Genomic DNA, 134,021 nt, shown 5'->3' with positions numbered 1-134,021 from the left:
GAGAACTAAGAAAGGGAAAAAAGGGAAAAAAAAGAGCCATAGAGGACAAGTATCACAATTTCAGTCTCTGCAGAGATCGTATTTCATAGCAGCTCAGTGGGATTGTGTTCTGAATCACCCACAAATAGTGGAGAGCTTCCACTATTCCACTTGTGCAGTGCTGCACAAGCTGCTGCACAAGCCCTGTAGCAAAACACCTGGACTGTTTTTATCCCCTTAGAACTGCAGAACTGAACTGTGCTGCCTTTCCCACAGTGACCTCATGAGCCAACACAGGCAACCACACCTCATGCTCAGAAAAGGTGCTCCACAAACTGGCATTAATTCCTGCAGGCAGCTGAAGGAAACGTCTCTTAGATGAGAATGTTTCACTCTGTTTCGTGCTGGCTCGAAACCAGGGTGCATTTCCTGAGCCCTGAGTGTGTCAGGACTGCCACACCTGCAAACTTAATTATTGCAGCGCAGGTGAGGCAAGTCATGCATTTGAAGTTCCATGTTAGAAATCTCATTAATGCTGTAGTTATACATGCCTCATTTTATCATAGCTTGTTCTCTAAGAAAGGTGATTGTACAATGTACAATTGTACTTGAGTTTTAGTTTACTTTAGTGATCTTTTTTTTCTTTTTACATTTTGTACTGTCATGTGTTAAGTATATGCCTCAGTGGTGCTTTCTGTGACAGCTGGTGCCTGTAACTGGCCATGTAACAGAATCTCACATGTGAAAATAACCAAAGCACATCCAGGATTGTTCCAGTTGGATGTAGGTGCTGACCAAAGACTATACCAAGTTAAACTCAGTGATTTTTCTTATCTTTTGTTGAGCTTGGGGATTTTGAAAAGAGATGTTTTAAGAAAAAAAAGCTTTCTCTTGAACATTTGTATCAGTAAGATAACACTTTTCTTGCAATAAAGGTTATTTTGGGTTATTTTTTGTCCTTTTTTTCCCATTCAGATTTAAATTGGTGATTGGTTTAAAGCAATAGCTAATACTGGGGTCTGGAACTACATTTATTTGACATTACTTTTCAGATATGGTTGTGCAAGTTCCATTAGGATTCAAAGTTGCTCCTCAGTAAAATGACTGACATCTACAGAAATAAAGAGATCTCTAGGGGTCTGATAAATATATAAAGGGCAGCACTGACTTTAAGGCTCAACAACTGTAATAGGTGGTTTAGAAGAAGGCTACTCTCACTCCAAAGCAGGAGCTTCCTAGGAAACAGTGCAGGAAAAGCCATCAGACTGCACACAGCAGAGCATTTTGTCCAAATGAACAAACTCTCAGGAGAGAAAGTAGTAGAAACATTCATCCATGACTTCTCTGAGGCTACCAGTCTGGAGGATTTTATTGGCAGGGCTTACTTACATGTGCTGTGCACACTTGTTAGATTTTTGTAGCTTTTTTTAAAAAATAAACCATCATCAGATAACACCTGCATTAACTATTTACACAGTAAGTCAAGCTACAACAAAAGTCTTATCTCTTTTCTAGAAAGGCAGCATTATCATCCATTGTAAATTGTACAAGACAGATATGCACAATCCCAGAAAGAAGTCACTCCCAGATTCAAATCCAGATGAAAAAGTAACTAGAATTAAACGAAAAAAAAAAAAAAAATCCCATGGAAGGAATCCAAAACATCTTTGCAATCCAGGCTATCACAGTATATATTTCTATACCAATTTCTCTAAACTCTACCTTTTTACAGCTCCTGGTCTTTTAATGAGAAAGCTGACCACAACATGCACAGACAGACTGGTTGTTGTGGTTTGAAAGCAAAATGAATGAGAGGCTCCAAGTCAGAGATATAATTTAATAAGAAGAAAGGTAAAAAGGTAAAAATAAAATAAATGCAATAACACAGAGGATCACTGCCAGAGTCAGAATACAACCTGAGCAGGATGGTGGAAGCAGTCCAGGTGAGGTGCTCTTCCTGAAGCAGTGATCCTGTAGAAAGGTCTGGTAGCTCTGCTCCTCTGGGAATCCAGTGGGTAAGTGCCCTTGCACTGTCCCACATACCAGCTTATATCCAGGTGAGAATGCTTGGCTCCTCCCCCTGGGCAGAGCATCTCACAATGGGATGAGGAGTGTGAAGTGGGTCCTTGATGGCCCATTAAACAGAGATAACTCCTGGAGGGAGTTACCTGTGACTTATGGGCCAGGCGTTGATGGGCCATTAGCAGAAGAGCCCAAAGGCAGGGGCTTGGGAAAACACTGCCCCACCTGGTTTCAAAAGTTCATGAAGATGGTGATAGAATAAATACTTTGTGTACATCCCACACTACAACCCAGGACAGTGTGCCATCCCTTTGATGCCTCAAAAAGCACTTGTTACACACAAGCAGGGTTTTTTTCTACATTTTAAAATCGTGTGACTAAAAATGTTTTTACATAAAGTAAATTTGCACCACTTTTCTGCAGTTTTGTCCAATTCTGGTATTTCTATATTGCTCATATACTTATAGAAATATTTGGTGTTTCTGTGCTTCAACCTCTACCATTTCCTGAACAATGTAGACTCAAAACCCCCTATCAGTTGCCACTAGGATTTGCCCCTGGGCAAGATTACTAAGAAGCTGCCAAAAAAAATCCATAAAAAACCAAAACAACGCAAATATGCACATGGCTAGACAGACACTCCCTCTTCTCTGCAGTGATTAGAACTGATGAAGTACTGCCACCACTACACCTGGATTCTGGAAATACTTGGAATTTTGGCCCAGATCGCCAAACTCACAGCTGAAAATGAGCTGTGTTTCAAAGGCGTGGCTTGGGGTTTTGAATCTAAAGAATAAATATGCATTCGAAAAAACAGGATCTGCCCCCAGTTTACTTATTTAGCAAAAAGAATTCATTATGTACCTAAGTGAGGGAAATACAGGGGCCTCTCTGAGTTCTGTAAAATAATTGTCTTATCTCCAGGCCTTGCTGTTCTTCAGGGGATGGGGAGGGGGAATATCAAATAACCATCTGACCATAACATTCAGATGAACATTGATTATTTATTTATTTTTTTTTAAACATTAGCTTTAAGGTAAAGGTCAACGCACAGAGCAACCGTAAACCCAAAGGCACAAATTTCACTGTTGTTCTGTCTGCTGCAGAAAAATCAACTGAAAGAAGAAGGCTGAAAGGAAATGACTAAAAACTTAACAATTCAACAAACCCTGGCAAGTAGTTCACCCCCAAGATTAAAAGGCAATTGAACTGTTCTCTGTAAATCATCTTACACTTCTGAAAGCCATGAATTCCTAAAGATCAGAAATAAAAGCAGTTTTGAGCATGTGAGGTAGATATTTGAGAAGAACTGCTCCCACACAGCACTGAGAGTCACAAATGGTCTGAATCAGCTGTAAACATTTAACATCAACAAGAAAAGGTTATGTGGTACAAATACAGCACATCTGGTGGGCTATAATTGGGTAGGAAGCTTAGATCATAATTTTGTGCCCATATTTTTACCTGGGCATATGCACAGCCATAGAGAAGCAATGTCAAGAAGCAGTGAGACTTAGTAATTCTGAGACAAGCTGGCAAAATCCAACAATTCCTCCCCTTTCCAAACAGGCTTTTAAACTTGTATAGCCTTCATATTTTATGCTTAATTTCTCAAAACTAAGATTAGAATGCCAGCCCCAGTATCCTGCTGTTGAGTCCTTCACATCAAGCTACTCTCATTTCCAGGCCCTTGTTTTAGGGATAACTACAATCTTCTGGTCTAGATTGAAGTCTGCAATCCCACACCATTAGATAATCACAGAGTTCCTTTTCCCCCTCATCTAAATTACTCATAAATCATCTAAACACTAGCTTAACAATTTCTGTGCCACAATTTTACTTTTGGGGGTTTTTTTAGTACTGTAAAATGACAGCCAGTTTTGGCTGGATACCTTTTTTTCATGGCATTGTTTCCACCACACAGCTGGGGGACTGAAAACCCACAGTGAAGAATCAAGATTCAGCTTGAAATGCCAGTTGCTAAATCTATCAAGTGTCTCACAGAGCTTAGACAAGATAAATTAAAACCAAAAAACACCCCAACTACATTATTTTAAGGCCAAACTCACAGCTAAGATACCTCGGCTCTCTGCCCCTCAATCTTGATCACTAAAATTGATCACCAGTTCTGTCAGCAGCAGCCACACCTTTGCAAAGCGCAGTGTGTTTCTCCACAGGCCTCTGAACTTTGGTAGAAAAACAGTTTTCTGAATCATTCACTGAATCCTTGAACACTCACAGCATTTTATTTTTATTTCAGCATACCTAAAACTCAGTGAAATCCTTACATTGTGTATTATTTATACATGGACCAAGCACAGGGTGATGGTCTCAAATAGCTGTTCTTGAATTGGAGCTGAGATTCACTGGGATGCTCCTGGTATAGTTCATCTATTAATATCACTCAATGGAAAATACCAAATATACCAGACATGCCATTAATTAAACAGATTGAAATTCCTCTTCTTTCTTATCACATGATGTAAAGAAATGTTATTTCTAAGTGTTCCACAGAATAATGAGATCCATCCAGTCCCATAACAGCTGTTTTTTGACTAAACAGCAGCTGTCAGGAAGCCCAGTTGCAAAGCTGAGATGGAAGCAGAAGATGACTGTTTGACAATAAATTTTATTATTATAAGGGACTTCTCAACTGCTAAAAACACAGATGTAAATTTTATAAACACATACACTTCAAAATATGGGAGTTTGTGGAATATGGAGCTGATGACAGATGAATCTTTATTCCTGCTGGATGAACTGAACACCCAGCACTACCACAAATAGCATAAATCTCCTTTCCCATGAAAAGGAGCCACACTTGGCTTCAGCCAGCACTGAGCAGAACGTGATTAAAGGACCTGAGCTGGCCCCTGTGTTTGTGTGTGATGTCCTGGCTGCTCCCCAGCCTCCTCCAGTGAGAGGAAAACTGAGCTGCCTCAGGACATGTTCCTCAGGAAAGTCCAGTGCAGAGGGAAGGGCCCAAGGAAAACGAAACACAGCAACCAAACTTGAATGGAGCACCAGCAGTGAAAAAGCTTGAAAGGCTCGTTTCCTTGAAGTTACATTCAACACTCATGAAAACATTGCTGCTGACCAGAGCGGGGGAAAAAAAAAACAACAAACAAAAACAAACAAACAAACAAACAAAAAGAAAAAAAAAAAAACAAACCCAGCAAGAAACAACATGAAAAGGGCATAAAATATGGATGTAACTTGGCATGGTCAATAAAACCAAACACAAACAACAAACCTGTCCTTTGTGGAAAGCAGTGGTTTTTAATGTTTCTGAAGTTCCAAGATGAACACAGACAGAAAATGGGGTCATATCTATTTATCCACAGAACACACAAATATGTTACAATCACAGTGTCAGACCTGCCTTCTCCATTGTCCAGTCAGTACTTTCCAAAATGAATAAAATAGAAATTTCTTCTCTACATGAGAAAAAACCACTCTTAATTGTCAAGTTATTTGTCTCTAGACTAAATACTTAAAGTATTTATGTATCATATAAGCACCTTTTTTGTGAAGTAACCACCGCCTTCCTAAGAAAGGACCTTATATTTGCTTTTGTTTTGTATTGCTACTTAATTAAAGAAAAAAACACTTCTTTTCTTAATTCTTCACTTTCAGCCATGCATTAGCATAAAAAGAATTGTGCATTCAAGTGTAGAATGCAGTTTGCACCAAAAAAACTGGTCATGAGGGCAACCAAGAACAAATATTCTAAAGTGACCCAGAGAAAAACCAAGATTTGTTAAAAATCAAGAGGAAGCAGAATCTAGAATATGGTCCACACAAGCTGCCAAAACCCCAAATTTTCTGTGATCAAATATCAAGCATTCCATAACTAAATGGTTTATATTGGAAAAAAAAAAAAAGAAAAAGACAAAATAAAGTGAGAAAAAAGGGCAAACCACTTTAAGCCCTCCGCAGTACAAAGTGCTTTTAATAAAAAAAAAGTTAGCATGCACAGAAGGCATTCATCCACCCTCCTTGTCCTGTTGTCTATTTCCTTAAAACACTTTTGATGTCCTCTCCAAAGCAGAACTCAGAACCACAGGGTCTCATTCACAGGGATTCATCTTCTGCCAGTTCACTCCAGCAGATCATTTCACAGCTACTCTCGTGGCAGACACATAAATTTTCATGACTCACCTCCTCAGCCAAGACGTGAGATGCCTTTGGCATTTTTGCAGGTGACCTTCTCTTCCTTTCTGTTCTGACAAGAGCATTTAAGTGCCTCAGAACACACCTGAAATGTGTGTGATCCCAAAGGTCAGAAGACGAGGCAGGAGAGTGAACAATTTTCTCCTACATCTCTTAAGAAACAGGAATATTTCTGTTTCTTAAAACAAACAAGCAACCTCCCAGAAAACTGCAGCCTGTCTCCCAATAACTGCTCAGAAGTGGCTCACCTGGAGGACAAACAGCACCAGTTTCCAAAACCTGTCAGACAATGTGACCTGAGCAGCCTCACTTTTACTAAGACCACCATGAAAATCTGAAATCTTACGAGGAACATTGTCACTCCTTCAAGCTCCACATACCACAGGCCAGTTTTAAGGTCTGTACATATATTGTGGTGAAGCCAGTGAAACGACACACCTTCTCCTGCTTTTGTTTAGATTTGGGAAGCATCTGCCCTTCTGCTCAGAGACTGAAGGAGCAAGCTGGTTTATGGATTTGATTTTCCTTTATCAGAAACTATTAATTATTCTACAGGAAGATTTTAAAGTAGATTACAATGAGTGATTTAAAGTGTTATTTAAAGAAATTACAAAAAATTAATTTTAGGTGTTTTCTATTAAAAGGAAGAGAAAATATTACTATTATTCACAGCAAAACACACAAAACACACAAAAAAAGGGATTTGATCTGAATTCCAAATCAACCATTAAATTGTTTCCTGGCATAAAAACTGCCATAGAATATGGTTAATTACTATCAGAACAAGGACAAAACTACCAGCTCAGAGCTTACTGCCCTCTATTTAGAGACTGACTACATATAGCCAAAGCTAAAGAAGAAGATGGGGTTTATTATTAACCTGGTTTAATCCTGGGAAAGTAAAAATTTCTCAACTGTGATGCATTTGGAGTGATGGCACATGGATACATTTGCAAAGACAGACTCCAAACCACAAATTAATGCTGGAATATTTTGTATCCGGGGCAGAATGGGTTTTCTAGAATGACTGATGGGTTTGAGGGCTGGCCAACAGGATGGAAAAAGTGAGATCTGTGTTCTGGCTACAGAGGAAATCATACCCTTACACTTCCAAGTCTCAGCTGAGAATAAAGCCTCATTTTTCTAGATCCTTACAAACATGGCGAGAACATGAAAGCTTCCCCCAAGCCCTGCAATACAATAAAAATAAAAATACCATGAATAGAGTGCTCAGTAAGGTTCGTCATGTATTTGCCAAAGGCTGAACTTACCTCATAAATCCTGCCATGCCTGAGTTACTACTAGTACTGCTTAAAGGGTACACAAAGATTTTAATGAGAACAAAGACTCTTAACAACACTCCATAAAATGAAATCTGTGTGAGGTTAGCCAAAATCCCACGTGAAAGCCCACACTAGTGTGTGATTAGCCTTGATTTCACCTGCTAATTCTGCAAATAGCTGTCCTTGGTTGACTCTGCAGAGTGCTGTTTGCCCCTCTTGGCAGGTGCTGTGCTTTGACCTGCCACGATTTTCAGGTGCTTAAACTACAAGATTGACTTTTGTGCTGATATTTTTGCACCTTATCAAACAGTTTTGATTCAATTTTGTCTTCAGCCCTGCTACCCATTAGAGAGGATTTGCATTAACTTGCCCCCAGGGTTTACAAAACACACAGGCTAGCACTGGATTATCTGGCACATTCCTCTGGACAGGTGTCCCACCACTTACTTGATGTGTAATTTTATTTAACACTACTCTAAATGTTGTTGTATGCAACTGGTAACAGCAGTACAACGGAATTGTTCAAGAGTCCCTCTAATTTGCAATGCCATGGGTTAAACCATCCAGCCAGACAGCTTGGTCTGAAAAAATGAGTAACCTCACAGGGCTGGAAGTGAAGATATTTCAAGGCTAATCCCAGCTCTTTTAATTTTCAGCCTGAGCCTGTGGAAATACTTGGCTCGTGACTGACCCCATGTTACCATCTGTTTTGCATAGACAAATTTAATTGCAGAGATGTTCCAGGATTAAGTAGCTGTAAAACTGTTCAACAGAGTTATAAAGATATTTTCAAGCTAAATTAATTTGAAAATGTGTCTAGTGTTACAAGATTCAGTTTCCTTCATACGTTAAGCAGCCAGTACATGCCTATTTCAGGATGACACAAAGCATTTTCTTTTGTCCAGCTCCCACCTTTGTAGTTGGAAGTGGCAGACAGTTGTTTGTTATTTATGAAGTGAAATGCCTTATTGGAATGTCACAGATCACTCTAAAACTAGATGGGGTGTGCCAGTGTGTTCTAACATCTCTTCTCTCTCTGCCTGAAACATTTCTTCCTCTGCTCCCTAAGGTTAACAGAGCTGGAAAGAGCCACTGAGAAAAGCAAGCAGCACCCAGTGTGTTGTGAAATGGTTACTCGGTGGTAAAAAGGCTGTTTGAACTCAGCAGGCAGCTTCTGCTTGAAGGTTTCTGCATCTCTTTGGAGCAAAACCACATTGTTAGTTCGACTAAACGATAAAAAAATTACAGAAAACAATATTATTATGCTGGTATTTGTTGTTTATTCAAAGTACTAAGTAATTTAATGAATGAAACCAATGGAACAGTGCAGGAAGAGTGGATTTGACAGTGCAGCTTCAGGCGTTACATGAAAGGCAGTGGTGCCACCTGGTGATTGTAGTTGGCACTTCTAGAAGCTGTACAGAAATAGGATTTCCCTTATAAAGATGATGTTCCGTTAGCAGGAGTTTTATTATCACTGTGGATAGATCTGAGGGGCTACCAGGGGATGCACCTGGACATGGAACCTCACACTGGAGTTTGTTTTGGCTGCAGCTCAGCAGGGTCAGTTTTCCCCACATCCTAGGGAGCAGGGTTGTGAGGCAAATCTCAGAGCCAGGGGCCATTAGATTGCTGTCAACAGGGCTGAGAGGGCTGTGAGGGCCACAGGACAGGCTGCCTTACTTGTATTTTTACATCACCATTAGCAGGGCAGAGCAGGTGGACATTTCCCCTGCAGGCCTTTGCTGTTGCTCTCTGTAGATTGGCTCACTACTGAGAAATCTTTAGAGGAAGATGTGTTAAAAAGTTTAATTTAACATGGCCCGACAGTTTAAATCCTGAGGGATTGCCTTTCCCTGCTCCCTGATGTGTTGTGAGGTAAAACTAAAGCTGGCTGTGCAGGCAGGGTGCAGGAGGGTGGCAGAGGGCAGGTGCAGAAAGGGTTCCTGGAGACAGAAAGCCAAGGTTTTCTGGAAGAGAGAGCAGGCAGACACAGGAGAGATAAAAAAAAAACCTGCTCTGAGGTCCCTTTTGCTGCTCTCAGTTCAGAAAAGACAGGGGTGTAGGAAGTCAGCACAGGCCCACCTTGGTAACTTCTGTTCATGCAGCTGTCAGCAAGTCCAGAGGAGCCTGAAGGATGGAGCACAGTCTGTCAGCACCAGATGAACCTCTGGGCGTAGGAAGCCTCCTGTACTTCAAGAAAAATATCTTAAATATCTTCCCTACTGCTGTTTGGAGTGAGCCTGCTACTGCTTCACCATTTTCTCCTTCCACTTAAAGCTTTAGACCAACTTGCATCTCTCTCTGTCCTAAATACAGGCAGTGGCCTCCACCAGCCTAATCCAGAGTTAACTCTGTGTCTTGGTTTGAAGACAGGTGTCTGCTAAGGAAAGCAGGAGCCTCCCTTGAAATGGAAAATGTAAACTCTCTCCCTCTGAATTATTGTAATTTTGAAATTAAGGGGCTCTCAGGCAAAGATACAGGAATAGGAATAATAGTTTTTTACTAGGAAAATTAAATGCAGTAGTTAAAAAACAAACAAACAAACAACCCTAAAAAATAAAAAAAACACTGATAGAGTCAGAATACAGCCTGACACCCTGTTGTCAGGGTGTGGGTAGCAGTCCAGTTAAATCGTGGCTGCAGTCCTCCTGGAGTGACAGATGTGGCTCTGTTGAAGGAATGATCCTGTAGAAGGGTGTAGTTTTCCTCTGAACGTCTAATGGTGATGTAGATGGGTCTGGTTTTCCTCTGGGAATCCAGTGGAAAAGAGGCTGCTCTGGTGTTCTGAAGCTCAGATTTTTATCCAGGTTGGAATGCTTGGCTCCTCCCCCTGGGTGAGGCATCTCCTAATGAGATGATGTAATTTTATCAGCCTCAATGGCCCAATAACAGAAGATACCCTCCTGGAGAAGAGATAACATCAGATAACACCTGATTTCAACAGATGGTGATAGAATTCACATACTTTTGGTTACATCTTGCATTGCAACCTAAGACACTCTGGAAACCTGTTTTGCATCACACAAAGGCAGAACAGCAGGAGGGATTTAATGATGCTCCATTTGCTGCCTGAGTGGTCTCACTGACCCAAAGCCTGGCTCCCACCCCAGCTGAACACAAACCAGGCTTTGAGATTTACAGGACCCCACAGGGGTTATGTGAGAAGTGTAGACAGACTGGTGAAGAACCAGCACCACTAAGGTGAAGAGCATCCTGCTTCCCCATTATAAAACAAAATCACAGCATTCATTCTCTGCAGAGCCTTCACTCTCTTGTAAAGTGATAGGATTGACCTTGATCAAATCCTCATTTCTTTAACCTTCAAACACATGCTTGAGGTCACTAATGTATTAATTCAGTGCAAGGTAATGTCATTATTCAGATCCACTTATTCACACTTGCACCAAGCAAACAGGAGGATCTAGAAAAAGCAGCTACAAACCTTCTCTGCCTCTTTACAGAATAAACCAGGGTAGAACCAATGCCATGGGAGCTCACAGGGTATTTTGAACAAGCTTTCCCTTCCCAGTGGCCTCCAAACCTCGCTGCTAAGGCCTCCATTTAAACACTAACAATGGATAGGCAGAAGAGCTCCAAATGTAGCAGAGATTAAATACTAAACTGATGAGGTTATGAAGTTCTTTCAGTGTTCTGTAGGATTTTAATAAAAGAACTCACCCTTTATACTTTTAAACTTCAACTTTTCAGTACTTTTTAGTGGAGTGTACTGAAGTTGGGGCCAAATATGTCTTGCTTACAAAGCAACTTTGCAACAGCCTGAGGAGCTATTTTCCCAACACATTTCACATCCCAGTGGACTTTTATTTTAATGGGAGAAAGAGGAGTTAAGAGAGTCTTTCTCTGTATGGAGGAGCAAAATGAATTGGAAGAGATTTTCAGATACCACCATAGCAGCTGACACTCCAGGGGCTGAGAATGGCTCTGTGCTGTCTGGCAAGTGAATGAAGCTTACAAGCTTCATTTCTTATGCAATGATTTCTGTTTCTAGACCTTCTAGAGCCAAACATTGCTCCCCAAAAAGCAACATGGTTTTGGTCTAATACCAGCCGCATAAATTAAGGTCCACTGGTCTTGTGCAAATTCCACTACAAAGGTAATTATCAGATGGATGCAATAAGCATATTTGTCCTGGGGTGACTTTGTGATGCTTGTACCCCCAGTTGTCTGTTCTGTTTATGCAGGATACTAAGTTCTACACCTCTAAGACTGGTTCTGAGAGGGAAGCAGGAGAAAGAAGAAACACAGACTTTGTTTGCAGAAACTGCTCTCACTCCTTTGCATTCTGCTCCTGGACTGTGTTGTCTGCAGTGCACAGCAGCAGAGAGAGCTCCCCTTTGCTTTTTAGTTCATTTATAGCTAGCTGAGGCAGAGAAGTTCCCAGGACTGTGGTTTATTTTCCTTTTTCTTGGAACTGCTTAAACCTGTTCTGGACTCAAAAACTGAGAAATCACACAGATCTCGTGCCTATGGCCCACAGGGGCCCAGGATGGCATTTTCCAGTGTTGGAGAGACTGGTAAGAGACTGGGAGAGCTGAGCTACAACCCACAGCAAGGACTTTCTCAGTTTTGCCATCTTTCTTCAGAACGACAAGAGGTTTTATTGTTTAATATTAATTATTTTTTATGCTTGTGAACACTCTGCTGGTTGAATAAACAGGTTTTTTTCCACTTTTACTCTAAGGAAAGTTTTCCTGAACCAACTGGGGGAGGAGCTGCTTGAATTAGCTTTCCAGATGGACGCCAGTCGGAGGTTTCCTCCCAAAATTTGCCCTAAAGCAGGACAATATTCATGTCAGGAACCAAATTCACCATTAACCTTTGAATTCTGAACACTATTCCTTTATGACGAACAACAACAACAAAAAAGGCTTTGTTAGACAAGAGTTGTATTGAATTAATTTCTTTTATTGCAGTGACATCCCCCTGGTACAAAGTATTAACTGCAATAATTACGTTAAAACATTAGAAAAGCATTTGTGTGGGACAGTTACAGTACAGTGTCAAATCTTACATCCTCAAACAACGTGGGCCATGACCCACTAATGCTCAAATATTTTAAATTATTTTTTGTTATTTTTTAAATATGTAATGTCAGAAAAAAGGCATATAAAAAGAATGTATGTAAAAGGAAACCTAGATACAAGTGAACAAATAAATAATTGATTTTCACCAGCTATTATTGTCTTTCTAAACCCATACAAAGGAACCTAATCTATAAGAAGGTATGAATTGCCATGTGTAAGTGATTTAATTTTCCATGTAATTAATGATTGGAACATAAGAAAATTTGGTGTCAAAATCAAAGTAGGAGTTGGAGTGACTGCCACTAACTGACATCTGCTGCAGACAATTACTATTAATTGTTCAAATTTAGGTGAGCAAATAACTTTGGAATTTGCCCTCATGCCTAGCATTAGTGAACTCCTGACAGTGCATGTGAAAAGCATCCTACAGTATTTCACAGACATGACCTTAACTATCCCCATTATGTATATTTAGATATACTTTTATATAATTTTATACACATATATGCATGTATACACACACTTCATTTGGTTTCTGTGTTGTGTTACAGATCACAAGCAACGGTTTCCTGAATGGGCAAATAAACCTTTTTAAATAAGTGTACCTGTGCACGTTTTTTGTATTTTTTTTTTTAAGATAGCAGCACTAAGTCCATGCTGTATGTCCATCTGCTCAAAAGAATGTTACCCACGAAACAAGGAGAAATGTGGCAATGATTCCATATGCACAATGTGACAACCTTATCCCCTACAAAACACTGTAAAACCTGTGATATTTATGTTGGTAAGTCTGATCCACATCCCCTCACCTGGAAGGAAACATTGCTTTGACCCCACACTGTCTGTCTGTCTTACAATGTTTTATCATAACAAGCTGGGTTCATGCTGGCATCAGTTATCTCACACTTAGCAGCAAGACATGCATGTCTGTTTTTCTTAGAAGTTTTTCAAAAGTGAATGATTCTATAGTTTCAAATCCAATTGACAGAAATAGCAAAAAAAAAAAAAGAAAAAAATTTTTGCAGTTTACCAAGAACCTAAAAACAGTGTACACTGCACAGTGTATTTTTATCTTTAATCACAAGAAGTTGAAGCTCTACCTTGCCACACAATGATTATACTTTGTCCTTCAAAAGGAACAGTTACATTTCAATGTGATCCTGTATTTAGCCAAAAAAAAAAAAAAAAAAAAAAAAAAAAAAAAACAGAACAAAACAAAAACAAAACAAAACAAAAAAACCCCAAAAAACCCAAAAACAAAAACCAAAAACCCCTCAAACAAACAAAAACAAAACAGAACACCTAACCAAACAAAAACAAAACAAAAAAACCCCCAACCTTTTCTGTGCATCCTTAAATGAAAGTCACTCACCCACTGGTAAACTGATCCAGTAGCATGTCCAATGCTAATATCAAAAGCTTGTGAAATGTTTTTAGGCAATCCTTTCCATCAAAAAAACACCAGGAATTTAAAAACCAATTTGCATTACTAACCTTTATACAAAGGCTCAAGTGAAATTTCTTTTGCAGGTGTTTGTAGTAGACTAAATTATGAAGTTTCCAAAATATACAATGAAAGGGCACACAAGACTGGCAGTTTCTTTATTGAACATAGAAAATGTATAAAGTAGGATGTATGGAATAGATCAAAATTTCTAGACTATCAAACCTGAGTATTATTTAATAAGACTAAATTCCTTTTCTGACAACTGAATGAATTGACCTAAAAACATCTCCCCTAAGAACTTAGTGGTCCATTTAACCATTTGTTGAAAAATGCGAGAGAACTGCAGCTTTTACATTTCATACTGGATAGCACAATTCCACATAGTGTTTACTGTTTTCTGTTAGATAGCATCACATCGCTTATATTATCCCCATTCAAGCCTTAAGTCGGGTTTTGTTTCAAAAGTTAAGTTAAAAGTGACACTAAATCGTAAGAGGCCAAGAACTAGGACAGGTCTTTTCTTTTAATTTCTTCCAATTCATATTAAGATAAAAAGCCTCAGCCAGCAAGATGAACTTGATTTCACAGCAGAGCTAAGACTCTGCCAAGGTAGGTAAAATTAGCTGTCTCTACTGCTGAAGTAGTACACATTGTCAGATTTGAGAAAAAGAACCCTCTCTAAAAGAAGAATTAGTTTTATTGTAACTGTTACAAAACTTAGTGACAGTAATGTCAGAAATTTGCTTTAGTTCAACTGACCTGCCCCAATTCTCACCTTTAAATCTAACAGATGTAATAGGAAAAAACCAAACAAACCAAACAAAAAAAAAAAAAAAAGACCCAAAAAACTTTCTGATGACAAAAAACATACAGTACTAAGAACTAATAGCTCAATGGAAGACTGAAAAGCAGCATTCATTTTTATTATAATATGGAATAAAAACTAAAGGAAGTCTGATCGAAACTCTTAGTTGAAGGCAGATTTTGACATTCTATATAAATTTACAAAATAGGATGTATGGGTGAGATTTGGTTAATTTCAGAAGGCACCTCAAGGCTAAAAGGCTTTTATAAATCTATAATCCTTTCATTGATCAAAAATACAACATTTTATTGCTGCTATTCAAATAGCAAACAAAAAGCTCATCTTGTTCTTCAGTCTAACAAGGAATCCTCCCCCATTAAGCAAGATTAAATTACAGAAAATATAGAATAAAACTGAAGATGTCACAACTTTAGAAATACAGTGACTTTCCTTGTGTGCTTTCAAGTCAGTGAAATAGTGAAAGAAGAGTCACTTTTTGCCTTTGTGATGTTAATGAACTATAGACCACGGCAGTCACTCTCCCCTGGGCACTGCAGTACCATTTCATCACAGCTGTGCCATGTGCAACACTCTTAGGAATAGAAGGTGAGGACACTCTGATGATTCCCACGGACAAGAAGGATTGGTGGCAGATCTTTAGAGAGAACTTCCAGCCAGGCCATGTACAGTGCACTGGAAACTGCCCCTTTCCGTGCCACAGGCAAGCTCCTGCAAGCCACAAGGAAACAACTTTTCACTGAGCAGAAAAACCTGGCCAGGTACAAGTCAGATCGCAATAAACATGACAAATGATTCTAGAAAGATCTAAATATTGAGTGACATTTCCTCATCTTTTTGATTTTACCCACCCTCAGAATTCATGAGTTGAGAGTTTGTATCTTAAACATCACAGGCATTTATATCTATTCCCCCTTACTTCTGGCCTGTTAACACCATTTAATACTCAGGCAGCTTCATGCAGAATCCTCCTCAGCTGAGGACGTTTTCCCCATCTTCAACATTTTAAAATACAGCAATAAGAAACCTACAATCTGCCTCTTGCTTGTTCACACCAAAAACAATTCCCTCAAAATCTGTCAGCAAGATAATGACTATTTTATCTAGAGAGATCCTCTAGAAAAGGAAATCAAAGGAAGGACTTGAGAAGAAGAGGAGTAACTGCAGGCAGGAGTAGAAAGAATGTGAGAATCCTGAGCTGTACCACAATGTGGTGAAACGTGGAGGTGATCAACTAGAGCAGCATAATCAAAACCACAACACTAAAATGGACATTTTTTTCTTCAGCAGAATAGTGGCTCCATACTTCTAATAAATAAATTCAGTGAGCACTGACATTCTGAATATTTCTATACTTCAATGCCAAGGCGAAGTCTTGTTCCTGATCTATATTTACATTTAGATTTCGGATTACAGCTCCGTATCAATTCAGGTAACACCACAATTTCGAATAATTTACTTACATGACAATTATGTTAGCTGTACTTGAATGTTCTTTCAGCAACTCGTTTAACCTAATCTGCCGGTAAGTCTGTAAATAAAATGAAAACTGTTAGGAACAGCTTTTATTTAAAATTGACAAAAATTTCTTAAAAAAAAAAAAAAGGAAAAGAAAACCAGTACTACCAACTGGAATGAGTAATTAACAAAAGCAGGTGTGAAACCTTGTTCTCATTATCAAAAAACCTGCAGTTGTAAGGTTAGGAAAAAAGAAAGCAGCAAGCTTAGAATATGCAAGTAAGCCAAGTGCTACCCTGTCACAGGATGCCATTAATTTTCTCATGCAAAGAGACACCTGAGAAGAAATACTTTTGTGTCTCTTTGGTATATAATAGCTTGGGAAAGATGTCAAAACTTTAACTGCTCCTCTGCATCACAAAGTGTTGTTTGATTTTAATGGTGGGGTTTTTTTAATAAAGAAGGAAAAAACATTAGCTTGGTTAAAAAAAAAGTCACAAACACCAGGCTATAGACTAAATGACTCTGAACTAACTGCTGGAATACTGTAGGAAAGCAGTCTGGCCCCTACTCATTCATATGTGGAACCTTTTTGTTTTTGTGAGCCATCTAAATGGCTTTAGATGCTACTTTTTATCTGCTATTCACAAAAACTGCTATGGAAGAGAATAACAGGAATTAACTCATTGTTATCACAACCACAAATGCAGTAGGACAATGAAATTTTAACTGACATAACATTCTAAAAAAACCAGAACCTTTGTTTTGTAAAGCTCAAGCTCATTATCTGTTATCCTCCATGGTTCATCCTCCTTCATTTTATCTGCAACTTCTTGTTCTTTATCATCCTCATGAAGTCGGAAGGGCTCTATCATTTTCTCAAAAGCTGCAATACTGGAAGGGTTAAACAAACGAACATCAGAGCAGATACGAGTTTTTATGTCAAAAATTATTTTCATGGCACCAGAAATTAAGTTTTATTGCTATGTAAAAATGAACTGAAGTTTTTTTTACCCCTGCCTGTTGCAGTTAGAACATCAAATCAGCTTTTTGCACATGCAGACACTGTGATTCAGCAAACAATTAAAAGTTTTACTCAGTTCAGAAATTCACCTCTAATTTTAAAAGCTGAACTAGCCTTAAAAAAGAGTCAATAACCAGGAGCAGGTTTTTCAGAAGTAATTTTGAAGGAGGAGGAGTTTACACGTTGCAGTAAAAACAAGCTATCAAGTCACATGCCCCTGCTGTTAGGATTCTGGCTTTCATCTTTTTACTTTGTTTCTTTTATCTTTCCCCGTACAGTCCAGGAGCCACATTCAAATGAAAAAAAACCCACAGATACCTAACTTAGTCTTCCTGTTGCACTTGTAAGAATATGAATACTTTGAATTTACCAGGACTTTAGAGCAAGAATTTCAGAATAAAACCTTCTGAAGATCAAGGAAGAATTGATTTCTGCCAGAAAGAACAACTCACGTTACCTTATTTTTTTACCTACATTCCCTCCAGGAAATACAAAGATGTTTTGTTTGTAATGTGGGTATCTACCCTTGGTTGTCTTTACTGTACAATGACTTCATCTTAATCAAAATAAAGAAAACAAATGTGATCTGCTATTCTTTAGCAGAGCAAAAAGGAGATCTAATATTAACATTATTATATAGCACAGCAGCTGTTAAAAATTATTTTTCCTCCACTTTGTCTCCAGCTGTTGTTAATACCTACATGGTATTTGGAAATACTTTGGATATACTGTGGGGATGTATTCAAAGACAGAAAGAAAAATGCTCTCAGAAGAAATAATTCATGGATCACTTTTTTAAACAAAAATACTTCCACGTGATCCTAGGATCTCAACTGTAATGCATACACGGGTGCTACTCCACCAGAGTTTTACACCTTTCACAGCAGCAGGCTGCTGGAAGCTGGATATCAAAGAGCACCAGAGTGCCAGAAATATTTTTTTTTACTTTGTTTTAGTTCCTCAGTGTATTCTATAAATTAAAAAAAAAAACAAACAACAACAAACTAAAAAAGGTATAAAAACTCATTAATGTCAGCATTTAGCAAAGTTCTAAAATAATTCTTCTTAATTTCAATGGCATATCAAGACTTTCAGATAAATGCATGCCCATATAAAAGATATTTTTGCAACTTCAGCACACTCAAGAAGGCCTGAAGGGAAAGCAGGACAATGGCAAAGGGGGATATTTTTAGATCACACACATTCTGTTCAAAATTTGTGCTGAAAGCCATCTACGATTAATGCTTTTTTGAACTCAAAAGTAAGAAATATCACATGTATGATCATTCCTGTGTATGTTAGAAGTCCAAACAAGTTAGAATAGGAGAAAAAAACCAAAACAAAACAAAAACCCCAAATCAGGCTATTTCAAGACCAAGCTTTGTTAGAGTAAACTAAGACTTAACTAAGATCATTTAAGTTTTGGTGAACAACTCTCCTATTAAAGAAGATTGCTCCATACAATCCATTTTTTTTTTAAACTTAATTTTTCTGAATTTAGTATTACAATTTAGGGCCATAGATTCAAAAAGATACAGACTTCTATATTCTTGGACATGAGAGTAATTGTTAATTATTTTCCCACATTTTTGTGAAACACTGAATAACACAGGAACTTCTGTACCATACGATATATAGGAAAGAATGAAGTGCTAAACTAAAGACATCAGAAATTCAATCAACAAACAAGATGTATTTTGAGACTTACTTTTCTTTCTTTGGCTTAGTATTAATATCCCCAAGGACCATAATATCTGAGAAGTCTATCCGGAATTTGCTAAGCAAAGTAGCCATCCTGCATCAGAAAAACAAGCCTTTATACATGATTGTAGTTCTAATTATTTCACAGGTTAAATAGACAGAGGTTTGGTAATAAAAAACACTGGTTTAAGAAAAAGAACAAAGGCATCTTAAATGTAAGAAGGACAACAATCAAACTAACTTGGCATATGACTATAAATCAACAACACACTTTGGAAAAAAAAAAACCACAGTTTTATGGCTGTTAAAATAAAAGAAGAGCTCACTCTTGAAGATAATATCAGAAAATACTTGAAAATAGTGTCACATAATATTGCAGAAAAATTATAGTTTGAGGTAGCTCATCCAGAAACAATCTGAGGGAAACAAAACCTTTTTTTGAGAAAGGCAAGAGAGTATGCTTATGCCTCCAGGAAAGAACAACTGAAATAAGGTAAGCAGGAAGAGAAAGTAATCCAATGTGTAACATAAGGTATTAGCATTTGAAATGGAATTTTTAAGGCAAACTTACGCTCTTCTGTCATGATCAATCCTGTTTATTTTTCCACCAATGAACACCCTGATCTTGCAGTCCTTCCACTTCTTTTTGGTTGTGATAAGGTAAGGAATCAACAGTGTCAAACCTGTGTATTGAATTTAGGACAGATAAAGGAAACTGCACTTCGTTAAATAGTACAGATTTTATATTAATTGACTGGTATATATCCATTAACAACTAATCCAGAATTACTCCAATAAATTTAATCAACATTTAAACCTTTTCAAATTATAAAGCACATTACCTCCATCATCAAAGAGCCACCAGACATCAATATTGCTCTTGCCTTGTTTCTTCTGGAACTGAGAACTTGCATCAAGAAGTCTTTGGTCAGCCAAGTTTAAAGGAGAGGATGAGCTCTTTGAGTCTGGAAAAAATATATGGTGAAATTTGTGTTTTGCTTAATCTTTGAAAGTCATCAAATGCAACTCTTTAATATTTTGTGATATACAGACTTTTAAATTAAAAATTTTCCTTTACACCCCTCCTCCCCCCCGCGCCCCAACCCAAATCCAAATTTTATTTACTGGATATAAACTGAACTGTCTGTATTTAGGGTATCTAGAGACTACTAATTTTAGCAGCTGAAGTAATTTAGCAGGCATCTGAGGAATAAAGGATGTGTTAGGTCTTTACACAGACATTTGCCTGGACAATTTAATTAACTTTGTTCCAGAGCTTTAGGCATGCAATCTACCTCTTGCAAACGACAGAATTTCCCTAAAAATATGTAAGTAACTGATTTTACAAGTAAATGTCATGTCCTAAACAATTTTTTCCTTAAATCCATTCTTCTTTAAGCAAGTGGTGAAATTAAATGCTATTTATGCATATTGGGCCCTTTTCCAAAAAGTACTGTTTTGCATAACAAAGTTATTTGATTTACTGAGAAAAAGACAATAATAGCATTTCCAGTTAGAATAATAAAGATAATTTTTTTTGAACTGCAGGAAAAAAACTCTGACCTCTTTTCCCTTAATTAAAACCTCAGTCTGAGCAAGAGCCAGGAGAGTCTGACATTCATCTCTGTCCTTATTTTATTAGGAATTTTTTAAATTTAGAGCACATCTGTGACTGATTTACATTAATATACTACTTTACTGCATACTGGGACTTCTTCCAAACTGCCATTTTGTGCTTCAAGATATAATCTCACTTTCCATTATTAAAACACAAAAGCTTCTAGCTGCTGAAATTATGAAGAAAATGTCTAAATAGTTCAGATTAATTTTAATTAAGGCTAAAATATCTGATTAATTCAAGTCTGAAATAAACAAGGAAGTGAAAACTGCTCAGGTAATTTCTCAAAATGATGATTTGAAGGACTACTTTGCATTATTTTAACATGTTCACCTCACTGAGTAGCTGTATTAAGTCTTAATTTTCAGGATACTGGACTATTTCCAAATAAGAGAGCAACAACCATGACTTTGGAAGATACACTGAATACACTTCACTACACCATCAGATGGTATTTTCTGAACCAACCAAGAACCCAGACAGACACCTGACACACAGAATTGAGAAAGCAGAAAGGTCCTGAACACATTTCAAATGCTACTTTAAGAGAAGAGCTTTTTAATTCCAACACTAATGCAAATCCTTTCTCAGTAGAAACGTCTTCTGAGTTTCCACAATGTTGCCTTTTTTTCACAGCTTAGTCCCTAAGGATGAAGCACATTCCAAAGCAGGTATGAAGAAACAAATAAACATTGCATGGTTGGTATTTTCTCTCTGGTACTTAGGTGTAGAAAGAATCAGAAAAGGAAAACTGAAATCAACAATGTGAAAGAATGATTTAACACAAAAAGATGAAAAATGCCTGCCTTTATTCAACAGTGGTTGTGTTGGAGTCTTTCCATCCTCATCTTCTTCTGGAAGTTTTTTAAAGACACAAAATAAAAAGGTTAATTTCCTTTGTGATATTACTGAACACAATGCAAATGTAAATTAAAAAAAAAAAAAAAAAAACCAAAAAAAACCAAAAAAAAAACCACAAACAAAAAAAAAAAAAAACAACCACACACACAAACCAGAAAATAAAAATGTGAAATGAAGCACAGAGAAAAGCACAAAAATGCAGTCTCCAAATCCTAAGAGTCATTTGTACTTCAAAAAAATTATCTATACCTCCACTACCCATCTAACTACTAAGGCTTCTGCTTTGTAAGAAAATAAGTTGTTTACTGTCACGTCAAAGTATCTTGAATGATTTGTATCTATTAATATGCACATAATATTCTAGTCTGAGATGAACAAACCTCCATAAATTTACCAGCCTTCCAATCCCTTGTAACATACAAGTGTGGGGCACAACCCTTGAGCATTGTTTACTGTCTCTCAAACTCAGTAACAAAAAAATTCCATTCTAAGACATTGCCTATCACCTGGTTTACTTAGAGGACTAGAAACAAGTACTTATTTTATATACTGGTAAGATCTGAATTGAAGTACTGAAGAGATTAGACATCAACTCTATAAAAGCATAACACTTCTATTCCACAGACAAAAAAAAAAGTCCCCTAAATAATCCCTGGGCACACAGAAAGAGGAACTGAGGAGGAATGAGAGAGATAGAGTGAGAATTCAAGGTTCATTTGGAACTAGCAGTTACCTTTGCGTGGAGTGGGAGCTCTTTCACTGGATGACGGAGCAAAAGCTATGGAAGTGTCTGTCTCAGACTTCTTGCTATAATCCACTTTTACTATGACATCCTTGGGGCAGGGAGACTTCTCTTGGGATGACAGCAAATCTTTGTGAAAGCAAAAAACCTATTAGAAACCACTGAATTGTTAAAAACAGTACCAACACAGGAATGTGACAACACTGAGTCAATTTAATATTGATTACACGCTGCTGCAACTGTTACAGCACCATGAAGAAAGCAGGAGGGGAGAAAACCAACACAAAAGTATTCTGTGAACTTCTTCAGAGGACAAAGAGGCTCCTCCTCTGAGCAAAGCTGTCATTTTCTGTCACTTTCTCAGGTTGTGGTTGTTGATGGCATGCCCAGAGTCTAAAAACAGAGCTAGGGTAACACTGTGGAACTACAACTAGAAGAGGGAAAAAAAAAAATCACTTGGTGAAATGTTTTCTGTTTCTGCTTTTAACTGCAAGAGGAAGATGAGCCTTAGGCACAGCACAGACCAAGTGTGTCTGTCTCACTGCCAAGCCTTTTTTCCAGGTTTGGCTTCTGTGGAGCAGCTGTCAGAGCTGAAGCAAACTCACACAGTCCGCAGTGGGTACCAAGATCCCTCTGACACATTGATGTTAAATTCCCAGTTTTCTCAGCAGCACTGTTTCCACACTGCAGGTTCACTCCTTGCCATTTCTCACACTCCTCTGCCCTGCCTGCATATGGTGACAAGCTCCCTGACTCTCTCCAAATACTAGAATGTTCATCCTTTCCAGTGAAGGAAACTTTCCAGTGAAGGTTGTCCCTCTTTGTGTTATTTCTCCTCACGGTAGCAGCATTGTATGGAGCAAGCTACAAACAATTTACACATTATCAAATAAGGACAGCTGCACCAAAGCTCACAGACTTGGAATTTAACTAAAATCATACCATTCCACTTGAGAACACTATTCAGAAAGCATAACCAAGCCTTCTACACAGGAAATCTTTCCAAATGTGAAGCAGACTACTCAGAATCCCTAAATTAAGTCTGTGTAGGGGTTGGCAACTCACACCAAACTTGATGGCTTTCTGGGTAGTGCAGTATTTGTTGTGATTTTCACAATTTCTGCCCTTGAGCCCCAAGTATTTGATGCCAACTTCCCAGCATCACTAATCAGAAGATCTTCTGGAAGCAGCTGTATACAATTTGCAAATACAAAATGGTGAAACACAGAAAACCCAAGTTCTGCTGCTGACCATGGGTTACTGACCATAGTGCTGACCACTATCTTATAGTTCAGACTTACTAAATTTCACTGAATTTTATTGCACCACAATAGTGGCGTTTTGTTGACTTTTTTTTTTTCCCTGAGCTTTAGTATTTTCAGAATGCAGTTTTAAAAGGTAATTAGAACAGCAAATTCACCACATGGAACAAAGTAAGTCATACCTTGGCCCTGAAGGTGAGAAATGTCTAGTCCCTCCTTGAGGCGAATCACAACTACGCCATACTGAACATCAAAGGCATCACTAAACAAAAAGGACAAAAATAAAATATTTCACAGCTTTTTATTTTACAAATAAAAAATGCACCCTCCCTGAACAGTGATTAAGCACTGCCATTTGAAGTCCCAATTTATAAATTTGCTTCAGAATGTCAGTTTCAATTCCAAAACATTAACTGAACATCATTTTAGGAAAAATATTTAGAAAGGACACCTGTTCCTTCTCCTCCCTCTTCCCACTATGTAAACAGTGATTAAATAAAATCAACATGAACAGGTCACTAAGTTCTGCATAAATAGTAAGATACACCAAAAAACACAGATTTTTATCTCCATCCATCAAAAAGGGGATTTGAGTAGATCTTTTTGATCTGAGAACTAAAGACTTCTGCCATCTTTCCAAAACGTTTGGGTATTAAAACCACCTAAGATGATGTAATTCAATATAAAATTAGCTGTAAGTTAGTTTTAATGTGCCTAGTCCCGTTATATCTGATAAACTCATTGGAACTCACTCCTGTCAAAAAAAGAGGCAGAACTTCATTACTGTAGAAAAGAGCAAAAACCCTGAATAAACTGCTGAGTAAAAGTGGAGTAAAATTAGTAACAATCCCACCCCCAAAATATAAGACAAGAAAAAGTTGAACTTAACCATATCATACAGTTTGCATTAGTCATGAATCACCATCCTCTATATATAAATACCTTGTTCATTACAAACAACCATAAATCAGAGAACTCCCTCCCATATAATTTCCAGACAGAAATTTCTCAGGATTTCACTAATTAAACACTTCCTTTTAGAAGTAGTAAGACTTGATTAGAAATGTTTGAAGTGTCAATATATTCTATAATAAGTGCAAGAAAAATTGAGGTTGATTTGAGATTTGTTTTGTCTATTAGTGAACATTTTAATTTCATTATTTAATGTGTTAGATTTGTGCAGATTAGATGTGTTTCTACTGTGTGCTTCAGAAACTTTTAGTCTTCCAGAAATACATCTGACCTGCAGATATTACCTCCTGAGGTTTCTTTAGGATGTGGAGAACCACATGACTTGCTGACCTTGACAGATCTTCCTGCAAAAGCCATCCCAAAATAAAATACGAAAAAAAGAAAAGCTAACCAATGTGTTTCCTTATTTTTCCAGTGTATTTGGTGCCCTGGCTATAATCTTTAAAACCTGGGTGAGATGACCTCTGTCCTTTTCTAATATCCACCTCTAAAGCCTAAAGCCCCATGCTCTCTCTATTCTAAAGGCATAGAAAATGAGAAATATAAAGCACAAAAGGAAGTGGGTTAACTAGCACTTCAGCTGAACACAAAAACTTCTGTGTAAGTAAAATAAGCATTTTTTTCCCTTAAGGGTTTGAGTAGCAGCACAAGTTACTGTATTAAATTTTTCAGCCACAACTGGTCTGCCTTTCAGTACTATCAAGTTACTCTAGGATTTCCTTTCTCTTCTCCTTTTTGTATTATCCTGGCTGCCAGTGCTGTGTTATCTTGAGAGTAAAATATTTCTCCTCCTTTTAGCTAGTGGAGTACTCTCAAACCCCAGACCTCTGCCACAACTCTTTTTAGAAACAGAAAATTATTATGGAGATTTCTAATCTGCTTAAACTATGAAGATTTGCTTATTAATTTCCATATCAGAAAAATCCCAAGGTATTGAAGACTGTTGAATGGAAAACCTAGGTCCACTTGAAAGAGACTTCATGTAACTAAGATCTTTCTTACTACCGAACATACTGAAATGGAACACAGTAACTAAAACTTTTCATTTTCTACTTACTGGAATAAATTGATATAGGTTTCGACATCTCTCATATCACTTTGTCTCCAGTTTTTCTTAAATCCAACAACAAGGGTGTTAGGTCTCATTCTACCCAAACCAGCAGCCTAAGAAGAACAAGAAGTATTTTATAAAAAACATGTTACTGGCATGACTAAAGTTTCTATTTTCTGCTTAAGAGAATAATAAAGTATTTTTCATCAAAGCTTTAAGTTAATTTTGCAAAAGGAATGTATTTCAAATTATAAAGCCCTTTTTGATTTTGATGTGCATCTTGAGCACTTTAATTTTTTTTTAAAAAAATACCTGCATTAAGTATTGTCCTCCATCCCTCAAATCCTCTGCATGCACTGGTGCATAGAAAGCTTTCATCTTGTTTTTAATTAGCCATCGCTGATATTTAGCCAAATCAGTTGATAGTTCCTTCATGGCTTGCCTCCGAGGACCCTTTCAAATAAAAAAAAAAAGAAATAATGGGAGAGGAGGGAACAAGAATCAGGAATACAAGCAATGGGAGTAAGAAAACCCCTCTCAATTTTTTAATGTCACTGCTAGAAACAAAACTCAAGACAATCTCAAAACATGCCTGCACACTATTAAAAACAGCACAAACCACAAAATATCAGGCATTATCAGCAGCAAAAACAGAAAAATTTTTACCATTTTTAGGAAGAGGGTTGCTCAAACTTTAGCAATTTTGCTCCTGCAGAGCACAACCCTCTTCCCCAGGGGGCGGCAAAAGTCTGTCCTCCAAAGCATTAACACAGTTTTATAAGAAACGGACTTTGTAAAGAAATATACACAGATGCAGGATGACTTAATATTACACTTTATGAGAGTATTTGTATCCTGCAGTCAAAGTCACCTCCTCTTAAAACACTTCCTTTATGTTATTTCTCTTGAGGTGAATTTTTTGTGCTCCTCCTAGGCATCAAAATGCAGAATACAGGACGAGGTACAATCAAGAACACAGCAGCCCAGTTTTTCAAGGACACAGATTTGACCAAATGGTCAAAGCTACTGAAGAATAAGGTAGTGCCACTCTCCCTGTAACAAAGTCATTTTAAACAGGGAAAGGATATGCTCCCAAAAAATCATCATAGTTGCTTTCCTACAAGAAGCATGACGCCACCTTATTCTTTTCTGTATAGCCTGACTTTTAAAAGGCAGTGATTACACCTGTGGTATCTCCCTAGCATTACTCAGTTTGTCCTTTCATATTCACTGAAATATTAAGTTTATATTGACAGAAATTAAAAGCTTCTTAAGATGGAATATATGTATGTGGAGTGCATTAACCTCATTTGCTCTAATCTGTTCATTAGATCAGAAGCAAGTCACACTTGGTATGTGTAATAAATTTAAACACATTTAAGAATAAACCATGTTTCATCATTCAAAGTCTTTCAGGTGGTTCACCAGCACCCTCAGCTTGGTGTGAGCTGCAAACCTGCTCTCCCTGTCCGTGTCACCACTGAAGGTACTGAAGAGCCCCAGTCCCAAGACACTGCCCTGTGGGAGACCTCTCATCACCAGCCTCCAGCTGGACACGGAACCACTGACCATAACTCTCTGGCTGCATCCATCCACTGAATCCTACAGCCTTCAAACCCAGGCCACTTCAATTTGGAACTGTTGATGTCATGTGGGATTGTGCTGAAGGCCTTGCTGAAGTCTGGGTAGGTGACATGTGTCAGTCCTGGACTACATGTCTTAGTCACACACTTGCTTTAATGTTTTTAGTGATATGACAGAAGCTTGGCGTTATGATATGAAGGAAAACTACATAATTCCAACGTGGTAAAATACATTTACCAAAGTTTATCAGAGATACCACAGCTCCTCTGTAGCTAAATGCAAGGTTTGTTACAGATCACTGTATGACAGCCATCCTGCATCTCAAACAACAAAACTCATGACAAGCTGATTCTGAAAAAAAGTTATACGAAAACTGCTTCCTTCCCACCACCACAAAACCACTCTGCAGGTTTACCACAGAAGATACTAACTAGTAAGAACTGTTAAAATTATGTCCTTGCAGAACCGCCCCCACAAACCCCCTCTGCAAAAACATCCTCACTTGATATTCTGACAAGAACACGCAGAGATACTTAGTGAAGTATCAGCTGGTCAGAAAAGAAAGAGGAAACACCTGACAATTAGATGAATCTGATAACTGAAGGAATAAAAAGCTACTTGGAAGGTTAAAAGCAATTTTTAGCTATTGGCTAAACTGATATTGACTTCCCTGCTCAAGAAGGTTTCTTTTCTCCCAGGCTTTTTAAGAACTTCTAAAGGGAATCAATCTGAATGTCTACTTCAATTACAAGTAAGAGGTCCTTCAGCATTTAAGCATCAAATATCAAAGGCACAGATCTTTTACAAATTATCCCCTGTAGTACACAAAACTGGAATAGTGATGACCCATACGTTAGCAAAACTTACCAGTAAATTTCTTTGTTTCTGGCTCATATTTAAGTTTTGGTTCATTTATTTGTTTGGGTTTGTTTTTTTTTTTTTTAATGAGAACATCATTAGACATTAAATGAGCACGAAGTCAAACAGGTTAAAAAAACCAAACCCCAAAGCAGAGAGAAGAAAAACACCACCAAGGTAACTTTATAAAGTAAAGACAGAATAAATTTACCATATGTACATGGCCGCAGATCATCAAGCCCACATTCTTGGTGAAAGCATGGACAAGGTGAAGCAAAGCTGGACGTGCATTTGGAGCACCTGTCATAATTAAGCACTGAGGCCTAGAATTATGAGGGAAAAAAAATTGCAATTGGAATTAATTTGGAGTTCTGGGGCTTTTTTATTAACAGAAACATTTCTTCCAAATATTAGCCATAGCAACATACTCCTCATTGCAAATTTACAACATTATTTACACTACAAATGTAATAACCTCATCCACTTTTATAACACTATGTTAAATTAAGAAAAGATCGGTTGTTACCCAGCTGTCAGCAGATCTATGACTAACTGCATAAAAATTCAGTAATCCAAGTAAATCTGAAAATCTACACATTTAAAAAGTTCAAGAACAGATTTCACACAAGACTAGGTCAGATGGATTAAGCTTTCCTTCCCCACTGGTAAGTCACATCTCTTGCATTGTGTAGCTTAGATTCTTCTTTGTCCAGCAGAAATACTGGAATCATATGCTCAGTCTAGTATTACTTTCCTTCAGAAGGCAGAGCCAACCTAGTGCAAGTAAGTGAAAAGCAACTTTTACATCACTTTTAGACAAGGAACTGTCCAAACTTCAGAACTCATTACAGGTGATTATTTTTCATAGTCATGATAATTAATATATAATATCATACAAATCCCCTACAGTACTATCTTTCAATCTCTTTAGCTGCTCCATTTTGCTTTCATGGATGCTTTGTTGAAAACTGTTGCTGCCAAGTTTTTCATGACCTTGGAGGATAGCACCTACACTAAGAATCCCAGTCAATCTGTAATTCCATTTACTTGGATGAATCACAGGAGATGAACATGGACTTAATGGAAACCTTGTGACAGCAAACCTCGTGACAGCAACCTAGTGAACACAGAATTTCCTGTCTTTAAGCGTTACCTGAAGTTTTTCACGTGATCTTCCACTCCTGCCAGCCGAATGGAATGCTGCAGTGCATTCAGGTAAGTCAAGGCTTGAGTTGAGGATCCCCAGTTCACATCTGTTGTAAGATTTGAGGTTCCAATGTGTTATTTAGAGTTGTCCATAGTAAAACTACATGATCACAAAATGAATGCTGTACACTGACTACACCCACAGATTTAAGCCACACCTTGCTACATTTTATACAATACTAGCCAACAAAACCTACAGCTTAATAGGTGATTATATTTAAAGATAACATTTCTGTAGAAGTTTTAGCAAAAACGTTACAGAAGGGAGTAACTGACTTCTTTTATCTCCACATTTCAAAGACCACAACTACTTCAGAGTCAAAGGAATACCACTTGAAGAAAAAATCCTGGGCTGAATTATTTTATACCACAGCAAAGAAAAAACTGCATCTCAAAACACTGCCTAAACAAAGTCAGATACTTTCAATGAAAAACTGCTAGATTAAGCAGACTGTTATTTTTATGAAGAAAACTAAGACCATCATCTTGTTGCTCCCATACACATCTCTTGATAGCCACAATTAATTTATCACTTTTCATATGCACCTTTTTCCTCCAATTCTCATTCAGACATTTATGCCTAACTGGCATCTTCATAATATGGGAGGAGGGGGTACAGCAGTGACTATGCAGGCAAAATTCCATTTAACTACAAATAAAAAGCCTGAAACAGAAATTTAATCTAGTGGCCCAAACAGGAAGAAGTTGCTGGGATTTTTCCCTGCCAAGGCCATCTTCCCTTCTTCCACTTCCTCCTTTCTTTCCCCCCTCCACAACCAAAAGAAGCCCCCATACCTACCTGGCTTTTTGTAGGTGACATAGATGTAAAGCCCAAGGACTATGACATAGGTTAGAAGTGCTGCCCACCAATTAATGACAAACATTACAATGCAGCACAGAATAGCTCCAACAAGAGAAATCCACATATTGTAGTATTTGAAAGCAGGGCGCCAGCCTAATCAAAATAAAATTTTGGAGGGTAGAAAAAAAGAAGAAAACTGATTTAGATGACACTACAAAAGAAGGAAGGCACTGCAGTTCTATCCCTTTTCTGGTATTCTGCATCCATTACGTGTGAATGTCTGAGTTTCAGTGTTGTGTAAAATCCAGACTAGAATGTTTATGCTTTCCATTTTCCAACACCTTTCAAATGAATTAGCATCTTTCTCACACAGATATGCAAATGCTCCTAGTTTTGCCCATCAAAAGCACAGCTTAGAAAGGAAGTTTGAGAACGCTTGTGTCAGTATGTCTATTGAATCAGGCTCCAGGAACCTTTGGCAATAGCTTTGTGTGACATTTGATTTTTCCTTTCAAAGGTAGTAAAGCATAAGTCATTATCTCATACCTCAGTTTCTTACATACTACTATCTTTAATTGTGCATTTTTACTGTTTTCACACAGAAATTCTCACTACATGAAAAGGACAGGTATATCCAAACAGAACTTGGGTACATCAAAGTACTGGACTGACTGCCAGTGTCTTACATTATTTGCCACAAGTTTATCCAAAATCAGGTATACACAGACACACCTCCATGAACAGATCCAAGATTAACAAGTGTATTAAATATAGTTACTAAAGTCAGAACTGTTGTGCAAACTATTATACTCACACTCTGAGAAGAAAAAAAATCTACCAGTTTAGTAACTTAAGAAAGTTTTAAGGGAGTTATTCCAGTACAACTGCATGTGGACTGGGTATAATGTACACCTGTTCTGCAGGTACCAGATTTTGGCTTATTCCTATAGTTTAACCAACCCTCCAAACTAACATCTATAAAAATAACACCAATAGTAATAACAGTAGCAATAACACCAGCAATTCCTGTTTCTTCTCGACTGGAAAATAAAACATATTAAGAGAAACTGAGGACAGCAAAAGGGTGGATTCCCAACCCCGGCTACTGAATTAGCAAGAAAGTTTTCTTTCCAAATTTCTCAATAAACTCTGAATTTTGTGCTCCCTCAGCAAAATGACAAAATTAGTAGCCCTCAAGCCCTACTGGCTCATCGAGTTCTCAAAATTTCAGAAGACCCACGAATACAACATATTAAGCTTTTAATGCCATGAGAATAAAGTATGAATTTAATAATTAAACTAAACCTTAATTTATCTTAAAACCTTTAAAAGTGTATTTATGCATAAAGGAATTGCAAGGCTAAACTCCCACCCCTAAAATGTAGTTCCTACCTGGAGATTTTGCAAGAGAAGCATGGAATACAGAGAAGTTGATCAAGGCATATGAGGCCAAGAAGAAATTAGAAATAATTGGAGCAATGACATTCAGTTCAGCTGTAAAATGAAAAAGAGTTGTTATCAAAGCTCTTATCCAATGGCTTTGCAGATTACAGAGTAAAAATTCTGCTACAAAGAATCTTATTTTCTGATAAGAAAGTAAGTTTACCCTGTTTGGGAAATGCAGTTTACCCTTTTTGCTGACAGAGCTTTATGTCAATTATCTCCTATTTACTAAGTTATCTTTTAACAGTTAGGAAGTATAGATTTCAGTTTCAAAAATATAAGCCCTATCAAATGTTCTAGAAGCACTCTGGAAGCACTGCATACTTTATCAAGATCAGTACTTGAGAAAATTTCATCCCAGCAAGGCTTGGATAAAACAGTGCACTAATACACAGGGTTCTGAAGGATGCTAGAAGATTCTAGTATTACAGACCAACACCATCACAAAAGTGATGCTTACATCCCCTTCAGTGAGAGGGAAAAACCTTATCCTCTCTCCTTTCCTTGAGGCAGCATGGTACAAAACATTTGTATGTGCAGTCTCACCATCATTAAAAAAAAAAAAAAATCAAAATACAGAATGTGCCATTCTAGTCTGCAAGTTTCTAGTTGCAATCAAGCTTTCCAGTCAGCATGGGTCAGTAGAGACCCCCACAGGTGTATCTCTGCCTCGAGCAGATGTGGAGGAAGGAGGACAGACCAAATTAGAAAAGAAGTTTAAAGCACTGGCACAGGATTCATAGATGGACACAGCACAATTAGTTTGCCACCTACAGAGAACACACGTAATTAATAACTCCTAGGCAACTTTTAGCAACAGCAGTGTCAGCACTCAGCTCTACCATTTGTAACTTTACAGAAAAGCACATTTTAAATAATATTGCTCATGCAAGTTTGAATTTTACTGAAGCTCTCATTATTAAAAACCTGAAATAAACTTTCATATTTAGAAGATGTTAACACTGTCTCAAGCAAAGGATGTATTTCTATTGACTGACAGTACCTAAAGACACATATCTGTGGTTAAAAAGAGAAGCACAGTTAAAATTTACCGCAGTTCTTGACAGATTTGTATCTAGAAGATAGGAGAAAGTAAGCCTCAAAAAACCCAGATTTAGAATACTGGTTTAGAATTAAGCTGTGTGTTACATCTCTAGGACCCTGTCATCAACTTCACAACATGTATTAGAAATGCTTTCCAGAGGACAAAAGGGAATTGAGATTTACTAAAATTTCAAACTAACCAATTAGTATGAATCCAAGAGCAATTAAAAATGTTAGAATATATCCTCTCAGTGGTTCATTGTTCTTCCCATAGCCTTTAGCAAACATCTGAAATCCTGGATAAATGCTGTCCTTGCACAAGGCCTAAGGGGAAAAATAATAAAAAAAAAAGAATCAAGAGTCAACATGCATTTTGCTCATGCCAACATGCATTTTGCTCATGCCATCTTCCATTGCATACTATCTTTCTGAACACTTTATGATAGTTTATAACCACCATGGACTAATTGTATTCTCAACTGTCTTTGCATCTGGACATTTCGCATTTCCACTATTCTATCCTTCTGTAATGTCCACTTGCAAGAAGCAGCTTTGCTCCTCTGTAAGGAACTGTGTCCATTTTCCTTGTCTACTGCCTTACAATCACAAAAAGGCTTTTTTTACAGACTATATTTTCTCAGGAAGTGGAAAATTTCTCCAATAAACACACTAGTTCTCTACATCAATAGTACTGACTCCCCACTGAACTTTTTTTAACTCAATTAAAGACAGAGAACGAGATACAATAGTTAAAAAGAAGGTAGAGCAAAATACCCTCAGGAACCCCAAGAAACAGTAGCAAACTGTTCTCCCATTCTAAACAATAGATAAATATTAGAACAATCTACTGATGTCATTTGATATGGATCATGATGGCAGTATGTCAGTCCCCTTCCAAAAACCATGACTCAAAATTAATGTCTCTTCAAAATATTACTGTTTTCTTCCCTTACTTACCTGGAAGATCTTTGGGGCACTCACAAGAGATGCTAATGCAGATGACAGGGTGGCTGAGAAAATACCTGCAGAAATCAGTGGTGCAAATCCTGATACCATGCTCATGACCTGAAAAAAACAAAATTATTTAAAATATGTGAAAAAGATGGCATCACACAAACAGAAGAAAGCCACTATGCTCTCTTCACTTAAAAGCTGTTTGAGTATCATGCATTCACATAAATGACTGAACTATAGACAGAAGAGGGAATATAAATGCATCCTGTTTTCAGGACAAGGGATGGTGGCTTTTCACACAATATACCTATAATTTGAAGCTCAAATTATCCAGGGCAAAAGTCTTCATGGGCTCATAAGCAGATTAGAAGGAAGTAATGGATGAAAAATACTTTGCAATGTGTTATATATTCCAACTAACCTACTGCTGACTAACATGGTCTCAGAAAACCCAAGTGATCAAACACGTGAAACTGGGAAACATCTTGGGAAAGTTTAATGTCTTTTTTCAGAAATCGCCATCATTTTATATCAGGCTTTTTTTCCCCCCAGTCAAAACCACAACGTCAAGACAAACTTGCTTCCTATCTCCCCAAGATCAAATCCCAGCACATCTCTCTAATCTCAGTGACAGAAGTCAAATATGCAATCCTTGGTAAACCGGATGAGTAATGAGCTGTAACTTCCAGTACTTCAAAGGGTCTTAAAAAAAGAGGGAGCTTGTACAAAGTGAGTGCCATCCCTGTCCATGGTAGGTAGATTGGAAGATGATCATCTTAGGTCTCTTTCAACCTAAACCACTCTATGACTCCACTATTCCACTGATTATTTCTGTATCATAGTTGCATCCAGCTTTGCATCTGTCATGTGAATTAGGATACACAACTGTTTAATTAAAAAATATTAATGGTTTAATAGAATATTTTCTTTACAAAGAAAAAAAGCTAAACTTACTTGAAGACAGCCAGTGCTGAAGAGTTTTAGTGAAGAGACCTAACCCAGCAGGGTGCTTTTCAAGCACAAAGTGGTTCTACATCATTAACACTGCTCACTTGCCTTTTTCACTCTAGCAATCTCACTTTAATTATCAGCAGAGCAACTGAAGGGAGGCAAGAAAAACATGCAGAAGTCTCCCTCTTAAAGCTTCTGCCACCTGAAATTGTAAAATCTTGCTATTTAAATAAATCTTACTAGGTCAGATGTTTTCAGATACAATGTATAGATGACTGATGAAGTTTTGTTCACTAGGGCTAAATTAATAGTAAAGTTTAGTGGATTTCTCCAGACCAGACTGACAAAGACTGCTAGGCCTCTCAGCCAGCTGAATTTGTGCACTACATCAGGTTTCACTGGTCAGTTCAAGGCATGTCTTGCTTGGAAAAAAATTCAGTAAGTGGAGGGTGCAAAAAATGAGAGTCAGGTATCTGTCAGAAGAACGTGACAAATGAAGAAGAGAATTTCCTGAAGCCTACTTGCAAGTTTATTAAAAAAAAAAAAAAAAAAAAAAAAAAAAAAAAAAAAAAAAAAGGCATGCCAGGCCTATAATCATAAAGGAATAAAACTAACAACCTATCTATTACACTATCTCTCTTATGCCTCGGTTTAGTTTTATTTCATAAGCAAACAGACAAAGTTACAGTTTTAAATGGGGGCTTCTAATAACCCTACATTATGTAACAGAATAAAACTTAAAGGTGTAAATGCTTTACCACTATTGTAGAAAGAAACTTTTGCTATAGCAACATAATAAACAAGAGCAGAACAATTTTTATAGAAGCACTGTGTAAATTTTTTTCCCTGCAAGGATGGCTTCATCAATCTTCCCTCATTATAGACAGAATCTGCGTAAAAGTGTCCATCACTTTTCTTCCCATATGTAAAACATTTTTACTTTGATGCCTTCACTTTACTACCCTTGCCCCAACTTGCTATTTGCTTCTGGCAATCAACTCATATTTTACATTCTCCTTCTAGGTACTGTCCAATGTCTCCAATTATTGACAGTGTATTTTTCACTATTACACTGTTTCATAAATTTGAAAGATATCCCAGCAACTAACTGCCTATGCAATTAATACTTGGCATTTTAAAAGCTAGCAAGTTATACCTTAGGTTAAGAGACTTTAGGAAGCTTCTCTAAGCTAGGAGAACACAGGAGGAACCACATCCAGCAGAATCAGTGTGCCGTGGTGTTAAACTCCCCCCCTCCATCCCCAATACATTTCAGACCTCCTGACCACAAACCAAGGAGCCCACAAAGGCAGCTACCCGTAGCACTGAAATTTTCATCCCTGCAAAATCAGGCAAAAAAGGGCAGAGTGGCCCTTGTAACCACTGATATGTTGACACAGACATACAGTTCCTGCTGATAAGGGCCTCATTATGTTTGCCTGGCATTCACAGTTAAGATGGTTTCCTACATTTCAAACATTTGGGATCATAAAATACTATATTTTGATTGTTTAGGTCCAGCACTCTGGAGCAAACAACTGAGTTTCAGGGTACTTTCATCCAAAACTGAAAAAAATAAAAAAAAAAATAAAAAAATAAATAATAAAAAAAAAAAATCTACATTTTAATGACCCAAAGTTGTAACTTTTTGCTGGGAAGCTGAGGCTATAGAGCCCAGAAAAAATTTTTGAAAATACTCTTCTACCAGGTGACAGCCTAGGCACAGTATAACCACTGAATACTAAATACACTGAACAAAAATATCAGAAGTCTGTGAGAACCTGTAATTCACTGACTGTAAGAGAAACTACAGACGGTCTTCCTAGGCAGGTCTGATTAAGCCTGTCTCACCTACTGTCCTCATTTAGAGTTTCCCATCTAAGGTTTCCATAGGTAAATCATAAAAGTCATCCATCTACTGCCGGAACACACCGAAAACCCTGAGCTGCCCCAGCAGAACTTCAGATCAATTCTTTGCCAAAAGAACTGAGTGCAGCACAAGGCATCCTGAAGCAATGAAGTCATTACAATGTGAACACAAACTTTCTGCCCCAGAATCTGCCTGTTTACAAACTGGAAGGTAAATACAACAATCTTCCCTCATCTTAGGGATTAATTTTAGTTTGTGCAATATTTGTTTTCAGTTATTTACCATACAAAAAAGGGATATAAGTCTGAGCTTGAGAAGTGCACAAGCTTGGGACACCCCCTTCCCACATACTCTGCATATGAAAAAATATCTCTTCCTTACACCTAACAATACAATGTCAAAAGCAGTTCAGTTACAAAATGGACAAGGTTCTCCTTAGATAAACAGCCCCTCTCACACAGACATCCTCCTTCTGACACCTGAGAAGACAGAATTAGACTCTTCTCAGAGATGCACAGCAAAAGCTGGGAGGGTGAGAGAAAAACCAGCAATAAAGAGTGCCACTGGGAATTAGAAAAGTGAAATTTCACAGAGAAGGTTTTCAAAACTACAACAAAGCAGGGGGGTGTGTGGGGCACCACATTCTCTTGTGGTGCCTCTGGCCTTAAAAGCGACTCTTCCTAATTGACACCAACTCTTTTTCCACAGAGAAAAGCAAGAATAATTTGGGAGGCAGAAATACTCTGTAAGTACAAGTAACATTTATGTTAAGAACCTTACAAAAGTCATGACTTAAAGACATAATCAGAGGAAACCAGTTACAGGCTATTCACAGCTGTACGTCTGACAATATGTTGGGTTTTTTTGAGCTTAACACAAGCAATAAAAGCCATCAGATTTCGCAGATTTGTCAATCCTGCCAGAGCAATTCTGACTTTTTCTGAACAAGAACAAAGTTAACACCACACAAGATATTCACATTATTCTACTACAACAATTTCATCAGCAGACTTCAGTTCAATCTCTTGCCAACTTTTTGTACACCTGTTAGAAAAACTTTGGGCAAAGATGGGACTACCACCAACTAAGCTGGAATCAGTGGGCAGTAAGTTCATTTTCTCTGGATTCTTTCAAACCCTTACCAGTAGTTCATGAACAACCCAGATGGCTGTGGTGAAAGACTATGAATTACCCCTTTAACTTGTAGAGGATTTTTAAATATTGTAACTTCATGTTTAATGGAAACTCATGACTTTATTACCATTAAAGAGGATGCTGTGATCAATATGTAAAATAGTCTTTAAAAAATTATCGTATTTTCTACAAAACTTAAAAATTTAGCAAGCAGGTTACTGACAGAGGCTACCTCTGATTACTCAGCATCACTACTGAAAAATGAGTACATCTACCCCGACCAGTGAATGACAACATTCAGGTACCTAAAGAAAGCTGCAGCACCACCACCTAAATCTAAGTAATTTACTCAGAAAATGAGTAAATATTTATACCACCTGAGAATAAACACCTTAGAGTTTCCAACATATACACATTCTTTTGCATACCTGCTAGAGTGTACCACTCACCTATCCCAGATAAAACTTGTGTTTATGGAGATGAGCATATTTGGCCTATGACTTCTCCTAATAAGCTACTAAAAAAAACCCCAAGCCATCAAATCCAAGGAAAAAACAAACAAAACCTACCAAAAATAACAAAAAAAACCCCCCAAACATACAACAAAAAAAACCCCAAAGGAACCCAACCAAACAAAAAACAACCAAAAGAAGCCCAAAAACAACAAACCAAAACCAAATACAAAACCCACCAAAACAAAAAAGACCCAACAAAACCTGCACAGCCCCTGAACAGTAAAAAAAACAAAACCCCAACAACAGCCCACAAAAAATCACCAAAAAAATGCCCACCAAGAAACAAACAAAACACCAAACTAACAAAAAAAAAAACCCACAAAAAAACCAACCACAAAAAAAAAAAAAAAAAAAAAAAAAAAAAAAAAAAAAAAAAAAAAAAAACACCAATATACAGATTAGGAAGGAAGTTTTATACCTGGAAATTGTTCATCAGCCCATAGTGACACTCTGCCCCTGCCTGAGTATGACAGGATGAGAAGTTATAGTTTAGTCTGCAGGCTGCAGTAGTGCAATTTGTCAGCTCGCTGACAAAGGTGTCATTAACATTTCCTGTGGCATCTCGAACTACACAGGAACCTACAATGGACACAACAATAAAAAGAGTCTTAAAAACTGAACCTGAATTTAAGGATATGTGTTAATTCCTTTTTATGTAAGCATAATCTCACAGAGCAACATTAAAATACAGCATTTAGTTTTTTAACACAATACAGCACTAAGTCTATCTTCACTGCGAAGGACAAATACAAAACAACTGCTGCCTTGGCTGAAACCATCATTAGCTTTTTTAATGTATCTGATTGTAGGAAGAAACAGTTTTAGCACAGAGGAAAACCATGTCAGTAGACTTGCCAAAGTTTAAGAGCACAATTTTAGCTTAAAATACTATTTCTCTGAAGTGTGAGCTTCCAAATAGCTCCCGAATTGAAGTTTGATTTGATAGGACTGGCACAGGGTGCCCAGAGAAGCTGTGGCTGCCCTTGGACCTCTGGAAGTGTCCAAGGCCAGGTTGGACACTGGGGCTTGGAGCAGCCTGGGATAGTGGAAGGTGTCCCTGCCCATGGCAGGGGTGGGAACTGGATGGTCTTCAAGGCCCCTTCCAACCCAAGTCGTTTCATAGTTTTATGACTTTATACTCTCTGTGTTGATCATTCTTCCTAGAGAAGTGCAGATTTGTTTTGTACATAATAATAACCACAACATTCTGTTGCAGTTGTTTTTTTTCTAGTCACTATGACTCAGCCACTAAAAGAAAGGTAAGTTTCACAAAAGCCTGTTGCAAGCCATTTCCCAATGTTAAAATAGGCCATCTCCTTTGTGACCATGGTATTTTTCAGTTGGTTTCTTGGTGAAAAACAAACACAGAGTACCATTTCTCCCAGACTTTTTTATAATCATCGCCTTAACTACTGTCTATTCAGCTCATCTATGATTACTTTTAATTTTGCTGGTCAAGAAAATACTGGAGAAACAGCATTTCAGCCTGGAAGGTTTAAGAAAAACTAAAGAGTACTAAAATCCATAAAGTTTTCTATTTTAAGGGGGCTTTGTCTCATATATACTAAGAGTACATCAGACTAAGTATTATTTAACATTCTGTGTCTAATAGTAGAGGTAATCAAACTGTTTGAACACCAGGAAATACTTCCATAAACTGGAATTAACCAAGGAGTGGGGAAAAGTCTGCAGAGTCAATAAAACTCGCTTACTTTAATCTTTCAGGAACCTGAATAACAAGAATTGCCTTGCAACAGAACCTCATGACAGCTAAGGACCTAAATTAATTACCTGTAAAGTAAAGAAGGCGGCAGAGATCTGCTGCAAATTTAAGTCTGTACTTTAAGTAATATTCCTTAGGCATCTATGTATGCTGTCTCCCTTCCATGGAGAAAATGAATTCCTAATTAGCTATACCATATTTTAATTGTTGTGAGTCATCACAACTTGACTGACAGCCCACTGCAACACCTGGTCCCAGTAGGTGGACATTAATTAATCCTTCCACTCCTCATTTCTTTTTTAGCTACTTATTATGCCTAACTGGTTAAATTACAGTAAAAGTTTCCTACACTAAACACCTGTCTTATGCTTTTCTTGTGACTATGTGGAGGAGCTGAGGTGGTTTTTTTACTATTTTCTTATTTAAATGGGATTAAAAGCTCTGTAAGAGGAAAATGTTTCTCCTTCTTCACAACACAAGTATTTGCCCCAGACACTCAAACAGTAGATAATGGATTTCACAGCACACTTCTCAGCTGAACTATTTGTAAATAACATAATGTTGGTGACAGATTGCAGTGGCAGGCCCATAATACTGAAAAAACTTATTAAATATCTACAGTGCACTACCACAGCCCTCCTCTTCCTCATTTTGTCAAAGTTCAAACTCAGCTGGTTTGGCAGGACTTTCAGACATGGAATCAAAATACAGCAAAAAGAGACATGGCAGTAGGAACAAACTTGATGTGGGCTTTACTGTGAGACAATGTAGAACAGAAGCCAGCCAGGCAGACTCTGTTCTCAGCAGAAGACACTTAGATAAAAGTAACAATAATAAATACTACTTTATCTAATGCTCATTCAGAAAAGTTTCATTTATTTATGTGGTTCTGGCAGCATTTCCCTTAAGTCTCTAGATCTTCCCTCCAGTGAAAAAGAGACTTCACCTTTTCACAGGCATTTATAAGCATGTTCCTGCCACTGTTTAAAAGAGCTTTGCCACGCTTTAAGCATGAAAAAGTTTACAGCCATCTCTGTCAAGTTATCTCCTTAATATATGAATTCCAGAGGTACTACAGCCCTTCAGACTGCAGTTCAGAGTGTTTTACTAGTGTTGTAAACACCTACTGTTTGGCTCTTGTTCGCTAGTTTTACTTTCGTAACTACAGGAAGCAGGCCTTAATACTACTCAGAATTTTGGCACTTTTTTCAGTTAGAGCTTCTCTTGTTTTTAAAGTGGTAAGCGTAGTTCTTTGAAACGTATCTTCCAAGATTTTTGACGCAAAACTGCCTGCGAAGGTGCCTCACGCCACTTGCATGTCTGCATTTGTCCTTTGCTAAATTATCGAAACTGCATACCTACATCTCAGAGTTACCTTTTCAAAATAGCTGCCCAGCTTTAGCAGCAGGATCAGTAATTTTCCCTTTTTCAGCTTTTTCTACTCAGTTTAGCCCTCTTACTAACTACAGAGCATACAAATACTGAGTAAAGTTCAGAACATCTTCTTCTTCAGCTGTGACTGCTCGGCAACATTTACTAGCCCCTTCAAATCTTCAGTGACTTTGCTTACCACTCCTCTGGGAAAGGAATAAAAGAAATTTGTATTTGTCCAATATTCCTAATCTAATGCTTCAAAAGGAGCTAAATTTCATTCATAATCTCTGACTCCTGCTGCCTTTTTCTAACTAGCAGAATTCAAAGTGTAAGTCAGCACATGGCAGAACATTTCTGATGAATCAAACAATTTCACGTCCAGTTGGTTTTGCAAAATGCTTCTTTTGTCAATTTTATATTGCATTTTTCATGTCTGGAAGCTGATCAAAGTATTCCATTAATAAGTGAGTATTAACAATAATTTCAGTCTTGTGTGGGCTGAGGTTCCAAAGGATTCAAATTTGGTAGCAAGAGGTCTATGCAGTCAATCTAATTAGGAAATGAGTGTAGCTCATTATGCTGCATAAAGCACAATCACTACATAGCAACAATTTGGCAGAGCTACACTCCCACATTAGCCAACAGAAGCAGACTAGCAAGATTGGTATCTTTGAAAAGGAAGTATCATTAGTGGTAAGATCAATGGAACTCTTATAAATGAGATTTTCATTCAAAAGGCACCACAGCTATTATAAAACAAGGTCTTTCATATAAGAAAAGTTATTATTGCTGTCAGGAACTTGTTTATGTGACATGAGTAAAAAACATTTCCAATCACGGGCATGAAACGTGCATGATTCAGTTACAATCCTGTAATCTTAAGGTTACTAGAACTACTTTATGCGTGGGGAAAAATGTAATTAACCACTGGTAATCTACAGCAAAGCTGGTATCAACCCCAGGGCAACTTCTACAGAGGATTTCAAACAACTCTGGGGTGAGAAAGACTGAGAAGACTCAGATCAGTCTGTGATTATTTCTCCTCTTTACACAAGAACACAATACTTCCAAAAGTGGGCTGACAGGAACTGAGGGCCTTTCTTGGTCTCCTCCCTCGACTGGGGAATTACTGCTCAAGCATCCTCACCACAGTGCTGTCTGATCATCCCCCAGTTCACTGCAGGTAAGTGGCTGATTACCACAATCCTCAAAACAATACAGGTGTTTTTTTTAGTGGGTATTTCCTGAAAACATGCTTTTCTAATCCAGGGATTAGCCCACTGCTAAATTGTAAATCCTTTAACATAAATAACTGCAACAAATGGAGAAACACCAACAGAAGTCTTTTGTCATTTTTAGTCTGAAGCACTTTTCTTAGAAAAGCATCAGGTCATTTCACAAAATTATAAAACCAGCTGAAAACTGAATCTCCCAACAGTAAAAACCAGAAATCTTTGGCTATTACCTTCCCATGCAGGAAAGCCAATTACATGACTTTACATAACAAATTACATAAAACCATATCAAAATACAGACAGCCTCAGAAGGAACTTGAAAGGATAAAGTTCTCTATTTACCTACAGATACTGCAATTCCTACGTAAACCAATGTAGTGATTAAGATGGCCAACAGCGTTCCTTTAGGTATGGCTGACTGAGGATCCTGAAAGAAAAATGTCAGTGGACAGTGATGACAGAGGTCAATGCACACTCGAGTGGTTGTGAAAAACGTTTTTAATTCACTACTTACCGCAAGGTCCCCTGAGATATTTGCACCAGCAAGTATGCCAGTTGCAGCAGGGAAGAAAATAGCAAAGACAGAAAAGAAAGTTTCCTCCTGTCGGAAATCCGGTCCAAAATTCTCCATGAATATATCAGCTGCAGGAGGAGATTTAAGTCTGTCAGCACTCACACGGAAGCTGAAGTATTAACCCATTCCAGCCACCATCAGATCAATAAAAAAAAGCTGACAGTCACAGGACTTTCTTAAAACTATGTATAGAACATTTAAGCCCTAATTCATCACTTCAATTCGAAGTAAAAGTCAACACACTAAACTTAAGCAGATTTAAAGATAAAAAAAAATACTTACAGTAAAACCCAGCTTATAAAATATATATATTTTCAATATTAAGGAACATTTGACTTCTGACCCAACTGCAGAAGTTTGAAGAAATCCGAAAAAAAATTTCTCCATAGTTAAGTAGGACTATAAGATATTAGATGTTTAATTTAATTATAACAGCTTATTCTGCAAAAAAAGGTATTGTTTACCATACTGTAAACTGTTCCAACATACCGTTATAACCAAAGAAACCTTTGGGCTTCTTGCTGTCCAGAGGAATAAATGTTCCTATGACAAAGTTTCCAATGGCAAGTATGAGGATCACCAGCAGGACTATCTGTGCCTGAAACACAATGACTGCTGTCAGAAAGGAGAACTTGTTATTTTCACAGTATCAAGTGCTCTGCTGTAAAATGTAAATGTTTATTTGATTCCAAATTCAGTTTCACCTTCTCAGCATGTTCTCTGCAAAAAACTGAGGAAAGCTGGAGAGAACTTGCACAAAGACTTTTAATTTAGAAACAGGAGTAATTTCCAAGTTTTATTCCTAATCAAAAAGGTATATTTCCAAATGCTTCTAAATTATACTTCTAAAGACAAAACGTTTAAAAGGCCTAATTTCTCTACATATAAGCTTTCCAGAAGGAGTGCATTTGAGGACATTCAAGAAATTCACATAAAAATAACCAAATGAAATACAAATGCTGCTACTGCATTATTAGCCAGGTCCAACTTTGTCTTATACTTTAGTATGCAATATTTTCTAAAAATTTTATTACATCCAGAACCAAATAGCTTTTGTTTCCCGTTTTATGCAAGGAACTAGGTTATTTTGCTACATTCTCACATTCTCAACCCTTACTTAGGAAATTAAACTACAAACTAAAACAATTACTTGTTAATTCCCAGTTTTGAGACTTCATTCATTACAACCTAGATTTTTAGTCACTTTTCTGCAGAACTATTATAAGCTCTATAAGTTGAACAAGAAGTACTTTAAACTATCCAACACTTCAAAAGTGTGAACAAAGATATATCTAAGCATTTTTTAGGAATGGTTCAGGGCTTCCATTTAAATAAGCACTCACACTGCTGTATCCTTTTGGTTATTTGATTCCTTAGAAAGGAATGCCAGCAGCTTGGGGGAAGCTATTCACAGACCTTTTCTAGGTCTAGGATCAGGAGTTGATGTGCAGTATCACTGTGGCATTGCTGATGCCTACAAAACGAAGTTTTCAGTTCACACAGCCTCTTAAGAAAACAGGGTGGAACAGAGATAAACAGAGCAAAATGGCCTGGAGCAGATAAAAAGTCCACCTCAAGAAAACGGTTTGTGCCCTGTATTTAACACTTTGTAAAACCTCAAGAAGAGTTTAAAGGTGCAAGGATACAGCTGGGTGCTTACAGGAGCCTTCAGTAAGACAGAAACATAAACATGGAATTATCACGGAGCAATTGCCGCAAGTGGATTTTTGCAGTAACTAACCTAGGTTTCTCCCTGAAGCTAGGGATGTTTGCTGAATATCTTATTTAAATTCCAAAGTCTAAAATAATAGGTTTCTAAGACTTCAACACAAGGAGTTGAGCAGTAAACACCCCAAACTCAGAAGAGCTGTTTTTTAAAGCAAACTTCCTCAGTAACAATCCCAGTCTCTCCTCAATTTTATATCTATTTCTAAGGCATTATGATAGATTCCCCTGCTCCATTTTCTAAGGCATTCTCTAAGATATGGCTATAGCATAGAAGAATACCACAGATCAAGATGGAGACATTAGTGTTTTGCTATGCTAAGTTGTATGTTAGCCCACATGAAATGCTTGTCTGACAGGTTCTGTTGCCTATCATTGCTCTGACTTGCCTCCTTCTATGACAGAGAAACCAAGTCTTGACTTTTACATTGAGGACAGGACTTTTAAAAGTTACCCCTAAAATAAGGATGACACTGCAGTAATGTCACAATTCAGGTTTGATGTAAAAACATTAAACAGGGGTATTTTCATGCGAGCTACAGTTATATAACTGCTCATGCTACACAGCAAAACCAAGATACTTCTTATGACTTCAAGTGGTGGTGGCCAGAGGATTAACAACAAATAATTCTTTCAAAACAGTTCAGAATAAGGAGGTCAGCCATGTTTGCAGGTGGGTGTATAAAGGCAGCATCACAAATTATAGACAGTGAAGGGCTACTTGCGAAAGGTGAATGTTTTTTACAGAAGCTCAATTTAGAAGTCCATGCCAAAGTCAATTTCTTTTCTCCCCAGTAGATCAAAGCAAGGCACTCAATCTTCACTCACTTCTTCTAGGATCCCTACTTCTTGGAAGCAACAGTGATAAAAACTCCCTCTTTCATTTTGACTTTCATAAATACCATCATCTTCTTGATGCAGGAGCATAAGAAACTTACAACAGTTCATGAAAGGTTCCTTCAGCTGCCTCGCAGTGCAGAAAATAGGAGCTATTGTGATATAAATGTAAGCTGGGAAGGAAGCCCCAAGTGAAAGCCTCTTCTCAATTTTTTTTTTTTTTTTTTTGGGCACATTATGGACAGATATTCAGAAAAAGCCCACAAGGTGCAGAAAACAGAGCAAGCTGCACTGCTTCATAATGCCAAGCAGAAAACTGGTAAGGCAGCTTCCCTGTTAAGGTACTTTAAGATCTCTTGAGTCAGAGTTGACCTAAGACTGTGCAGCCAACCAAGACAAGGGAAGGAGGTTTTCCCTCCTACACATTCATCACCACCAGCGTTCAAAACCCTCCTCCACGCTGTATCTAGTGAATGCATCCCATTGTTTGGCTGTTTCTAGGTGAAAACCAAACCAGAAGAGAATGGAAGAGAAGGCAAGGGTACTGCATTTGAGCTAGCAGAAACTACACAGTTCTAGATTGGCTTTGGAACCACCTCTGTGTTTTTCATCCTCAGAATTTGCCTGAAGTAAGGGAAAATTCCCCACACTGAAATTCTTCCTTCTCTTGTGCTGTAATTTCTCAGAAGAGGGAAATACCATTAATCTACTTGAAAATGTCATTAAGAGTGGATTATGCTGGAGTTTAGGTTGGCATAGATGTTTAAGCTTCCAGTGAAGTGGTTTAAGATCCGAAACGTTGTTCAGAGCTGCACATGCTAGTGTCAGACCAAGAGCTACTGCATGAAAGTCAACTGACTTCTAACGTAACATCTTGCAATACTGAATACACTGAATACAATAAAAATAAATTAGACAGCTAAGGTAAAAAAAAAACCAATCAAAATTAAGCTGCAGAGAATTAAAAAAAAAAAATGGGAGTTCCTTACTTTTGCTTCCCACTCCATTCCTGCAATGGAAATGCCCAGCAGAATGACCACAGTGATGGCCCCTATGATTCTGATATCATTCATTTCATCAATCATCAATGTTCCATTTTCCTAACAAAACAAACAAAAAATACACAGTCATATATCTCATGAAGTCAATACCTTCCCGACTAAAGAACACCATTTTCTTCACTATAATTTATTAGTAGTTAACCACACCATAAATTTATTGACTGTAAATTCCCTTTAGAGATACAAGAAATTTGGGGTTTGCCTTGTTTCTAGAACAATGAATCTTCCAAATGGAAACTCTAAGGGCTGTTCAGCCTGGAGAAAAGAGAGCTCTAGGGAGACCTTACTGCGCTCACTTAATATTTAAAGGAGGCTTTTAAGAAAGATGGGAACAGACTTTTAGATAGGGCTTGTGGAGACAAAACAAGGAATAATGGTTTTAAACTAAAAGATGGCAGATTTAAACTAGATGTAAGAAATAAACATTTTGCAGTGAGGGTGGGCAGGCCCTGGACAGGGTGCCCAGAGAAGCTGTGGCTGCCCCTTGATCCTTGGCAGTGCCCAAGGCCAGGCTGGACATGGAGCAACCTGGGACAGTGCAGGGTGTCTCTGCCCATGGCAGGGGTGGCACTGGATTGTCTTTAGGGTCCCTTTCAACTCAAACCATTCTGTCATTCTACCTGAATAGGGGATGGACTAGGTAACCCTGAAATGTCTCTTCCAAACCAGTTTTACGATTACATGAATCAAAAACCAAGTGTAATCTTTTAACTTTACATATAAACCATATACTTTATAACCTCAAACGTTCTACATAAAGTATAGAACTTTATATATGAAGCATAATCAATATAAGCACTGTCATCCATGTACCTTGAGTAGCTCAACAACAGTCTCTGCAAAACCAACAACATACATTGCCACTGCCACAGCATTGGCAAATGCAAATATCAGACCTATGGCACCACCAAACTCTGGCCCCAGACTTCTGGAAATTAAGTAATATGCTCCTCCTGAAAGAAAAAAAAATAGAAATGACAAAAAAGTCCTCTACATGATAAAGCTTAAAACCAACAGCCATTAACAATGTACCATTTACACAAGGCAGAATCTACTCACTCTTTATTTCCTGATGTATTAGAAAATAACCCTTAACTCAGTATTTTAGGGACAGATGCGCTGAAGCTTCAGGAATATATTTCAAGTTCTTAGGAAAAGAGATCGGCTGGAAATAACCATGACTCAGGCACGACATCATATTATTCAGGTATGCAACCGGTTCTGTGGTTAACTGTAAAACACACTCTGCAGTGTAACTGAGCTTTTTACTTCGAACTGCTCAAAGCACTTGTGCATCCAAGATCAAGAAATTGGCAAAGATTGCAATAAACCTACTGAGGTTCCAAACTTTCAAGACCTGTTTCTAAAAGCTCTGTTGTTAAATAAATTTCCTGCCCTCCAGTGGGACTCTCAAGAGCCTGTTCTTTGTATTTTTGAGCTGGACAAAAACAACATTTCAAATCCCACATGACAAATGAAAATCTGAGTATCTGGTGTATTACAGGAAAGTAAAGTTTAGAAAATGCAACAAAGGCATATTCCTCAAACTGAAGGTTAAGCTTCAAAGCTTTCTAGAAGCAACAAAATCCTCCAGCTCCAGTCTGAAGTAACTGAGTGCATGACATAAATCTGCAACAGAAAATGTTTAATTTCACTGCATTAGACTTCCTGTGCAAATCCTATACATGCATGCAGCTTTGCCATACTCTGTATTGTATACGTAACATTAAAAAAATCTTACTGTAATGTAACATTTTCATAGGAACAGTTGTTCCTACACAATTCTACAGTTCTTCCAATTCAGCACCTCAAATTTTCAAATGAAGTACTATTTTTCATGAGTGACTTTTAAAAAAAACCAAAAAAACTCCTATACAAATGGGAAAAACTGATATACATAATGGAATTAAAAACAGAAAGGGCATTTAGAAACTAACCTTGACATAATGCTATCACCCACAGCTGATCTTTCCCATAAGGTCTCTTTACTTTGTGATAGTGAGGCTTTTCTCTTCATTCTTAATCTTAAGGAAGATAGTTTTTAAGTTCCTACTTCAATTCCACCATGGTTTTTTCCTAGAAGCAACCTTGTAATGTCATGAAGCAGTTTGATCATGTCAGAGGCACCAACCATTTCCAAAAATAGCTGACAACACCACATAAACCATGGAAGAGAATGAAAACAAATCACCCTTGGGAAAGCTGGAGCTAACTGAGAGAGAGTTACTCACGTGAAGGTTTATTTCAGGACATGAACACATAAAAGCATACTCTTAACCAACCAGTGCAGCTCAGGAAAATATTAACACCCTACTCATTCCTGGATACCTATCACTAAAAATGTTTGTATTGCAAAAATTTACACCACTACAGTTTCTTTTACAGCAGAAAAGCAAAGTATTAGCTCAAATCTAACTAGTAGGCTACCTACTGAATTTTTGTTAATTATGTGACTGTTTAATCATGCAGAATACAAGTAAGGCTTTGCTCTTCAGCAACGTTAAAAGTGTGCACTCCAAGTGAGGAAAGCTTTAAAAACTTCATGAAAATAGCATTACCTCCTCTTACAAATCCATTTGTGGCTATTGCTGAAGTAGACAGTCCTGTAATAGTTGTCACAACAGTGGCCATTCCAATAACCAAGACAGACAGACCTTTTGGGAAAAGAGGTGAAAAACACTGTAAGCACAGCAGTATTCAAGAGTACAAACCCTCAACTGGATTTCATTTAAATACTCGGTCTTACAAATACAACACAAATTTACTTTCAAGCAAAAGGCTTCCTCTTTCCCCTCTCAGGATACAAATAAAATAAGACACATTCTCTTAAATCAGCAAAGTAAGAGCTGTATTTTAAATATTCAAGGAGACACAGATCAGTCCAACACTCAGTTAAGCCTTTGCAGATCAGTCCGACACTAAGTTAAGCCTTTGAAAAGAACTGCTTATATATACTACAGAATCTATATGCAGGTTTTAATAACCAGAGATCAAAATTTTATCTCTATGTTTCACTGAAGACTTACAGATCTCAATTTTAAAATACTTGCATTGTACCTAAATGAAAAAGTCTAATTGATTGAAATTTTTGATAAGAATATTTGCAATATTAAGGTAATTTTCTATTCCTGTTTGAAGTAAAAGCTCAGGATCAACACCTCTTCTGGTTCACATTTCAAAGTCACTGAAATAAAATTACAGCCATTAGTACTCATACCTATCCCGGCTTGTCCTACAATCCATGACAGTCTGATGAAGAGCATCACACCCCAGATATTTAACATACATCGTACCTAGGATAAAAGAGAAATTTAACATAAATTAGTTCTTGCATCTGCAGTCATTTTTACTAACTCTTCATTTCAGCTTTTAATGTTCTTGAAATTGTCTTGCTATACTGTTATTTCCTTACCACTTTTCAAATTATTTCACAAGAATACGATGTTATTATACAAGTTTAAGTTTGATTTTAAAAAGAGAAATAAATATGATTAAAAACTTACTACCTTGAACACAGAGTTAAGAGAATTTCAGTATCTGACACTTGCAGTGTGCCTTAAGCAAACAGTCACAGTAATTTAGACCCTAACCTTTAGTATCCAAAATTCACACTGCAGAACACATGACTTAAAGTAAGATGGATGTCTAGGATGACTGTGAGGTCTACAACCCCAGTCTGTATCTCCCACAAATCTCGCTCTCAAAAAAAAAAAAAAAAAAAAAAAAAAAAAAAAAAAAAAAAGGCACTAAAAGCAATACCCTACTAAACAACTTACTCTTTCTAAAATAACAAAAACTCTGCTGCAACTTTCCATTTCTATAACTTTTTTATCTTAAGACAAAGCTGCACAATAACACCATGGAGGTATGCATTTTTTTTTTTTATGCTTGTATTTACAACTCTTAGATCTCAAAAAAAAATAGGGTTTGCATTGTACAGAATTTAGACAGGAGACTAAAACCAGATCTTGGATCTCTCTTACTCAAAGAGTAAGATATCAGTCCTACAGTAAAGGAGATAAGGAACTCTCCAAACCACAGTAGTACAGTATGTATTTTTCTACTAGAGTATCTTTTTCCTTCTTGGAAATCATCACTCGTAAAACCTGGGCTAAGAAACCATAATCCCTTAAGAACTTAAAGCCCTGAAGCATTTATTGCCTTAAAATTTATTTGAAATAGAAGCAACCTTTCCTAGAATTACAGCATTTATGACACCTCTCACACATATAATTTTTATATTACACTATCACACTGCCTGTCAAAAACGAAGATAGTTGCAAAGATCAGTAAGAATACATCAGCACCTGTAAGAAACTGAAAAACTATATATCAAACTTACCAGCACACCTTTTATCCAGCCAAACTTGACCACCCCTTTGCTGTCAGGTGTGTAAGCAGCAGCTGCATCCCCAGCTGGTGTTCCCTCCTCACCATTTGCATAGCCGTCCTCAAAAGGCTCCTTAGAAAACATAAAAAAAGTTTGTATTTTGTGTGACTGACAGAGCAGAGGGGGCATGTGAAACTTACGTTGTAAAAAAAACCAACCAAACAAAAACAAACCCATCTTACTTGTGTAAACAGAAAAATTAAAAGAATGACATAGCAGAAGTTTTGAGCTGCAGCTTTTTGCCCCTTGCATGACAAGGAACGTAAAAGAAACTTACAACAGCAAACTGGTAACAGCCATTGTGGTAAGTATATTCAAGAATTAGTTCTAGGTGCCTAAAAAAGTCAAACACCTGGTATGTAGAAAAAGAGCTGGAAGATTTCAAATGCACAAGAAATTTTACATCTTAATCTGAAAGCACAAACTGTTCTATCACAAGTCACTGGTCTCTGTTGTAGCATTTCCTGTAGTTCAGACTTAGCTGTCATTGGATCAATTTTTCAGGAAATAAATTATTCATCTCCCTGTAAACTATTCTACTACTCTTTGTAAGGTGATGCTGCCAGAAAGAAGGATGGGAGATTGGCCTTTCAGGGAAAAGGAGGGAAGGGAAGTCTCTTCTCAAACACTGCTTCTCATTTAAATAGGAAGGATAACAGATGGAGAAAACATCAGCCCCGTGGACAAAAGCCAGCTCATGTCTTTTATTTATAATTCAACTCTCAACTTCAAAAAATGCAGAAAATCTCAACTTTGAATATAAATTGAAAATATGTATGTGTATACACCTACATATATGCTTGCTTAAAAGATTTTGCCAAGCCAGGCAAACACCAGAACATTTAAACTCAAACATTTCCTATACCTCCTATGAGAAAACAAGAAGCATTCTAAGCTAAGTATCTTCGTTTATCCAAGGCAACATGTATTAAGAATGGATACACCAGAAAGACTGAACAACATTCAACAAGCCAGCTCAAACAGCACACTGTGAGGCAGCCTGCATCCCAGGGCTTAGAAAACAGTTAAACAATGAGAGGTTCAATCCCAATGACATAAAGGGCAAAACTCACATTTGCTAAGTAAGACAAAAAATAGAGTGGACACAAATAAGGCTTTCAAGTGTATGCAGGGAAGGACTAATAAAGATTAGGTATTTTACCAAATTCCTTCTACTCTTGATACACTAGTATCAGATATAGCCTCAGCACAGAGTCCAGAGAAGTATTTCTAGACCTGTCAATTATAAAAGGTGTCATCCGTATGCTCATATCATCAGCAGTAAACATACAAACCAGATTTTTAAAGAAACAGATTATGTCAACCTTATTCAAAGGTCAGTAGCACAGATTCATATCTGCTTCTCTCACTGATGCAGAATTATGAAATTCTCGTAGAAATTCTCACATCTGGGGATCCTGTAAGGCACAAGCCTTACATGTTAGGCAGAATCATGATCAGTTTCCAGATCATTACATTTAACAGATCACAATCTTAAAAGGGTACATTATATTGTCTCTAGAAGGGGTTAAAATAAAATAATAAAAAAAAGAGGGAAAAAAGGAAAGAAACAAGATCATCTTATGTATTTATATATATATATATACATATACACACTTTCTTTTCTTTCATGTATGTGTGTATATATATTATTGTGTTATATACACTAAACAGAGGACAAATAGAAACCTAGCCAGGAGTTTCCCAGTCTGCCTTACTGTAGCTTTCCTGGATAGAACTAATGGCTGTAATTCTCGGGAGATTTGCACAGCCTTTGATCAGATGAATTACTGATTGCCGATTATTCGTATTCAGGCACTCAAGCCAAATCAAATAGTGGCACATAATAATTTAGAATGGTTAGAAGAACAGTGAGGACCAAAAAGAGAATTACAATGCTCCTACATTTCAGAAATGCTGACCTACCTGAACTAGAACTAAGAAAACATCTCCTACTCAAGCCTGAGCCTCATGCCAGTAGAGGATGAGCCAACCACCTACCCTGACCCAAGAATTAAGAAGTGCAGAATAAAATGTGAAAATCCTTCTATGCATTAATATCTCCCTTTATGACTTGTTTCAGAAGTGGGGAGGAAGCAAAGAGAAAACAAGATGCATTAAAAGGGGGGCAGATTATAAACACTCACAACAATGCCAAACTCTCCAATCAAGCCTGAGACAGTATAACCACCTACAACTTGTTCATATAAAACCCATTCTTATTCCTCACAGAAAACTATCACATTATACTTAAAACAAACTATTTTAAAACTATTACATAAATGGAGTCACATTCAAATGTCACATTCAAATTTTTAAGCTTTGGCCAAAAAAAATTGCCAACATTAGGTAGCACCTGCTATTACAACCACATGCATCACATCTGTAGTAAGAAATCACAAAGTTGTTCTCTGAGATGACTGGTTAGGGAGGATCACGGAACAGCAGGAGGAATCTGTATCTTTATGTCTTAAAATACTGTGGTTATGCTTCTTTTTTTTTTTTTTAACAAGCTTGGAGTTTGCTTGCTGCAAGTTCAGGTTTGCTAAGAAGGTGGAGAAATACCTTTGTGCCTAGTCTAAAAAGGATCAAATACTTCATCATGTGAGCATGGCTTGACGAGTATTGGTAAAACCCGCACACATCACCAAGGTGACCCCCCAAAGGTCACTTCAAAACCTCAACCACCATGTGGCAGCTACACATTTTACTGTAGTGCTCAAACAATCCCACGGCTCAGCCTGTTGTGTTCTGGGGAGGAGATAATGGCTCACAACTACTATTCTGAGTTATCAGTTACCAGATCAGCTCCAAGATACTGCACTGTGAACACAGGAAAGTTTTGTTCTCCATGTCTCGTCTCTCCACACCGTGCAATATTTCTTAGGAAAACATTTTGAGGGACAAGCAAAATGTAATAACTGAAAGGTTATTCCTGGTTATCAGTGCTGGTGGGTGCCCAATAAAGCACCACTGAGAACAGATATTACAAAGTGTGGGCACAAAAGAATTTCACTCCAGAAGGCTCCAAGTTCAGCCCTCTAAGGCGATATTAAGAAAGCACCACTGTGGTCTCAGCTGTAAATCAAGCAGGCGTAGTATTTTTCATGCTCGTGTTCATGAGGAAACAATGCTTCTAGTCAAGTCAGACACTGAATGGAAAAAACTGCCCTAGCACTATTTTAGAACAGCCGTTCTAAAATAGTACGATAAGATCTTCATAAACAGTAAAAAACACTAACACACTGTGGATTTGGAGGGGGTGTAACAGAAGGGGAAAGAAAAGGGGGGTTGGCATTTCAGATCAGAAACAGCCCTATTACCACAATTCTTAAAACAAAATAATCAGTCCAAAAATACTCAGTCATGGCGTTCACTTGTGCTGTGGAAGGAAAAGTAACATATGTTTATAAGCTGACAATTTTATCATACATTGAAAGGAATTCAGACAAGAAATAGTTAATTTCTGCTCCTACAGAGATAATCTACTATTTCATCTCCAGTGCTGGATCGTAACAATAAGTTATTTGTGACAACTGTGAATAGCCTCCACATCTATTAGATTAGTAATGAGAAAATACTTGGTATTTTGGTAGAGGAGATCTGAGATTTTTCACACACAGCCTGTAATACACTGGGCATCAAAAAGTTCAGTAAAAACTGCTTTATTTCAGTGTTCTTGACAGTGTTGTATGTCATGCAGCCTAATTTTTTTAGTGGTGGACTTATCTAAATCCCATCTTAACAGCAATACACTTGGGCTATGTTGAACTGTATGAGGTAATACCAGAATAAACACACATGAAGTTTTGTTTCTTTTCAAGAATCACAACTTGGAAGCCGCAATTAAAAGACAGGACCACCAGCAAGTCTGTATGTTAGATTATTTGCTGGATCTCTAGGCAGACTGCTGTCACTGTGAACTGCCTGATTTGGTGCATTCCGAGTAGTCACTGACTTCTTTAGCTAATTGCTCCCATTGCTATCAGTCCTGTACAAAAACAGGAGGCCAGAGAAGCACCTCAGACTACAGCATTTAACTGCTTTTCCCATTCCTCAAGTTTGGCCAGTTACAGGTTTAGCACTTGCCACATAATATGAGGTTCTTCACACAAACTCCCTAGAAAGGATTCACAACAGCAGCTTCCTCCCATCTTGGCAGGATACAGTACTAAAGCTGGTTTCAGTAGTTTATATTACCATAATGCTAAAAATCAGGAGTCTAATCTTTTCAAGCTGCAGCTTCTGCAAAGAAACATAAAAATGGCCTTCCACTACATTTAATCAAGCCGCCTAAACTTAAAACTGCTTTGTACCTACATTCTAAATTCAGATATTCTAATAAGTACTTTATTCTGGTTACATACCTATATTTTGATAACGAGCATAGTTCTCTCATGCTTACTAAGAACAGGAAAAAAAAAATAATAAAGGAAGCTACTTGAGAACCATCTTAGCCCAAACAGTACTGACAGAACAATTCTATGCCCTCACCAGTCAACACCTTTAGCAGCTGTGATGTAGGGAATGTTTGCAGGAAGCCTTCACAGGAGTGAGAGGCTTTTGCACATCTTCTGCAGGCCTTCACTGTGGCTCACAGCACTACTGCCACCCTGTCCACTACCCCTTACAATCACAATTTCTTGTTTCCATCTCCCAAAGGTTAATTTTATAAGCACTGCCATTTTAAGATGCCTCTTATTTTGTGGAAGGAAACAAGCAGTAAAATGTATTGATCCAGATGCAGCATGCCATCTGTCTCAACAGAGGAAGAATCATTAGTTGGAGATTATACTCTCAAATATCCCAACGCCAGACCTGCACACTATTCAGACTATAGCTACAAAAGCTGCTCTTTTCAGAATTAACACTCTTCAATACATGAAAAAAGAACTTATAAATATTTGTTCTTCTAATTAAAGGATACTTTAGCAAGAGCACAGGTATAGTAAAAATGACAGAATAAAGCTATCAAGTTACATAAGAATTACCAGACATTTTGCCTCAAATGGTGGTAACACTTCAAAGGATTTTTAAACACTAACAAAGACAATTTTCTTGAGAGAGCACATGAACTTCTGGACTCTAGCTCCCACCACCTGTGACACCTGCAAGGAGATGAATAAAGATTTTAGAAGTACTAGATGTATTTCATGCATAAAATAACTCCCAGAATAATCCTGCTGCTATAGTGTTTACGTCTGATATAACAGGACTTTTGAAAACAGTCCGTACTGGTACAAGTGTGATGCTGTCTGATAAAGGATAAATAATAAGCTGGGTACTGAATGTTGCCTGAAGGACACCAAGCAGTATCAAATATACCTGTTCTTTAAACATTACTTTTGCAGCATGTTGATGCTTGCAATCATAAAATTCCCACTTTTTGTCTAGAGGTCAGTTTGATAAGCTGTTTTTATCTTTTAATGCTTTTATCAACACAGTTACTAAAGAGATCAAGAGGACTGAGCAGAACACCTAAATCTCCACTGAATGGCTTTAAACATATCCCTGTCCAGGGACACCAGACAGTCTTACGATAAACCCTTTATCAAGAAAAGCTTTGAATTTGGTTGCCTGAGATTCCAGAGTATTTCAGTATTTAAATACATAGGAGGAAATATAAGTTTTCACCAGACTCAAGCTCGTGACACTGACTACTGTTTGAAACCATATTTTCAGGAAGCAACCACTGAGCTGTAGTTGTTTTCTGAAAAAATGTTTACAAGAGAGGCTGGGATATTATTTCTAACTTTGCTCATAAACTACAAATCACAGTGAGTTTTTTAATACTAAACTTAAAACAGCTCTGCCAAGTCTGACAGTTTTTAATTGTTTTTTTTTCCTGTAAGGGAAATAACTCCAAAGGGAGGAAGTATCACAGGTAATGACTTTTAAAATATCTTACTCTATTAACATTCTCTTAAAGAACAGTCTGACTGAACAGTATTTTGTAAACTAGTCCTGCTCTGCTGGAATAAGGAGGGCAACAGGTATGGAAACTAAGAACAAGCATGCACAACTCTCAACTAATGCTTTGTAACTCATTCTGATGAAAGAGCAATGAAAGTGTAAATTCCAAAACAGATGTAACAGTCTGAATCTTTGGTACTTCAGACAAGGTTACCCCTCACTTAGAAACTGTTACTCAGAAAGCCAGCATCCTTCACAGAACACCTGGAGAAATGGACAGATTTCTTATTATTTGTCAGTTAAAAATAGTTTACCAAGATAACAAAACAGATTCAGCTGCTCAGGTTTCTCAGGAGTTAGATGGGAAAGCTTGACTGATCAGCATTGCTTCCAGTGGGGGGAAAAACCCAGTCAGGCAGCACATAGAAAAGAAAACATAGCACAAAGACATCCTCAAGATACCTCTGCCTAGCACCTTTTCAGCATTTTCTTTAAAGAACTAACTCAAAAGGATTTAAGTGAAAATTAATACTATCAGGGAACAATGACTAGTCATTGCTGTTGACAGCAGTTCAGAAATTTCAGCAGTCATATTAGGTATTTTACTACTTGGTAATAAAACAGGAATGAATTTTAAATTCTATTAGCAAATTTGCCATAATTCCCACTCCAATGTCTTTACAGTCATAAATTAAAAAAGCCTACTAAGCCATTAAATGGCATCCAGAAGCTACCTAGAACAGCAGAATACAAATTGCCTAGATAAAACAGTCAGTTCTTAAAACTTGGGATTCCTTGGACTCAAACATCAACAGCTACAACCATTGGTTACTCACCTCAGTTCAAGGAAATCCTTTACAGGTTTACAGCCAAGAGACCAGAATTCAAGCGCTTTGACTCTACTACCTTCTCTACCATTATTCATTTAAAATACAGTAGCAAATGCCTTTGGCATCCACTTCCAGAGATTTTAAAAGAGATTGTATCAAACACTGAATATTAATGTTATCTCAAGCTGAAATTAAAGTGTTGTACTGTGATTGCAGCAGAGCAAATTTAAACAAAAGAAAATTATAGTTGCAATTAACATGTCAACTGAAGGATTAGCTATGTGTCTCTGCCATCAGCTTGTATTTCTGTCTTGCAAACTGCTTTTAATAGAGAAACATTAAACTGTGGTTTTTCCTTGCGTGCGCATAGATATATTGTATATATAATGATTTAAAAAGCCATTTTTACTTTAATTCTTTTAAAGGGATCATCATCCCCTCATCCTCCCAACTTTTACATGTAGTATGACGTATTAACTAAGTTATCAAGGCTTAATCAGGAAACTTACTCAGGCAATTGATTTCAGCTTGGCAGTAAATCCTTTCTTTCAAGGTGGTATACTTACAAAGAATAAATAGGAGATTTGTTTATGAAGATTAGCACTACTTTAATGCCTTACATGAACTCAGTTTTCTTCAAAATCTCTAAGCTTACTATATGAAAGCTACATCCCCCTGAAGCAGTTCTGACATGTGGTAAAGCAGCAAAGTTTTGTTGACATCTACAGGTATGAAAGACCTGTATCCTATCAGAAATACAAATAGCAGCTTCCCCCTCCCCCCCCCCAGGAAAAACATTAATTAAGGAATGAGAGCAAAATAAAGAAAACTACCCCACATCTTTATATCTTGATTCATACATCCCTCCATAAGCACAGGATGGTAGGAAAATGGACAAGCTGATCATGAAAATTAGAAACAAATGAGAAAAGGCCTCTATTCAGTAGCCTCCATTTGTAGTCTGGAAGACCCACAATGCCTATGATCTGCACTCCCAGAAATTCTGTAGCCAAAAGGCCTTCCTGTCACAGAGTAGTCAACATGGTCTGCCTACGTAAAAACAAAACATAACTGACCCCCAAAGTTCCCCAAAAAAGCCCAAACTAGCAGTCTCTCCAGTTTTGGTTAACAGAAAGTTGCAGGAAGCATGACTTCCTGCACAAGTGAAGGGGCAACCAATCCCTTCAGTATGACCCTTTCCAGAACCATGGCTTCACTCCAAACGATCTACAGAACTAATTATTCCTTACTGTGCATTGAATGTAATATTCCTTAGGATATCCACTGTCCTGGAAGGAGAAACCACACTTCACAGAAGAGTGGATCCAGGCTCTGAACACAAGCAGTTTTCACACGAGTATCTGAAACACAGAGGCCTGATACACTCCAGAATGAAGCAGATGCAGCACTTGATTGCATAAGAGCTGAAGTAATCCAATTAGCAAGCTGCCCACAGAGAAGTTTGGCATACTCAAGTGTAGTCCAAGAAATACAATGTTCTGCTATTAAGCACAAAAGAGAATCCATCAGTCTTGTCAAGAAATTGTTTTGGACACATCAGATTTCCAAATCATCATAGTTCAATCCCAGCAGCCCAGCCCCAAGCAGCCACTTGCTCATTCCTCCGCCAGTGACGCTGGAGAGAGAACTGAAGGATAAAAATTCACAGGTTGAGGCAAAGACAGTTCAACAGGGAAAGCAAAAGCCACACAGGCAGGCAAAGCCAAACAAGGAATTAATGCCCTGATTCCCATGGTTGGGCAGGGGTGTTCAGCCACCTCCAGGAGAGCAGGTCCCATCACCTTACAGTGACTTGGGAAGACAAACACCATCACCCCAATGTCCTCTTCCTCCTTCTCCCCCTACTTTTTATACTGAGAATGATGTCACATGGCCTGGAACATCCCTTAGGTGAATTTGGGCCACCAGTCCCAGCTGTGTCCACTCCCAGCCTCCCACGCCTCCTCACCAGAGTGGCCACAGGAGGAGCAGGAAAGACCTCGGCTCCGTGGACATCCTGCTCAGCAAAACCAAAAACATTTCTAAATTATCAACCCTGTGTCCAGCACAGATCCAAAACAGAACCCCACACCAGCTACTAGAAAGGAAATTACCCCAACCAAAACCAGCACACAAGTAATCTACTCTTCATCCCAAAACAAAGGTTTATTTGAAGCATTCTTGCTTCTAACAGTTTTTGGTTTTCATCTAATTCTGCAAAACATGTTACACTTTCTATTCAAGAAGTAGGAGACAAGAGCAAATGACCCTATGCAGCAATAGCAAAACCCTAATAAAACATCCCATTTCTGTAAAAAGTCTAGCTCCAAATGCAGTAAGTTCCTCAAAAGTTACATTTTACCTGCTGGCGTACAACAGACTAAAAAGTCCATTGAAGTAATCCTAAAAAAATCATTTAAGTAGTACCTGAATTTTTAATGTCATGTTCTGAAGTGGTGAATGCAGCTACAGCTCAGCCTGAGCCAGCACTAAGCAGGGCTGGTGTGTTCACACAGAAAAGCACTCACTGGCACAGCACCACATTTCAGCCAAAGTTGCCAAACTGCTTGCAGTTCTAAAGCAGTATTACTCAGAATAATCTTAGGAGTCTTTGCCACGTAGACTGACAGACCAAGTTGAAACATTAATCTAGCTTCACAGCTCCTTCTCAGCTGAAGCAGACAGAGCTGTTTCCTTTGAATTTAAAAAAAACCCAAACAACTGAATCATCTGAAGCACGAGCAGTGAAAATGAAGATGCAGGAGATAAGCCTTCTTATTAAAATGGAACTTCAATTTAATTTTTCAGAATTTCTTTACTCTTTTTATCACCTTACCCTTAAATCAGTACAAGGTACAGATAATATAGCCAAAGTTACTTTTTGTGCATAAATGAAATTTCAGTAAGTTTATCAGGTATAATCAGCATGATGAAGTGCAGAAATAAATCAAAAGACTGTTCATGCAAAAAATGGGTATCTTCCAAAACTCTGAAAGACAAATAATTTGAAGTCAATTATTTTAAAAAAATTCTTAGTAGTGGCCAATAACCAGTGTGACTACTATTACCTGTACCAAGAAGTGGGGAAAATGAGTTTGTAGTTGCTCATGAATGAGTATTATATGAGGCTTTAGGAAAAAATCTGAAGAATTTGACAGAAGATGTGGTACACTGGTTTAAATTACTCCAAGATACTGATCTTGCCAAGCTCCTCCCTTGCAAGAATGTTGTTCAAGAATGAAAATCATCTGAGGTCTAATCAAGTGCAGTACCAAACTGGAAAAAAGTTACTCTGAAGATTAATTATGCAGCACCTTCCTCTTTAGCCAGTTCTGGAACAGACCATTGGGAGTGTGACAGTTTGGGGGTTTTTTTGTAACATTAACAGAGGGGAAAAAACAGAAGTGCTAATTTCATGTTTATATCATTCTTGAAGTTTCACTTTGTACTATACATGTTATTTCTACAGCAGCACATGTATACAAAATTTTTAAGTAAATGAATATGTGTATATTAAGAGTGCACACTCACAACGTTTTTTATTGATACCTGTGTGCAGTGAAAACACTGGGGAGATCCCTTAGGTATTAGATCAGGGAACCAAATCACCACAGGCAGTGCAAGATTTTGCAGCTGAGGGGATGTTGGCTTTCTGTAAACCAGATCAGATCTGTACCAGATCCAACTAAGATCTGTGACAGGAGGAAGTTCACCCCTTTCATCAGCAGTCCACGCTTATGCCGTGAGCTATGCTTAAAAAAAAAAAAAAAAAAAAAAAAAAAGGTAGTAAGAACAATATTACCATTTTGCTGAACACCGTTCATGCTTTTTAGCATTCCACAGGTGTTCTAGGCTAAAGACTCATCAAAGATTCAGGAGATACAAGCATCAAGCAACATAAAAATACAAAATTATACAATCTGTTTATAAAATACAAGCCTTGGAACACTAATATTATTTACTGGTGCAACAGAGAAGTACACTCATTTTTTCCTTGATATAAATGGTTGTGCTTAATTGTGGAATCAGGGTAAGCAAAGTGAGGATTCTAGACACAGGCTGAAAAAGCATTAAAAACATCCCTCTGCCTGATGCAAGTAAAGCCTCACTCAATACAGGTGCATTAAGGTCACTGCTGCTTCAAAATGATGAAAGAACAGTTACCAATTATAGGCTTCTGGGAGACATACAGCAGCACCGAGACCAAGACTAAGAGAGTTTCTCTTGTTTTATTTTAGTACAGTGAACTTCAGCAAGAAGTTCCAAATCCTGCTCACATATATGAAGGACAGCAGGAAGGAAATGTAATTTAAATTAAAAACAACAGGGACTCGAAAAAGAAAGTGACCTACAGACTGTAAACAAGGTTCAGCAAGGTGATGCAGTAAAAACTATCTGCAAGAGGGTATCAATCTTCCATGAGAGGGAAAGAAGGAGCTTTAAAGACAGATTTTACTTAACAGGGTCAGCTAACTTGATACCCAACAATTATCTTTTAACCTTTTATGCACGTTTAGTTGAGTTCTGCTTTGGTTACAGGCTAAGCAAAAATAAACCATGAACTGAAAGAAAATAAAAACAAACAAGTATTAGAGGTGCAGCAGTTGTTTAACACTCAAGACAGAATGCGTTTTCATTAAAAAGCAGTGCCATACACTGATCTTTTCAATGTGCTTATGTTAAACATTTGAAGTCATCAGGTCAGAGGAAAAACAGTGTTTGAGAAAATATTTAAAGCCAGAAGGAGAACTGAAAACAATTGCAGTCATCCAACTTGAGTAAAAACAAACAAAAACCCCTCAATTTGTATCAGGACTACCAGTAATTGCCCTTTTTCTTTACACCTGTCTTCAAATTCAAATGACAGGTGCACGGATTTCTGTGTGGGAGGAAGCGAAGCACACTTGTGTTCTTAAATACCTTGGGATTTCTTTTTGTTTTGATTTATAACTTGATCGGGGGAGAGGCGTGGAGGTGGTTTAAGGATCTCCCTCTGAGATCAGTACCTTACCCTGTCAGTGCTCCCGGTGAGTATTTAACAAACAGCAGAGCAGAGCTGCCAGCAGAGGGCTTGGATTACACCACATCCACTCATCACAGCTGCCAGGGACTGCACAAAGATCAAATCAGAACCACCCGTATACAGTGAGATCCAGTCTTAAGGAAAAAACATCAAGCTCCCCAATTAACTCAATGCTATACAGAAAAATCCCAAATTATTTCACTGGATTACAGTGTGCAGGTCTGAATACTCTAAGAGTATACACAATAAGGTCTCCGATATTATGACATGGTATTGATAAACTGAGCAGCTCAAAGGCATGTGCACTATTTATACATCTGTTTCTACAGATGTAGCTGTAAGACAGGAAAAAAAAAATTAAGAAAAGCAAGAGTGCTTTTAATCTTCCCAGGGTCTGAAGACAGATCCCTCTCAGGAGGGCAGGGGACACTACTGCAACAAAAACCTACATGTCATGGTATGATTTCCCTCACACTTTTTTGCTAACAAATACCCTCTCACCTCAACACCAGTGGAGACCAGAGCTCCTGCAACACATTCCCCTTATCTACAAGACAGCAACTGCAACAGCATCTCCAAATACTCTCTCTCATTTCTCTAAAGCAGAAACAAATTAATACACATCAACTGGGTAAGGAACAGATTGATCACCTTAGTTATCTGCAGCCAGTGACATACTAAGACAAGACCCCTCACCTGGAGTTTAATATCATCAACCAAGACCAGTGTTATACAATTTATCCTCCTCAGAGTACGGCAGCATCACTCGGCCGTGTTTCCACAGCCTGTTTCAAGAACAATCCCTTTCCTAAGAGAAAAGCCACTGCTGGAATAACCACACAAACAACACCTATCCCACCAGGACTGCAGGACAAACACTTGAGAAATGGGACCCCTCCAGCACACCTCTGTGTGTCTTCCTCAAACAGTCATTCTTCTTCCAATACTTTTTCTGTGAGAACAGAATCACTGGAAGTGTTAGACAGATGAAGCTTCTAAACAAAGCTAAAGGAAAATAAAAAATCTGTTCTATAATTGGCACTGGTATCAACAATGCTCCAACACTGCCTCACATTTATCTACCTATTAAAAGCAAACAGAACAGCACAAACTCTAACTGTCGGATAAAATAGCTGCACTCAAAGCAGTGAACCATACTGGTGGCAAACAGTTTGGGATCATTCTTTACACAAAGTATCTGCCACTCTGGATGCACTGTGTCAAGAGCAAGAGGCACAACAATAGGTATTCACACAGTGCAAACTTTATGTAAGAGTACTGGGATGTTTGTACCAGCTGCCTTGCACAGACAGGCCGTACCCGATAAATTGGTACAAAATCCACAGCCAGAGAGCAAGGTTAATTCTTCAACTTACCAAAAGCCAGGAAGATAGTTTCCCAAATGCACAGCATTATTCAACAGTAGAGACCTGCTAGTCATCAGGAACAGAAGTCACTTTGAGAATGGAGACAATAAGCCCCATGGAAACAGTAAAAAAAAAGCACAACAACTTTGAGAACATCTTCCATGTAGAAGTACAGCACCATCTTGATTTAAAAGTTATCAGGGCTCTGGGTTCACAAACCAAGTACATAACCAGAAACAGGATGGATTTCAAACTCCTGAGATTGTCAAGAATGTACATATCCAATGCTATTGGCATGCACAACGCACCCTTATTAAAAGCTTTTGTTCACATCTTTATCTTGGAAAGTGTTTTGCTAAGTTGGAAGCAAAAATAATGGCTTCTCTTTTTCATATAAACCTAAGTAGCTGCTAACACTTTAATTGCTTTGGACATTAAGCATCCCGCGACAGAACATCTAAGTTACTCCACTGAACTTCACCTAAAATTCTGACATTTATACTGAGGCTTTTTAAAAAAATTAATACTTAATATCAAATGCAACCAAAACTCCGTATTCCATCCCCAATATTTATTTTATGGGAGGAGGGGCCCAAGCAGACAGGACATAACTTTTAAAAAAAGAAGTATCCTCACATGTACATCTATCCACACTGCAGAACAAATTAATGACATTTAAGAAATTAATAATTTGACTTAACTGATGCTCACTGTACGTCTGTTTTGATAACGATCCTGTAATTAGGCTGTCTACCACTCCTCTATGCCACAGGCTACAAAGAAAATTCCTTGTCATTAATTTCTTCTTAATAAAGAAATTACAATTTTAGAAATTATAGTTCCAGAATATGTTATAATCTGCAGTGAAGTATCTTAATGGTGTCAAAGAGCTTTCCAGAGTGCTGCAGGAGTAACGCACTGAAAAAGCTGTTTGCCAACCTTAGAAACTGGAGAAACGTTCTGCCTACAAAGCTGACTATCCAATGCCTGGTCATCCCATCACAGACCAAAGTCAGAAATTTGGGGGAGCAGGAGGACAGAAAACCAATGTAGTTTCGCATGTACTACGACCACACATATATGTGTTTTATTTATAGTTTACTCAAGTCCAAACATACGGCAGTAATTGCCAATTTCGATTTCATACTGACTTAGACTACACATCATCACTTTGCTCCATCAAAAGGGGACCTGGAAGGCAGGAGTAATTTGGCGTTATGGTTGGTAATTAAAACTTGACACCTAATCTCAGATGTCACAAACACGTATTTTTATAATACACCGACCAGTTATTTCTATTGGAACAACTCCACAGTCAAGTGTCAAAAAATACACTTAAACAATCACCACCAACCCCCTCCCCAAAAAACCACAAGTCCCACATATCAATGCTGATGAACTGAGCAGCATAATAATGGTGTGAAACAAGTAAATGTGTTCTGGAAAGAACACACGTTTCCTCATGGAACTCCACTTATACGGCGTGAAAGGTGGAATGAAAAAAAAAAAAAAAATTCCGCGAACAAAATATTCTTCACTTCCTTGGAACGTGTCCCATGCGTTTCTTTATCTCCCTAAAGCCAGCAGAAAGACTCCACTTAAAACACAGGCTCCTGAGCACAGACATACACTAATTTTCAAACTGTGAGAAAACAGCACTGCAAGATATAATAACGCTCTATGTAGCGTTAGTTTAATAGTTAAAAAAAAAAAAAAAGTCTAGGAAGTTAATTCTACCTTCAGCTAAACCCCAGCCTTTTAGCCAAAGACAGCCTGCAACGCAAAGAAGGCTCTCACTGTCAACTCGTCTCAAATAACACACGGACTCGTCGTCCAAAATAGAAAAAGCTTGAGACGCACAGCCCTGAAATGTTTCGAGCCTTGACCGCGGCGCAGGGGCCACCAGGCAGCCTTGGGAAGGCTCACTAAGGATCAGTGCCGGTGCAGATCCAGCAGCATCCCATCCAGATCCCATCGGATCCAGGGGCTCTGCGTCGGCGCTGGAGACAAACCTCCGGCCGCTACCAAACCGAGCGCATCCTTATTTCATTTTTTTTACCTTCTCTTCCAAGTGTTTTCACTCCCTTTCCCAGACTAATCCCCATGGCGAGCCCCTGAACTAATACCCTATCTTGCTGGAGGGCGATTTGGAACTGGAAAACCTGTAAGAGATAACCTTTCCCCGCTCGGTGCCGGGGAAAACAGGCTCCAAACACCCCCCGCACTGGGGGACCATCTCCCCAAGGCACGTGTGTGTGGGGGGGGGGGGGGGATGGATACCACTGCGTCACCCACAGACAAAAAAAAAAAAAATTAAAAAAAAAAAAAAAAAAAAAAAAAAAAAAAAAAAAAAAAAAAAAAACAACCAGAACTGAGAGGCAAGCTATGCACCCGCGCTATTTGCGCCTCCTCGAGGCTCGGTGAGCTTTCGGGGCTTTTTTTTTTTTTTTTTTTTTTTCTGGTTTGTGGGTTCTTTTGGGGGGTTTGTTTTTTTTTTTAAATTTTTTTTTTTTTTTTTTTTTTTGGTGGGGGGGGGGAGTAAGCTTTTCTTTGGACAGGCTCCAAGGAGCCGGAGGAGCCCGGGGGCCGCTCTCACTCACCTTGTCCAGCTCATCGTGCAGCTCGGCCAGGCTGGGCCGGAGCAGCTTCTCGCCCAGGTCGGCGGCCGTGTGCCGGTAGTGGTCGATGCGGGGCACGGCGTCCATGGTGTTGTGGCCGAAGGTGCGCAGGTAGTAGGTGTTGGTGTGGGTGTCATAGTAGTAGTGGTGGTGCCCGCCCGAGTGCAGGCTGCCCTCGCTCATCACCGTGTCGCCGCCGTTCTGGACGCCGCTCACCGTGCCGCCCTCCGAGCCGCCTCCCCCGGGCTCGCCGGGGCTCTCGCCGCCGGCCGACGGGTCCACGAAGTTCACCCGAAACCTGCCCTTGGCTTCCTCCGCTCCCTTACCCGCCGCGCCGACGTCCCCGCACGACTTGCGGGGCCCCTCGGCCACCAGATCCACCTGGAAGCGGCTCTGGCTCGGCGTGGGACCCAGCGGCTTGCCCAGCGCATCCTTGGAGCCCTCATCCCCCGCGGACCCCGCCGCCGGCTCCTTGCCCTCCATGCCTTCCCCCGGCTCCGTGTCCGCCGCCGCCGCTCCGCACGCCCCTCCCGGCCAGCGGTTCCGCTGCTTTAAGCGGCCGAGCAGCGCCCCGGGGCTGCCGCAGACACAGCGCCGCGCCCCGCCCCCGCCGCAGCGCCAGGTGACGGCGCCTCCGCTGCCTCCGCCCGATCCCGCTCTGCCCGGGCAGGAGCGCGGTCGCTTCCCCGGCTGGCGCGGCGGAAGGGATGCGAGGGGGGAAAAACCGGCGGCGCGGCGCAGGCTCCGCCCGCTCCCGGCTGCGGCGGAGAGGGCGGCGGGAGCGCGTCCCCGGGCGGGCGGCGGCGGCTCCTCCCGCCCGCACTATGGCGGCCCCGCCGCATCCGCCCCGCGGCGGCGCTGGGAGGGAGGGGCGGGGGGGCCGCGCCGCGATCCCGCCCGGCACAGCCCAGCCCAGCACAGCACAGCACAGCCCCGCCGGCCGCCGCCACCTCTCGCGAGAGGAGCGCGGGGGCGCCCGGAGCGGCGCGGGGCGGCCGCAGCCCGGACCCCTCGGGTGCCCCCGGGACCCCTCAGGCACCCCCGGGCCCCTCACACACCCCCGGAGCCCTCACACACCCCCCCAGACCTCCTATACACACCCTCGGAGCCCTCACACACCCCCCCAGACCTCCTATACACACCCCCGGGTCCCTCACACACCCCCGGAGCCCTCACACACCCCCAGAGCTCCCATACACACCCCCGGAGCTTTCACACGTAGCCTCAGCCGTCCCATACACACCCCGGAGCCCTCACGCAGTCCGGATCTCCTATACGCGCCCCCAGATCCCCTCAGTTCGCCTCCCCCATTCCCCCACATACACCGCCAGACTCCTCATGCACACCCCCAGATCTCAGACACCCCTGGTCCTTTACACACACAAACACCCCCGGGGCCCCTCATAAACATCCCCAGGTCCCCTCACGCCTCCAGAGGTCTCACATGCTTTGGTGCCTCACACAGCCCCTCGGACCCCTCATATACCCCTAGATCCCCTCACATATCTCCTGTTCCTCACACACAGCCCCGGAGTTCATACACACACACACACCCTGGTCCCTCACAGACACCCCCAGATCTCCTAACAAACCCCCGGTTCCTCACACACCCCATGAACCCACTCACACCCCGCAGTTCCTCAGGCATCCGACAGAATCCCAAGACTGGGTCAGACTGGAAAGAGACCACACTGGGTCATCTGGTCCAATCTCCCTGCTCAGCCAGGGTCATCCCAAAGCACATGGCACCGGATTGTGTCCAGACGGCTCTGGAATGTCTCCAGAGACAGAGACTCCACACCCTCCCTGGACAATCTGTTCCTGTGCTCGGTCACTGCACAGGGAAGGAGTTCTTCATGCTCAGGTGGAATGTTCCTGCTGTTTCTCTTGCCCTGGTGATTGACCATCACCAAACTGAGCCCCACTCCAACTTCCTGGCACCTCCCTCTTGGTATTAATAAACAAGGATGAGATTCTTTCTCAGCTGCCTCTTCTTGAGGCTGAACAGGTCTGGCTCGCCTGTCCTCATGAGAGATGCTTCAGTGCCCCCATCATCCTCATTGCCCCTGGACCTGCTCACATTTTCCCTGGTTCCTCACACACTCCCTGCACCTCTCACGCTGCTGGAACCTTTCAGGCTCCCCCACTTGCATCCCCCCTCTTTTTTACCTTCCAGCCTCTGGATGTCTGTTAAGTGTACTGTAAAAACCACTTGCATAATAGATCTAATGTCAGTAATGCCCTTCTCTGTCTCCACCGCTGCACTGTTTTCTTAAAGCTTATTCTTTCTCTTATTAAAGCATACATGGGTCTTTAATGTGAAGTCGTTCTGCCTCCTCGCTCTTACTGGAACATAAGTGCCTGGATAATCCATTAAAGCATATGAAGCTGGCTCTTGAGGTTGTGGAAAGAAACCTCAGATGGGAGTAAAATACTTCAGCTTCCATAGTCAGAATTTAAACAGGACTCACCTATGATTTTTCATTGCTTATTTTTATTGTCTTTATACTTGAAGGTAGCAGCTCACAGAACATCTTGAGAGGTGGGCTATGTCTCCAGAACAGTTTCACCTTATTTAGAGTGCTAAAAATCATCAAGCAAACATTCACTTCAGTCAGGCCTCCTGAGCAATGCCACCTCTTTATTTCAGTGACATTTTAGTTGGTACCTCTGGGTTCCAAATCTTTTTTTTCCCCCCCTTGATGTGCAGTTTTGTATATTTTCCCCCTCTGCCTAGCAATTCTGAGTGCCAACATCTATTTTCTAGCTCACCACATCGCTACTGTTTTATTTCAATTAACAACAAACCTGGTGACGTCATCCAACAGAAAATGACTGGAACTATAAAACAAAGCTTGCTTTTCCATAAAAATTAGAGGAAGAAGTATTTCAATTCTAGGGATGTGTACATGCATAAGAAAACCTGAGGATGCCTCAGGAGGTTAAAAAGGTGGGTACAGTGATCTTTCCTTGCTTAAACACTGTTCTAGAGAAACAGTCAAAATCATATACTTCAAAATAGTTTGAAACATTCTTTAATAGACTCACAAATTAAAAATAAAAAAGACAAAATATTTGAAACATTTGGCGAATTTTCAGAGTTTAAAGAAAATAAAATCTGTGTAAAAAACCCCATTAAAAACTGGAAAATAAAAGATTAGGCCATGGTGAAGTTTTTTTACTTTTGTCAGGGTGCAAGGACTTGAAAAACAGTGAATGATGAAGGAAACAAGTAAAAATAAAAGAGTTTTGCTCAGAACTGAAAGTAAACTCCTAAGCAACAGATGATATGCAAAGAAAATCCACCATACATTTTTCATAAGCAGACATAAACAGTTCTTGATCAACATCTGCATAGAATGTCATATGATGAGGTGTTTGGAAACAGTTTAGGCTTGGAAATGGCAATTTCTGTCAGTTCCCTGTATAAATAAGTGAAAACAGAGGAGGGAAGCAGCTTGTGAAATCCCATGGATGTTATACAGGTGCTAGTGGTGGACAATAGTACAATATTTAGATACTTTAAAGAGCACTCTTTGTGTATGGGTGGATGTGTGTTGGCTATGTCTGCAAGGCCAATGGCCTACCTGGCATTAGTTATTAACATTCTGTGATTCCACAGTTGTACAAATGTGAAATTGTGCTAAATACTGGGTTTGAAGAAAACAAAACATTGAGGATGCTACCGCTGCCCCCAAGAAAGACAAGGGGATGGAGGACACAAGGAAAAGATTGATGAGGAAAATGCAAGCGTCTCAGGATTAAAAGAATCAAAAAGATGAAGAATTACCACTGTATGAGAAGCTGGCAACAACAGCAAGAGGACAATGAACAGAGTCTTCATCAGGGTTCTGGGACTTCATGTAATTCATAAGAAGAGTGAGAGATTCTGTAACTGTAAGGGAGGATAAAGGGCACACAGGTTCCCAATAACTGCCAATTGAAATGTCATTGATAATAAGAAATATACTTTGAGGGGGAAAAATAAAATCCACTTCAAACTCACAATTAAATGGTTTCTGACATACCACTACTTAAAGTAGCACCACAGTAGAGTTTGGGTATTATTGGTAAAGAAAATAGCATAACACATTAAATAAAAGCAAGCAATAAATTACTCCCATTCTGGCCAAGATTCTTTACCACAGAGCATTAGTAATTGTTTTTTTGTTGGTTTTTTTTTTTTAGAAAGGAAGGAAAAGAAAGCTGTGGAGGGTTTCAGTATCCTTTGACAAATTGTCTCTTTTTTCTACTTTGAATTTGCCATTTGCCAGCTTTGCCAGATACCAACCCTTCATAAGGGCTCATTTGATAACTAATGTGAAACACTGGAAAATGCAAACATTTTATGCCATTATGATTGTTCTGGTCATTTAGACTAGATCTCACTCCTGTGTACTTTCTTGCCAAGCAGAAGAACTGTAATTTTAAGCCTTTCTCTTCCAAAGGGCAAGCAGATGACAACAACTCATTTTGCCTACCTGACAGGGTCTTTTCTTGTATGAGGGCTCTTTATATACTCATCATCCACTTAGGCCTTAGGCTCTTGATGGGCTTGCTGTGCCATATCTATATTGCAGTTTATTTTTTCTGTATATTTTTCTATATTGAGGCATTCATCTCATGCTCATGATCTGTTTTGATTTGGTTTTAATACATTTCAGCTTTACACAGAAAAGGCTTTTTTTCGTAACTTGCCTTGTTGGTGGTGTTTGTTTGTGCCAACTACCTCTCAACCTTTCTCAAGACATTCTTGATTGGTGATACAAATTGGTCATCTTTCCACAATTATTTTTCAGCAATTGCCACCTGTAAGAATCTAACTTCTTTTAGTCTCCTCAGGAGCTTTGTCTTTGATCAGTTTCCTCTTTTTTAATTTATTTTTTTTTCTTGCAGTGAGCATAGATGGATTTGGGGGTTTTGTGTGCTTTTTGGTCCTGTAGAGTAACCTGCAGTCACTGTTTCAATGCAGTTCTTCAGTGCTAAAATTTTAGAGCAGGCTCTGAACCATATGAGTGTTATTTGCCCTCTTGGACTGTTGTCTACTTAGTTGCCCCTTTGTGCAATCATCATTAGGCTTTAAAAATGTTGCTTGTGCATCTTGTCCCCCATTTCCCTAGCTCACACACAGCCTGATTCTTTGTTCTGCTTTTTTCTTTCTTCACTTCCTTTATATTATTTATTTCCTTCTATTTTTTCTTTCCTGCTTCTTAAAAAATAGAGGCAGAGTTAACATTTGTATTCTCCTACTGTGCTGTTTATTGTGTCCTCTATAATTATTACAGGTGTTTATCCAAATCAATGTTTAAGCAATACTTTGTTCTCCAAGAAATCTGGATGAAGTCCTAACAAATACAGTATTGTCATGTGGTAACTTACCTGTATTTGTATTACACTAATCCTAGCTTACAAGAAAAAAAGGTAATTGCAGCAACACTTCTGAAAGGCTGCCAGAAAAATCCTATGATTAAGACACTTAGAAATGAAATCCGTTTGCTGGCAGCCGGATGTGGTGCTAGAAAATCTCTTCCAGGGGGCCTTTCTTGTTCTAATCATGCTTTAGATGTGTCCCTGTGTGTCTTCAGTATTTCACTGTCCTTGTTTTTATAGACCTGGTGGTAGTGAGACCACCACCATAATTACGCTAGTCCTAAAATATTAGTGTTTCTAGCATTCTTTGAAGACTGACATTTTAGATAGCTTCTTCAAAGGGCCCCAGTTTTAATACTCTGTCACCAATGCATTTGCTTAGGAGTGAGGTGCGAGGTACATCTCGTGTCCATCCAGAAATGTAACTTTTTCCAAGATGCTGTGCAGGTTTAGTAGCTGGAGGAAGGATATTCACCTGCTTCCTGCCCTGAGTGTGAGTTCCCATGTCTAGTTTTAGGGTACTGGTTTATCTTTAAAGTTCTGGTTGTCTTGGTACCCGAGAAATTGCCTTTCATCCCGTGCCCGTAACAGTCCAGTTGAGAACACCAAAGCCCCACAGGCTCTAGAAACCAGTGCCAAGGTGTGCATGTGACACAGTGAGATTAAATGCAAAGACAGACCTTATAATTACAGACTTCAATTATCACATATCTTTCAGAGCACTTATTGTCTGACTCACTCCTCTTTTTGCCCAGCATTTGAAAATTCCAGTGTGTACATACATGCATTAGGAAGAAGAAATTATTCAAAGGGAGATGAAATTCATTATTTTAAAGTGCTGTGGCTATAGGCACATACATCAATGCGATTTGAGAATGTAGATGAACTTACTGCAACAATTCTGGAAATAACAAACAGGCCTTTTGTGCAGTCTAATATATTTTCAAAACAAAATTATATTCTTTGTGATTTTTTTTGTTATATTTTTTGTTTAAGTAATTATAGTAACTTTAGTAGTTTTAGTAATTTCTATGTCTCAGTCTCTAAGGAGTTTTATCACAGATGAAGCTGTAGGCTGTCACTGAGGCACTGCTGAAATGTAAAGTAGGCAGCCTGAGCACTCAGTAACTTCAGTCCAGACTACAGAGGACTAATTTTGATTCCAAACCAAGCAGCTGAGATTCTCAGGACAGAGCTCATACAGTCTATCTTACCAGAGAACCTCCTATTTGATTTCTCCATGAGCTAGGAACCTGTTCTGATAGTTTCTTTCTGACGCTTCTGTGTGAACAAAATCCTTTGTGCATATTTCAGTCCCTTCAACAGTTCATCTCTATGCTCTCTAGAATAGAGAAGTTGTCTCAAGACATAAAACTTTTGGACATTGTAACCTATAATCATGAGGTAGCCAGAACACAGGGATTAAGGAACTGCGTTACCCTTCAGGGGTGCAGCTAAAAGATTTCTGTTTCTCATTTTTCCTTTTCAAAGTTTTTCATTGTTATTGCTTTGGAATTTTTTTGTTAATTGGGGTTTTTTTATTTGTTTGTTTTGGTGGGGTTTTTTTCGGTTTTCTTGGTTTTGGTTTTTTTGGTGGTTTGGGGTTTTTTTTGTTGTTGTTACTTAATTATGTTTCTGGAAGATAAAATAGCTTCTACATCTTTGTATCCCATTAATTATCTTCTGAAATGCATGTCCTTTGGAGCAAATACCCATTTTGTAAAGAAGCCAAAGGAGACAGGTTGGCCAGCAGCCCACCAGTGTCCACGGATATCTATATTTCCAGAAGCTCAAGCCAGCCAACCACATTCTACTCATACAATTATTTTTCAGTTCTTTTCTTTTAATTCTTCTTGTATTATGACATTCAGTCCATTATTTTTTTTCCATGTTCTATAAACACTCATTATCAAAATTGAGTGGAAGTTACCAGTAATTTATACTACAGTCATCCTTGGTTGGTTGGTTGGTTTGTTTGTTTGTTTGTTTGTTTGTTTGTTTTCACTTTGCCTACTTAATTCAGTGTTGAGAAAACTGCTAGTTTTTGTCCTGCCTTATAACAGCTTAAAACTGAGTGGTTCAGGGTGGAGGGAAAAGTCCAATTGTTTGAATGGAAATCTTGATACCCTTCTCTGATATGACAAACAGAAATGTCCCATATACCATCAGCACCAAGAGTTTTAATCCAGATATTATAGATTTTTTTGATGTTAATGTACGAGTTTGTAGAGTTTACATGTTCATGAAGTTAAGGTTATGGGAAAGGAGGACTGTACTACTTCTATCATATGCCACCAATGTAATCTCTTACTCCTTAACTTCAATTCATATTCAGATCTTTGGGGAAGTATGGTATATGATTGTGATGTGTATGGTATCTATGTGCTTTCAGGGGATGGGATCCTTGGAGACCAGGCAGGGAAGATGAACCTTTATCACGTCCCTGAGGATGTGTGCACAGGGCACACACAGGGCGTCCAGCCTTTGGAGTGGAGCCACTGGGAGCAAGTCAAAGAAGCTTGTTCATAAGCAGTTTTAATAACTATTCTCTCCTTTCATTGCCAGAACAGGAAATGAGTGTGGGAGCGCAAAGGAACTAAGGTGCGAGAAGATACAGTGGTAGAAGAACATATTCTGACTTGAACCATTTCACAGATGGGAAAACTGAGGCATGGAAAGATGACAGCCTGAACTGAATCTACTGTGTGAGAGTGGAGGTGGATTATTTTGAACACACAATACCCGCTCAGTTTTCATTTCCACATTTTTGTTCCACCCACAGATTCATTGGGGAAATTGCTAATACTGAAAGCAGTCAAATCCATTCTAATCTTATAAGTAGTGGAAGCTGAAAATGCAGTTTTGTAGCAATGCACTTGTTTTCCTCTTGCTTTCAGGCTAGGAAATACAGATTGCATTACAGATACTAGTTGTAGGTCCTTTGTGTAACTTTTAAAGATATGTTGGCAGGATAAATTGCTGTATATTGTATTCCTGAACAATGCTAAGTATTTTGGTCAAGCATTCTTTTTTCTTGGGGTATTTTTGTATGTGCTATTGAAGTCTTTAAATGCTCAGATAGTGACTCACCTGCATCCTTTCAAAGAGTTTATCACTAATCTCTGGAAATCATTACATGAAGGTTTTATTAAAAAAAAAAAAAATAAAAAAGGTAGCCCCATGTCTTTGTATGGGCTAGAATCCAAACGTTTTTCTTATCATTAAAAATGTTTTTGAACTCTTTCCCTAGAATAAGTTCAGGGTGACCTGAATGAATGGTCACTGGGAGTGCTAAGGAAATTCAATGTTTATGAAAATCCATTGAAAAAAGATAGCATGTAGCTAATGTATAGGACACTTCCAAGTAAACATGATTGTTTCAAAGGGAAAAAAAGAAAGAGAAAAGAAAGAAAGAAAGAAAGAAAGAAAGAAAGAAAGAAAGAAAGAAAGAAAGAAAGAAAGAAAGAAAGAAAGAAAGAAAGAAAGAAAGAAAGAAAGAAAGAAAGAAAGAAAGAAAGAAAGAAAGAAAGAAAGAAAGAAAAGAAAACCCCGTGATGGTGCAAAAAGGTAAAAAAGGGATGAAACCTGTGAGGGTGGTGGGGCCCTGGCACAGGCTGACCAGAGAAGCTGTGGCTGCCCCATCCCCAGAAGGCTAGGTTGAGCAGAGCTTGGAGCAACCTGAGATAGTGGAAGATGTCCCTACCCATGGAATAGTGTTGGAATGAGTTGATCCTAAAGGTCCCTTTCAACTGAAGCCATTCTATGATTCTATTGTTTTGTGATTCTATGAAATTTTTATCATAATATTCAGTCAGCCACTCATCTCCATTTGCAATCATACAGTTTGATTAGTCTGCATTAAAAAAAAAGCATAATAGACAAAAAATTCCAGTTTTCTAGAAAATAGAAATAAAAGTGCTTAGATGTGGAAAAACGAGAGACTGGAAAAGTCTGTGGTTCTTATGAAGGGTCAGATAGGAGGGAGCTTAATACATCTATGCAAAATGCTGTAAGGCACTGGAAGAGAGAAAACAGGGAGCTACAGTCAGTCTTTCAACTGTAATAGAACTATCAAGTTAAAAAATGATGACATGCAGCATAATAAGCTTGCTGACGCAGATGCCATAGACTTAGGTAGGTGGGAAGAAAGGACTAGCCATTCCAAAGACCAATAAAACATCAGCAGTTTTCAGGCAGAGGAAAATATTAAACCACTTAATCTTTCTCTGTCAAAGTATATGTGAACTCTTAGCAAGGATTAGGCAGAATTCCTCCTCAAAATCAGTGTATAAGTTGCTTTCTGAATTTCCTCATGTTTGCATCTGGCACTGGACCCAGATGCAAACAGGGACTAGATTTCCAGATGACATTTGCATTAACTTACCTCATGTAATGCTTCTGCTCCTAGGAAAACACCTCTATTCAGATGCATCTGGTGGAGAAAGTGGACATCTCGTACCTTTATAAATGCTGGGAAACTGAACTGGAAGCACAAATCTGGTGCAAATTCTGGTAGAAATGTTCAAAAGATAATTTTCTTTTATCATTTGCTTTCCCCTTGATGAAAGATACCTAAAGCACCATCTAAAGAGACAGTGGCTTCCCGCTGCATTGATAGATTAACTAGTTCATATTTTCAAAACATCCTGTAGGCAGCTCATTCAGACTAAGAGGGAAAACTTCTGCTGTAACTTTAGCTCATTCCCATCCCACATATCATATTGTAAAATCTCTTTTATCCAGTTTCAAAAATAACTCCTTCAACCGTGTCAAAAAACATGGCAAACATCATCCCCACAAATCACATTCTATTGTCATCACCCATTTATGTCAAAGGGAATTAATATCCTAGGAACTCCTTAATCTTCAGGATGGACTGGAAGAAAATGCAGTAGAAATACTGTCCTGCAGCTCTGTCCTCTGCACACCCTCTACTTTTGAAAATCCTCTACTTTTGAAATCTGGTTATCCTTCTCAACTAGAACATCAAAATGCAAAAATAACTAATATTGTCTTTTGGTAGCGCTCCTTCTTATCTCTTTATTCTGTCAACAAGCAGCAGTTTTTCTTCTTATCCCTTTATGGTATGATCTCTTTGAAGAATATTTTTGTTCTGTTTTGTAATGGAAATGATGACTGATTCTTCATTCAATTTGTGCTTCTATTTGCCCTGTACAGACAAACCATGTTCCTTGAGTGACCAGCTACCTTCCAAAGCAAAGACACATCTTAGACAAGGGTTTTAGTCCCTTCTGCCACTGTCTTGTTGCAGTTATGTGTGAAATTTTGAATCCCCATCTGCTTGTTTCTCCTAAAGCTATTGCTAGTATTCTGTTTTATATTCCTTGTCTTGTTCTGTTCTGTCTTTCCTCTTGGCCTTATTTAGCAATTGATCTTGAGCAGGTTGAAAGGTATCTGATGCAAGATTAAAGTTTTCAGTACTCTAGGCCACTGAACTTTAAAACATTCTTAATGACCTATACTGTAACAAATATTAAGTTGAATAGCTGTTTTATATACAAAGCTAGACATCCAATGCAGCAAATTATGTAAGCATGTGTTTGTCTTCTGTGCTGTTCAGCAAGGCATTGAAGAAAGAATTTAGCATTAAACTTGTTGAGACCCACTAAAGTCAAGCAATTTTTTTAAGAGATATGCCAAACAGAGGTGGATTGCTGAAAGAAATCCCCCATTTTGCAGTTTGGAGCATAGGAGGAAAAAAGAAAAGGTAAAAGATACAGATACTAACCAGGAGATTGGAGTTCCAGACTGAAACACTTCCCCTCTCATCAGACATATTTAAATATTGTCACTGAAATTATGAATTTGTTTGGGTTTTTTTTCTTTTTTTTTTTTTTTTAAGGAGGTGTATTTAATAGAAATTTGAAATAGAAATGAGTAATGATATTTGCATTGAATTTCTCTGGATTTAGTTTTCTAGCATCTGAGCCCAGTTGAGAGGTACAGACAGTGACCTCCACAAAGGTTCTCTTAAGGTTCATATTGTGTTTTTCCAATTGACTCTACAACTCCTGCTCCTTGGGTGAGCATACACTGTCACCCATCCATAGCATTGTAGAATGTTCTTCTATTAAATATAAGGAGGAATTCTGCATACTGGAAACTTTTGGGGGAAACTTTTGCAGGAGGTAACCCACAAGAAATTTAATGGGAACTGAAGTACACACTTCGGGAATGTAATATTAGACAGAAAAATGTGGGTATTTTTTCTAAGTTCCTACTTTTATTACAATATGGATTGCAGCTTTACTTTGCTAAGCTGACAATTATGTCTATTTAGGTAGAATATTGACATATGTATTTTCATGTTCCAACAGGAGAACAGGTGTTCTTTTTTTTTAATGAGCAAAATAGGTAAATGCTGAAACTGGCATTTTGGAAGGCTCGTCATTCCACTCATTCCTTAATTCTCTGTCAACAGGTTGATGAAGTGTTGACATCTCAAGCATTTGGCAAATAGATGCAAATAAAGTGTCTTGTCAAATTGCAAAATATTACTATTTTTTCTTCATAACAAAGTGTAGACATTATTAAATATAATTTAAGATACCAGAAGGGCCTTCTCTAATAAGATTACCTGAAAACTTATATTTAGCAGTGCTCTGTGGAAACGGCAACTTTGACTTCAAAATCTAGTATTTTTTCATGTGTTTGCATCTTCTCTTCAATCAGATTTCTGATAATATTTTATTAACTTTTTCTTTTAATTAAAAAATGACAATGTATGTATTTGTTCCCGAAGAGAAGGAATTACTTTTCTCAAAGAAACCAGGGTGACTTTAAAACATGATGTAATGTAATCATTTTTCCACCTAGAACAATGAAATTAGAAAATAAATTTATATTAAAATGGCTGTGTTAGCTATGAGTACTTCAAATGTAGTTCTTACAGTTCTGGAAAAGAATTACTTTTTTGATAAATTATATTGGTGGATGAATGACTATTCCTTTAAGATAAGTGACTATAAATACAAATATGATTCACTGAGAGTCCACAGTAAAAATTTTGTTTTCTGTTTATCCAGTATGCACAGGAAGGAAAGGTCAGGGCTAAAGGCAGAAAGTTTAGAAATCCAGGACAAAAAGTTATGATACATAGTGTGTTTTTAATTTGTGCAGCTGTTGCCATCCCTCTTTCTGTACTAACCAGATGTACCAAAATTCTTGTTTTTAATCTGGCTAATGTCAGATTGAGCACTAAACATTTCACATACAGAATTGAAGTCACTCTTGATTTCTTCACCTTCATTCTGACTTGGACATGGGTCAAATTAAAGACCTATTTTTTCCCAGTCAAGTCATTCTGCAGATATCAGGGACACTGTACTAATAAAAAACTTAAGTTCTGCTGGTTAATTTTTCCATTGTTCTGCAGTTAGATTATCTTTAACTTACATGTATGTTGTGCTATTTTTTAAAATCTAATTGATAAAAATTGAGTAAATTAAATGCTTTGCTAATTTACTCTTATTATTTAAAAAAACCCAAACCAACCCACAGATCGAAATACACTATCAATCTGTTTGTTTTAGTCCTGACCTGTCTGTGAAATATTGTAAACTTTATTCAAATTCTTTTCAGGTTTGGTAATAGATACCCCATTACCTTGTTCTAAATCTGGTTAGTGGGTCTGTAAGTCAATATCTTTCTGCCAGTTGTATTTTCCTAACATTTATTTTCTAAATGTGGAATGGCATTTCTTCAAAATAGTGAATTTTCAGAAAAAGCTCTGGAGGTTCATCATCACAATGCACCAGCTGAAATGTACCCCAGTAATTCACAGGAACTCTGAAGATAAAACATTACCACTCTTGCATTAAAACTTCGTTGGAAATGAAAACTCAATCTCCCAATTATTTACTTATTTATTCATTTATTTATCATACAAGAAAGCAGGAGTTTTAGTTATGTATAAATTAATGATGACAGTCTAATTTAGGTAGTATAATGTTAAAAAAGCATATATATGTACGCATATATATTTGCCAAAAAATATTATAAGCCATGTGACTAATTTGGTCTCAATCATTTTTTGTCTTCTAAATTTTGTGACAGAAACCTTTACTTTGGTTTTTTCTTAGCTGGTAAATATAGAAGTAACTCCTTTGTATGCCAAATTATTGCCAAAGATTCAAGGATGCAAACAATGTTCAGACAACTAAATCAGATGCTACCTCATGGTGTTCCTATTTGGGAAAGTATGCAGGGAAAATTCTTTCCTCTCCTTCTTACCATTCTTTTCTTGCCAGGATAAGGCTGTTCTTTTTCTTCCTCTGTTTTCTCTCTCTCCATCCCCACTGTCACTTAGAGCCAGGTCTTTCTTTTGCTCTTCACCTTACAAAGCCACCACCATAAATATGACTTTTAGCTAGCAAAAATCCATTCTCTGTGAATAAATTTGCTGCTTTTATTTCTCATTTCTCTTTTACAGGACTCGCCTGGATGGGAATTTCCCAAAGACAGCAATACAACACCTTCTTCCAGAGCTCCCATGAGAACTGTCTCCCAGTGCCAGCATCCTACAATCTCACTGTGCCAAATCACCTTGTCCTCCTCTTCTGATGGGAACACTAGGAAATTGCCTGCCTGTCGGTAGACAAAGCACTAGGTTAGCCATTCCAGTTAAAGGTTAACTGTAAGAGCCCTTCAGTTTTGCAACCCTGTTCTCTGAGGAAAAGCATTTATTTTGCTGCACAGAAGCCTCAGTTTTCATGAAATGAATTATTCTGCTCAGCTGAGGTACCTGGTCTTCCCAGAGTCAGCCTGGAAGTGGTGTGGGGGAGAACTTCTAGAAGGCAGTCAGCCTAAGTGGCTGTTCCAGCCTTCCCTCCAGAGGGTCCTAACTCCTTCTGCTGGCTGTGGAGAGCAGACAGGCCAGCTGAGTTCTTATACTTAGCAAAATTAGGCAGCTGGCTCACAACCCAAGAGGTTATGTCAGTGCTTGCATTGAAACTCAAGATTGCCGACGCTGTCAAGCAAGGAGAGGGGAGGGCAGGTTTTTGTCACCTGTTCCGTGAGAAGAGAGCTGTTTCACATAGGATTCTGCCCCTGGACCATAAAACCTTTGCTTCTGGATGCAGTGTGTGCATGTTTCTTCTTGATTTTTCCCCCTCTTGAAAAGAAGAGTAGGGTTATTACAGCCCTAGGTGACATAGAGAGGCAGATTTGACCAAGAAAAATGTGCAATGGACTTAGATAATGAAGGAATAATAATGGGCACAGTGAGGAGGAAGGAAAACAGATTTTTCAGAAGGCGTGCAACTGTAGCTTTAGGATAAGACAAATCGACTGCCCTAATGACATTCAGGATATATGTTTGTCCAAGAAAACCTGTAGTGGTAGAGTTCCCACTGCCTCTCTCTCATCTGGTGTTTAAGTAGCTTTGATTCTCTGCTCTTGGAGAGCTTTTGAGCAGGCATTTCTATCTGCCCTACCCTCACACCACAATGTTCTCCAGACTCTCACATGGAAGCGTCATTGTTGGTGTTTGTTCTGCCTTTTTATATCTAGGCAATCTTTCACCTAGCCAGGGCAGGTGTAATGTCAGGCCTATTCCGTGCCAAAAGTAGCAGATACATGCTCCTGGATCAGTCTTTGCATTCTTATCCAACTTGTCAATACCTACGTAATATGTTTTCATGGAATTTTTTTTTATCTGTACCACAAGCTGCAACATGTAAATGTTTGTGTCTGCAGTGAGTATGTACTTTTCAGGGACATTTTTAGAAAAACATGTTAGCACTTCTTAAAAGAATATCTCCTTGTTATGCAAAAAGAGAAATTATTTTAATAGTGTTACTAGCACCATAATTAAAATATTTAATTAATAAATACTGAAAATGTTAGCATATCTGGTTTTGTTTCTGCAATATTACATCTCCTGAGGAGGTTGTTCCACAGCTTTTTCAGGATTAAATCATGTTGCCCTCTTTAAAACTTTTGACTTTTAAAAATAACTGTTGTATTTTCTATTGGAAGCACTCATGTGGGAGCAGATACTTCACTATATGTCTTCTGCCTTATGGATGCAGAAAGAGAGAGGTACTTAACAGTGATGGTGGGACAGAATATTTGTGCTCCTATAATATGAACTATGAGTTAGATTTGTAGGGTCCTCAAGCTGGGGAGAAAACTTATATACCTTTGGCCCTTCTTTAGATTCAGTCAGTTCAATAAACCTGAAGAGCTAAAATGTCGACGTGAGTTTTTGTCAGAATTTTCTGAAATTCAACAGTTGTTATCAAAACATTGTGTAAACTTCATAGCTCCACAGTTTTGGCTTGGGGTCTGATTGCACTTGAATTGTTTCCGAGTGATCAAAAGAGAAATAAATAGATGTCTAGTAAGAAAGTTCACTTTATGCTATTTACAGTTGAGTCTAATCTCAATACATTTAGATAACTCGGATAAACATCCCTTTGAACTGAACCTCACCTATTCCTGAAGGATTACAGAGTGCTGGATGGAGTCTGTGAAAGCATTAAATGCAACTGCTGGCTCAGATTAATTAAAATTTTGCATTTCTTCAGGGCTCACAAAAGGTTTCACAGAACCAACAGCACACTGAGCTGCACATTTTGGATATTTCCTGTATATTATGGGAAAGCAGCAGCTTCTTTTTTATTGAGAGTAGGTGATCTAAAAGATGGGGACTTGCTGTCTTAGCCATGGAGAGGTTGGATAGGACAGAGGGAGCTTTATGCTTTCCAAAGCAGGCATCTATTAATAGAAATAAGAGCCTGGAATATATCCTCTGGTGTAGCCATAAGCAATTCAAAAACACAATTAACAAATATTCAGCGGATGTCATTTGTATTCTAGGTTGTTAATACCAGAGAGCTATTATTAGAACTATGAAGTACTTTGACGACTTGCACTTTGAGGAATACAACATTTTACTTTGTTTGCAGTGTGCTGCTTACTAAGTTTTGGTGGAATTTAGATTAAAACAGTATCCTCTATATTTTTAAAAGCTAGAAATCTGCATTAGACAAAACTGCCATTCCCGGCAAAGTGGATTGAAATATGTTGTTGGTTGGGATTTTTTTTAAAGTTAAAATTTTAATCTAACTCTCATGATAGCAAAAATTAATTTCAGTAGAATAACCTCAAACTAAGTGCTGCATGAGTAAGGTTAAAATTTAAAGTGAAAGACATCAGCTTCAGTTTAATTTATGTCATTTACATTCATGTGACATAAAATTCTTTGTCAGAAAAACAGCTGGTTTGAGCCACACACTTAAACTTACATTTTTTATACATGTTTAAATGCTGTCAAAGTTGACTAGATGCTTTTTTGATCAGGAATAGAATTTGTTGGTGCTAAAATGCTAGCATTTGCTGAAGGAGTTTGTTGCACAGGAGGCCAAGTGATTCTCTGCAAAAACAGTGATTTTAATAACAACAAAGCCAAAGATAGTGCCATATTTTCCACACTGTCATGAAATGATAAGTGCTTTTGCATTTGTTTTCACCTTCAAGTGCTGAGGTTACTTGTTTTCTGCTGAAAAAGTTAAAAATTGAACAAGCTGTCCCCGCATCCAAACAAGTCATTTCTTTACAAATATCTCTCAGACAGAGTTGTTGAGATTTTATATGCATTTTGCTGTGTTTTGAATCTTGGGTTAGATTTGCTGTATTGCTGTGATTCAGATATAAACAATGTACTTGACATGTCTTCATGAAATCTTATGTACCACTGCAGAGCTTAGAGTTGCAGTGCAGTGTATTTTCATGCATTGTTATATTTCAAAATGCAGGAATATCTTTTCTCTAAGTCTAATTTCTATAAAATGGATCTCTGAATTTTAAGAGGGGTTTTTAAGAAGCATTTTTGTTATGCCTCTAAATACATTTACGATATTATTTAATTGAATTTTAATTGCCAAACATTATCAGTTTATGATTGTGTGTATTTTTGCATATTTTTGTGAAAATACCCAGTATGATGCACGGTGATTTTTACATGATGCATAATGTTTTAATGACTTTTAACACACCACAATACGCGCAAATACTTTGTGACTGTAAGGTAATGGAAATGTAGACACCAGGATGTGTGCATGCTTATGTCAACTGGATGTTATGCTTGTAGCCAGCAATTAAATATTTACAGAAGGAGACAAAAGAATGTCCCTTAGGCTGAGAGCTCACAGAGTTGTGTGAGTAGCAGTATTGAGGGTATTCTGGAGATGCCCAGAAGTCAGGGAGTTGGAAACAACACTCATATTTTGACAGCAATAATGACAATAAAATGATGTTAGGTGACTGGACAGGTGATTCCCTGGCAGACTTTTGCCAGGATTGGCTTTTCTGTCCCTATGCCACTGGCTTTGCTTTACAAGGACTACGTGTCCATTCTCATCCTGTGTGCATGGGCAGGGCCATCCCAATGCCTCCATCAGCCCTACAAAATTATAGATGAAGCAGAGGTAGAAGCAAATATTCTGAAAATTTTCCTAAGCAGCAGTGAGAAGGTTTTTTAATCCTGTTGCAGGGGCCCTTCCCAGGATGATCGTTCAAGTGTTGATATGAGCAAGGCAGATCACACAGGGGGCTACAGAGCATTTTTAAATTTGAAGTTTACTTGGATTAAGCTGATCTCTGTTAAACAGAATGATTCTGGTCATTTAGATTTTGTCCTAATCTTCCTATCACTTTAATTCCCCATTAACAAGTAAGATCTTTCTTATTGCATGATATGCAGGTTTGTATTCTGTTAACTTGCTTTCAGGCTAATGTTTAGGAGGTGCAATGTTCTCAGAATGTCAGTTTTGCATAGCACAGAATGCTTGATCTTCTTACTGGCTGTCTGGCTGCAAGCAGGACATCATGTACCTCTGAGAGGCTCCAAATATACTTTAGATATAAAGCACTAAAAAAAGCAACAATATATATTTCAACATATTTAATTTTATACGGTGATAAGCAAGGACCTGTTCCTGCTGACTTTATAGTCCTTAGTGGAGCAAAAAATTAATAAATTGATGAAGAAAGGATGAGGTGCAAGTTATGATAGCAATTTCATAGGGTATTTTTCCCATCTTGGTCCAGCACAAAACCTAGGAATCACTTAGATGACCCTCCTCTACCATTCCTCTTTCTACCTTTTTGTATTTAGAAATCACAGTGTGCCTCCCCAGGACTAAAACATTATGGGAAACCCAATTTCAAATGTTCCAAGGCCCTCAGATTGTTTAGTTAGGCTGAAAAGGCAGAATTGTTAAACCAACCTTCCAGGTGTTATGAACCATCTCTTGAAGAGTTCATAAAGGCTGGACCCCAGAAAACATATGGAGAGGCCAAAAGAAAAGAGGTCTGTGGGGTCAAAGGCAGTTGATATGAGCTCCAGTGGATTTAGCCTGGATGTTGGCTGGACTGGAAGTTGCTGACTGTGGAGCTGTCTCTCACGATAACCTTGTTAGGAGGTTAGGGTTAGGACTGCCCGAGAGTTTTCAGTCTAGCCACATGTGAGGTAAGTAGACTGTTGTGGATGCCACAGCTGAAATATTCACAACATGAGCCCCAGGCAGCCTTTCCTTATCGTTGGCTCTCTTACAACATGCCTGATAACTATTACTTAACAGTCATCAAGGAAGACAGATCCATAATAGTGAGAGACAGCAGAGGACTGGTGCAGAAAACACCTGGAATTTAAGGAATACACAAGAGAAAGCCAGTGGGAGTGAATGACAAGTACAGGGTTTAGCAGGTCCAAACTAAGGTTCTTGAATGATTATTACAACCAGGAAAGGGTTGAAGGCTGATTATCTTGAGAAAGAGACAAGCCTATCAGCTGGCTAAATCAGATTAGTCATAACCTACTCTCAGAAGCTTTCCTTTAAAGCCTGTGCTCACTTTATCTTCAGAAAGGCCATTGCTTTGAGAAGCAGCTTTCCTATTCACTGTGCAGGAACCTTAGCTCCAAGAGAAATATCAAAAGCCAGTGCCTGAAGTAGTGCTTTGGGCTTGGGTTAGTCTGAACTACAACCTGGAACTTAATGAGATGCATTTAGAAAATAGTGTCTGAATATCTGTTGCCAGGATTTTGAATAATAGAAGACTAAACCTGTTCTTAAACAGATTAACTACAACTAAAAACCAACTAAATGTTAGTATTCTAGTTTCTGAAAAACAGGCCATTAGAGTGTCACATATATAATTATCCTTTTTTCAGGATGCATCATGTGCAAAATATCAACAAAGAACTGCCTAGTGTCCAGTCTCTTCCCACTTAATGGTTCTCTTTGGGATGTGGCTGTATTTACACAGTGCATATACTTATTGATTTGGGCCTGTTTCCCAAGTCTGTAAGTCATGGGAAACATAAACAAGAAACTATCAAACCTTATACAAATCTGCAAGTGTTTGAAGTTACACACATCCTCCAATTATCTCTCAGTAATGTTCCAGACAAAAAAAAAAAAAAAAAAAAAAAAAAAAAAAAAAAAAAAATTTACTCTGACAAGGATATTGCAATGTGTAAATTGATGTGGAAACAGAATTGCTTGTGAAATCTCATTAAAGCTGAAAAGCAGAAGAGGGAAAGCTGCAGGATAAGAATAGCTGGTGCACTGCTCCTCAGATGAGAGCTCTGCTTTTTTCACAGCATCTAAACCCCTACGTATGTTGGAATAGATGTTCTCTTTTTAAACACTAAGTAAATATTAAACTTCCACACACTCTGCCTTACTGTTTGCATTCTTTCATTCTTTGACACTTGGCTGCAAGGGGTTGCAAGTTTCTTGCATGAAGTCACTTTGTACCAAGATGGCAGATAGCTCCAAATAACACAAACAGGCAAAACTGGGAAAGACAGGCGTTTCCTGAGTGCTGCAGTGCTTCTCTCTGTACAGCGATCAAGCCGTGGAAGTTTTCTGTTCCTTGAGTCTACAGTTGTAGTTATCCAGCCCCAAGATTTTGCTTTGCTGCCTGGACAAGGTCATGATCAAATAATGTTTGGTTTTTTTCATTCTTGGTAAGAAAATAATCTTTCAGTTAATGATTCATAGGAAAAAAAGAAATGAAAAAAAAAAAAAAAAAAAAAAGAAAATGTGTGAAGTACGGGAGTTAACCAAGTATTACACTGATGTGTGAATGCCTCTGGGAATTTCATCCGTGCTTCCAGGGCTCACTTGAACACATGCTGCACAAGATGCTGGTATTCTGTGATTAGAATTCTCCAATTTTATGGTAGAAAGCTAATCCTGGAAAACAGAAAAAACTCCCCATATTTTAAACAGCAGATTGAGAATAGTTGTTCCTAAGTTTGCGGATGTCTTTGGAGGTCACCTCAAATCATCATTCATACCAGGGATTTCAAAAGCATCCCCTGATCCTGAAAAGCCGAGTATCTAGGTATCTAGGACCTGTTATTCCTGTGATAGTCAAGGCTCCTGTACATTTCAGCAGAGTGTCAGAATTCAGATAATTCAACACAGCATCCTAGCATAGAAACATAGGAACATGGGAACATAGTATCAGAACTCAACATAGGAAAATAAATCTCCTGCATGTAAAATGGAGCACTGCCAATAAACAGGGCTTTGATTTAAAAAATATTACATTCCCCTTTCCAACTCTTGCCAACAGAGGCAGAATGATCCTAATATTGACCAGAAAAAAAGAAAATTGTCTAGTCAGTGCACTCTAAACATATTCTGGACATTAATGTAGTTAATGATAAATACCTTTAATAAAGAGTGTTTGTCCACAAATTTTTTTTTATCTATTCACTAACAAACTAATTTATTTGAATTTTAACCATCTAAATTTAAACATCAATTTTAAATTACCTCCCTATTCTCACAGTGTACTAATAGAGAGAGATAAGCATCTCCAGTGGATGATTCAGCCACCTGAAGATAAAAATGTAAGATAGAAGGGAAGCGCCTGTCTTTTCATTGGAGAAGCCACCTAGATTTTATGAAAACATCTAACTTTCAAACAGGTATAATTGGTTGGGAGAAATCCCAGAAAGCAATATGCTCCAGAACAGGAAAATTTCAGAAGAATTTGTCAGGGGTTACAGGGAATTACTGTCACCTGAATGTGAGACTACTGCTAAACTTAAGCAAAAAAAAACAAATCCTGAAACTTGAGGAAACCAGAAATATTAAGATTTTTTTTTTCCTTGTTTTACACTGATTTTAGTGTCCAACGGTGGAGTGTTGGAAGGAACTGTATTCCTGATACTTTTGTTGTTACTTTACTGAATTTATTCTTGCTTTGAATTTTATATATATTCTGTGAGTGGCTAGAGACAAAATGTAGTGAACTGCTGTCAGCCATATGCCTGAGACTTCTGGGCCACATGGAGGAGGAACCATGCTGGAAAGGCATTCACACAAGACTAAAATGTCCTTCAGGCCTGTAAAAGGAACAAGTCAGATGTTGAAGCACAGGGCACTGGAGCTGAAAGGAAAAAGGGGGTGCTGAAATTCTGCTTCAGTTCATTTCCTGGCAAAAAAAGACTTCTAATATCTATGAAGTTGTTAGCTCTGGCATGGAAGGGATGGGGATAACAATAGAAGCATTATAAGTTGAAGATATATTAACTTGTCTTTCTCTTTCTATGTCTTCTCAGTTTCTAACTTCAGTCTTTCCAAAGAGACTTTTGGATCTAGACAGGCTCCCCACAGCTTCTTCTGCTTGTTTCCTGCTTCTGACTTTTTCTGAGATCCTGGCTTGTAATCTGCTCTCCTCCTACAGTTCCTTATGGCAGTGTCTTAGTGCTATCCAAAAATACATGTGTTCCATAAAGAAACCGCCTAGCTGCTTGGAACTGATACTGGTATCCTGGGTCTTGCTAGATTGTACCTTCAGCTCATTAATTTCCTTCCAGAAGAGCTCTTTTCCAATGTAATGATCTAGGTTCAATAAGTCATTCTGGCAGCCAGTTTAACCCAGACTGTGCTGAAGTGCACAGTTCAGGTAGAACTGGGTCTCTAAGTGATCTGCTGGGGTTTTTTTCTCACATGAATTGTTACACATGGATGCTCATTTGATTAAAATGCCCAATGAAATTATAAGAAAATGACTTCACACCGAGGATACACTAAGAATGTATGTTTTGGAGCCAATCTAATATACATAAATATCAATTTCTTTCCCTCTTTACCCAGTTTTGGCAGTACTTGGGGCTCAGACCCACAGTTAGCTTGTGCACAATTTGCACCCCACTACATTTCCTATTGCCAGTGTTTTGTGATATGGAAAGGTCCAAAAGATGACCAAAAGATGTACAGAAATTTGATTTGGAGTTATAGAGAAGCTTCAAGCCTTTTTAATTTTTCCACCAGTTTCAGCCACAATTCTCCTTTTCCTTTGGCATTATGCATGCAGACAGGCACGCTAATACCTTTATTACATAACTGTTCAGAAATGCTCCCATTTCACAGGAAAGATGCATCTCATTCACACACCTTATGCAAACAAGATATAAATTGCTACACAAGTGAGGACATGCAACATTATGCTTGAAAAGGCTACTCAGCTGCAGTCGTCATAGCCCTTCCCTGTGCCAGAGACTGAAACTCTCCCTTTGGCTTGTTTTCCTCTCTTTTTGAGGCTGACAAAACTCTGCTTCTTCATCACTAAAGGGGAAAAGCTGTGCAATGAAAAACATTCCACCCTCCCCCTGACTCCACGTTCAGGATTGGGTTGACCCTCACTGACCCTGCTCCCGTGCAGCAGATCCGGTGCCAATGGGCAGTTTTTGAAAATGCCAACCCAAATTACGCGAATTGCGTGATTAAGCATGTGGGTGAGCTTAAGCTCTTGTAAACCTTTATCATCACCTTTGCCACAGTCTGATGCAGCTGTGGAAATATGGACTGCTGAGCGAGGTGAACTTCAGCTGAGGGGTGGTTTTGATATTTACAGAGATGCCTGTTCTTACAGCTGGAGGTTTCACACAGCTGCGGCTCATAAGCATTTGGCCTCAGCTGCAGATCTGCAGTCAAATCACAGATTTTTTTCTTCATCTGGGGTTTCTGTCCTCTCAAAGACCCTTCATAATGACTTCAAGAAATTAGTGATTGAAAGACCTCTGCTGACTGGTAGATTTGTTCAAAAGTCAGAGGCAGATAATATGATTATGTTTTGACAAGAGACTGGCCTGTGATAATTCTAGGTTTTCTTTTGCTAATACCTAGAGGAGAGGAGCTGAAAGCAAATTATATTTCCAGATTTTCAGATACTTAAAATACTGTAACCTCAGAGGATGTGCTAGTACTCCATAACTTGATTTAATTAAACTTTGCATTAAATTTGACTCAATTCAAATCCATTTTTGAAAGAAAAAAGGCAGTAGAGTGAAGTAAGAATGGGGAACACACACAGCAGGTAAGATGCTGACAGCTGCATTTCCCTATTCCTTAGCTCTTCCCCCTTCCCCCTGTCTAACTGGTACTTTTCCTGTAATGCTCCTCAGTGCAGGGAAGCCTAGGAGTGTTTTGGCACAGAGCAGTCTGCTTATTCTCCCTGGAGACTGCACAGAGATCATAAATCCTTTTGGAGTTCTTAACCCTTATATGTAACTGACAGCTTTAATCTTCTTCATTACTAAATTCAAGCAAGAGGCAGTGCAGACTTGGGGAGAGGAGGACACATATTCAAATTGCTGGGCAGCCAGTCATACACTTTCTAATATTGTTATTTAATGGGTTTTTCAGGCAGAACCCACCGTGCACTGGAAGTGATCAGTTTTTGAGATTCACCAGTGTCCTAACAAATACTTGTGACAGAAACAGTTCCCTGAACATTCTCTTGTTGAGGAGTTCTGGTTTAATCACATCAGTGACTTCCGCTGCCTTTCCCCTGGGTTACAATTTGTGTTGCACTCCTTCCCCTCATTGCTTTCCCTCTTGGCATAACTGGCGCCTCCTTCATGCCTTCTGCTGTCAGTGGAACCAGGTGCCAATAGTGATGGTTACGTCAAGGTGATCCGTGAATGCTGGTGACCTCCTCCTAGAAAGAAAAGAATGATGACCCGTTAAGGCAACCCAGTCAACTGTTTAGATGACTCTGTGCAACTCATTTATCCAGGTGTCTAAATACAGCAGAGAAATCTACCCTGGCATACCTTACTCCTCACTTATCACTGTTATGATACTTTACCAATAAGGTTTTTCACTGGCACAGCACTGGCACAGCACATGTGTATTTCAGAGCAATTTTAGTACATGAGAAAACATTTCCTGCATTTGAGACAGAAAAAATAAATTACATGTCCCAAGTGGCATATGATTTTATTGTTGCAGATAGGGAGCAGATTTATGTCTTGTGTCTTCTTGTCACAAAGCTGCAAGAAGCATTTGTGAAAGATACTGGAATGCTGACGTACAATGCTTGGGGTTTTTCCACTGTTTTAGCATGGTTGGTGTTATTGTTTGACTGACTGTGTGTTTCTGAAGATGACAGAACATTGTCTCCTCTTCAGTTTACAGGTTTTTTCACCCCTTTTACATAAGGACTGCTTTCACAGCACCGATTGCTTAAGGCAATTGCTATCTAAATGTGTTCGAATGTATGCAATCATCAGAGGCATGTTTTGCAACTCTTTGTCAGAATCCAATAAATGCACAGCAATTAAAAGGGAGATTATGACCATGTAGTAGGTGAGCAAACAAATTTCTAAAAAGGACACTTTCCCCCCTTAAATATTTGCTGGCATAAGTTTTAGAAGAATCCAGCTGTTCATAAGCTGCTGTGAGGATCAGTTGTGTGTTAGATACTATAAAGGGACATTGTATTCAGAGTTTGGAGACCCAGAAACAACGTGAGAAAATTGGTACACTGCTGATAAGGTTGGATGTTAGAGTTTTACCAAGGTCCCATATTTCATTTCAACTCAACACTCTCTGAATGTCAACAAAACAAACACAAACTTCAGGATGTTTAAACAACCCAAATTCCTTTAGTGGCAAGCTGGCAGTGAGGGGTACCTGATGAGGGAGCAGAAAGGGATATAAAGCTCACCCTGTTAGGTCCTGTACAGGTCAGATCTTAAAGGACTTCAATTGTCAAGTTTATTGTCCATGGTATCCACCAGGGAAACATGAAAAGCATTTCTGATTTTAAAAAATATCTAGTAAAGCAGTGTTCCCAAGAATGGTAGAGACATTGCAAAACATAGATTCCTCCAGCTTTAATCCAAAAAACTAAATTCTGCCTTTTTAGTATTGTTTAACATCTGCTGCAGCTGTTAAAAGGTCAATGCTGGGTCCTCTTAGGGTTCTCAGAGTTTGATTTTTGTCTAGTTCCCACCTTTCACGTGTAGTCACTGATGGGAAATTGCCCAGGACGTCCAGTGCTTGATGGCAGATCTGGGATGTTTTAAGTAGTTTGAGAATATTTCATTCATATTCACTCATTGCTTATATAAAAAGTTGAATTTCAATCTACAAGCAATGTCTGAGTAATGCACCATGTACCAGAATAGCAGTGACTTCCTAATAATTTCTTAGTTTTCTCAGTAGTGTGTATGTTATTAGGAAGCTGACTCCTACCTGTTTCAAGGATTTTAAGGTCTTGCTAGGAAAACAGTAAGAAATTATATATCATTTGCCATGCATAAGGCTCTTGTAACACAAAGACAACAGAATATCGGTCACTCCAGAAAATTGGTAGGATATTTAAGATAAGTATTTATAAAGGGCAGGGTTTTTTGTATGTAGGAGGTTTGGGTGTCATCCAGGATGACTCAAGTTTGTAAGGCTTTTCTGAGTCTGTGACAACTGAAGTGACATAAATATGAATTATAATCACAACAAGCCAATGCTTCTTTTCAAAGTCTATTGTGCCTTACAGCACTTGCTTTACCTTAAGCAGCACAAGTGTCCTTAAGATACCATTTCTTATTCTGCCAAGCAGCTTCCTGGTATGACAGTCTTCAGTTAGAAAGCTTGTTTGCACATTGACAACAGCATTGTAAGTAATTAAATCAGCACTATTTCTTGTCCCAGAATCCAAGCACTCCAGTTGGTTGTGCTTTCTGAAGGTGAAAATGTTGCTCTCAGCTCATAAGGACCATTAAAAATCCCCAAAAAACACCCAGAACAGAACAGAACAAAACAAAACAACAACAAAAGAAAGAACTCCCCTGTAAATGCTGCTCCATCCATACAATCAGAATGAGAGGGGAAAAACCATCTGAGAAGTATTTCAACCCACATCCAGCACTTCAGGTGCTCCAGAGGAAATAAGAGTGTGAGGAGTAATTGTAGCTGGATGCACTGCCTGGGTAAAACAACTCGGACAAAACCCTATCAAGTGGTGAATGGAGAAGGGGTGTCTTGGTGTGTTTAGCTGTTGAATAATGCTGAGACCAGTACGACTGACCACTGGCAAAAGTCAAACATCCTGAGAGTGAGTGAGGATGTTGCAGGCGTGGTTAAGTACCCGATAAAGGAACGGACAAGTGATTCTGCTGATAACTTATCTGAGGCTGCCGAGCTGACAGCTGGCCTGGGGACATCTGACTGACAGTCCATCACTTGATACTACAAAAGCCCAGGTCTGGTTTTTAAAGGGAGGATATTCTCACACACCCGTTCCTGGAGTGTGTGTGGAGATTCCTCCCTGGAGGAGAGACTCCCCTCCAGGCTGTCTCTTAAGGCTAATGAGAGAGATTTACCCCCATCTTGAGGTGGATGAACAGCACCAATCTCTACCTAAAAACTGATTTTTCTAGCTTTAATACAATTCTTCGATATTGTTTCAAAAACAGTGCACTATGCTATGCAATAGTTACAGCTACCTGTACTATGTAGTGGAGAATTCTGATTATGATATTGTAGTCCAATCATTATCATAATATTACCAAAAATAGGTAAAAATAAAAACTCCTTAACACCAATCCAGAATTAAGAAGGCACTTTTTTCTTCAGCAGGATGCACGAAATCTCCTCTGAAATATTGAACCTGCTGAGTACAAAAAAAGCTCCTGTTTATACACTGTATTTTACATACATATACATAGGTTTTCCCAGGAAAAACATACAAACAATAATAATTTCCCTGAAATCATTGCCATGGAGGTCTTCTCTCCCCTCTGCTAATGCCTTCTACTGTCCTGGGGGTCTCTGTGGTGGTCCCTGGTGGTCCCTGGTTGGCAACCCCAAGGTTACACCTGACCGCCCAGTGAACTGGTAAAACTTGGCACAACTTGACTGATTGCTTTCCATTTCTTCTTCCTACAAAATGAGCATTGTGTGGTTCCACAGGGCAGTGATTTTTGAAGAATAAGCATTGTATTTACCCACCAGGTGCAAACAATTCTTCATCTGGCAACTATAATAAATAACTTACTTTCATATAAATATGTTTGGTTTGCCATCCTTAATCCAAAGGTTCAATTACACCTGTACAATTGTTCAGAAATAAATTGTTGGCTGAGTCTGGAGTTGGGATTGGATACAGCCTCACTCTGAGGAGTTAAGAAATCCAAGGGGTCCCTTCCACACTTGGTGACTCTATGGGAGCTTCTCCCTGAAAAACCCTTTCTGCAGCTCTCAATCTGCCCTGGGCAGTAATATTGTTTATGTCTTTCAACCCTGATCCATGGGATGTTCTGTTAAAAAAAAAAAAAAAAGTCCCAGAATCCATTACTTGATGTTAGGAGATAAAATTTCTGTAAAATGTTTTTAGCCTTCTAGGCTGTGGTTTGCTGACATCACAGAGGAGAAATTTCTATATCATCACCTGACAGATAATTGACCTGCATGAACTCGGAAAAATTAAATGCCTTCATCTCATTTAATACTCTGACTCTGATAAGGTTACAAAATTAAATTCCTGAAATTACAATGCAAGACTTTTTGAAAAATTGAGTTAAATACTAAATTTCCACTCAGTCTTTTAAAGAATTTTGAAAATCACTGTCAAAAGGGTTTAGATTGAAAGTTGTGTTACTTCATAATTGTCATATGTCTCGCAGATTTAAAGGACCTTGGAAATGGTCCATCTCAGAGTGTACCTGTGAAACTGCAAAACTATTTTATGAAGCAAATCCCAAAATAAGTTCATCTGTTCTGTGCTGATGCAGAAATAACTATGTTCCAGGCCAGATCTATAATAAATGCTCATGTGGAATTGAGATAGACTACAAAACACAAAATTCAACCTCACCCTTCCTCCCTCTGCTTTGTTTCAGGCAGGGACGTTTCTGGTGTACTCCCTGGGCTGGAAGGAAACTGCAGTTTGTTTTTAGAGCTTTTGCCTTGAATTTTTTCTGTCCGTCTCCAGCTCCCTTTCCTCTTTCTCATTCCTTCTTCTCATTGCCATCTCTGCAGCAAAATCAGAAGTTCGAAAGGCTGACAGTGCCTGAAGCAGGTGGTGTTCATGACAAAGGCCTGGCACTTTGTTTTCTCTCTGATGCACTTTATGTCAGCAGTCAGCACCATGCTTGGAGTGAGACCTGCAGCTGCTCTCAGCATTTGAGGTTTAAATAAAAGATCCTGTGATGGTCTTCTGCATGTAAGGACTTCAAAGGAACGTAAAAGAAACATAAGACTGTTCAGCATGTGTGAAACATGATATTAAGACATCTGATGGGCTTTTCTGTAAGTTTATTAAGATGTTAATGGAGCAGCGGTATTTATCTTTTCAACACTCTGGCATATTCTGAACATCAGGATTCCAGCTCCTCCTCCCTTAGAGGAAAAAAGATTTTTAACCATGTGTCTACTCAAAATACCAAATAATGCCAAGTAAAAACTTTTTCTGGCCCTGGAAATAGAAATCTGTGTGGAATGTCACAGAGATGGCAGTTTTTTACAGAGGAATTAAAACACTCCCTCTAGGAAATAAATAATGTTTTCTTTGCTCTTCTAATCTTGCCACAAAAACAGTTTTAAAAAGGTACACTGTGGATTGTCCCAGGAGAGAATATGCCCACATTTTAAAGGAACTACCCACCACGGGGTAGAAGAAGATCTGGTAAGAAAACATGTACTTTGACCAAGGGAGCACATTCTGGAGGACAGTTCACGAGCCTGGAGACTCCTGCTTGGTCATTTGGATCCATTTCCAGAACAAACTAAACAACGTTTCTGTCACCAACCTCATACCAAATGGGGGCAGCAGTAGGTGCTACATGTGTGTAGTGAACCAGGTGTATTTCCTGAATGGTAACTGAATGGTAACCTACCAATTTCAGCTTTGTTTCAGAAGTTTTGTGGCTTTTTCTCCTTACAGAACAAAAATTTAGAAGAAAATCACTGAAAGCAGAAACATAACATAAGACAAATTTTAGATTAAAAAAGAAGAGGGAAAAAAGCAAAACGAAGGAACTAATTAAAAACAATGTTGATGATTGTTACCCAAGGAGTTCTTTAAAAAGGAGTCTATGCAGCAATGAGGGAAGATGTTGGAAAAATCTTTTAACTTTAGAACAATAATATTTGGTATATCAGTAGTAAATATGTGATAATATGTACTAGCAGACTTCTTAGTTTTGAGATTGTGTGTCAGAGCAAAGAATGATAACAGAAGGACCTCTCAGCCTGCCCACATACTTGAGATATTCTCAAGGAGAAAAGATTCATTAGAAGATCTGGAACTATAACAGTGAAATATGGGGAATATGGGGAATGGGATGTTCCTAAATCATGACCAAAGACCCTCAAGAGACCCCTATTCATATCCAATTAAATCCACTGAAATAATTTGCATATGTGCATATATTCAGGGAATGTAATGAATATCCAGCTCAGTGTGGCAGAGTAGGTCACTCCCAAGCTATAAAAATATGAAAATTGAAGGAAAACAATACAAGTAATCTATGTCTTTTGCCAATCTGCCCTCACTTTGAAAAGGATTCAAATGGAAACAGGAAAAACGAGTTCTAAACATTGTCATCTTCAGTAGGTGGAAGAGAGTAGTGGGATGTGAGAGGAGAAAGAAAAGAGAGAAGGAAAATGGACAAGTGGAAATGGACAATTAATTTCCAGTCAATTTTCAAAAATCTCCCTTTTGTCAGTGGAAAAAGTTTTTGTCAAACCATCCAATTCCTCTAAAACTACTGAAATCACACCTCCCCATTTCCTCCTGTGGATTGGATCACCTTGCCTTGCAATTTGTCACAGCAGCACAACTTCTACAACCAGAGGAGCACTCAGCCTGTTGTCCCTATTTCGTGCTGCATGCAAGAGGTCAGACTGTGTGTCAGCTGTGAATCAGGGCCTTCACACGTGCCCTCCTCTTCCTCTCTGCAGTTCTCCTTGATTCAGGGAGCAGTGCGTGTTAATTCCAAGTGGCTGGATGTTGGGTGCCTCTCACTCAGCCATGTGCAATCCTGCAATGGAACACACAGTGATGATATTCAGAAAGTTAATACGTCCCAGCAATGAAGCCATTGATCCCCATCCAAGAATTTAATCAACAGGACACGTTTTCTTCAACTGCAATGTCTCATGAATTAATTACTGCAATTCAAGGTCCTTATGTGTTGAAAAATGTACGTGGTTATTTACAGGGTAGAGCAAAACAGCTGGGAGAGATGATTTGCCCTGCTAATCTGGGCCATGGTTAACCCAGGGTTTAGTCACTGAAAATAAATACCATTCTAGTAACTTCCTGAGCAGGAGGTCAGGAAGAATATCTCATTTACTTTTTTGAGTGTAGTATCCTAATTCCAGAAGCACAATGCCTTGCAGTCCTGAGGGAAAATGCAAGCATAATAAAAGATTAAGCTGCAACTTCATGATTCATATATTCCCCTATTTTGCAGTCCTAATTTTGTGGAAGAATTATATTGCTGGTCTCACTTTCTCCTTAAGAGGCAGAAGGCCAAGATGAACCTGAGGGGTTTTTCCATCTTCTAATTTTTATAATTTTTGTGAGCTGCACAGGTCTGTCTGGTTTATCTTTCATGAGAAATGAAATTGTCATGCTCCAGTCAATCTGCTGCAGTAAGAGTTTACTGATAATGGATGCTACAGAAATCATACAGTACTACTCTTAGGAAGAAAAGGTTTTAAACCTGCCCTCAATGTTCCCAGCTTTTCTTTTTTTTTTTTTTTTAATATTTTTTTTTTTGTTTTGTTTTGTTTTGTTTTGTTTTGTTTGTTGTTGTTGTTGTTGTTGTTTTGTAACAAGTCTGCACAGACATGGTTAGTATGGACAGACAATATATATAACCATATATAAAGGGAAATAAATAACAAGAAAGCTAATATGAAGTATATAAACACCTTAAGATCATCAACAGGTGGCTATGTAACAACTACATATCACATTTTTTCTGTAAGTTTCCATGTTCTCTTCATGGTTTTCCTGCTGTCTCAGGTTAGACCAGAGGTCAGACTGGTTTTTACTGTGCTTGCAGAAACAGAATAAGAACTCAGTACTACTTGTTGAAGTCCCGAAATACTGCTATAATATTGAAAATAACCCATTGGTATAAATCAAGATGATTAAAAAAACTTCATTAATATCATTACAACTACCATGTAGCTGTTCTCCCTCCTCACCACCGTATTTAAGATGTAGCCAGGTTTTGAGATGATCAGCAGTCTTAAACTACTTTCTGGCCTTTAAATCAAGCTGGTAAAACAGAACGTGCTCTCGATTCAAAGGTGAAAAGAGAAATCCAGCACTTGTAGGAACTAGGGCTAAAATATCGTTGTAGATGAAGATCACTCCATTCCAGAGGAGCTTTAGAGAAATTATTCTAATCTTTGTAGATTTTCTCAGCTAAAAAGGCAAAAATGTTGGAACACCAGGACCCTAAAATCAGACCTTTGAACTGAATTTGGTTGACAAGTTTCACCTTGGGAGAACTTGGAGGGTAAAACAAATTCTCTTCTGTGTCAAAGAGAAATTTCAACAGCATCTGACCTTTATAGAGAAAGCCGTGCCTATTTCACTCAGTCCTGTATCCTGAAAGGTCACATGGTGATAAGAGCACCTTATTATGACTAAACTGTTGAATGTATTTGTGATAAGCTGGTTATTTTCTTTCTTATCCTTCTCATTAATTAATTAAATTAATGAGACCCATTGTTGTTTTACCTTACATGGCTGAAAGAACAACGTAAACCATGACATTAATTTAAGAAGGAAAACTTTTGAAATACTTGCCTGAAACAGATATTTCAGAGACCAGGACTTTGGCTCCACACACCTGCATTTGCATCCAGATATAGAAACAAATATATCTTAAAAATTTTTCAGAATTTTGAAATAAGGCAGTAAGTACCCAAAAATGAAAGAGATATTTTAAAAACTTGCAGAAGCAAATAGACAGAGGACTTCGGAGAGTGGTGAAATCATGTTAAAAATCATATTGAACTCATACTAAAAATCCTAAAATCATGAGACTACTAGATAAAAATCTAGAAGAAAATTAATCTTTCTGTGTGTACAATGTAATATCAATGATGGACAGTAAATAATGCAAATGATTGATTAACATTACTGGCTGAAAGTTCTTTTGTGCTAATCATCCATTCTGAGAACTGCAGAAGAAGGGATAGAGCTGTTCTCTATAAAAATATTTGAAATATTTCTTTTCAATTAATAATATTTCCAAAAGAACACAGACTACCTAAAATACAGGTTACATACCTAAAATACTTTTCTGCAGTTTCGGGAAGAAGTTACCTAAACTGAACTCAGTTAAGAAGCAACCTAACCTGGGTTGATAACATAAGAAGAGTACAGAGAATCAATTATGTAATTTTCTGCCTGTTTTGCCAAATCATAACCTGGGACCATCGCACAATAGAAGATGTGTCTCTCACAGTCAAAGTTGGAGGTATTTTTATGCAGGAGAAGTCCTGAATTTTAGCACGCTCTTTGGGGAGCAGCAGCAAATATAATCATAACAATTTAACCTAAGCAAACCTGTGTTAAAAAAAACAGCCAACAAAAAAAACCCCCACACCCAACCAACCAACCAACAACAAAAAGCCAACCACGCTTTATTAATCATATGCTTTTTCTTATTATATGGAAATTTATTGATCTTTAAGGCCTTTTAGCCTGGGGTTTTTTACTGCTAATATGTTTACCTGAGGATTGTAATAAACTAAGTTATGGGCACTATACAAGAAAAGTCTCAGTCAGTGAGATTTGATTGACATGTACTTATTTTTCCAGGAAATCACCACCTTTTCAAAGAGCTTGAGAACAGTGATTTTGAGTTGTGGAAGTTGGGGCTCTCCTGGGGCTAAGAGAGGCATGTGTTCCCCAACTGATTTAAGTGAATGGTTTTGTGGGTTATGAGACTATAAGTTGACCTTCTAAACTGGAAATAAAAATGCCAGACTGGATCTGAGTAGTCTTAAAGAGTTAATTTTAATGCAAATGACAACAGTTTAGTTGAAAAATACTGACAGCTGCTTCTATCTTCCAAATCTGGGAAAAGGCCTTGGAAGCAGCTGCTCTGTGCAGCATGGAAGCTCCTCTGCAGAGATCCTCACTTTTTTTAGGACAGTAACAATTTTACTTGCCACTAGGTCAGTAAAACTTGCTTGTTTGAACAATGTGGGTTTTTAAAACTTAGTTAGCCTACCTAGAAAAGCCCTTTCTCCTTGGGTTCAGATTCTTGGAAACATAGAATCAATTAGGCTGGAAAAAAACTTTAAAAACTTTGGGTCCAATTGCAGATCCAGCACTGTCAAGGGCAGCACTAAACCATGTCCCCAAGTGCCACATCTACATGTTTTTCAAATCCCTCCAGGGATGGTGACTCAATCACTTCCCTGGGCAGCCTGTTCCAATGCCTGGCAACCCTTCAGCTGAAGAGAAGTTTCCTAAATTCCAATCTAAACCTCCCTCTGCTGGTTCAACTTGAAGCCATTTCCTTGTCCTGTCTCTGTTCCTGGAGAGCAGAGCCTGACCCTCCCCCTGGCTGTCCCCTCCTGTCAGGGAGTTGTGCAGAGCCACAAGGTCCCTCCTGAGCCTCCTTTTCTCCAGGCTGAGCCCCTTTCCAGCTCCCTCAGCCCCTCCTGGATCTCCAGACCCTTCCCCAGCTCCATTCCCTTCTCTGGACACGCTCCAGCCCCTCAATTCCCTGTTGTGAGGGGCCCAGAGCAGCCCCCAGGATTGGAGGTGGTCCCTCAGCAGTGCCAGCACAGGGACAGTCACTGCCCTGCTCCTGCTGCCACACCATGGCTGGGACAGCCCAGGGTCCATTGGCCTTCATGGCCACCTGGGCACCCCTGGGCTCGTGTCCAGCTGCTGTCACCAGCACCCCCAGGGCCTTTTCCAGCTCTCCAGCCACTTTTCCCCAGCCTGGAGCTGCAGGGGGCTGTTGTGACCCAAGGGCAGGACCCAGCACTTCTCCTGGTTGTACCTCACCTTGTCCAATTATGCTCTTTTCTGACCCAGAAACGGGGCAACTGAGAGGCATTTTAAAACTTTTTATTCCATTTTCAGTCTCATGTGAAGGGTGAGATAATACAGGTGTTATAATTCATGCCATTACAATTAGGAGATAACTATTTCTTAATTACAATACATTATAAGTGTTTCTTACCATACATTATAAGTGTTTCTTGGCTTATCAGCTTTTGCCATATAATGCTGTAAATGCTTTAAAGCTAGTAATCTAAAATTATCCCTCGTGGGTCTTACTACAATGCATCTTTCATATTTTTTTTTTCTAAAGTATCTAGTCTTATTTGCAAGGCCATCCATTCTTTGAAACTTGTTCCTGGTTCTATTTCTCTCTCTCAACAATATCTGTCCTATTCTATGGCATTTCTAAGTCAGCATTTCTTATCTCAAAGTTTGCATACAGATGCATACTATGTGAGCCTTCTGTCAGGCTTTTAGGTTCTCTACAAATCCACTTCCCACATTACCCTACTGGCCTCATCCCGTGGATCCAGCCTGTCCAGACCCCCTTGCAGGGCCCTCCTGCCCTCCAGCAGATCCACGCTCATTTAACCTTCAAACTTACGTTTCACAAGAAAGGATTCTTCTCAATTGCTTAGCAAAACAAAAAGTATCCGCATTATTCCTCCACCCTTCATCAACCTTAAATTTCTGACTAGAATGCAACTTGGCTCATTTGGTCCGTCCTAGAAAGAGTCTCACAGACTTTTCAGTATTTTTTGGTAGCAAGGCAAGGAAGAAAGTTGAGCATGCAGAAAGACATCCACCTCATGTGCTGCTGCATGCAAATGGCAAGTCACCCCCAAAGAATGTACTGCATGACGCTATTGAAATCTTATTTTCCTAATGTCACTTAGTGATCGTTTGCTCTGATACTTTCCTTATTTTCTCCATGAACATTTTGGATTCTTTTGAGCATGCAAAACTATAGGCACCACATATTAATTATTCTGTTACTCTGCTTAGCATATGAAAATGCACTCTGCATTGCATATCAAAAGCTCCTGAAGCAGCTTTCAGAAACCTTTTCTGTGCAGTGCTATTGATATTTCCAAAGAATTTCAGAAGCAGAGCAAATTACTTATTCAAGTCTTATTTGGTGCCTGTATCAAGGAATCCTTAATATTCAGAATAAAGCTAAACAATCTCTCTCTTTTGCCCATTGGTGCCTAGCACTAGAAGTTTAAGACAAAGTTGGTATGCAGCTAAGAAGGAAGCTAGGAATTCATGATTTGTAACTCCTATTCATATGTTTCCCCTTCCTTTCTCCATCTAAAAAAACCCTTTGGACATTTTTTCAGACGCCTGTAAGATATCTATTTTTTCCTGAGAATCCTGACTCATTTCCTATCTTCCTGTAAATAATTTTTCCCGAGAATTTGTCATCCAGTATTCTCCCTATTAACAAACCTTCAGTCTGTTTACATTTGGAAATATTGCAATATGCTAAGGCTTGAAAGCAAAGAGATAATTAGCTCTGAGAACCTTTCTGAAGTGTTTTATTCCGTATGTTTTTCTGAAACTGGATGATTTAGCCCTGGAAAAGTAATGCCCTTAATTATTCCTTTATACATCAAGATAGGGATTCTCTCTGCTCCCTTGGCTTAGTGTCAACTCTGTCAGAAAGGAAATGATGGAAAATAAGAGCATGCTCTGTAAGGTTTAACTGAGGTCATGGATGCATTTAAGAGCACGCATTACATGACTGCCCACATAAATGGGAGATAAGCACAGTTCTGATTCTATGTCTGTATATAAATAATTTTGGTTTTTGAAAGGAAGTGGATATTTGGAGACAACTCATATTTCATCTAGAGATGCGAAGCACTGTGTTTTACACCATTTTTGATAGGAAAAGACAGAAGTATGGAAAGTTTCCTGCAGGGAAATACAAGTCTTGGCAATATTTCACCTTTGTGATGAATACCTGAGTAACTATTGTTATCCATTTCAGAGGGCTATACTTGAAAAGGGGCTTTTAAAAACCGAAAGTAAATCAAATGCAAAACATTACTTGTTGTGCCTTTTGTATTTTAGCTCTCTGTGTTTTGCTAAGGAAAAGCTACCCAGAAGAATTAGTATTGTATCCAGAATCACACCATATGTCTACTGCTTTGGCTTCTGCTCTGTATCAAAACCCTGCTACACTGCTGCAGCAATTTTGACCTGCATTTTGTCACTTAAGGAAATAATTCCAGTTCATACACAATAAAGCAACCCCGGATCTCCTTTAAATTACTTTAGCAATTCGGCTTACCTCTGTTTTTGCCTGAGAAAAACCCAACAAGAGGGCTTTGGACCTTGCATCCTGTGGTATGGTTTCACCATGCATGAAAGTGATCTTATGTGCAGAAGTCTCATTTAAAATACATGACAGATTTTTTTTATATATTTTTAAGTAACTTCTTTAAATAAAAATATCCACAGAAATAGCTAAATCAACCTTGCAATTATAAAGAGAAGGGTTCTTATTTTTTACAACACGTCTCTTTGTTGATCTTGTTTTTGAAGTTGCTTGTCGGTGACTGATACTAAATCCACGTAGAATAAATCTGATAAACCTGATTAATTCAGAGGATAATACGACTTAAATAAAGCACAAGGATTGCCAGCAATGTCATTAGTTTTAGAAAACGCGTCTGTAAAATGTCAAAGTTTGCAAGCATGCAGACTTAACTCGCCTCTGTAACTACCAGTTTATTTCAAACTATTAAGGTGAAGGTACTTATCCTGATATCCTTTTTGTGGTGCAGCACAATTAGGTGTGTTGTTCCATGTTTAAAGCATGGTGGTACTGGAGATCAGACATTGCACCACAGAGAAGACAGAAATATCAGCATGATCCACCTGCATTAGAAAAATCCTACACTTTATATCTGCCTCAAACATGATTTGATTTCCATGATATCCAACAGCTGTTGATTAAAAAAAAAAACCAATAACAAAACCCAAAAAACCCAGAACAGCCCCCCTCAAAAAACTCCACCAAAACCCAAAAAAACCAGGCCCAGCACAGCTACAATCATAACAAGCAATGACCTTGGCTTATATCTTGTAGCCATGGCAGCAACTGAAAGGACTCTTCCCACAGTCTGTTAGGAGGAGGGTTTTAATCGCCGTTTCCCATGACTGGGTGTCTCAACTGGGGAGCAAGGCTGAAACAAAGAGTTCTGCAGCAAAGAGGGTAATTCTGAGACACAGCACAATTTTTGATCACTCTGTAGGAATTTTGTTTCAGTCCTCCAGGGAATGTGCCTGCCCCACAAGGTCTGTGTGCAGCTGTTTTTGGAGTTCTAAAGCTGCACCTATGGACAGTGGTGAAGTTTTGCCATATTTATGCATATGAGGGTTTATCAAAGGGAAATAAGGTTGGTGAAAAGGTTTTTCAGTATTTCCTTTTAGTTTGAGCAAGTCAAAGTCAAAACTGGAGCTTGTTCTCAGTCTGACTTTTGGATATTTCTTTGTGCCCATTTCATTAAATATAGGAGTGCCACTACTCTCAGTTCACAGGATTAGGAAAAAAATATAAATAACTGATCCCTTTCAAAACTAAAAAATGTGTGAGGAGGCTTTTCTGTCTTTGTCTCTGGCAGGTAAAGTGAATGACTCACTCTTTTAAGTCAGTTAGCTAGTGCATTTTTTCTTGTATCCTTAGGGAATGCAAAAAGCACAAATACAATGCAAAAAACTTTATTACCACTTTCATAGCAGATGCAAAAAATATTTTAAAAAGGGAAAATAGCTACTGTGGAGTTGAATAGGAGTTTACGTAACATTAAAGGTGGGATTTATTTTTGTACTTTTCTTCAGGCAAGAAAACAAGGTCAATCTATAGTTGGGCACCAATACTGCACATACCACAGGTTAGCACAGAGGAGAGTGTACATGTGTTGTGCTGAAATAACAAGACCCCCTAGACACAGTTCCAGAAGCCTTTCCTTGGTTTTTTTCCTTAGTTAGGGAAGCTCAGAAAAAAATCTGCAGATCTCCTTTCTGGCTTTGCGGTCAATAGTTTCTGGTGTGTGGGTATAAGGAGTGCTGAAGGCTCTGCTGTGTAAGACAACCTGCTTATTTTATCACCTAATTTGCTTATTTTGCAACTCTATTTAATCCAGCTCTCAGGGCTTCCCTTTTTCCATTGGATCCAAGGCTTCACTTACCAGAAGTCATCACCACCAGCAGGCAGATTTCTTTTTTTCCTGACAGCTCCTCTGTTGCACAGCTCTTTGTAAAGCTTCTGATTTGACCTTCCTGGCACTGTAAATTAGTAGGATCACAATAAATACTGAGTTTGATTGGAGTGGATTCTGTGGTAGCCTCTCAAATTGCTTTTCTCCAGGCTGTGGAGAATGGAAGCTGCCCAAGAAGCAAGGAGATGAGTTCTGGCTACACTCTACCTGCAAACAGGAGGAAACACAGTGTGTAAGGTGTACAAAGAAATTGCTACTTGCATGCAGCCTTTAATAGTCCCCAAAATGTGTAAGAATAAATATGCTAGAGAAATTCAATGATTTGTTGTGAAGGGAAACTGTTCCATAACTGACAGTTCTTATCTGTGATGTTTGCTTCACTGATTTTGCCAGAAAAGCATAAAGAAGTCAGATATAAAGTATGACCAGTGTAGCAAAATGGAGGCAAGAGATGGGGACTTCCCAATTATTCTGAGGGATAAAGATGGTTATGGCCAAAGGAGGTGAATGAGTTAAACCTGCAGTGCTGAACATTCCTTGTTTTTGGGAGTGTGGTATTGAGTGCATCTGCAGTGACAGGGCAGCAAGCACCATGGTAGATGCAGTGATACTTGTGAAAATTAAAAAAAGAAGAAAAGATATGACAGCAACAACCAGTGTCTGTGTTGTCTTTTCAAAATCTGCAGAAAAGTACAAAAATAACTGGAGTAATAAAGGAAATAGTCCTCAACACTGGATACCTAAAATAAGAACTGAGGACAAGTACTTTCCCAGAAAAGTCACAACCTCCAGTAATTGCCACTCCAAGGACTTCTCCGCTATATTTAATAGCTGTTGCTGGACTGTTCTTCCAGTAAGTTCTTATGGTCCCTTTTGGACAATTTTCATATTTCCTTTTTTGTTTCAGCTGAACCTGCAAGGCTGTAGTTCTGTTAGGTGTGTTGCTAGATGTTTCCTAACTCTTGTATTTGAAGAGGCAATCAAATCATTGCCTGCCTGCCTGCATATTCCCTGGGACTTCTACAGTCTGCTGCCTGAGTAGCTTCAGTGTGTGTGTTCCCACTTCCCTGCCACTCCTGTTCATGGATCTTATCCTTTATCTGGACTATGTGAGTCTTCTCTCATCCTGCTGGTTTTCAATAGGAAGCACTCAGAGCTGCATCCAGAATTCAGGATGTGGCAGCTCCTGGCTTCACATTGTGGCACCATGATGCTTTTGATAAAAACAGAGGGGATGGAGGGCAGGGGGAACAGGATAATAATCCCAATTGTTTATTTTTAAACTCATAACTGTGATACTCAGTTCCTTGATTCTGGCTGTTTGAGAAGTTAATGAGAGAGCAAGCAATGCCACTTGTAAACATCCACCCTTAAAACTGGTTTTACAGCCAGTCTTGCAGAACCCAGCTAGACAGGACTGTGCATTGTCAGTGGAACAAAGCTGCTGCGAGAGCTAAATGAAAGGTCAAAGAATGTGGCTTCGTTCCTCTTTGGGAAATGCACAGTATCTAGTAAATGTTGTCAGCGATTGGGGGTTGGTGGTCCCTTGAGGATGGAAGCTGTGTGGAAATTCCCATGCCTTGGGCTGAGAAGGAAGAGAAGAGAGAGGGACCTATTGCCTTGCAATACATGTGGGCAAAAGGGAATACAAGAGTGAAGTGTCTTTACTGACTTACAGCTGTATGACACCAGTGACTGACTGAAATGAAAATATTTTCACAGGTGTTGGAGGTAAAGTCCCAGGTGCTGTGGAGCTTGCACATTTAGAACACAATCAATAGAAAATGCATAACTCAATGGACTTCATATGGGGAGAGGTTTACAGGGAGAGAAAAGATGTCCTGAGAGCTGCAAGACCCACAAAGATAACAAGCAGGACTAAAGTTCTCAGTCAATGGGAACTGGTTGTTTAGTTCATATTTCATCCTACATGGGGCAAAAACATCTGCCTGAGCTCTTCTTCTTGCAAGAGCTAAGAAATAAAACTTAATCTGTATATTCTCCATATATTTCCCCATTGCTTTAATTTGAACAAATGGCAGTATACATATTTCAAAAATTTAAATTTGATAGTAAGGCTTAAGTGCTTAGATGTTTAATCATCTCTGAAATATGTTTTTATTTTCTACATAATCTGCAAGAGGTAGTGATCCTACAAACTTCTTTATTTTCCTCACTTTGTAGCCTGAAATGATGCATTTGTTTAAACTAGTAAGCATGTGCAATAAATGTCAGATAGAAATTAATTTTGTTCTACAAGGAGAGCTTATTACTCCCTGGAAGGATGTCCCTGAAAACCAGTACTGGTATTTATCAAAGTGCTGGTATTTAGAGGTTTTATGGGTATGCAGAAATTATCTAAAATTGTATACCTACACAGAATTCGCAACCCCCCTGCACATTTAATTAAAAATAAATGTCAGCTTTTGAAAGTTATACTGAGATTTCTATCCACATTTTGAGTTATTTCAATGACTTAAAAACAAAACTGCAACATGCTTAGATGATAGTTGTCTTTGAAGAAAAACAGCAATAAAGATGGCTGAAGTTTGGATAATTGAAGCCATTGCATTGGTTTTTCTATTGTGAGTTCTGCAATAGATGTGCTTTTGTACCCAACAACAGCGAGGAAACTACACTTACAGAAACCTACTGCAAACCCTTGCCTCCAGAAGAGCATGCAAACTCCAAAACAAGTTGGAAAGGGTCTGGGAGAGAGCCTGTAATCAAGGTGTTTTCCCCATATTTGTTCTACTATCCTCCATGAGATTAATCCACTGAATACAAAACAAAAAGGGAAAACTTTGCATCATTTCCAAAATTCCTAAGACCAGGCCTCATTTTCCTTAATTTAAAAACATAAATATGAATAAGGAATATATAAAAATCGTTAATACCATTGGTGGTCAGCAGAAATCCACCCATATGGATCTGGTGTTTTCACAGGATCATGTAATGGCTTGAGTTGGAAAAAGCCTTAAAGCTTATGTGGTTCCATCCCTGCCATGGGCAGGGACACCTTATGGTATTCCAGATTGCTCCAAGCCCTGTCCAGCTTGGGCTTGGACACTTCCAGGGATCCAGGGGCAGCCACAGCTTCTCTGGGCACCCTGTGCCAGGGCCTGCCCACCCTCACTGGGAAAACTTTCCTCCTAATATCCCATCTAAATCCAACCTCTTTCAGTGTGAAGCCATTCTCTGTGTCCTGTCCCTTCATCCCTTGTTCCAAGTCCTTTTCCAGCTCTCCCCTGGAGACCCTCTAGGCCCTGGAAAGGGCTCTGAGGTCTCCCTGGAGCCTTCTCCTCTCCAGGTGAACACCCCCAGCTATCCCAGCCTGTCCTCAGAGCAGAACTGCCCCAGCCCTCTGATCCACTTCGTGGTCTTCCTCTGGACTTGCTTGCTTTTTTTATACAAACAGATCATTTTACACACAATCAAAGGAATTTTTGGGTCCCTTCTTCCTTCCTATGTTGCTTTTGTTCTGTTTTCTCACAACTGACATATACTTTCTTCAGAGGAAACAAAACAAAGCAAAGTGTAAAGCTATTTGTACAAACATATCCTTTCAGCAACATATTCTTTAAAAATGAACAGTTCTTTTATTCAAGGCTCAGGAAAAGCTTAATAATTTACTTTCTATGTGGCTCTCACACTGATCTGGCAACTTATTTAGGACTTCAGTATTAATGACAACACTAATTTTTCAACTCAGACAGCACTTTCTAAGTTTGTGGAGTCATTTATATTTGCTTGTGTATCTCAACTGCCTTGCCCATATACTCCCTCTGCATGCCATTTATCTGGCTACATCATTAGGAATTGGTACTTTTCCATCATTTTTAAGTAGAAAGAAATAGTTGTCAAGTTCATGATTGTCTAATTTTCCAAGGTTACTGATAGAACACAATCATTCTCACTTTTGCTCTCACTGACTTGTAAAAATGTAGAAAATAAATCAACGTTAAAAACATTCCAATCATTAGCCAAATATTGATTAAAAGTGTGGGGTTTTTTTCCCCCAAAACTATGTTCATAGCTGCATTGCTGTGGTTCAGACCTACTGCCAAAGTCTTTTCTCTTTATGTAATGCTTTCATTTGAGATTTTTCTCCTTCTAGTGCTGAAATGAGTCATTAGCATGTCTGCATGTATGGGATGATCTCATTTCACACTGAACAAAGAAGAAAAAATATTAAGAGTTGGGTATAATCAGGGCAATTTTTTATTCTAAATGGAGAAAACCTCATATCTTGTGTTCAGTAAGTTGTGACTGTGAAAAAAAATTGTGGCAAACCTGCAGAAATGCTCAATTTAATTTTTTTTAAATGATTTTTTAAAAAATATATTTTCTAGATGTCCTATACAGGAACTATAAAGATGGAGGGACGGTTTTGTGTGTTTTGTTTTGTTGTTTTTTAACCATCTTGACTAAACTTTTAGCTTAACCTGCTGAATTTTTCCTCAATAAAGCAAATATTACATTAGACTCTGCTAAGGAAGCAATCACAGACAGTCACAAACCCATGCTTTTTTTTCTTTTTTTTTTTTTTTTTTTTTTTTTTTAATCACAGGAAAAACAGAATGAACATTTTTTGTTTAAGTAGGATGTTTCTTTCATGTAGTTGCTCTGAAGAGATTTAAAGGGTAAGTGATGCTCCTAAGGGTAAGGGGTGTTTTAGAGCACCAAATTCCTTGCAGGATCACTTTTCCACATATATTATGTTGTGTACAAGTGATGCTGGCCAATAAGGAGTGTGATATGATGCTGCTTTGGAATCTTTGGACATGTTCCATGCTTCTGGATTTGGTAACTAACCATATGAAACAACAACCACAGCATTTGTATGCAAGTAGGCAATACAACCAACTTAGACTCTGCTTTGCATCAGAAAACACTTACAATAAAGGGTATGAATACAAAAAAGCAACTGACTCAAAGCTCATTCAAGTCAAAGGGATTAGCAACTAAGCTCAGTGCTTCATCAGGGCCTAGGTGATAAGTAGCAATAATCCATTCTAAAAATTTTAAATATCGCACCCTTTGGGATTTTTGTAGGGTTGCTGTACCAAACCCACAGAGGCTGTTCTGAGCAGTTCCTCAGCTCTCCTACAGCTGCCTCATTTCTGATGGGAGCATCAGGGCTTTCAGAGCAGCTCCTCCCAAAGCTGCTTTCCAGCTTCTCAACTGCCTGTCCAGTGAGCTGTCACCTCACTGGAGTCACCATCTCTTGTGTCTGTCAAACAAGAATCTGAATGCTTGCTTGCCTCTGTAAAGTACATAGAAATCTAAAGGTCTGTTTGTGCTGTACATTTCACCTGCTTTGGGCCTTAGTTTTTCCAGACTCAAGGTGAAATCGATACAAGCCCCAAGATGAAGTTGCAGTTTACAGTCTTTTGTGACTGTGACTATTTGAGTACAGCCTGATGGCAAAGGCTTTGAAAATTATGATTTTTCACTCCAGAAGGACAGGCTATGAAATAGCTTTTACTTTCCTGTAATAGTAAATTTGCTTTGAACTTTACTGTGAATTTACTAATTTTTTGCATGACTACAGGGTATTTTGTTCTTTGACTAACTGAAGTGACTCACCATTTTATGTGAGATTATTAATCTTGCTAATTATTATATATATATATATATGAAATAATATTTTCTGTCATAATCTTAGTATGCCTTGTCAGAAAATTAATTTTCAAGCTCATGAATATTTTCACATGTCTGGAAAGACCAAACTGGATCAACATAAGTTTTACCTTAATTAATGAAAAATATTTTATTTGGAATTCAAATCCCTTTGAAACACTGTAAGAAAACCCAAAAGCAAATAGTTAGTTTGAAATTATCAATAAAACATACATTTAAAATACAAAAATGGAGCTTTGGATAATTTTTAACATTTTCCAGTATTTATTTTTGTAAAAACTCAAAAGATCAGAAGTGCTATTAACAAACAGATTTTTGTCACAGAAGCTTTCTCTGGTGGAAAATCAATTACAGAATTTTTCTACCAACCTTCAATTTGATACTGTACAGTATCAGCATCCTCCTACAGTCCAGAGGGGGCCAATGGGATATAAAATCTCATGGCAGGTGACAAAATTAAACTGTCACTTGAATGGGATTCATTCAGTGTTTTAATATCTCATAATGTCCTTCACACAACTGAATTTCTGTGTCCTAAATTGACACAAAGTTTACTTAGATTTTCCTCGCCGAACTGTATGATTAAATGAAATAAGTTGTAGAACTTGTAGATCAGTGAAAAAGATTTAAATATGATCACAAGTAGGAGTTGGGAGACACTAACTCAGTCTCCAGGAGAATGGAGTCTGTGGGAGAGTCTAAATTATCTGTACAGCAGAAAGACTGATTTTGTTGTGAGGAAGGATTTCTCTCCTGAAGATAAAAGTTGTTCTTACAGACTAAAGAGAATGAATGAGGTTTCATGTTGTAAGAAGTTTTATACTGAGCCATGCAATGGTAGAAACAAGAATCAAAGGTCTTCCCTGAGCCCACCAAAAACCCCCTTAATTAGCAAGGAGTAACATCCCTCCCCTTTCTTCCGCCTTGAGCTGCTGATGAGCTGTGGTCAGGACCATACCTCTGTCCATCCTGTGGGATTTAATCATCTGAGGAAAAGAAGGAAAGTGCTTAGACAGCAGCTCTGACTGATCCATCACATTTGTGAGGTTCTTAGTCAGCTCAATGGCATTCAGGGGTCAGACACAATGTGGTTCTGGATTTATTGAGATTTCTCTTTAAAAAAAAATCTTCTCTATCTCAAGTATTACTCCCACCATGCTGTCTGAGTGAGGTAGAACAGTAATTGGTATTTCCACTTCCTTTTTTTAGCCAGCTACAGACATGAGAGAAAATATGGATCTTACGCTTTCTCGTGCTGTTTTGTAGTCTTCAGATTCTTAGGGAATTTGCCCCCTTGACTGGAATTAACACACCACAGTGTGCCTAGATTGTCTTTTTTAGTGTCATAAACATTTAAAAAGTGTTAATGAAATGCATTCCAGGCAAATAAAACACATTTGGAATAAAATTGATATAGTATCAAAGAAATTTCCCAGGTTAGTTTACTGCTTAGCAATAATTTTGCAGTGAATTCAATAAGTAGGATGAACAAAGAGAAATACATAGTCTAATATTTCTTCCTTTAAGTGCTGTTGCTTAGTAACTTTGAAGTCCGGAATTTCTGTTTATTTTTCAGTGCTTTCCCTAATGAGTTGGTGGCTGAATTCCTTCCAGTTTAAACGATACCATGGCTCCCTCACCCAAGGTTATTCATACCTTGCTAATTGTATGATTAAACTTATCATTAAGACTCAGATTCTTGATTTGGCTTTGAAATTTGCCCATTTTCTATTTCTAAATCATACAATTAAGCAGAAGAAATTCTGTTGATGGCTGAATGCAGCACACAATTACTGTTGTATATTTCGCTTCTGGGAACTCTGTGGACATTATCTGGCTTGATACCACGTTATAAACTGGGTACTTTCAGTTAAAAAAATTCCATTTCCCAGAAGTTTTGGTGAGATTTGTCCTGACATTATTACATTTTGGTGCATCTGATAAATATTTCTAAGAGATTTTAGCAAGGAAAATAACCTTGGATTCTAAATCTGCTACCAGCTCCTGCATCTTCTTTTCACTCTGCTCTGAAGTTTGTTCCACTTGCTCTGTCTTCTAATGCTACAGTGAAATCTGAGTAGATGACAGCAGAAGGAAACAAAGCTTAATGTCTTTCTCTGACCAGTCTGAGATCTCTGTGGACCTATTCTGGCAGGCTTTCCTTTAAAATAAACTTTTAAAAAAAGTCTGTTCCATTTCACTTGACATAAGTGAGAAATTTCCTTTTCCTTTAGTCACTTTACTATTCGTATTCCTAGAAATGTTAAAAAAAAACAGCCTAGGGTAAAGAACTTCAACTGAAGCTGACAAGTATGCGTTCCTGCTGGAAAACTTAAGTTAAAACTTAGAGCAGCTGTGCTGAAGTGCTCTAATTATCTTTTATCCATAATTTTTAGCACTGTATATTTTGATACTAGTTGTGTGAAGACAGACTGTTATCACTGCTGCAAACAGCTGACAACTATGGTATTACTGAGAGAGAGGAATTTGGAACAGATCTTGAACTTTTAAGGTTTACCATAGAATGAGGTTAAATATTTAATTATTTATTAGCTTCTTAAACAATGAAAAAGGTGAAGGCCTTCAAATCCAGTATCCAACTTCTTTTTTCCATACTCTTTTCCTAGAGGAAAGTTACAGAACAAAAACGGGAAGCCCAGCAGGAAGGAAAGCACATGAAACATGGTCAGTATAGGGTTCACAGAAATTATGTATTCTAAAATCTTCAGAAACAAAATGTAAGTTGTAAAAGAATCACTGCCAGTGTTCTGATGTCTAAGTACAATACAATACACGTGGGTGGAAGCCAAACTGTTAAAGGCACTTAAATTAAACATGTAAACCAATGAGGGTAACACAATTTTTTAGCTGCCACCTTGACCTGAATCACCTTGAAGAATGGCCCCTATCATAGCAGGTTTTGTGAGTTCTTTTATTGATTGGTGCTTGGGAGTTCTAAAGCTTTGACTTCCCTGCTTGTTTTAAAACAAGCTTGTTGCCTGAAAAAAAAAGTGAAGAAATCAGTTCTGACTTGGAGGCTCTTCAGAGCAGTCTCATGTCTGAGCACAAGAATGCTGTGAATCTAGTGGAACTAGTTGGTGCTACATTGAAGTGTCCCATGAACCTGCCACATCAATGTGAGATCAGAGTTTGTTTTAGCCAGGACAGGACTGGATGATCCACAACAGTGCTGATATATTTGAACTAGTCACAGGTTTCACACACCTAGAGCAGAAATGCAAAATGCTTGGGGGAGCTTAAAACCAGAAAACCACAACAACAAGAAAATATAATCCAGATTAGTATCCATTGCTGAAATCACAGGCTACTACAATAGTCACATGGAAAGTACAGTTTCCCTCAGTGTACCAGATATTTTACTCCTATATTTCTATATGCAGTTACTTCTGTAATTCAATTACAGTTGATTTCAGTTCAACATTTGACAGTGTGGTTCACTAATGCTTTGGGGTTTTTTTAATACTAACTGAAAAAGCCTCCACATATCTGCACTTTAAATTGGCTTCAGTTGGAAACTCAATAAAAACCCACATTGTTTGAGCAATTTATCTGTCTATGTAAAATTTTCTTTCTAACATAAAAGTTGAAGCAGAGCTTTAGACAAGAACTGCTGGATGTTTCACCACACAGAATACAAGGCAACAAACTATAAAAAAAGGTCAATACTATAAAATCTCTGCCTAGAAAGCTCCAGCCCCTGCCAGAAGGAACTGGCTTTCCCCAAGCTACAAATCTGTGTATAAAATCCTTTTATAGTAAACATATAAACATACCACTGTCCCTATGTGGCAAACATTTCCTGTTTACATGGAATTAAATTTGTGTAGCAGTAAACTCTTCTAGAAGCTTTCTTCTTTGTGTGCAATTTCCCTCTTAGCAACAAGTGCAAAAGAAGGTTGCAGTAATATCATGTTTCAATGCAATCTCAAAGTCAAACACATTTTATTTCACCTGTGCAATTCAGCATTCTTTGGGGCCCGGCAAAATAAAAGGTCAATAAACGTTTTATTTTGTTTTGAGATCTGTGATAAGTTTTGTTAAAAGGCAAGGAAACCTCAGGTGGTGTTTTACATTGGAAATGTACTCAATGTTCCTATTGTTCAGCGCTGCTGGGCGAACACCTGATTGTTTCAGCCTTCTCATGATTCAGAAAATCAATGGATTAAATAAAGAGTACACCTTCATGCAGCATGGTCTGGCAAACCACCTTGTTACTCAGCAGCAGTAACTCACCTGAGACTTTCCAGGTCAAGTCGTTTTCCCAAAGTTATGGGGGAGCAAACCCATGGTGGGATCACCACTGGAGGGGGTTGGGATCTTGTGAGTGGGGAACCAGGGAGCCATCATAGGAAAAGAAACTGGAATGGCTTCGTTTAGAGGGGACTTTTGGCCATTGTCTGGTCCACCCCCACCAGCACGGGCAGGGATATCTTTCATCAGATCATGAAAGGCCACTCCAACCTGACACTGAGCACATACAATGTTGGGGCATCCACACCTTCCCTGGAATCCTATCCCAGTGTCTCCACCACCATCATCACACACAATGCATTCCACCCACCCAGTCTAAATGTCTCAGCTTGAAACTGTGCCCCTTGTCCTGTCACTACAGCCCTTGCAAAAAGTCTTTCCCCTTCTTCATTATGTGGTTTGATGTGCTAAAGCTATTTTACAGCCTTTGATCCCTTTCCCCTTCTTTTAAGACAAGTTAGAGAATTACTGCTCCAGATATTCCTTCACTATATTGTTATTTGCATTATTAGACCACCTGGGAGTTTTAAGGTAAGGAAACAGTTTTTCAGTGAAGATATTACAGTGCAAACATGAGGAAAAAGAAAAGGTTAGAGTCCAACTTAAAGGGCAATATGAGGAATTCTCTTTCTGGCACAGCTTTACAGTGTTTGGGAAGCAAAGCAGTGTGTTACAAACTCTTGTATGTCTGCTCTTGATGATAAAGCAATGTGTGGTGTTTCATTTAGATTGCCAGCAGTGTTAAACAAGTGTTTGGACCCCCATCACAGCTTGATCAAAACACAGAGGTCATTTGCACCTCCTCTAGCTGAATTCATGACTAACTTCAGCTGTCCTTCCACACCAAATTTAATAAACTCTTAAAATGTTTAATATATTAAATGAATTTTAAAATATATTTAAAATTTAATAAACACTTTAAAATTTTCATTGCTGTAGGCAACTCTGAAGTAAATTACTCTGAGACCCACTCTGCCTTAAAAAAAATACTATCTTTAGATGTCTAGTATTCTTGCTGGCTATTTTTGATAAAATGATTCGTTCCCATAGTGCAAAATTTTTTGTTACTAAAAGCATCACATTTTTCTTTCTTATCACACTGTGAACCTTTAATAGAATGGTATTAGGATACAGGGGTAACTCACCAAAGCCCACTGATGTTCCAATCATAAGTTTAATTCTTAATACATTAATTTTGTTTACTTGTGAAAGCAAAAAATTACAATACTTTAGAAGGCCTCAATCTGAATAGATCCATATAAAACTTCCTACAGAAAAAAAAAATAATTGAACATGCGTAAGGATTTTTTTTTCTTTTATTTTTTTAATCTGCTATGTGTAAGGGAAAGTTGCATGTTATGAATCACTATTCATATTTCAAGGATTTTAAATATTGGCCACATTTCATAATTTTATTTTATTGCATGGTAATGCAGAGGAATAATTGAAGAATTATAGTACATTAAAGTAGCAACTTGGCCTATCAATCACATAAACTAAAAAAAACCCCAAGAAAATGCCAAGCTACAAATTTTCTAGAATTTTAGTATCTTTCTATTATTTTGCAGCTATTTCAGATCAGCTGAAATGCCTGAACCCAACAGAACTCCCAACCAGTTCTGAACTCTCAAGGTATCTCTTCTCAGTAGCAACAGATCCTGTTCCTACAAAACTAAATATTACCCCTGAGATCAGCAGGTGAGATTTGCATCCAGATGCATCCCATAAGCCATGAAAAAACTATAACTTCTACAACTGATAATTTAAGAGAAAACATACATGACAAATTGTACAGCTATTTCTATAATTTGATAAAAATGTGATTTGATTTTCCTTTAATCTTGACAAGTGAAAACAGAAAATTTCAATTTGTTTTCTGATGGTTCTTCTTCAGCACAGTGCTTAAATATTTTATTGTCTGCACTAAGGAAAATACCAGAAAATATTTTTGTAAAAGTATTTATCTCACATATATCTGTTTCATGAAAATATTCTATTAAATGGTTTAGAATGGTGTTACGTTGATCCACAGTTTATACAATACTTTTTCAGGACAGTCTGAGGTTGCAAATGAGGGGCCATTCATTTCCTATGGTAAAGATAATAAATTGGTTGATTAGTTGCAATGTATTTTACAAAAGCTTGAAAATAAAATAATAGTAGTGTGTCCTAGAAATCAACTTATGGTCCATGAAGGGACCTCAGTGAGTTCTAAAAATGTAGAGAACCCTGATCATCTTTCATTCAACCAAACTCAAAAACAAGTTCCTTCTCCTAAAATAAAAGAGAATAAACCTGACACCATAAAGCTCCACGGTCTTGTGATTTTTAGACACAAATACTTTTTTTTTCAACCCTAAATATGCTTAGAACAAAATTGTGGTAATGATTCACAGAAGAAATGAGTAATGAACAAGGAAAAAGAAATGAAAGCCACCCAACCATTATAGATGGAGTGCTGTATTTCCAATGCCATCACAATATACGACTTCATGGAGATGAGAGAGCAGAAGGAGCTGCCTTATGTAAAAAATATGACAATGTCAGAAACCACAGCATCACTGTCCTCTCACCAGATAAATTCTCTTCTCCCACGTCCTGGTTTTGTTTTTTCTCTCTCTAATCCTTGTTAACTACAAAAAGCTCAGACCCCCCCCAAAAAACGCCAACAACAACAAAAAAGGCTGTTCCAAAATGAGCTGTCAGAGACATGCTGTTACTGTAGTGCCTAGCCTAAATCCAGCTCCTTTGGCCATCCAAGGATTAACTCTTCAGTCAGAAAATAGGGAACTTCTGAACTTTTACGTTCCATTTTACCTGCTGTCTGAATCTCTCTCTCTGCAGACTTCTCAGCCTGCTTCCTTAATTGAAGCTGCAGGCAAAGTTCAGTTTAGGGTGCATATTATCATTACAAGGCAGTAGAATTCCTAGATTTTTTTCATAATGTATTTTTAAAAACGCATAGCACTTCTATCCTTGCAGCAGCTGCGTTCCCTCTTAGCACCTTTGCAGGTCTTTACACACCTACAGAGGCTGATTTTGTGTGTCTCAGCCTCACAGAGACATAAGCAGTAATTTTGAAGCCCAGACTTCCAGGAACAAGCAATTAAATGAATCCTGAATTGAAGAGGATTTTGTAGTACCAGATTATCCAGTTTATAACAGGAACACCCTAAAATCCTGTGGGAGTTCCTCTGACTTTCAAAACACACGTTTTTCCATCACCCACAGTTGAAAAAAATCTACCCTGTGACTCCTACTCAAAGATGTTTCCATCTGCACCTGCAGATGTGCTACTGCAGAAAGACAATTCCTGTTTAAAATCCTTAGGGATCCTTGGCTCTGTGAGAAGTTGGCTTTCCTGTTATTTTAATGTTGTCTACATAAAAGTGGTGGGTTTTTTTCACTACTCAGCATGCTAAGTCCCATATCCTGTTTCCCAAGACTGATTCTGGAAGGGCTGGGGGCTTTGAAGTGTTTACTGCTGAATTTGGATACTGTGAACAAAAATACCCTCAAATTCTTTACCAAATTTCTCCCAGTGAAACAACCCCAAGTGTTTTTTCACACCAGGGATTTCACAGCATGCTTTGGTTAATGCATGAGTGGTGGTCATGCACCTAAAAGTCCTGAAAGTGCACAAGTGACACATAATTCATCCACAGTGGGCGCCTGCACAGAGTGTTTTTGCCCATTATTTAAGGCCACATAGCTGCAGCTGAAACCTGCCACCACTTGCCAATGTGTAATTGATCTAGGGAAACAGATTATTCCATTCTGGCACAGCAGAGGAAAACAATTTGGAGTAGTTACTTATTCACCCCACTTGTCTTATTTCTCCTCTTGCCTTTGACACAGGAAGAAATTAATTTCTCATAATTATTGTAAAAGAAAGTTAAAAAAAAAAAAAAAAAAACAAAAAAAAAAAAAAAAAAAAACAAAAACAAAACCCAAAAACCAAACCAACAACCCAAACCACAAGCCAGAAAACACCCCACCCAAAGAAACACATCCAAATCCCTAAATGTCCCCAGCTGCATTAAATTCTCATTTTTCCTAATTTTCCTGGCTGTCTTTGCATGCATAATGATTAGCATAGGGTATGAGAAAAGCTTTCAACTTGTAATAAGTTGAAAAGTCCATTGCAAATCCATCTACATCAGCAGAATTCAGTGTCAGCCAGAAATCTACCCCAAAAACTGTGGAAATATGTGGTTGTTTGGACAATGCTGCAACAGGTAAACTGCCAGATGGAGTAGCCCAGTTGTGAGGAGCTCTGCACTCCAACCATCAGGAAATGCCCTTGCAATGGAGAGAGTTTTTTGACATCACAATATTCTACAACTTGGTGTGGAGGTGGAGCTGTAAAAGTGGCAGCAAAAACATTTTCTGGGGTAGGTAAGTATTTTGCAGGCTACAGTTGTTCCCATCCAGAAGGAAGACTTCTGCAAACTGGAAAAATGTTGGCCTGAAAATATAAATATGGTCCAAGTAGGAAAAGAAAGAAGTGTCTGTGGTTATTTTGCATGTGTACATGAATACATGCTTCATTTTCAAATATAACTGTAATGACTGCATGTTCAAATGAAACAACTGTTTGAACAAATTACACAATGTCTTGCTACAGGCACATAAAAGAAAACCCTTCAGAGTATTACTAATTGGTCCATGTAACACACACAAGAAATGCAAATGCAGTCCTGAAAACATTCTGAAACTAGAAGGTAGCTGACTGTTTATCCAGTGTACTTAAGGGCCACCTTTTATTTCTGGACTTTATTTTCAGGAATTTAGGACTTCCTCAGAGACAGATAGGTAAGCACTCCAGTGCTTTGGAGAGAAGTGTTTAACCTAAGACATTATCATTGTTGGAAAACAAAAACATAATATTTAAAATACCAGTCTTCTTAAAACTGTGCTGCTTCTTTTAACCAAAGTATAAAATTATATTCCTGCAGTATCTGCAAAATTGCAGTGGAACATGTTCCACGGAAAACAGCACATTATTTTTTGGAGGTCTCAAAATTTTGGGGTTTATATCAGTATGATTTTGTCTCAGAAAGAAATTAAGGTTTTTTGAGGACTGTAATTGTACCAACCTGAGAAGACTTGGAATGCTGTGACTTGTATAGCTATCACTGAAATATTACTCTGGTAACAGTAAAAATACACATCACTTAAAGCCTTATTTTAGTAACTCTGTTAGAAAACTAAGATGTGGAAGCATAAATTTTCAGAGGATTCTTTTTTGCCACATGGCCGTTTGCTGGTAGCTATTTTACAACAGATTTTGCTGTTCTAAACAGGATGGGTTTCAAAGAGATTTACTTGGAGAATAAACAACTTCCTCATGGGAATCCTGATGGCACAATCTGGCCCCTAGTGATGATTTAAACTTGCTTCTGAGGTAGGTGAGCTACACTTGGAGATTTCTGCTCACAGTTTCAAATCCTAATTGCTTTGTAGGCTTCACGGGGCTTGTAATTAAAATCTTACAAGCTCAGTTATTTGTGTGCTCGGCTAACCCACCCAGTTTGTCTAACCCATCTACCTCTTTTGGTGTGATCCACCATGCAGGTGACAATAACCTTAAAAAAACTGAGGGTCTCCTCAGAACCACATCTGATGTTTTTTCACAGCCCCAAGCCCTCAATGTGACCAAGAGAAGCACAGCCTGGTCCTCCCCAGACCACCTCATACCCACCTTGCTCTGCCTCCATCTGACAGCAATTCTATCTATTTATTTTCAAATCCAGCCCTTTATTTAAGGTGGGATCCTGCCATTTAGCTGTGCAAAAAAAGGTCATTAAAATTTTATTCAATTCAGTCTGAAATTTTGCCAAGCACTTTTTTCTGCCCAAAAGAAATACAGAGGCAGTTTTCTAATGGAAGTTGAAGACAAAAGGCAATGGCATTCCTGAAGCCCCTCTGGGAGTTTGTGGAAAAGTTTGAAAAAGCTAAACTGTTCTTGTACAATTCTCTGTAGGTATTAGACATTTCCCCTGTTTTTCTTTCCTTATTGTACACTATTGAGGATATTTACTTGGAGACGGAGTCTTTAAGTATTCATCTTTCTTTTTTTACTTTTTAAGAATCTGAAATCCTAATCCTCTGCTTGTGACACCCCAGCAGGACTGCTATGGAAAATATTACACTGCCAAAGCTCAGAGGACTGTGACACCAGGTAGAGAATAAACAGGAGAGGAAGATGAACTGTTAGGAAATAAGGACCCCATTTTATCTAAATATTTTTGCTAATAAAGAACAAGGGAAAGGAAGGGACAGGAAGGGAAAGAAAGTACATGATATGTTTCTGAGGCCCAGCTACTCTTTTAAGCAGGAGTTCAGGAGGATAAAGTGTGAAAGGGCCCTGTCACTCATAAGAGAAAGGCTTTATTATAGTGCACAATGTTTTTTTAATCTAAACCTTTGGCTCCTATGATTTATTTACATACCTTGATATATTTTTCTTTGAGGTCCTCAGGCACCAGTGTCAGGAACAGTCACAGCACTTGCTGTGCTTGAGTTGCCAAGTGACCTCCAGAAACCTCTGTCAAGGGCAAAGGTATTGTCAGTTGCCTTCAGAAACAGAGCTCTTAAACCCACAGTTTTAACAAAAGTCATAGTCTTTACACTCCTACAATAACCTTCATGTTCCAAGCTTCTCTTTCCTAACTGTGAACATGCAGCAGATGAAAGTTCACATTTTCATTTGGCATTTAGCCCCAGAGAATGGGGGCTCTAGTGAAAACACTGAATGTAAAGTGTTCATGGACAGGTTTTAATCCCTCAGAAACTATATGATAATGGCTGTACCAGGCTCCCATCGTGTATTCATCTTGTTGATAGAAAAGTCACCAAAAAGGAAAACTGTCTGGGCTGACAGCCATCAAGAATGGTGTAAAATGATGATATGCAATGACAGAAATGTAAAAATATCATTTAATGTATGTAAAGGTCTGACTGGGAATGGCAGAAAGTTCCAAATCAAATTCCCAACCTCAAATCCAGCAGAGGGGTGGTAGAAAGAAGAAACAGAGAAAAGAAGCACATGCACAATATTTTTATTTTAAAAGCAAGGAAGGAGAAATGAAGAGTGTAAGGTAAATGACACAAGAGATTGTAAAACATTTTTGCTAGTACTGTCCAGAGAGTGTGAAAGAGAAAAACGTTGGTGAAAGGGATATATGTCCAAGATGTAGGTTCCATGGCCAAGCACCCAATGTTATTAATCATCCCCTGAACACAGCTGGGGAGGAATGCGTGGCAGATTTCACAGAGAAGGAGAGCAGCTGCCCTGAAGATACAGCTTCTCAAGAAGAGATCATTATCACTGTCTGTGGTCTAGACAGAGCAGTAAAGAAATTCAGTGCTTTACTCACTATTGCTCATGAAGCAAAGGTTAGAAAATCAGATTAAAATCAGTTGCACACAGACCATGAGATGGGAGAAAACTTTCTAGAAGAAAATACAAAGAAAAAAACCAAACCAAAATATACACTTGAAAAATATAACCCTTTAATTCCTCTTCATGCTGTGGTACATTCCAAGGGAATCACTGCTCTGTACCTTGGAAATTGACCATATCATGTTCATCAGAAGGAGGCAGTGATGACACTCTCTGAAATGCTGAAGAAGGCAATAATGTTCCAATCACAAATGCCTAGATGTAATCTAGATCTGCACTAGTGACTGAGCTTCCCCCACTTTGTTTCACACCATCTTCTCAGGTGTGTGAGTGTGAGTGTGGGGAATACAACTGTGAAGTTTGCTTGAGTCAGCTGATGTGATTTACAAATCCATCTGATGGAGAAAGCAGAGCAGAGCAAAACTAATCAGGAATGAGCAATCTGAAGCAGGCAGATCTCCCAGGCCAGAACTGCTGTCTGCTTGCAGCTCACTGCAGGCTGTGTCATGCCTGAGTGCCACAGGGCCAGTCTGTGCTCAGCTGAGGGGCTCTGCTGACCTGTGCCAGAAGAAAGGAGACAAAAATTTCCTTTACTCAGCCAAAGAATGGCCAAGCAATAGTTATTTCTAACTCAGAACTCAAATGAACCCTAGTCCTTATGGAAGTCCCCAAAGCAGGAGGTTGAAGGAGCATAACTCAAAAGTTTCTGTCTCTTCTCCAGTATGAGATGTGGGAAGTGCAGAAACCACATGTGGCTGTTCCAGCTGTGCACATCTGTGTACACAGATTAAAGATTTAACTTTACTGTGATGTCATGAGTAAGTCCTAGTCACAGAAGCATAGGGTATGTCTTGTTAGCATTCACTACTGGTGTTCTGCCTTGAAAAATCTCCAAAAAAACTAGGCTTGGCATTACTGCATTATTTCTCTTTAACCTCTCTCATAAAGGCTGGGTTCATGAATGAAAACTTTGTTAGTTGCCTCTCCAGTGTCCTTTACCTGCCCCTGTTTGACCCTTGAGAGGACAGGTAAAGATACCTCTTCTCAAGCAGGCTATAAAACAGGGATTGGCATGTTTTCTTAAAGGTATGGGACTAACATCTACACTGATGATTGCAGAATGCATGGGATTTATGAGACTGTTCTGGAGATGATGGATCAAAATGAAGAAACTTTCAATCATTCTCCCCAAACTGCCTTTGTTTAGCAGTGCTGCTGGAAATAAAATGTGATACTATTATCTGTGAGATGATTAGGTGGGAGCACGACAAGATGTGCCTCTCTGCTTCCCTGTTTCTCTGCAGTGAAATCTCCAGTTTGGGCTGGAAAACTCCAAAGCAGTCTTTTTCAGTGTTCTACATTCTAGCATTTTTAGCTCACAGGCTGAACTTTCCCATTTCTTTCCCTAAAGACAGCCTGGGTTTCACCTATGAATTTTCAATTTGGTCTTGCTTCTTGGGGAAAAGATTCTGGTGGTCTCAAGGCTGTGATGTGTCACGAAGAGTGGAGTCAGGTTGGCAAGCCCAGCTAGGCAGGAAGATAAAGATGGTTATTGAAGGTAAAATTCAGGCACTTGCCAAGAGTTTCCCTCCATGAACTTTTGCAGTTTGATATTGGAATGTTTTCATAAGCAGCAGGATTTTTCAAAAAAACAAATCAGAAATCCTTTTTCCACTGGGAAACCACAGAAAATTCGTGGAAGATTTTCATCCAGTCATAATAGGAAAGAACATTACTGGTATAAAGCACACAGTATGTGCAAATATCAGTCCAATTAAATGAGAATGTCGCTTTTCAAAGACACAACAGAGATGAAGCTGCAGTGCTGAAGACAAGGGTGTTATTCTATGGTTTTGGCTAGGAAAAACTTACAGTGTTATTTTTACTAGAAACATAACACAGGAGGTTCAGTCTCAGTAAAGAGTTTAGGAGGAGAGGGGAGAATATAAGGTATTTGCCTAGAATGCATGTTCTGTCTTCTGAATATCAGGAATGGTTAAAATTATTTTCATGGGAACCCACGGATAAAGCCTTACACCCTATCACTTCTTAGATGCATTTAGATATGGAGAAAGAATATTGTAATTAGTTATCAAATAATGATAACTATTTGTCCAGTAGGGTGGAGAATCAGCTTAGTAGTTGATTTTTGTCTTTTAAGGATTTCCTCTCTCCGGATGAAAACCTGTGATTGTAGCATAACATACAGATCACTAGCAGTCTTCTTCATCCATTGATGTGTCTTTTAAAATAAAAATCTAATCTTATTCTCCCCAGAGCTCAGATGTTTTGTCATTTTTTTCAGAAACAAGGAATAAATAATTGGGATGTTGGTTTAATTGTCTTCCCACTGCTGTTCCAAACGACAACAAGCAGAAGGCCTGTGAATTCTGATGCAAAGTTACACCAAGAGTGCTCAGCCATGAATTACTGTCACACCACACTAGCAGGACATGAAGAAGCACTACAGACAGTCCATGCTGCAAAGCTCACAGTGGAAGACTTTTACCAGACCAAACTTGTTTAAATAAGGCTGTGCTGACTTGGGAAGAAGGCAACAATGAAGGAAGGCAAGCAGATTGTTTTTATTTTTTTTTAATAGCATGTGCTATTTAATTTAATTCTGCACGTGGCACAGAAGAAAGAAAGGAGAAAATAACACGTTACAAAGAGTAAAAAATGCTGTGAAATAAACAGACAAACAAATCGCTCAAAATCATCTGTAACTTCTGTTAATAAACCCCTGCAAACTATTGCTTAATGCCAGACTATTTTGAAGCTAAATGAAAGACTGTTCACAGCTGCATGTACTTCATCTCATAAATGCAGATTAAAGCAGATTCAAATGTGTTGTTATGAATTATGCATAATTTTTAAAGAATAATGTGAATAACATAGTTAGCCTGTAGGAACCTGGAACAGGGAAATTTTCAATTGGCTACACCAGTTTTTAAGAGCAGTTCCTTGGGATGGAGAGAAGCTGTCGACGTGAGTGGGTTCAATTCCTGCCAAAGAGCTACAAGGAGGTGAGAGCACTTCAAACTTTTGTCAGAGTTTCTCAGGTGGCTCTGTGACAGCACAGCCGTGCTGGCTGCATCTTCGCCCATGTCAAATACCAGTCTTTTTCCTGTGAAGGAATTTTTGAAATGGACACTTTTCAAAAATTCATCCTGCCAGTTGGTATTTGTGGTCCTGCATTTGCTGCATCCAGTGGCTCAAACACCATGAATATTACAATTGTGGGTACTCTAAATGTTGTATCTTGCTCTTCTCATCCACAATAAATATTTGTCATCCCTGAAACTCAAAAATTCTTTATGTTCACTGTAGAAAAAGTTCCTTTTCTGCCTAGAATAAACCAGGTTTTATTTAAATAAAGACATTTGGATTAGGCCTTGCATATATGGGTATAATTTTAAAATATACATAATCTATATTATTTAAATACAAAATACAATATATGAATTGTACACTTGTGTGATCATGGGCTTTCCAGAGAATCATGAAATGGTTTAGGCTGGGAAAGGCCTCTGGATTCATTGAGTCCAGACACTAACCCAGCAGTGTCACATCCACTAAACTACATCCCCAAATGGCAGATGTGCACAATTTTGGAGCACTCCCAGGAAAGGTGACTCTAAGACTCCCCTGAGCAGCCTGTTCCCATTTTGCCATGAATATGTGTTTATGCATATACATATTTATGTTTTTAGGTACATTTACCTTTGTATATTTACATTAAACATACATATAACCCATACAGTGGCTGGCAAATTCAGGATAAGGATTAGTCCTTGAGAGGATCTCCTGCCATCACGTTCACGCAATAAAACAGTTCAACTGATGTGAACAATCATTCCTGCTGTAAAATTCTGATTAGAAAAAGTTTCCACTGCTTCTAACATACAAATCTACAGGTCTGTAGTCCAGGGAATGGACAGCCCATCCCTGTGGCAAGAGCAGCTATGCCACACCATGCTCCAGACATCTGAAAAAAACCCAGTTAAACAGTTTTCCTCCAAAATAAGGTACTCCTTTCCTCTTACAGCCACTACTTTTTGAAAAAATACCTCTTGAGGTAACTCCACTAACATGCAACACACCCCATGTGCTGCTGTGCTTCAGGGGACAAAAAAAAAAAATAAATCCAATTTGTCTCTGATGTCATTGTGTGATGATGTCTTCAGACCTTTTCTGTGAACTCTGAAATTGATGGTTCGTTGCATAACCTGCCAGGGAATACAATATTTTGCATATTTTTGTTCAATTACTGTCTGGAACTTGTACATCCAACACACCAAAGAGAAATGTTCACTGTCTGAATACCTAAAAGGGCCAAATCCTGGTAAAGGGGTCTGAAAGCTCAGAAAAGACATCATTTCTAGACCTCTGTGAAGGGCATTTAATCTTATCACCCCTTCCTTTCTAAGATAAGGGGTTTCACGTATACAAAAGTTGTGCTGAGTGGTGTGTTAGCCCAGCCATGTGTCACGCACCTGGCGCAGCATTTGCAGCTCTCAGGGCCAAAGATGATAAGTTTTGAGAGGATAAAATTCTGTAAATTCAGGGGGTGAGATGGTGGAGGTCGGAGTCCAGCAGGGCTTGTCAACATAAACAAATGAAACGTGAACGGCGTTAGTAAAAGTGGAAAATAAATTGTTGAGCACTTTGGGGTTATTTTTTTTTTCAGATCTCTCTGCCTTTTCTTCTACCAATTTTTTACCCTTTTAGCATTCAATACATATTTATTTCTGAGGAATAATGAATTAAGACTTTAGGATATGACTCTTCAAAATAAACTCATCTTTTTGTTCAAATACAAAAAAATCAGAATCAGAAATCACTGGTTAATAGCTACCACAACACAAAATATTTTTCCTGTCTACAAAGAAAAAACTTTCCCTTAAAAGTTTAATGTTAACTACTAATGTTTGGTTGTTTTTCAGCCTTTTCTTCCTTTCTAAAAGAAGCCACATGTTATTTAATGATCTCAGTAATACATCATTAGTCTGTGGAGCCAACTCTTTCATCCTCAACATCTCAGAAGGTAAAAAAATTTCTACAGTCATGATCTTCTTTTGTAATTGACCTCTCCTTGAACTCTCATGCAATCAATATGAGAATTTGCCTGTGATATCCAAATTTATTTGTTCTTTTGACCACTGCAGAGCTTTTTCTGTTATTCTCCTGAAAACTGGTAGTGAAATACTTCATTAAAAAATGCAATGTAGTAATTAGAAACTTTGCATAATAATAATAATAATAATAATAATAGCAATAGTAGTAATAGTAACAGTAATAGTAACACTAACAATAATGTTATCAGCCTTTTCAATGGCATCATTTTAGCATCATCTGTAGTGCTATTTGGACACTTTCAATCATCATAGGGAAAAATATAATCCCTGGCTGTTTTGAGAGCATTTGTTTTTGTTTACTGTCATCTTCTGCCATCTGATTTTTTTCATTCCCTTATAAAAAGCAGTTCCCAAGAGTGCTTGGACAAACAGTCATTAATTTCTTCTGCTTTGAGACTTTTACCCTTAAGTATTTTTGCTCGATGAGACTGTTATTTTTCCTCAAGTTCAGTCCTGAGCAGGATACCTCAAGAATCTGCTGTACCATAAGTTCACTCAGGAGGTCGAGGCAACAGGAGTTTTCTGAGAACTTGTCAACTCTTCATTTTGACAGCAGCAAGAATTATTTCTTTATCATGTTGGGTTTTTTTTTAAGCCTTGCCTGGCCTGGTTCAAGGCCAGGGCTTGGAGAAACCTGATCTGGTTGAAGGTGTTGGACAAGATGTGATTTCAGATCCCTTCCCACCCAAACCCTTCCATGACTGTGATTTTTGATAAACTAACTAAATTAGAATTCAACAAAATTCTGTAGAATTCAACAGAAAAATGTTTTTCTTGATAAAAGTCATTTTGCCTGTTGATGCAAAAACTGTCTCCATGCCAACTACTCACTCCAGACTCCTCCTTGCTCCATAGACTTTCCCACTGGCTGCCTCTAGGGACAAGGTGTTCAGAACTCAGGTTTTGAAGAACTTGGCTTCTAAAGGTCAAGGCAATCTTAAAAAAATGCAACTCAGGACTCCTGGAACAAATGTTCATGAAATCGCTATTTAAGCCCTTTACTCAATGTCAGGATGTCTCCTTTTTTTTGCTTTCTCAGAGGCAAATGTTTTCTGTCAAAAATGAACTTGCTACCTTCTTCCCCAAATGTTCCTAAAGTAAAGGAAGCAAAGCCTCTGCTTTAGGAAATTGCCAATATTAAAGAAAACATTTAAGCATCCGTTTAAATGCCACTAAAATAAGTGGAAAATGGAGACATATCTTCATAAGTCACACCCACAGTGACTCTCAACACTGTCAAGCCCCTTTCCTAGGGCTCTTCTTTGTTCAAAAACTAATTAATATTTGCCAGACCGAAATTCCCCCAGGCTTCTTTGTATCAGGCCTGCTCAAATCACTCCAACTTTCCTCTTCTCACCTCTTTGCTTATCTCTCGTTCGATTTTGGGTTGGGTGAGGCATCATTAGTCTTTGTCATGGAGGAAAACGCCTTTAATCCTTTTCCCACCATGACCAAAGTCTCAAAATCGGTGACGGGTTCACCTAATTAGGGCCAGTTTTGCCAGCTCAAAAGAAATCCTGATTACCATATATGAACTGAAGATTTGTAATATTGGTAATATGACCACTCTCTTTTAGTCTTTGCACTTCTCAGCTCCATTTAAACATTTTCTGAGCCCTAGAGTGAGTTCAGGACCTGGGATAAAAGACTTCTGAGTTCATATTGTTCAATTACCATCCTCAAATATAAGTTCAAAACTGACACTGCTTATGCAAATTGTGCTGTGATTCTTTTTAGTCCATTTCTCTACCAAAACAAGGTTGAGACCTCCTTAGTTAGATGCCTGTTTTATTACGAAATCAAAACCCATTGAAATCACTATTATTTGTCTGTTTTAGTGCTGAGATACTGAGATTTAGACAGACAATTCCTTCAGTCTACTCTAGATCATAATTTTTCTCAAAATCTCCTACTTTATTTTATTACAAAAACTTTTTTTCACTTTTTTCATGGAATAGAAAAAAAAATTGTCCTGTTTATCTCTAGCAATCTTACATGGTTTTAAAAATAATTGTTCTTGGCATTTATCAGACACCAGAGGTAAATATATATGATTCTATCAGCTTTAACCTTATTATCTATTATAGTTACCACAGGCCAAGACCCACATTGTCGTGATTCAGCTTCACCCACTTCAGTGACAACTTAATTTACCTCAGAAGCACTACACGTGTCAGTCTATTCTTTCTTTAACAAAGTAAATGGGATGATAGCCAGACACCTAAATTACATCAAAATCTCTACAGTTCTCCCATTAACAGAAAAAATGAAAAAAAATTTCTATTTTCACGTGTCACTTCTAGATCAAAAATGTCTGAACAGGAAAAACTTTGATTATGTACTTAGGTGGTAGACAGAACTGAGGACTTGCATCAATTTTTTCTTGTGCCGGTGTTACAAGCACATTATCTAATTTCTCCTTTCTTCCCAATGGAATGCTTCATTACCTTGCAATAATTTATTATATTCAATATATTATAGAAGTAATAAAAGCGGGCATTATTATTTTTATCATGCTGCTTTCTTTTTCTCCTGCGAAAGAGAACAGTTTCAGATGTTGGCCTGATTTACCTATTATATTGATTGAAATATTTTCAAGATTGCAATTGAATTTAAAAAGGAATAGCAGATCTTTTGAAATGAAAGCCAGTCTGAAGAAGGCTTAGTTCAAAATGCAGAGCATTAATTTAAACCTCAAAGAAGAGGAAGGTAACCTATCATTTTCAAGGAACAAAAAAGGAACAGACATGAAAAAATTTCTTCCCTGCTTCACATGAAGATAGAAAATCCTGAAAACCTTAACAAGTTTCTGTCTTTGTCAATTTTTTAACTCAGATCTCAGATTTTTGAGCATCTGTCAACTGAAACTCCAAACCCTTCCCTGCCTACTCAAATTATGGACTTGAAACTTATATAAAGCAGCTACATTGTGCTTCCTTTTCAGCATCAAGAAAATAGAGGTAGCAAAATATGTTCATAATAATTTTGTACTTCTGAATGGGAATAATTTAAACCCCCACTTTACTTCCACAGGCTCTAGGGTAATATGCAATATGCACTTGGATGGTTTCTTATTTTTTGAAGCATTATTTCAGTAGTAAATATGAAGGTTGGTTTTTTTGGGGTGTTTTTTTTTTTTTGGTTTTTGGTTTTTTTTGGGTTTTTTTTGTGTGTGTGTATGTGTGTGTGTGTGTGTGTTTCAAACGTGGAATTCTTTCTATAGTTTTGTGTTTGGTTGTTTTGTCTATTGGGGGTTTTTTCCCCAAGAAAATAATGTTTTGGAGAGAGGAGACTTGTGTCTTCTGTCTTCAATATTTGCTGTCTTTCCAGGTGAAGGAAGCAGCTTTTCCCTCCTACTCATGCAAACATCTGATGGAAGCTGAGACCCAAACTTTGGAGCTCAATGCTTTTACGTTTCTTCAGCGCTTGAGAATTACTGTTTTGGAGGATTAGATTAGATGACTCAATAGGTTTTTTTTTAGTCCCTCTGCTCCTATATAAAAGCAACCCTATAAAATTCACAAAAAGAATTGCTGTCCTGTGCAAATCAAATAATCTAAAGTAGATTCATCAGTTTCTTCCCTGGATCCCAGTTTCCTGCACTGCCATGCTTTCCAGCTCCTTGTTTGACAAGATTGCAGCTTAATTCAGGAGTAGGAGGCAACTGGCTAAATTGGCAGGATTTCAAATGCCTTCCCTGAGGTCCCACTCCCCAGCTCTTGTCCTGTGCTTATGAATGTCTGCAGGAAGGTTATCACAGCTGGGGCAGATGAAGATTTATGCAACCCACGCTTTTCCTCTGGGAGAGTTCCTACAAAAACCTGGAAAAACAAGAACAAGCAATTGAGCTTCCATTAAGAAAAAAGAAAAAAGAAAAGGAAAAAAAAATCCTCAAAAAAAAACCCTCAAAAAACCCCAACAAACCAACCAGGGCTGTAAACATTTCTTCTGCTCTGAGGGAATCTGAGGATTAGCAGGCTCAATAATCTTATATGTCATGCACCCTCACCTGTTCTCTCTCCTATTTCAACAGCTGTTTGCAGTCATTGTAAGAGCATAATTATTACTTTAGGGATTTCAAGCCAGTGTGAAGAATTTCTGCCTTAGAACAGGTATAAGACAAGCAGATTGCCTCAGCAAAAATAAAACTGTGAGGGGGCAAAAAAACCCACAGCACCATCCAGCAGTCCAGTTCAGGGGCTGAGGGAATTGTGCTTGTCCAAATTATCAATCTTTAAAAGTACCCCAACACTCTGAGCTGAACAGTCAGTCCTCCCCTGTGCCTGAACTTTCTGTCCAGTTAAAGATCTACACAATATTTTAAATAATTAAGAGATGAGATTTTTATCCCTGAACCTGTTAACACTGAACCCAAGAGGAAGCCATTTGTAACACCATTCAGCTCTGTAGAAGTCCCAAGGAAAAAATCAGAAAAAAAAGGGAAGGGAAGGGAAGGGAAGGGAAGGGAAGGGAAGGGAAGGGAAGGGAAGGGAAGGGAAGGGAAGGGAAGGGAAGGGAAGGGAAGGGAAGGGAAGGGAAGGGAAGGGAAGGGAAGGGAAGGGAAGGGAAGGGAAGGGAAGGGAAGGGAAGGGAAGGGAAGGGAAGGGAAGGGAAGGGAAGGGAAGGGAAGGGAAGGGAAGGGAAGGGAAGGGAAGGGAAGGGAAGGGAAGGGAAGGGAAGGACAACCACCCCCCCTCAAACTGATGAAAACCAAAAACCAACCAACCAACAAAATCTTCCCAATAAAGCAAATAACAAAAATCCCAAACCAAAACCAAAACCTGTACTAAGCCTGGATGAAGTAGATATGATGATGCTTCTGGGCTTTATTTTGACTATATAACAAAATGAAGTCTGTGTTTCAGAGAGGAAACCTGTATAGCCCTTCGTAACCATAAACCTATACAGCCTTTCTTTGAATGAAAGTTAAACAGAATAGGTAGGGAACACACAAAAATTCTAAAGTTTAAGGTCTGGTTCAGTGTGGCTAAAGCACAGTTCATGGACAAGGAAAGAACTCAAGTCAAGACTGCAGTTTCAAATCTGGGGAAAGCCTTGTGTGCTCACAAGTTTGTGAAGCACTTTTTCTGAATGCACTAACTAGCTGGTCTAATGGAATATACTACCTCACAAATTTTGTGCTGCCTCGTATTTTTGCAGTGTCAGGGCCTCCATAGTTGTACTACTAAATAAATGTTATTCAAACCAATTGTTTCACTTGTGCTCAAGGGACAGCTCCATCTTTCCTCTCAAAAGAAGTGGAAAGAGGTTTGTGCAAAGTGACAATGCAAACACATCTCTATTTGAGAGTAATCAGCAAATTCTTCTGTCTTGATTAATTCCTTTTTTTTTTTTTTCTCTCCAACCAGTGTCTGTAGTAAAGGGACATGACAAATCCTCAGCAAGGAACTCCTGAAAGTCTGCTGTTTCTGTCTAAGCAGAACCATCAGTGCTGAGATGAGGGAGAAGAGTGCCTTGGATAACTGATGCTGTTCTTGCCAGATTTGCCAGTATTCTATGCTGTAGATACAGACAAATATGAAAAAAATATCAGCCTACCCAATCTGGCTAATGAAGTACTGATGCTAGAGCAGTACCACAGCACTACAGCACTACAGCAGTACTACAAAAATTACAGGAAAACCACAATGAATGCAGATTCTCCATGATGAAGACTCCACAGTTTTTACATTATTTAACTAAAAGCAAACTGGGATGAAGGTGGAAGAAATGGTACAGATAAGCAGAGTAGAAGGCATTCAGCTGTCTCCCTGTCACAGCTGAGGTCACAAGCTCAGGAGGAGTGGCAGGAGCAGCAGGTGCCCCTGAAATCCTCCTGGCACTTTGCCTCTGTCACATGTTGGCCAGATCATGCTGTGTGAATCAACACAACCCCTCTCCCCGTTCCAGCAAAATAACCTGCACTGGCCATGAAGGGTTCCCTTTGGAGCACTTGACCTAAGGCACAGGGGAGATAGCTGTAGTATTCCCAGTGACTCCATGAGGTTTGAATCAGCTCCCTGAGCTGTGGGAACGAAGCACAGAGAAGAAATGTCACCCAATGTCCTGCCTGGGAATCAACTCTCCAAGGCACTGTGGTTGTCACTGACCTTCACGGGGGCAAACGGCAAACTCAGT

General features: G+C 38.6%; 1 protein-coding gene across 1 annotated transcript; it reads right to left on the bottom strand.

Annotated features, from left to right (window-relative positions):
• Positions 1-12,377: 12,377 nt before the first annotated feature.
• On the bottom strand, positions 12,378-66,978 carry SLC12A2 (solute carrier family 12 member 2; the record flags this gene model as incomplete). Its single annotated transcript, XM_083884374.1, has 27 exons — positions 12,378-15,486; positions 16,239-16,306; positions 16,992-17,127; positions 18,966-19,052; positions 19,530-19,641; positions 19,801-19,923; positions 21,383-21,430; positions 22,171-22,308; positions 23,624-23,703; positions 25,471-25,577; positions 25,777-25,917; positions 28,118-28,229; positions 29,060-29,159; positions 29,912-30,067; positions 31,307-31,408; positions 32,602-32,725; positions 33,359-33,466; positions 38,244-38,404; positions 42,500-42,584; positions 42,672-42,799; positions 43,221-43,329; positions 46,283-46,393; positions 47,168-47,307; positions 48,913-49,008; positions 49,572-49,647; positions 50,697-50,816; positions 66,478-66,978. 27 exons carry the CDS (start codon positions 66,976-66,978, stop codon positions 15,351-15,353), a joined length of 3,405 nt encoding a protein of 1,134 aa, XP_083740500.1. The 3' UTR covers positions 12,378-15,350.
• Positions 66,979-134,021: the final 67,043 nt, after the last annotated feature.

This window comes from Zosterops lateralis (assembly GCF_965231275.1).
Source record: "Zosterops lateralis genome assembly, chromosome: Z".
NCBI classification, from domain to species: Eukaryota; Metazoa; Chordata; class Aves; order Passeriformes; family Zosteropidae; genus Zosterops; species Zosterops lateralis.
This window is presented reverse-complemented; position numbering and strand designations above follow the sequence as displayed.